Below are 144,179 nucleotides of genomic sequence, written 5' to 3'. Positions count from 1 at the left end.
GCAGCTGTAATTAATTTAAAAATGTAACTCACTGAAGGTCTTTGAAAGACCTTCAAAAAATATTTTCAAACAAGTCATCCGTGACTCTCCAGTGGGATTTGGCAGAATGTGGTCAGCTGTGAATCATTCTTGCCGGGGAGAAAAAAAAACAGATTTTCCTTATTCCTGTTTTCATTGTGCAATCCTAAACATTACTTTCATACAAAGTGTACTTTGACTTGATTGTTAAATCTGGCAGAATAAGATTGTTTTACGTTTTCTTAACGTACTTTGAGTTTGACTTTGTCTTTTTTGAGCAGCCTGTGTGCTTTATTACATAGTGTCCTTCTCAGGACTCAAGAATAAAGAAGAAGAAGAATTAAAAAGGAATTTTGCAACGAGTTGGGACTTTGTAAATAGGCAGAAGTGAATTGTGCTGCATAAAAAAAAATGTTTTTATAAGTATTCAGAGCTTGTGTTTATGAAAGACAAGTCATTTCAAGTCATTGAAAAAAACGTCTTTCTCAGAAACTGATATTAAATTAACTTTGAAGAAACGCCGTTCATAGTCAAGGTGACTTGTCTCTGCTTCACATTTTTATTCTCGGAATTAAAGTTTGTTTTGACGTGTTATGTTGCTGTTTGAAGATGAAGCAAGTTTTGCACTTCCTCATTTCAGTCTGTGACGATTTTAGTCATCGTTAATGTTTTCCACAGTGTTAATTAGCTTTAGATAATTATATACAATTGACAGATCTGCTCTAATTATATCAATCACCCTTACTATTTGCTGGCATGAGTTAGTTGTTTGGTTAGGGAGCAAAAGCGAGTTTAGTAACAATCCAGAGAAAAAAGTTAAGAGAATTTGCACGCTGCTGGTCAAGCAGGAAACTGGGGTGGTTTTTTCAGCGGAACAACAGAGGGGAAGCTGCTTTTTTTTTTTTTTTGTACTGCGTAGTCTCTCAGACTAAACAAGATCCAGCAACTGAAAGAAAACAAGAGTTAAGGAAGTCAGGATTAAAGGAAACAAATCTCAGTGTAGCTTAAGGCTCCTGAGAAAACTTGATTGGAGAAGAAAACATCCACCTTTCTCCACCCGTGTCTGTCAGCAGAGAAAACGCTTCGGAGTGACTCGTGGGACCGGTCATGCTGCCAGTGTGAGCTTTCTGGGGTGTCGATGTTCCCCAAGATGGCAGTTTTAGCCGATGTAAAGCCAGGAACCAGACAGGATCTGCGTGAAGGAAGGCTTTCTTGGCCAATTTTCCTGCTCACACTTGCTGCTGTCGCCTCCTCCTGTCTGTCGGCTCTCTCCTTGTACCAGTTAGTGGATCTGAGAGCTGAAGTAGAGGGGCTCAAATCAGACATCAGCCGCAGGACAGAAGAGGGGCAAAAGGTCAGCCACAGAGGTCAGGTGAGTAACGGTCATTAGCGGTTTCAGCTAGCAGCCGATTGCAGTATTGTTGTATTTCACAGCATTTCTAAGGACAGTATCGTGTGTGTGCAGACTGAAAACATCCATGGAAGGGAAAATATCCAAGGGTCTCAACGTGATTTCAATCAAATAAGAAAAAGAAGAACAATACAGGAAGCAGAAATGGAAGGTAAGGCCGAGATAGCGTTTGAAGTTCTGTGACATGTGCAAACCATTGCAGAAACTTTATTATTTATTGTTTTATTTGAATGATTTCTAATCCGGCTTCCTCCCACAGTCCAAAAACATGACTGTTAGGTTAAATGGTCTCTCTAAATTCTCCTTAGGTGTGAGTGTGTGTGAGAATGGTTGTTTGTCCTGTCTGTCTCTGTGTTGCCCTGCGATAGACTGGCGACCTGTCCAGGTTGTACTCCGCCTCTCGCCCATTGACAGCTGGAGATAGGCACCAGCACCCCTCGCTACCCTCACAAGGGATTGACGTGTTAAGAAAATAGATGGATGAGATGGATGATTTTCTTAAGGTTAATTTCCAGTGTTGTCAAGGTCCGTTTGTATTTTTTCAAAATTATTTTAAAGGCGTTAACAGTCTGCTTTTAGATCTGTAAGACAAGAAGCAGTTGTTCCAAATATCTATTACACACATGAACAACAGGTATATCAACACAGAATGACCAATCAATCTGTTAGATATACTTGCAGTTAATGTTGATGTTGTGAATTTGATTTTAATAGTAGTCAACAAAATATACTTATTTTTATCACTACACTAAAAAGCTGTTTGTTTGCTTTATCTTATTGCCTCCCAAACTTGCATACAAAAGAAAAATGGATGTCATTTTCGTAATTTCAATAAAAACGTCTGGATTTATCCATTTAGACATGAGGGTAGAATGAGCCTAGATCCCCTATCAGGTTTTGGAGTGTGCACGTTTGTTTTAGCATATGTCAAAACAAAAGTAGAGGAAAGTCAAACCATGTCAGAGAATTATCAGTGTATGACCATAGACTGTATTTAACTAATAATATTTCTACATTAATTTGACATGAGAGGTGGACTGGACAAACACTCCACAGCCTTTGAAAAGATTGTGCTATTTCAGTATTTTAGAAATTATGGGAAATTTAATCAGACAGTATTAAAACAGTACCCTTGGTAATTTTGCGGGAAAAAGGGAAATAAACTTTTGGTTTCAGTATTAAGAAATATTTTCGACAGACAGGACTTCTACTGGGCACGGCATTTCTCAGAAAGTTCTTATTCTTAAAATGTGTTCACTGTTTTCAATAACGTGAAGGCTTTCTGGACTTTCGTGCAGAGCGGTCAGTGGCTCTTTTAAGTTAAGTTAGTCTACAATATGTCGCCAAAAGTATTTTCCTCATCCATTCAGTTGAATTTAGAAGTTCCAATCACTTTAATAGCTACGGGTATAAAAAAATAATATCAAGCCCTTTTCCTTGCAGACAGCTTTGACAAACATTTATGAAAGAAACGGGTTGCTCTAAGGAGTTCATTGAATTCCAATATGATACCATGATCAATGTGTAGACTATGCAATAGGTCCAGATGTCAAATATCCTTACTACTACATGGTAGTAGTATAGGAAAGTGACTGGGAATGACAGAAACGCACCCAAAGTAGTAAACCTCATCCAATCATAGAAAGGGTTAGCAGATCATGATGCCCACATTGCACATAGGTCACCAATGTTCTACTGAGTCAATAGCTGAAGACCCCCAAACGTCTAACATCCTAAAAACGTGCATTAAAACAGGAATGACAAAAAAAGGTAAACCAGACCCAGGATCAGGTGGGTTGAGTTAGTATCTACATCAGTTACAGTTTTACACCTTAAAATATATATCAGGATTAATACATAACAAATATTTGGCGTGTGTTGATTGAAAAAAATATCTCAAATATTATAAAGATGAAAAATGGCTTGTTTTCGAGGCAGTAGTTAGTTTTTCCCATATTTTCCCATAATCCGAGTTTCTGAAAAAAGAAAAATAATAATGGGCAACAAGAAATGAATGAGCTGCATACTGATGGGTTGGTTTTACGGTAGCACTGTAATTCTGTTTCCATAAGTATAATGTTGATTTCATGTTTATTTGGAAGACATGCAGTAAAGGACTAAGGCCTCCGTACATTGACCATGCTCACTACCCCTGTGCTATCGGAGCATGCCTGATTTCACATTCATTTATCTACTTTAGTATATGTTCCCAAATCAAGGATAATAGATAGACACGTTTTAAATTCATTTGTAAAGGGATATTAAAACTGACACAGTTCTTCTGTATTTTATACCAGGTTCTCAGTCCTGCCTGCATCTTTTGGCAAACAATAGCAGAAAACCCTTCGGGAAAGGTACACTTTGTCTTACTTTACTTTTATTTGCACTGTCCTCCTTTGTTAATCGTACTTTCCACCCAGAACTAGACATGCTAGAAATGCTCCAGATCAAACTTTATAGAAATATGCTTGTATGTTAGCTGTTGGTGCTTTTTGCCTGTTTTCTAATAAGAGGCTCCATCTTGGACCAGAACTTTCTTCAGGCGTGTACACAGGTGTCCCCTGGCAAGCTGGGCTGAAGAGAGGCTCAGCCCTGGAGGCAGAGGGTGACCGCATCGCAGTCAGGGAAGCTGGTTTCTACTTTGTCTACAGTCAGGTGGGCTTGGCTGTTGTAATTCCAACATTTGTCCACTGGGGGCTGCTGCCACTCTTTTTACAAATAATGCAGCTTCCTTTTCCTCCACTCAAGATGTTTGGAAAAAAAAAAGGAGGTGCTCTGTGTGAGCATAATCTGTATTTAGTGACTAACCTTGGGGAGAGGTCAGACAGAGAGAATGGGATGTAAATTTCGTTTTTTTTATACATGACAAATTAAACCGTAAAACTTTCCTACCTACCTCAAAACCTTTTTTTGTAATGGACTGTGACCCAGTCATTCTGGTTTGCACAGGTCTACTACATGGACAGCACCTTTACAATGGGCCATGTAGTGATACGGCGGAAGACGCAGGTTGTGGGAAACGAGGATCAAGATGTGCATTTGTTCCGCTGCATCCAAAGCATGAACCCTGATTATGCTTTCAACACCTGCTACACGGGAGGTGAGCTTATATCTTCTTGCAGTGCACCATAGGTGTGGTATTTTATATACATTCTGTCTGAAGTTGACATCTGAATCCTGCAGGTGTTGTAAAACTGGAGAAGGGAGACACCTTGGAGCTTCTGATCCCACGGTCCCTGGCCAACATTTCACTGGAAGGAGATTCTACCTTTCTGGGTGCTTTAAAGCTTGCCTAATGTGTATCATCCTGTACCGCAAATGAACAATGACGGTGGAACAAGCCGCCATGTAGTTGGAGAAGAAGGAGAAGTGTAGCACAGCAGTTATGGTAACTTCCATTCGAGCAAAAAAACAGAAAACAGCCACTTCTTTATTGGCCGAAGATTATTTAGCATGTTTCCTATGTCGTACAGTCTGCTCTAATATGAAACAGGCAATGTGCTGAGGCTTCAAAATGTATTTACATCACTGTTCAAGTCAAACATACAGAATTAATGTTGTTTTCCTCATATAATCCCGCACATAGCAAGCAAAACTTGTAAGACTTATTTTTCAGCTCACTTTTTAGGCATTGAAACATTCATAGCATTATCTGACACTTTAAGCAATCTTACCGTGCGCCAAATCATCTTCTGTCTTATTTTTAAAAATGCAGATTTATCATTGTGATGGTCTCATTTAAACAAATCGTTACATATTTAGCTGATGTAAAAGGTTTGACGTAATAAAATGCAAACATGTGCAAATGATAATGTGGGATGAGATTGTTATTCCATTTTTGGCCACAGGAAGTAAAGACGTTTGTGTGTCAGAACAAGGGAGAGACATCAAGATAAGGTGAAGTGGAAACAGTGGAAATCAAGCTTACGAGCATATTTTTAGCTTCAAGAGAAACTGCAGGCGGATGGTGTCAGCAGTTTCAAAGAAGCTGATCAATGACTTTGTCAAGCTGAAGGATTCTGGAAGAAAGTATCCTCTCTCTTTACTGCTTGAAAAACTCAAGTCTATAATAAAGATTCAAAATTAAAAAAAAATCACAATCTCCGCATAAACATTCAGTATATGCCATTAAAAGTGCATTTGGTGTCAAAGGGCTCTTACCAACAGGATCAGTGAGTAGATAGGGTGGAGGTTTAATGATGCCTCCAGCTAACCAGACAAGACAACAATTAGCCTTAAAATAAGCTAACGATGACAACTCTGGGGCTTTTATTTTTTCTTGAAGGACAAAGTTCGTAAAAGTGTCTAAAAAACAGCTCACTATCCCACAATAAAAATTGGCTCAGATACCAATATCAAATCTGATCATTCACAACTTTATTACTGAGACTGTATTGTCATGGAAATATTACAGCTTACATCAAGGCAATGAATAAAAATGTATAACACATAAAATAAATCACAGATTTTTGATCATTTGACCAGTATCCGTTTAATGGGTTATTCCTGGTGACCCGGCTCAGTTTTAAGGTCTTAGGACATTCCACCTAGGAGGTCAGGGTAAACTGCAAGGTTTCTTGTTCGTTGTTGTAAGCAGCTCTGCCTCTGAAACAATTCAACAGCAGGGCTTGTTTAGTTGCATTTAAATCCAATCTAATTTATTTATAAAGCACCGTTAAATAGTGGACCAAAGCGATGTACTTTAAAAGAATAAGCAAAGATAATGATTAAAGTAGAAACAGGCATGACAAAATGTTAAGTACACAACAATGCACACAAAATAACAAAGTCCTGGAAAAAAAGACAACCTGCCTGACACGTAGAGACAATTACTATATTCAAAAACAAATAAAAGAATTTCAAAATCAATTCTGTACCACACAGGGAGCCAGTGAAGAGCAGCCAGCACAGGAGTGGTGTGTTTTCACCTGTGTGATCGAGTTAGAAGACAGACAGCTGCATTGTAGACAAGCTGAAGGCGAAGGAGTGCAGCTTGTCTGAACCCAAAATGTGTGTTACAATATTCAAGGCGTGAATGATGTTTTCAAAATCCTGCTTGGTCAAGATGGTCTAGATTTTGGCAACATGTCGCAGCTGGAAAAAGCTTGATTTTGCTACAGAACTGCCTTTGTGTGTTAAAACCAAGGTCACGAACTAATTACCCTCTCAAAATGGTGACAATTAATTTAAAATATGAAAAGTCAAGAGTCACATGGACCACTAGGCCAGAATAAAATGACCTCAGTCTTTTTATCATTAAAGATCAAAAAAGTAAGGGCCATCCAAGCTAAGGTTAAATGTAGACATTTGAACAAATGAATGAATAGAGTGAGCATCATTTTAGATACATACAGCAAAACAAAGATTTATAAGCATTTTACATTCATACACCAACATGGAGTTGACAGTGTCCTCAAAAATAGTCAGCAAAAGCATGGTCACCAACAAAATTGGCAGAAGCAGACAGCAAGCCACACACAATAGTGCAATACTGCAGATCTGTCACAATACTCAACTCATCACAGGATTCTTCTCCGTGTCTGAATTTGGATTGTTATCAAAACCTTTTTTTAATGCATCAGAAATTCAGGAAAACTTTGTTTTGTTGCGTGAAGACAATATTCATCACGAATCAGTATTTGACAACAACAGTACGTTGCCTTGCAACATTATTTTTGGAAAATAGTGATGCATTCTACAAGTTACCATATTCTTCCTCTTTCCACTGTCCATTAGACCAAGCAGTTTGACAAAGCCCTGCGGGTGGTCACTTCTTCACTTCATCTTTTGCCTTTGTTGTCATGGCTAAACTGGACTAGACCAGAAATCAAAACATAACAACGGAAGAAGAGTCTGTGTGGAGGGTTCATAAGAACTTAATGGATAACGGTAACTTTTAATGGAAGAGTAGTTGAACATAATGAAGCTTAAATATATAGTGGAGAGCAGGTCCTACTCTGAGAAATCAGGGAGCTCCTTTGATGGTCCGGCCGAGCTGTTTACCACAGCAGGCGGCTGAACAAACAGCAATTGAGAAAAAGTGAGAGGAGGAGGGTACGAGAGAAGAAGGGTGCGGAACTCAGATCTACCCCATAAATGTGTCAGGCATGATGCTTCCTTCTCCCCCATTAGGCCAGAAATGTCTTTGTGCGATGCCATGGTTACGCCTTGTGTGTTTGCGGAAGCTGATGTCATTGTTGGGCTCGGCTCTCAAAAGAGAACCCAGCATCTGACCGGGGAATCAGGAAATGAGACCAACTGTGTGTACACATGCTGGCACTGTGTGTAGTTCACACGCTATACGAGGATCCTTCAAATACAAAGAACAGCTGATGTTCCAAAACACCCGTGAAAGAAGTTCGACATTTTAAAAATGTTTTTCTTATTAGCAAAGAAAGTTAGGGGAGACAAGACAACGACACTGTTGTTCCAGCAGGTTCCAATTTATAACAGGCTAGACTATTAGTGGTTCTTAAACAACATATTTACTTTTTATCTTCTAAGGAGGACAGCCTTGGTAAGATGGTTGATGCTTGAAATCTAATCTAACTTGACAATGACCCGAAAAACACATGCAAAACTGAATACCTCTATGAAATATTTGTATGTGGGCTTTGAAACCACCAGCACTACCATCATCCCTGTCCCCAAGAAACTGACTGACCATCACAGGATTTAATGGCTATAGACCTATTGCCGTGATATCTGTGGTCATAAAATCTCTTTTAGTGCCTGGTGCTGAAGCATCTGAAAGACATCAGATGAACCCTTCTGTACCCTTTGCAATTTGCTTACTGGGCAAACAGATCGGCAGAGGATGCTGTCAACCTGGGCCTACACTTCATCCTGCATCTCCTTGACAATCCAGGGTCACACCAGGATCCTGGTTGAAGACTTCGGCTCGGCCTTTAACACAATCACCCTGACATTCTCCACCAGAAGCTCACCCAGCTCCCAGTGTCACCATCTGTGAGAAGGCCCAGCAGAGGCTGGACTTCCTGCAGCAACTCAATAAATACATCCTTCTTCAGGAGCTACTGCTCATCTTCCACACTGCCATCATTCAATATGTCTTGTGCTCATCCATGTCTGTGTGGTTCAGCTCATCCATGAATCTTGACAGGTCCAAACTGCAATGAACAATTAGAGCTTCAGAGAGGATAATCGTGACTGGCCTTCCATCCATTCATGAACTGCACAGGTCCAGGGCCAGTGAAAGGGGAGCTGGAATAGCCATTGACCCAACTTATCCTGATCACAGGTTATTCAGACTTTTACCTTCAGGTCTGAGCTACAAAGCACTGATGGCTAGAACAAGCTGAGACAGAGCCAGTTTCCATCTCCAGGCTGTGACTCTGATGAATACTTTACATTCAAGGAAGCCAGCTCCTCTACATACTGCCTCTGTTCTTAGTATGTATTTTCCCCTGAAAATGTGTTTTCTATTATAGATCATAGTTGCTGTTCTGCTTGCTGTTACTTGAATCCGAAGTTCAATTCCTTGTTTGTACCCTCAAACCTGCCAAATAAAGTTGATTCTGATTCTGATTGAAAATGGTCTTTAGCTAGCCACATGGCTGGAAGATATTCCCATAGCATTGTCTGACACATGACAATGTTTATGAGTTGAGGATCTACATGCAGTAATTTGACAGGAAGCATATGAAAAGATGCTGATAACTTCTTACCAAAACAAAAGGCACATCAAAAGGCAGGACATAAGGAATTTAAACTGCATCATATCAGGAGCAACATAAGTTATAATGGGACAAAGCAGGGCACGTGTTATTAGAAAATGATGAGCTTTATTTTGTGAAAGTAGAAGGCAAGACTTCGCAAACATATTTAGAGATTATAAATATAGAGTGAGAATAAAGAAAATGATAAAACTAAACAAGATAAACAATTGTTAAAACCTCAGAGGACACAAAAATAACACAACTAGGTCAAACAAAACAAACACAAAGATCTTGTGTGCGCGCACACACACACACACACACACACACACACACACACACACACACACACACACACACACATCTTGTTGATAAAGCAAATTCAACAGCTGAACCTAAAGGCATTCTGCAAAGAGTTTGGATGTAAACTGAATATTCTGCATTACACAAATGCAATCACATTCAACGATAAAACATTTGTTGTAAATAGGTTACAAAAACAAAAATATCTGCTTCACTAGTTCATCTATTATTGGATCATTCCTGTTCCCCTTCTGTTCATCATGCCCTCCATCCTCCCTTTTTTACAGTTTGGTAGCTTCAGGACAGGTCTGACTGATGATGAGGGTTAAAGGTCATCCTGAATCCTGATAACATCCGGTACGCTCTGTTTCTGCAACCAATCAAAGCAGAAGTTTACATCCTTCAACCATATCCACAGAAACTCAATCTACACATATGTTTACACTCACCTTTTCCACCCTCCACATCCAATGTACCACACTTTACCACAATTTAAGGGTGCTTTAATATTGAGCATGGCTATTCCATGCCCATACTTATAAAGGGATTAGTTTGATCTTCTGCAGTCAGCCCAAAGTAATCAGGCTGATCCACAGCCCTGCTGCTGAACTGGCAACATAGCTGCCTGGATTTCCAGTTTAAGTGAGGATTTGGTTTATCTATGAACTGAATTGTGCCACGCGTAACCGTAAAATATAAACATCATGTTCTAGGCCTTGTTTATCATGAATTCAGTTTGAACTAACAAACAAGTTTTTTTTTTATCTGAAAAAAAAAAACACGGCTTGAGTTTGTTTCTTTTTAAGAGTGTTACAATTTATTCTGAATAGCAAAAGACCAGCTTGAATACACGGTAATTATTAATTAATGTGACTGTGCATCTGTGTAGAAAATAAACCAGCAGGGGCACAATCTGCATAAGAAAACAATGAAAGGAACATTATCTTTTTTCATGTTCAATCTTTATCTAACAATTTTCTCAACAACTTGAGCCTTTTCTACTGCAGAACAAAAGGGGAAAACATCAATTGGATGAATGGATGGAGGTTTTTGCTCCAACCCTCTTGACTACAATTCTCAGCTCTGCTTTGTGGCTCCAACGTCATACTTTGGAAGTCACTCACATCGGCAGTCACGTTTGCCTTCACCACACACACAGAGTTTGGGAGTACTCAGCTGAGTACCTACATTGAACTGCTGGGTTCAGCTTTCAAACTCATAACTATGAAATTGTTTGAAAATTAGAAGGATTTACTTTGAACAAAAGGAATTAAATGTTTTTCTAAGGGAATTTTAAACTCAAATCCATACAACTAATAAGAGATGTAGACTTTTAAGAGTTTTTTTTTTTTTGCTTTGCAGAGAATAACAAGCTAATTATTGGTTTTTAAACTCCATCCATCAAATAATTTAAGTAATTAAGTGCTGCCCCTGATACCTTCTGCTGTAGAAAGAGCTGAGCCAAAAAAAAAGCAAATCTCCCAATATTAGGCTCCCTCTATGTTCTGGCACTTAAATATGTTCAGGAGTTATGTTTCCTGACTGAAAGAAAAATATATATCTTCCTCTGTAACAATGACGTGCTTTTGAAAGACTGGTGTTGGCCCTTCTGAAGAACAGCCCATGACCCTCGTTGGGTCCCCTGCAGTTTCCCTACAGGGTTGGCAGGTCAGTAGATGATGCAGTCAACTTGAGACTGCATTACAACCACCAACACCTCAACACTCATGAGAGATATGCAAAGATCCTTTTTGTGGACTTCAGCTCAGCATTTAACACCATCATCTCTGACATCTTTGAATTGCATTGCTTTATTTGTCCCCCATGGGGGAAATTGCATTTTAGTAGACAAACATGGGTACACAGGTGACTGAGGCTGCTGCAACAAGGCGCTGCCTTTTTGCAGAATAGAGAAAATGAATACATTGGGATGGTTGAGGGAGAAACTTGCATTTCTCACACTGCCTCTCAACTGCGACAGTATGAGGATGCAAGAAAACCCCTCAGCACAAAGAAGCACATACAGACAGCATCATAAAGCTTAACACATGTGGGTGGGTGGTGGGTTCTGGGGTGGGGGTCCGTCCCAGTACAGTCCTACCAAGTGAGCAGCGCATCTACGAGCATTCAACCTAGGGTTCTTGTCACGGGGGGTAAAAACAATTGTGCACAGTAGAGGTGGTCAGTCAGAGGGGGTGTATTTATCAACATGTTTACATGTGTGTACGTGTACATGTGTATGAGTATAAGCCCATGACTGTCCAGTAACCCCCACCTCCAGCCATTAGTCTATGATGATGTGTTTATCAGCCAGTTTAGCAGAGCACTGTTCCAGGTCACAGGTGTGATGGAAGGGCGGGTGGCGGGGGTTGAGATTACCAGCCTACAGGGCCGGCATCATGTGAGCCAATTCAGATAGCAACAAATTATTTTAGCGCAGGCTGACTGTGGAAATTTTCTATCTGCCTCTCGTACATCTCAATGGCAAATCCAAACAGCCAAATCTGTGGTCTTTTCGCCAAAGCCAAGTTTCCAACTTCTCCAAGATCTATTCCATGCTGCCAGTGAGTTCAGACCACAGCTGGCCTGTGATACTGTACAAGGATTGCATCCAGCTTGCGTTTTTGCTCACAAAGCATTTGAGTGTGGGCATTCACAGCCTGGCTTAACCCACGAAACTCACCCCAGCTACTGTGCTAGCCTCCACCTGTCAGTAGCTCACAAACGTCCTGCCTAGCACGAATCAGCAGGTTAAGGTGAGGAGCTTCACACCCAGCACCAGGACTATTAGCAGCGGTGCCCCAAAGGGGTGTGTGCTCTCCCCACTGCTCTTCTCCCTCTACACCAATGACTGCACCTCAAGAGTCCCATCTCTCAAACTACTGAAGTTTGCTAACGACACAACGGCCATCGGCCTCATCTAGGAAAACAACGTGTCGCCCTACAGACAGGAGGGTGATCAGCTGGCTCGCTGGTGCAGCCAGAACAATCTGGAGCTTAACACACTCAAAACATCAGAGAGTATGGTGGACTTTAGGAGGAGCCTGAAGATCCAGGAGGACTTAAAGAGGAGAGGAGAGAGGTGAGATGTGGAAAGAAGGAAAGTGAGAAGGCGTGTTCTGCTGCTTGGCACATTGCCTGTGCGTTGCCTTTTTGTTCTCCCTGTTCAATGTATTGTCTCAGAGTTTAGTTCTCCTCTACTAGTCAACTACAACACACACAAACACATAATACAGATGTAATAGAGTGTAAAGAGTCATGTGTCACTCATTCCCACCATCTGCTTATAGGCTTTTGATAAGCACTCATAATTAGAGATTTCTCTCTCTCTCTCTCTCTCTCTCTCTCTCTCTCTCTCTCTCTCTCTCTCTCTCTCTCTCTCTCTCTCACACACACACACACACACACACACAAACTCCTAAATCTCCCTCCCTCGTACTCACACTGACTCTCTCCCTTTCTACTACTCCCCCTTTTTCCCCCAAATTGCCCCCCACCCCACCACCCTCTCCCTCTCCTTCTCCTTCTCTCTCTCTTAAACTCCCTTCGTCTCTCTGGTGGGATGTCAGTAGAGGATTTCGAGCCTGTTGGTGTGGATGTAGGGTAAAGTGGGAGTTGGTATCTCTCCCGTTTGTTCTGTATCTCAGATCTCTTGAGCTGAGACCAATCTATTTCTGGATTTTATTTCCCAGCTGGAAACAAAATAACATTTGAAACTACAGGGAAATGCTCTGAGGTATGACATCAATTCTCTTTGCTTATTGTCTGTTTCTCTGTCGGTTAGTCATATGAGGCCCAAAACTGCAGTATCGGGTCATTGCTCGAATAAAGTGTTTAAAGTGAATATTATTTTTGATCATTTATCATTTGGATGGGCCTGTTATAATAGTAAGATTGGATGTCTTGTCTCCTACAAAACTTACTATTATATATTTTTTCTATTGAGGAGCTTTTTCGGTCTGACTAATTCACGCGTATCGAATCCAAGCAGAAAAAAAAAACCCATGAAATCTGATTTTCCTGCTTGATGTCCGAACACAAAACAAACATCTCTCTGAGCAACCTTGGAGATGTATGTTGGGAATCCTTGCAGGAAGATAAAAATTTGGACATTTTGCTTCTTAATAATTTTTCTCACAATTTTTCTATGTGCTGTGAACTTCTATGATTATTACAAATTTTTGGTGTGTGTGTACTATCCTTAAGCTTAACCAAACGGTGCATTGGTATGGTTGGGTTCAAATGTCAGATCAGATTTGCTCTACTAAACAGAGAAAAGTGTTACATCCACTTTTTGCATAACTGATTTTATTAATTTAATAGAAATGCAGACCAAGTGAAAAGCTGGTAATACTGGTAATTTTGTCTCTTTATCATTTTGTATCTTGGTGGATTTGATTGTATCATATCTGACTTATCTGGAAATGAAAAAGAGCCACCTGAAGTCAGAATTTGTTATATGTAATAAGAAATAAATTACCCAAACTGGCAACCCAAACCACAACCAATAGAAATAATATGCAATTGTATTACAATATATAAACGTTTTGCCATCTCTTGACTATTTACCACCAACATTATAATTTTATTGACTATTTACCACCAACATAATAATTTTAAAAAACACTGTCATGATCTTTCTTTATGTTTCTGTCTCTCACCTGTTGTTTATGTCGTCCAGTTGTTGCCATTTTAGTTCATTAATTTGTCAATAAAGTTCTTAGTTCGCTGTGTTGTTCTATGTACATGTTGAATTACATTATTCTCCACGTTTCTCTCTGCCTCTGTCTGCTTTAGTATCGGTTGTTCCTCATCTCCACCTTATTGCTCTCCCTTCTTTCTGACATATGTACCTTTCTCCACACTTCTCTCCTGACAGATGACAAATACTTATATTTACAATGTTTCTCTTTTGTCTTCTGTTTTTACTTGGGGCCTTGCAGCTAGATTTCGCTCAAATGTACATTGCGAATGTGTGGTTGAATGATAATAAAGCCTGTCTAATTCTCTATGTCTCAAATGTTCTCCCTGGTTTTCATTGCTCATTGCCAGTTTCTTCCTGTGTTCTCCTTCATGATTAGTGTCCCTGTCCTGTTCTCTGTGTGAGCTCCTTGTGCCTGTTGTAAGTTTTTTGATTCCTTTATTAGAGACATTTGGTTTACCAGTCTGTCTGCACTTGGGTCCTCAGAACAGAGAAACCATAACAAACATACAGTTGATAAGCAGTTGTTGAAGTATCTCGGTACAAAATTAGTACAAACATGACAAGCATAAAGGGAGAGAATGGCAACATGTAGGTAAGAAATGCGGGTACAAAATTGTGAAGGGGTGAACTGACTCAGATTCCAATAATGAGTTTCAAAGCAAAAGAAAAATGTCAAAGAAAGGAAAGAAAAAGTGAGTTTTGAAAAGGGTAAAAAGCCTAACCTCAGTGTTGGGAGTAAACGAGACAGAAAAGCAGGAGTGAAAATCAGGATAACAATACAGAGAAATTATGAGCATGGGCAAAAAAAAGGCAGTGAAGAAACAGGAGGGGAAAAGGTTTAATGGTCCATAAAGTTTTCTTTTTTCTTGTTGCGCAAGAAAATAGCTGAGCATCAGCTCAGCTGAATATTTTTTCTGTCACCATCCAAAAACAGATAAAGGCCTCAGCTTTTGTTTCACATGAGCTCACAGATGGCCTCATTTAGACTCCACTTCTATGCACCCCAGTAACTGTGAGCAAAAGAAAGAGACAAAAAGAAACGAGTGCATGTGAGTTAAACTTGTTGATGTTCAGTTTCAGGGACGTTATGAATCAGACTGGAAAAAAAATAAAAAATAAAATCTATCACGGTAATCAGGGAGCATCGGCCATCTCAGTGAGTCTTCCCTTTGTGATGTGCATGTGTTTTGTCTCTCTATGTACTTGCTACACCCATCTGTCCCCATGCTCTTCCAGAATTTGAGTGGGGGGTTTGTTTTCTTTTCAAGTTGAAAAGATTTTAGCTACTGAACTGCTTCCACAAAACACCATGCGACCCATGGGGCAGTGAGGGCAGCGGGGACATGGGGGGGGGGGGGGGGGGGGGGGGGGCTCAACTTGCAACTGCATGGCCCCGTTAGCGTGACGCTTTACCCCCTCTGCTCTCGGATACCGGACTTAGGCTCACCCCGCCCTCTGACCCCAACCTTTTACATTTTTTCTTTTCTGTTTTTTGTTTTACTTCACAGTACATGTTGCTGATGGCTTTCAGAGCGCATCATGTCGCTAACATGTGTTTGTGGTTCTTTGTGTTGTGTACAGCTGTTGAGTCACATGGTCTCAGACAGGGCCGGCCCAAGTCACAGGCGTACTAAGTTGCTGCTTTGAGCCCTCCAGGTCAGCAGGGGGAAGACTTGTCTCAAAGAATGTAGACCTTAAAACTTCAGATTTGCAGTTATTTGTATCAACTGTTAGCCTTCTCTTAAATATACATGTAATGTTTCTGAATAGCAGATTTTAAATTCTTAAAAAAACATATTGAGCAGAGTTTTTAATCATAAACAAACTAACCACAGATGACAGTCTTTGTAGTTTGATAGTTATGTTACTTTTTCCGCATTTGTGTTGGAGTCACATTTCACCGTAACAACAGACACATTAATGAATAAATCATACTTTTCCACGTTTCCTTGTAAGCACTTTGACAGCACATTTTAATTTGGTTTAAAGTATAACTCACCCTTATGTAAAGGCACAATCCCGCCCCTAGAGATATTTTGAAAAATGCCACCAAAGTGGTCGGTTCTGAGAGATAAGTAGGGGATGAGCGGTGGGGGTTAAACGGGACTTGTGACTGTGGACAGGATGAGTAAAGGTGACCCGTTAAGTGACAAGGGCAACATCTAGTGGTTTTGCTATTGATCTTTCTTTTGAGGTGGAGAATTTTTCACCCCCCTTGTCATCAGAGGTTGAGGTTTGTGGAGCCCAGCGGGACTGAGCTGTATCAGCTGGACCTGCTGGCTCAAGGTGCTGACTCTGAAATGCCCAAATCTGGCGCTGCCAAGACAGTGGAGGCCAGAGTGGGTGCAGTATCTGAGTGGTAAAGTGATGTTAGCAGCTTCATTGCTAACATGGGCTAATGTTCAAAGCAGTAACATATGCTAAATCCTATCGATCGATGCTCTTTATGCTTGTGATTCTAACTCATGAGTCTGACTCGCTGCACGGAGGGGTTGTGTCTGACTGAGATGGTTTTAAATCTGAACGTGTGACTATGGTGATGAAAGCTTGAACAAATGGAAAAATTCAACTGCAAAGGATAGCACTAAATTACTTGTAAGACAAATATTGCTTCAGTTCACATAAGTTCACATAAAAATGTAGAAACATTGCACAGTAACATTAAAGGAGCATCCTTAAGCCAAGTTTATACAGTTTGTCTGCAAAAAAAGTTGATTTGGTGGTGAATTACACTTCAAATGAAGCTGCAGTCTTTAAAAACTAGGTTAGATTTGAGTCAAATCACAATTTTGCCATCTGCGGTCATTTTAGTTTTAGCTGAAAAAGTCTTACTAGTATTTTAGTCGAAACAATATATTCTAAATTTAGGCAAATGAAATATTAGTTCATAAAGGAATATGTTTTTTAGAGCATCTTATATGTTTACGGAAAATATTTTCTTCATACAGTTTTTAAATATTTATCCTAATATTGATCAGAATGTACTTTTGTCTGAAAATCCCAATTAGAATATACACCGTATACAAAATGCATGACATTTTTACTTAAACTACAAATTGTGGAAGCAGTGGCAGTAATGCAACAAACCTGACACTTCAGTTTAGCAGTTATTTAAAAAAAAGTCTAATGCAAAAACCATGTACAGTTTATATTTAAATTTTGAAAAAAAAAAGTAAATCCAAGTTGCAACTTTGAAGCAAGGCCAGTCTGACCTAACCAAGGAATATTTTCAAGTATTTTCAGCATTTTATGTTTTATTTAGTTCCTACCACTGAAGCCCCCACCCCTTCATCCCAACACACACATAAGATTATAATTTTATAAGAATGTAAGTTTTATCATATTTACAGTCATCCATGACGAGATTTATTTCATTATATTCTACTTCTCAAAGTAGGACAAACAATTAACTTTGTGTCCACATTTTTGGATAATGTAACAGATGTTGTTGGTGCTTCGGTGGCTGTTGGTTGATGATTTAATGGTTGGCACCATGCAATCCTGGTCTGACTCTGGAAGTTTCCATCCCCCTCCCTGATTGAGCTGATTTATTGGTTACTGTGGACAATAACACAAACTGGAATAACTGGCCCTTTTTGTGATTTTTCTTTGTAAGAAGGCTTTGATGAACTAGCAACCCGCGGCTGTGTTGCACTGCTGATCCCATGTTTAGGAAGATTTAAATAGCCTTTTTCTTGCATGACTAAAGAGGAGCCATGCTTATTTCTAAAGGTCAGTAACAGTGTTACTTCTTAATGTCGAGCCTGTAGGACAATATTATAATTAACAGCTTAAAGAGGAGAAAAATGTGATGTTTTCAAAGACTAAAAATCGGAATACTGCTCCCTGTTATACATTTCAAGCTCCATCCAACTGCTGATCTATTCATAGAGCTTACTGGATTTCCTTTGCAGCTCTTTTTACAGGGGAACCCCCCCCCCCCCCCACACACACACACACACACAGTGAGCCGGTCAGGACTTAAAGACAAATGCACAAACAAAGACGGGCATGAATGGAGAGTTTAGAGTGGCTGATCTCAGAAGGTGGACAGCGGACTGAATAGACTAAATAGGGAGTTAAAATGGGATTAGAGAGCTAATGGTTCATCTAGAAAGAAGAGTCTTGGGCTGATCTATTTTTTTTTTTATATTTTTGCCAACTAAATATATTCTACAATGTGTATTTCATTGCTAATTTCATAAAGGTGTTGGGGATTTCTTCACAGAAATATCTGTTGCCAATGCAAGTTGAACCCACCTGAAATTAGTCACAATAAAATACAATTGAAATTCCAAAAAAAATAATCTGGCATAAAGCATAAACAATATAGCATAAACAATAGATAAAATGTAGGTATTTATTGTTAAAATTAACCAAATGAGGCATAATTGGACGTGACCCCAACAACTAGAGTCAAAATCCATTTAATATGATATCTGATAAGTGTTCAATAGCACTAGTGATGTCCATTTACCACCATGGCTGTGCAGTGCTTTGTGGCCTTTGGTGCTAGTCTGCAACTGGTTATATGCTACACAAGATGCTACAAACAATGATTTTATATATCTAAAATAGCTTGAAGGAAAGGTTTCTTATGCATCAAAAGGCTCATACTGACAGATGTGTTTTCATAATGTAGGATCCAGCAATATAGCTCCACATGCATAAGCCTTAGGGACAGTTGTAGGGGTAACTAGTAGCACACAAGTGCGTGCTTCTTACTGCTTCAATGTAGAAAATAAATAAATAAATACATAAAAGAAATGTGTTCTTGTCAGCTAACATTGTTTAATAGCCAGCTCCATCACTAAGAACAATAATTAGGAAACCCTACAGGATTTCTGACTAGCACATGCTGTTACATGGGTGTGTTGCCATTACAGCTTCAGAGACCAACACAGCATAATTATCAACCTAAACAATTGCAGTAAAATAAAATTCATAATCCAGATATTTCAAAGCAATATCTCAAAGGAATTTTACGATGCTAATTTTCTAGCTCCCTGTACTGTAAAGATCTGTTTTTTGGTTTTTCGAATTATATTTCCTTCAATTAAATTACTGTACAACAACAGATTTTGTGGCAGATTGATGTTATATATAAAATACAATGTTTTATTTTTCTTTACAAGCTACCTCCTTATTTTTTTGCGAAGATACAGCCTGATCAAATCTTTACCTTTCTTGTGAAAATGTACCCATGCAATCCATAATACAACTGGATTTGGTTGTGCTCTTACTAGTTAATAGTTATTGATAATGTTGTGGAGTCTTCTTTGTTATACAAATCTTGCATTTCTGTATAAATTCACAACGCAGGCTGATGATGAGACCCTGAGTATTCCTTTAAGAGGGTCCCATGGGAGTGGACAGTTGGTTGACTCAAACAGCAGCAAAGCTAATGACAGGTGGTGGGAAGCACTGCTGGCAGCAGCCACAACATGTGATTTGGAGCTGTTCCAGGAGGCTAAGATTAAATCTAAACCTTCGGTCTGAGATTCCCCCCTCCTCCCTCCCATCTCATGAAGCATTGTCGTGAAAGCAGTCTGAAGGGATTCAGCTTCAAACAGGTGGCGCAGCTCATATGAAGACTAACCAAAGCCTGAGTTGATGGGCGCCTTTGTTAGAGGAAGTCCTGGCCATCTGACCTTATTCTTTTCCACTGAAGACTTCCTCAATGTTAATGGAGGCGTGCCACTGCTGGAATCCGACTGGTGGCCTGAGTGACTTTCTGCCACGGCTATCATTAGATGCTGTGTCAGTCGAATGATAATGAGTGTCAGGGTCAGCCTCTGGGCTTGTTAGGACTTGTTGCAACTACATTTGTGTGTTTGTGGAAATGCACATTAACCCCCTGTTTGAAACTGGAAAGAAAAACGTGTATTTTAACGTAACAATCTTAGGAAATAATTCTGTGTGAAGAAATAGCGATGCAACCCGTTACACATGCAGGCTTAAATGCTATTAGGATAAATCTGTGTGTAGGTGTAGTTACTGAAATCTGGATTTTGCAACATGACTAATGGAGCAATGTGGGGCGGTGAAGGTATTTTTTCAGAAAGCAGAACAACTTCAGATGGAAAGAGAGAGCCAAAAAAAGACGAGTACAGCCACTAACGCATCTGGTTCTCTTTTGGCTCGGCAGGTGCATCAAAAGTAGCTTTGATGCTCCCATCAACATTAAGTGGCTAACACACACATACACATACGCTCATCCACTGACCCTCCCCCTCCATGCACACAAGTACTTATCCACCTACCAGCTTCTTTTGCTTGTAGCTAGAACGCGTGTACTAGCGAGTGCTGAGTGCAAGCCTGGCTGCAGAGCTATGCTAATGATTTGAACAAGATCGGTTAAGCATTCCCTTTAAAAAAAAAAAACACTGCTTTGATGTTGCCAAGAAGCTGTGGGGGAAGTTTCTGCAGAGATGAAAGATAGTCTCAAGCAGTGATGTTTCTGTGCCTGATGTCAAACAAGTCATCTTTCACGTTTAACCTAACCGAGTGAAGGTAATTGGGAACGATACCCCACTCCGTCAGTGGCATGATACGTGCCTTCCCGCTAACTTGGTTATGTCTAGCCAAACTGTTGTCCTTTGAGTGAGAAACAGCTATTGAAAAACCACATAGACCATCTTGATCAGTGGTATAAGATGGTTATTTGAAGGCAAGAGGATCTGAGGTGAGGATAATGTACTCAAGAAGGAAAAAAACGTATGAGGTGAGTGGTGATAAAGGACAGTCTGCCAGTGTTGTTACATTCTCTGTCATTTCTGTGAGTGCAGATAAGAGCCCTGAAGCAGGGGATAATTTCAAGGTAAAGTAGAAAGTCAGACCCTACTCTAGAGGAAATTTCCTCAGATTCAGATTGTAGGTTCCCTCCGGTGCGTGTGTATCCTGGATAATTTCATGCCTTTAAAGGGCTTCAGACCCAATATTTAAATGTCCGCCTTCTCTCCGCAATCTAATAATGTTTCCGTCTTCTACCTTTAAAACAGTGCCAAGTTTGAAGGTTAACCTTAGGCCAGGGCACATGGGTTGGTGGGATTTTTAAAGTCAGGTTCTGTTTAAGTGTTATGAGCTATAAATATATTTGCTGCAGCAGATTATTCTCTTGACATCTTTACTTAGCATTAATCCAGGCTAGTTGTTTGTCCGTTTTGTCTTTACTAAATGGGACATTGCCCTAAAAATGTGATTATAGACTCAAACACACCAAAAGTTGTATGAAAGTCAGCCATTTGATTCTGGTACGTTAAAACAGGGTTGTGTCTAAAGGTTGGTCCCTGAAGCCTGGAGTTTTAGACCCACACCTGAAGCCTGTCTATGAGCCACATAGGTCAAATAACTGCATCTGAGGTGGGGCTATATCATTATGATTTTCAAGTAGCTGTGTTTATTGTTAACCTACAAAAAATTATAAGGGTACTGTTTCAGGACTTTTTTTTTACTCTCAAACTCCTTTTAAAAAATATATGGTTTCTAAAATATGGCTACTAAGATGGCCTTTCCATGCAGATTAAGGGTTGAAATGATAAAAAAGGAATCTTTCTACCGCTCTTGTGTGCACAGCGCCTTATTTTAGTAATTTACAGAAATACTTTATTTGACAAAAATGAAAATGTTAACCAGATCTTTAAAAACTTGTAGTCATCCGTGTGTGTCTCCATAAGAACACCATCTAGAGCGGTGATCTCAAACTCACATCCTCTTGTGCTGATGTCCTGCAACTTTTCGTGTCTCTTGCCCTTCACACCTTAATTAAATATCTAAACTGCCTCACCGGCCTGCAGTCAAGCTCTAAAATGCTCTGCTGAAGCCAGTATATAATATTTGAGCCAAGTGTGTCAAAGCAGAGACACATCCAAACCTTTTAGGACACTTGAAGACTGGAGTTGTAGACCACTGATCTAAGGCAATAGTAAACAGGAAATATAAACATGCAGAGTTTTACTCCAGCCATTAGTAACCGATCGAATTAGTAATTTTAGGTTTAATTCCAACACTAGTTTGTTTAGGATACCAAACGTTGCTCATAACATAGTGCCATGTTACAGGAATTATTACCATGCCGTGCAGGCACAAGTACCTTTGTGTTACCGATACCTCTCCTAATATGGTGGAAACAATGCTACCCAGAAATCCACTTTAAGACTGTCAAAGATTTTATTATGTTTTAGAACATTAACCATTCTAAAGAGAGAGCTCATTTGTAAATTAAAGACAGCATTAGTTCTACCTTAAAATCTAAGTAAGTTGTTGTTTGTCATTCGATTTTGAAACTGCATATTTGTATATAACAAACATATAATGAGCATAGGTGTAAATGTTTGTAAGGTAACTCTAGCAGAATTAATTTCTTATAAGGGTAACTCTGGAATGGGCCAAGAAAAGACACTTCAGGATCAAAGGTCTGACTCTTAGCCCAGTTTGGAACACGCTTCCTTCAATAAATAACTCGCCATTGCAACTTCTGTGTTACTGCTTTTGTAAAACTGAATGAAGGATAACTGGAAAATCTTGGCTTGATTCCATGTCAAAGATTTGAGGCTTCTCCTGCTCAGTCCATAGAAGAGAGCTTTCAGCCCAGATTTTTGTTACGTAATGACTGTGCGCCAACAAAATTCGCATCAGCACGTGACGCTAAACACGGACCAAAGCAAAGAGGCCAAGATGACACAAAATCTGACCACAAGCAGAAAATAATTGTTTTTTTAGGACAAAACCTTTGCAGTTCTTGTTTGGATGTTTTAATAATCGAGATGCCATACGTGCCATACGAGGTACTATACCATGTGAGGACTTTATGGCATGAACCCAAATTCAGTATTCTGTGCTCTTCTGAAGCAGTCGAAAACGAGGTTTCACTTAAACTGATGGGAATAAATATCGCAGATGCACGTTGGCAGGATCAACTCTGCCACGCGCAAGATGTACTAGTAATACAAACTGGAGCTCATGATCCAGGTAACATCTTAATAATTAACAGAACAGTTGAAAAGAAAAGCGACAACACACAGGAAGAAATTGAAAGCGCTCATATGTAACCTACAAGGGAAGTTTTGAGATTATTATTAAATGTATTAATAATTAAATCAAGAAACCCAGCATAACGGTAAATTAATAGAAGCCACTGTCTTTTGTATTATACTTGTATTTAAAATAATTGATTAAGGAACATATCATAAAGGCCAGGCTGGTCCATCATTTGGTTTATGAAAAAAAAAAATGCATTCTATTGCATTTTCTTCTAAAGCCAAAGTCGAAGTCTGAAAACGAGCTCCTAAAATGATCTGTCTGCCAACATAAGCATAGTGTTTGAATGTTAATTACTACAATCAGGTATGATACCAAGATTGTCAGCAGACTCTAATGTCGAAACAAATTATTGCATTGAAGGAAGATTTAAATAATGTGAAGATCATGTTTTGAGGTTTGAAATGACCAAACATACAGTTATTTACATTAAATAAATAAATTAATTATGAAATATGTGACCCTAAATCATAAAAATTTCTAATGTTTTTGTATATTGCCTTAAAAGTTTCACCAAATGATTTTCAAATAATGCGCTACCATTTTAGTGATAAGAGTAAGTCAGTAAGTAGACTTGTATTAAACACTTTATACACTTCAGAGGTCATGTTTGTTATGGTAGATTCTGTTCCAAAAATTATGTTTTGCCTGCCTTCCTTTTGAGAAATAAAATATAGTATTTTCTTAATGAAGCTGTAACTTGTTTCTATTTGGTGGCATCTAGTCTTCCCACAAGCTAATTAAGCATGTGCTCACATATCAAACCAGTTGATTTTTGGGATGTAGAATCTTGAAAAGATTAACTAATTCAAAAATATATATTTTTGCTCTCAGGTAAACACGTTTTTTGACCAACTAAGGTTTCATCAATAAACAAATGCTGTGTTATATTCTTGATATGTTCTGTACTGGCCATTTGAAGGACTGCAACACATGATAGCAAATTAGGCTAAAATGAAATTAGCCCAAAATAGCCAGTGGTGTTATCACTAATCAAGCCACAAATTCACTCATGGTAATATACTTACTACATATAATTAATACCTGTTTGGTATGTAATAGTGTTTGACTATGGTGTAAATAAAGAAACATCCAAGGTTTGGTAGCAGATGTAAACAGCACTTTAACCAATGATGTACCAACTAAATTGGCCGATGTGGATTTCTGGTTTCTAGGCCAAACCCAACCATTCCAACATACACAAATTAATGTGTGTACACTTTGTTTTAATTGAGCACATAAATGTATTAAAGTAAAACATGAATATATAATGTTGTATATTCATGTTTTAGATGTGCACTGATCAAGCAGACTACATTGTATTTGGTTTTTAGGCAGCCTTAATTTATCACCAATTGAACCTATCACCTTCCACAACAATGTGTGATTTTCCAAATCGATTTAGTTGATTCAAGAATCTGTAGAATGGGAATGGAAGTCAACAAAACCGATACGGTGTGTTACACATTAAACACTCCATCGAACCATTGTTTTCCCCCCCAGAACAATATGGGTGGATGTCCCATTTGTTAAGCTGACCTAGTCTTCTGTCGTTACATTTCTTGAGCCCCGGGGACGTAACAACAATAGGTTGCACTTGATCATTTCACAAATCACACATATGCTGCAAGAAGACCTCTCAGGCCCAATTTTAAGTGTTTGACATAAGGGGTTTTAAATCGGTGAAGTGAAGCAAACCCACATGTGGCGATGGTGAAACAGGCGTGATCAAAGCGCATGCAAATAGATGGAGAGCGTAGTTTGTATCGGAGTAAAGATTATGATCTCGGTCAGATTTTCCCAACCATCTGACCAAGGTCAGTATCAGCATTAATAGCAACGAGGCATCATGGTAATGATGGTGCTATGCTGTCCTCAATTATTTATCACCTGACATAATGCAGGATTTGGGGTTACATGAAAGCAACAAACTAATATGACTGGGTGTCAGCATCATCTTTTTGCTCATTTGGCTGTGGGTTGCTATGATGAAAAAAAACAAAAAAAACAAATACGGCTTATGCACAGATTTGTCAGGACACAAAGGCTACCTAAGGTGAATCCAGGCCCCTCCTACTTCTCTGTTGCTCGTACATTTTTTTCACTCCTTTGTGATGTGATTGTGGGAAGGAGGAGCGGGAGGGTGCTTATGAGGCTGGGGGTGTTAACTGCACCCTTCAGATGGAGTAAGTGGGCTGGGCTCTCCGGGGTCTGGAGAGAGAAGGGGGGGAGGGAGGTACGTAGAAAGAAAGACAGACAGATGCACAAGAATGTACAGTTACAAGCGGTGGAGTTTCCATGACCACGGGCATGGGGAATGAATGAATGACATCAGAGTGGCAGGGACGAGAGAGAGTGTGAAATTGATTTACTGGTGTGGCACAGGGAGAAGGTCCTTGCTGGGTTTTCACCACGCAGACACATTTCCCTCCTCTCTGTGGCGGGTGCCTCCAGTGGAAGGGGCTCTCTCTGGTAAGGCTCTGCTTTTTTTATCTCTTCACTCGTAATTCTCACAGCCGTGGTTCATTATCAGAGGAGTAATGTAGGTGTAAATGGGATTTGTCTTAACCTTGTGGGACGCAAACGTGGGTTTATGTGGTTGTTTCATAGATATGCTGCTGCTGGTGTGTGTCATTGGGAATCAAGGGAGAGACAGATGTGCCATGCAGTTGTCAGAGTGTCTAAATTTACCACAGGATGCTTATTGGAGAAGACTGCGTGCGTTTCTGGTCGGGAAGGAACAGCTGATTGTAGCCAACAGATTCCTGTGCACAAATCCATGCGAATAGTGAACTGACAAGAGTAAAGACGGATTTCAGAGCTTTTATTTGCCATGATATTGCAAGTGTGCAGTTGACTGAGGGAACACGAGATTGACAACTTTGTTTGTTAAAGTTGTTTTAGTTATTGCTGTTTTTCTTATGGTAATTGTGTTGTTACATTTCCCAGGTCAATAAACCTCTTCCTAACTTTTGATTCAACATCATGTTAGTTTTTTTTTTTAGTTTCAATCTTTTAATGATTCATCTCTTTCTTTGCTGTTCTGCTTTGAGTTACACAAAATAACATGTTTATTGCAAGGTTAGTCCGAATGTCTTTATAATAAGACATGACCACATACAGTTAGTTTTTTATGGCATAATTTTAGGGCATGTGTACAATGTATATTTACACTGTTGCCTTTTAAGGTGTGGTAAGATTTGAAGCTCACAATTTATATTTTTTCACAAGATGTTTAGAAATTTCACAAAAATCTGACCAAAAAACAAGGAAAAAAGTAGTCGAGCCAGGAACGAAAAATTGCCAAAGTGTGAAGATATCGCTTTCAGATCCCAGTGTCTGCCATCACTACCAGAAAACTATGACCAGATTAAAAAGAAAATATCTAAATTTGTTGTCTTAAACTAAAAATAGAATTATATTCAGATTATATTTTGATTCAAACAACTTTTAAATCATGGTTGCTTTAGGAGAGCAACTATGTTAAAAAATTATAGATTTTGCTACGTGAAACAACACCTGACAGAACCTCGTCTTGTACATAACAGATAATAACTGCATTGTTATTCTGGCCATACTTATACTTACATGTGTGATTAAAAAAGAAACATGGAACTTTAAAGACAAAAGTGTGTCTGTAAGCCTCTTTATAGTATTAAAGAGAAAAAGAGGCACAAAAACTGATAATAGTCTGACAGCACACAAAACCAACCTCTATAAATTTAAACATATTATGTTAGCAGTCTTTTTTGATCAAGAAAACAGTTTGTTCCTATGCATAACAGTCTATCAGACACTGTGGCTCAAGATGACTTATTATTCATACATGAAGTTTCCAGCTTTGAATAAATGCATGGCTGCACAGGTCTTTTTATTTAATAAAAATGTATTTGATGATTTGATGATTTGAAAAACAATGGTAAAGCCAAATAGGACTTGTTTGTGTTTCATGTGTTTTAATACTAATAGATTTCACGGCTCTAAAATGTTATATTTGCCCTTAAATTAATTGGAAATGTGTTTATTTAAAACTAATGTTAAGGTTAAATATACTATGTTGATTACCATATGCTGTTGCCATGATTATGGCATAATATGAACGCCGATGTGGCTTTAGGTGTATAGTTCATTTGACATTGAGATGAATGTAGAAATTCACCTACAAAGACCCTTGCATGCCAGAGGCTGGAAATCACAGCAAAGTCGAACAAAATCCATCCAGAATGGATACAGAGGAAAGGGATGTAAAAGATTAGATGAGCAGTCAAAGGATTATCTTTTAGGTGATTTGGAAAGCATTATCTTATAATAGGACTAGCAACTGGATTTGGGTCCAGAGACTGCTTCTATGTGTTATTTATTTATTATTCACATTTATAACAATATCTGCACAAGGCAACACTTTTTTTTAATTTTTTTTTTTATGAAACATCACTGTTTCATTCTGCAAGAATATAGAGTGGTAAGTAATAACCGAGTTCAGGATCATAAAGCAGAATGGTTTAAACTCAGCAGGGGAAATATTATTTTCAGAGTAATCGCCATGTCCAGCATCGGCTCCATTGGATGGCTCAGAGCATCAATTATGAATGGGGCGAGATGAATATACATGAGGCTGCTTCCCACAATTTAATTTGAAACTGAGAAAAAAGAAATGACACCTAGCTTTAAGGTGCATTTCTGCATATTGTCTTGCTATAGAAAAGACCTCTACTCCATGGTATGTATCATAAAGAGAAAGTAGGGATGTTAGGAGGTTTGAGGGCAGACAACTTGAAGACAAGATGGTATTTCACGATTTAAGAGCTCAGTTGAGTGCAAGGATGCCAGCTTTTGAGGTAGAATCACTCGGGGCAACAGTGGGTCAGTATTGTTGAGCAATGGATGATATTTGGTCTCTTTTCTTTTCTCTGAGCACCAAACTGCCCTATGGCACAACCCATCCCAAGTTTTTTCTGCTAACATTGTAAGTAAATAATTTTATACTAGATCTAGGTCACTGCTCTTTTTGAGCACACAGTTTGGTCGCACACCATGTTGCTCTACACCTTCATCCCTTACCTTATTTTGGTCTCTTTATCTTTTTTATGAGTCAATATTAAAACTTAGGAAAACTTAAAAATTAAATACAAAATATACTCAGCATAGATTTTATGCCCCCTGCAAGGGTAAGTGAGTGGACAATGAATGGATAGAATATACTTGCAGCTTTATGTATATGCCTATCCTGTCGGTAAATTTAACATTCAATTATACCTCTCCTTAAATGTGCTGTCTTTTTTGGTTTATTAATTCATTTATTTATTTGGTGTGGTGTTCTCTGGATAGCAAACAATAACCTTTGCACAATAGATCATTTTCTTCCCCACATTTGTTTGAATAAAAAGGAGAATTTACCCAAACAAACTCCTGATTCGTTTTGGAAAACTCTATGTCCCAGTTCTGTGACATAAATAACAGGTTTTCCACAGACCAAGTATCTATCAAGTAGAAGATCTCTGAAGAAAAATTTGTAGTTGCAATGGCTGTTGTCCCACCAGCACACTCATAAGGTTTTCATAAGTAGTATCTCTCAGGGATAAATTACTAGTCTGGAACGGCTCTAATAGAGGGCTTTTTCTGGGGCAGGGTTAACAGGTCTAAAGTAAACCAATCAGAGAAACTGAGGACATGACATAAAAAGGCACAATCAGACTTTTCACAATTTTTCAACATTTCACAATATAATTCAACATGGCAAGCCGCGGTCGGGCGGAGACTTTGGTGAATGATTCTTTTTAAAACAGAAGAAAGTGGACTAGCAAGCGAACGCTCGTAGTAGCGGCCATCTTGTTTGTTTTGGCTGAGGGATTTTCTGCCGCTGCACGTCACTCAACATGGAACGTCCGTCCACGCCTGTAATGGATGGGTATCAGGAAAGAGGACTCTATGGGAGCAGCTCCAGTCTCAGTTCACCGTATAGCAAGGTGAAAATGAAACTGAGTCTGGATGGCCAGGCTAGTAAATTACAGCCTAGCAAGAAAACACACTACACTTGACATTCAGACTTTTGTTCTTATTAACATACAGGATACTTTAAGCAGTTTTAATTAGCTTTGCGCAGTTTAAAGTTCAAAGCACTTTATACCAACATAAGGGTTGTACATTATGAATGGAGACATACTTAAAGAACAATTACCAAATACAGTTTTAATAGTGGTTTAATTTTTAACTTAGTATACTAATACTGTACAAGTACTATGGAAATCATCAAATCCGGTGACCATTTAATCATGGCTAGAAACATGAATAGAAGCAAAAGCAAAGAACTGCATTGCTTCAATTGTCCCTTATATAAATAATCTTAGGATCTCTGGGTTTTGGCAGCTCATCAACATTTTCAAATTCTTCACAATGTAAGACCTTCACATCATCTACCCCCAATTAACACTAAACATTAAGAAATCTTTTATTCCCAGTAACTCATCATTCCCTTATAAATAACTATGAGCATAATGCCTTCATGTCTGTATGGTTTGAATATTTTCCTTTCTAGAGCTGGTATGTCGGATCTGTCCAATAGACAATTTCTGGACAGACATCACACACATCAGAAACAACATCACTATAAGTGGAATGCACAACAGTTGGTTTGGGGAAGGGTTGTCTCCATGCTAGACCTATGTTTAGCGTTCTGCATACATCTAGACATTTTCCTCCTGTTGTCCTTAATAGCAACAACATTATGAGCATGATGCGAATTGTAGGAAATGTTTTTTCTCTTTGACTCACTCCAACTCATATTATCGCACATCATTTTTCTAGTTTTGTTTTGCCGTTCCTTTCATGCTTCCATGAATTTGCTTCTGCAAATTACTTCAGCTTAGCCAGAACCAATCATTGAGTGCAATAATGACAAATGTCTGGGAGAGACTGAACAGCACAGAATGATCGAAAAGCACAGAATGTTAGCTTCTGCACATTTGCTCAGAAGAACAACGGAACAGGCGTCTGATGAATGGTGCTTGACTTTAAACAGCTCAGTGTAGATCATGATAGCATAAGCTGAGTGGTAATGTGGGCTAGTGTTTGGAGCCAACTGTGCACAAGTCTGTCGGCTCACTGTGACTCACTGGAACGGTGTTTGTGCCTATGCCAGTGGTCATTGGTTTCATCCTCAGTCTTTAGGGAGCACAATCATTGAGTAGGAGGATGCCGTCTCTTTACTAGGAGCTGCTCAACTCAAAGCTGTTACGGTGGCTTGTGCTATTCTTTTATTTGTCATGAGTATTGATTGTCTCTTGCTGAGGCTTACATTTGTCTTTTATGCTCCAGTGTCGTCTTTTGTGCCAACAGCTTGATGCCGGGAGCTAGGGGAGAGGGAAGGAAAGGAAAGAGAAATGCCAAATGAGAGCTGAACTCTCTTTCAGCATGAAGTGGTTGAGAGAAAGGGAAGGAAAGCAATTTAGAAGGAATGCATCCATAGTGGAAGAAAGTCAGATACGCTGTGGATGAAAGAAGAGACAGAAGAGAGGGAAATGAACTCATAAGTTATTGTTATAGCTCTTCTCTGTCTCTGCTGGGTTTTTCTTTCCTTGTTCAAATTTCTCCTGACGGATGTCTTTACTCTTCTCTTTTGTGGGGCCAGTGTGATTTCTTATTTCTCCTGACCAGCAAAGATAAATGGTCTCAATTACTATCCCGATCTTAAAGCAATTACCAGCATAGATGTTACAGCTTAGTCATTCCCTCATGTCTTTTGTTGACAGCTGATTTTTTTTTTTTACTTTAAAAACGATCGGAGATCAGATTTCTGTGCTATTTATACAATCTTCCTTACAACTCATATCACTTCTTGCACTTCTTAGTGGTAAAAGCATGAATATGGGGTTCATTTTTGTCCTTTTGTCACTTTTTGGCTGTTTAGTTCAAGTTCAAATTCCAAGTGAAGACAAATAAATTTGTATTAATTTAATTGTTTTAATGCATTTAACATTGCTTAATTTAGCCTCACCTTGACCTTGAGCAAGTAATGTTTTTGTATTGTTTACAATAGACTTTAGCAAGAAAATGAACAGATTATTTCAATTACTTACATTTCAGTTTTTTCCCAGCTATTTAAAAATGCAGTCTAGTTGAGTTTATTCAAACTGGTAAAATGTTTTTGATCTAACTTTTTCGATCTCCCTCGTACTGAACATGAATATAGTGACAGTAAGGAGGAGAACACCCCATTTAACAGGACGAATCCTCCAGCATAACAAAGCTCAGTTTAACCGGCCATCTGTTGTAACCGACTGGGGGTTTGAGATGACAGAGCATACAAACGAAATACACTGAAGCACTTATCTAGGAGTGCCTTCTATCAAAAAATAAAGAGTTAATGGCAGCAGTAGCCCTTTGTCTAGGAGAGAAACAAAGCTAAGCATTTCAGCTCTTAGCTAGTTTTAAAATCTAAAGGATAGAAACAGTACAAGCAACTTGTCATCAGCTCCTTTAATTGCTTTGTTTAGGAGAGAGACAGAGGAGAAGAAAGACTTTTTCTCATCGTTAAGACAAAAATAAAAAAAATAGTTCATACTATAAATAACAGCAAATGAAGAGGAGCTGAAGAAGGAAGCAGAATGACAGAAAGTGGTCAGTATGTCCTACAGCACCCTAAGCCTATAGCAGCGTAACTATAGAGATAGGATAGGACAACCTAAGCCACCCACTCTACCAGCTTTATCAAAAGGAAAGGTGTAAGCGTTGTTTCAAAAGTAGACAGGGTGTCTCCTCAGAGACAAAAAATGGGAGCCAGTTCCACAGAACTTTAATACAGTATGTAATGATATGTTCTTGCCAATGGTAATACCAAGGTTGAAACTAGAAAATAGTGAACCACAATGAAATGTGGCTCAATGGGCTGCCAGGAAAATAGAAGAGCAGCCGTCAAAAACTAATCGCTTCAAAAGTTATGTGGGTGTTTGTGATTTCATTATTGATTTTTACATCATGATAATTAATGTGAGGGTCAGTAGTTTTCAACATTAGTGCTACAGAGGACATTGATTTATTATTGATGATTAATGGCCATCATGATTAATATCCATAGCAGTGCAGAATGTGCATGTGTAAGAAAACTGTGGCTATAATATCTACTCTCATGGTTACTGACAAGTCTTTGAAAGACTTGCCAGGTCCCCCCCTACACACTTATTCTAACTAAAAGAAGTACAACTTAAATAATTAGAAGTGCTGTGCATTCCACCCACACCTTGCATGTGCAAAACCTACATTTCATACAAACAGATCTATTGTTCTACTTACTCATTGGTTTGAAAATTCCCAGCACAACTTTATCCAGTTGTGTGAACGTCTAAAGTTATCGATATCCCGATCAAAATTATTTATGGCATGAGTAGTTTAAGAGTGAGCATTTGTCAATAGCGAGTCCCATTTCATTACTTGGTTAAAATAAATAACATATAAATGCAGTTATCCAAAAGTATTTTATTTAATCAGAATTACAATGTTTCAGTCTCTCCTATCCGTCTTTATGACAGACAAATATATTTTTTTATAACTGGAGTTTCTGCAGGACAGCCTTAACATGCTGCTCCATCATGAGGTTAACTCTGTTGGAAAAGTTATGATAATGTACTGACAAGACCACCTAAAAAGGCAGAGAGCTGTATCCTTTGTTTCCAAAGAGGAATTTCACTATCGCTGTTTTGCTTTTGCAACTTAAAAAAAAATACTAGGCTAACATTAGCTTTTCCTCTATTGTCTTACCCCATTGATAATTCAGCTTGTAACACATTTAAACACTAGGTAATTGTAGGACGACAAAACTGAACAGAAACAATGTGTTCTCCAAATATTTTCTTTCGAATTTTGCATTTTGATTTTGACACCAAAAGACTAAATGATAAATTTCTAGCTCACATTTATTCATCACTTAGTTAACCACAGCTGTGGTTAATTAAGCACAAGGCAGTAGCCATGTATGCTAGCGTATCAATGAACTCATGTTATGCAAGTCTTTATATGAATAAACGACGGAGATTTTGTGGAACATAATGCCCTGTACCATTCTTTGAAGCATGTGTTCCTTTTTTAATGCTCTTCCATTATGAATAATGTGTGTCCATCAGGGCTGGGAATCTTTAGTCCCTTCATGATTCAATTTCTATTCAGCAGGCTACCATTGATTGTTAATGCCAAAATACATTCTACAGATAAACAACCATACTCTGAAATTAAATTTCTCAGACCAAATAATTTAAATAGAGAATACACTAAATACAAACTATTCTGTTTGACAAGCTCTGAAGATCAAGGTTGTGGACCTCTTACCTCCGAAGTAAAAAGCAGCTGACTTTATTCACAATGAGTCCAACATCTCTTACTTCGTCTATAACTAAAACCAAGTCCTTAGCAAACTGCTGTTTCTCTGCTACATTCTTATACAGCAGATTTATATTTAAATCCATGTGACTCTTTCACTGCTCTCATTCTGAGCACACAACCTAGTAGTCCCCAAGCCACCACGCCCACTTGAAATATTTAACTCTTAGATCAGATGCCGTCAGTTCAGACATCCTGCAAGACAAGGTGAGCCAACCATTTCAATAGTGTTGCATCAGATTAAGTAATGTTATTATTAGGCCATTTCTGTGATATTTGAATTGGTAGCAGTGGTGCATGTGAGCAAATTGTGCTATAGTGTCAACTTCATGAAAAGGTGATACTAGAAAGTTATGTACCTTACATTTATTACAATGGTTATTGACAGGAACACGTTTTTTTTAAATGATGTGAAATTTTGGCAGCACCAATCCTCCTTAAACCTCTTTTTTTTTAGTCTACGTGCGGTTTCGTTGCAGGCAGCTTTCCAGAAACATAGCTACAGCACAAGAAATATATTTTTTATTTTCATATTCAATAATTAGAATATTAGCGAAAAGTAAGTCAATTCACTGAGTGAAACAGATTATAGAGTTTAATCACACAGACTGAAATCCTCTATGGTCGGTATCATTCAAACTTTAAATGTGTTTCTTTCCATGCAGACCTGAATCAAATGGATAGACTGCCTCACTTGCATGCAGTAAAGCTCTGCAGAGGTCTGCTGATACTTGAGTCAGGTGTGTTGAAACACAGATGCATCTAAAATGTGCAGGACACCAGCCCTTGAGAATTGGAGTGTGAGACCATTGTTTTAGAGCTTTTATGTCTGTTAATAATGACGCTTTCCCATTTAAGATTAGATTAGAATATTATATCAAACCAAAAAAAATGTTTTTATACCACAATGTGGGCTGAATGAAAATTGTGTTTAACACCTGCTTAAAGGTTGTTATTTTTGAAAGGTACTTTTATGACAAACAGGCCTCATTTGGGTGCATATTCTAATTTAATGAATATAACTGTACCATTTATTGTTATTTTGATTTTGATATTTATGTATACAAATACAGAACAACCACCAGGGTAATTTAGTACTAGCGTTCAAAGGTTTGTGATTGTCGTGGGCAAAAAGAATAAATAAAGGCTATGATTCATCCAGAATCAAAAATATAAATAAAGATAGCAAAGGTAGGCTTTGAAATGACTGCATTGACCTCACATCTAGAGAAAACCCTCGATCGGTTGAAAAACGAAATGTGTTCTTCATTCCTGTAGTCTGTTGGTGGTTTTATGCATAAATATGCAGACACATTTTGCACATTAATTGACATCTAATAGCTGTAAAGTTTGTTCCTTATGTTGTAAATTTTAGCTTACAGCACAAGCGCCTACTCTTATTTTTGTTTTTGTATATTTTTTTACCCTTATTTGTATCTGTGTTCTTCCATTTATGTTTCACTTGCTGCTTGGACGTTGTGAAGTTCCCCACTGAGGGACAGTAAAGGCTTTTTCTATTCTATTCTTAAACAGTTTTACAAGATGGAAAAGAGATTGCAAACAGTGGCGTGAACGTTATTTTTATGGTAACTAATTTTTTGCAGTTTTGAAACCTAAAAAAAGGTAGGCATTATACTAGTAACTGACCCATGACTAGGGGCAAAATAGTTGCAGCTTTGATTGGCCCTATGATAAAAGTAGCAAAAGAACAGTTCAATCTGAAAAACTCAGAGAAAGAAAATGGCAATTAGAAGGATTTTATTGACACAATAATTTAAGTCTTTGGCGCTCAGACCTCGGCAGGAACATTAATGCTGAATTATACTTTAATATGCATAAGTGGATGTATGAGAACAGGGATGTTCCCCCCAGGTCTGAAACTGGTGGTGGAGTGGAGATAGATGAAGTTTGTTCAGTCCATATGATGATCGATAAATGTCCAACTTGATAAACACAGGTTTGCATGAACTGTCCATGATGAGCAAGCTTGAAGCGACTGTGGAGAGGAAAAACTCAATTTTGGGAAGAAACCTCTGGCAGAACCGGGCCCAACATGGTGGTCTTCTGCCGGACCAATACGAGGTGATAGGGAGTGCTGAAGACTGGGAGAAAACACTCTGATGATTGAGGATGAAGAACGTCTTGGAAGCTAGATGAACTCAGCTACGATGGTGGAGAAGGGGTTGGGGGTGGGTTGAATCGGACATCTGATTCGAAATCAGACATGATGCAATGCTGTTGCGCTTGCTGGTTAGCAGGCTGAGACGTGGATTTGAAGTTGCTTTTAAGATGAGCGCGGGATGCTGATTGGGCTTCATGGAGGTGCGGTCCGAAGCTGATTGGCTCACATCAGAGGCGGATCGGACTCTGATTGGACGGCAGCAGGCGATGAGTTTGTTCAATTGAACTTCTGCTTAAGCTCCATTTGTCTGAAATTATTATTATTATTATTATTATTATTATTATTATTATTATTATTATTATTATTATTATTATTATTATTATTATTATTATTATTTCATAAAGCTTGAAGAAAATAATAAAGTTTTTAAAAGTAGACATTCAATATCTTGTGTGTAGACATGCATAGCAGTGCTAAATATATAACAAAAGAATACATCACAATGTTATGAGCACTGCAAAAATCTTCCAAAATCAAAGATTTTTGTTACACATTTAGATTTTTTTTTAAAAGTGCTCATCGATTTCTACCTTTTTTCCCCCTTCATTTGAAAAAGCAGCCGTGCAAGATGGAGTGCCTCTGCATTTTGGCTTAATTTCCTTCACTCCATGTATGCCCTCTATCTACTTCACTGCTCAGGTGCTTGACCTAGTTTCAACTGCAGAGAGGTGGGAGCTGTTAGAACGTGACATCAACCCATTATCTTGTTGCTGTTACATTTACAGAGCACCTGCCGAGCAGCAGGATGTCTCACACTAACACCTTGTCTTACCTTTTATGTCTGTGTTCCAGCTTGTCACCAACTCTTGTCACAGTATCTAAATAGCATATTTTTTGCCGAGGGTAAACCTAAACAAGACTTCTCAAGCAACTGTTGCGTTTAGATTGAGAAGGGAAAGGATGACATTTCACTGTCAGAGCTTGCTCTGCGAGGTCAGGATGCCATAAGGGAAGTGTTGATGTCGCAGACATTGCAGTTCCCTTACCTAAAAATATTAGCAAGGGCATGAGAGGTGTGAATGAGTGTGCTGTTTGCATGACTCTGGCAGGGGGACTAATTAAGTCATCGCTGTAGTAAAAATTGATCAGACATAACCATTTTAGATTTAAATCTGGCAGCTGTTTTTTACAAGTATATGCCGGCGTTGTAGAGCCAATGCAACGGATGGTTCTTCTGACCTGATTTCGTGTGACAGGAAATTATTCGAGCATCCACACTTAAATTTTACACATGCACACCAGCTCGGTTTATCTCTATCATTCCCTTTAAATATCGCTCTGCTGCTCATCTACTATCCCTGTCATCACAAAGTGAACCTCAACAGCTCCTCTTGCTCTGTTATTTCATCTCCTCATGCTCATGTTTAAAAGCACTAGTGAAACAGTGGCTTTAGAACATTTCACAGAAGACTAGACGTGTTATATTGCCTTTAGACATGCAAGCACCATAATGCATCTTCAGCCACATGACTTTACACCCAGTTAAAATTATTTTACACTCATCCATCTCCCCTTCTCAATCAAATCATCAGTCTTTATTTATGAAGCTATTTTCTTAATCAACAATGGCAACGCAATGTGATTTGCTTTAAAGCAACATGGAACAAATCCACAAAACAAAAAGACAGCAAATAATGAATAAAATTGTCAGGCATCGGGTGATAAACCTAATGCACCAAAATGGTTATCAAACTGTGGTGACAGTTTTAAAAGACGGAGAAAATGCAATTGTTGCAATGAGGATAAGGAGACAAAAATGGTAATCCCAATGAGGGTTTAAACTAAGATCACAAACGCTAAAAATCAAAATAAAATCCACTTTTAACTCAAACAGCATAAAAATGATCAATCAAACCATAAAACTAAATAAATATAGTGAAACCAGATTTTAAGTACACTGTGTAAAAATACAATTTTCAGACACGAATGTTCGAGGAGTCAGAGTCTTGTAGAAGTGGAGCAAACCTATCTGTAGTTTCTGCCTGAGAGATAAGAACTCAAGGGTAAAAGAATTCAAGCAAATAGAGAGCAAGTGAAGAAAGCATCCAAGCAAGCGACAAGCACAGAAGCAGAAACAAAACAAACAAAAAAAAACTTTCACCACACATACATCTAGATTTCAAGAAAGTGATAAACAATCTAAGACTATGATTTTCCTGGCATTTAGCAAACAGAAAAGGTTTTGGTAATCCTAACTGATCTAAATAAAAGAAAAGATTACCGTATTTTTCAGACTATAAGTCACAATTTTTTTCATAGTTTGGCCATTCCTGAGACTTCTAGTTAAGTGTGACGTATATAATGTTTTTAAATGGTAATTCATGTTGACCAACATGAACCAAGGAGCAAACATTACCGTCTAATAGCCGCAAGAGGGCGCTCTATGCTTGGGAAAACTATATGCTGCTATTGTACCACTTAAAAATTAATTGAAACATTAACTTATAGACAACAAAGACTGAACACATGCTTGACTGTTGTTTCGCTGTTTCAGTAAGCATTCACGCAGCGGAGCGTTGCGTGGAGCAGCTCGAAGGAAACAGACCGTGACAGAACTTTCAGGGATGGAGTTGCTGGTTTGTTGTGATAATTTACCCCATTCAAAATCCCAGGTATGTCTAATAGAATCAGTGACCTTACCAGATTAAATGCCAGTTTTTTGTCTGGAATTACACAAAATAAATTTCTAAATAAGTGTGACTTATAGTCCGAAAACTAAGGTAGTCTGATTTGATGATGAAAGAATAAAGAAAAAAAATACTTTAAAACTACAGATGAAATTAGCCTATTGCAAAGGTAAATATAGAATAAATAAATGTCATTATTAAACAGTTGAAATCTAAATACAAAAGTACTCCCTTTTATGTAGGAAGGCTTTTCCAATGTCAATGGCTGCAATAAGAAAGTGATGCCTTAACAGGGGTTTTGGTATCATTAATACCTTTTTTCTGAATACCTGAGGAATCTGGTCAGCTTCTATAATAATAAACAAATATAAATATGTGGGTCCCATTCCCTCAGTAATTTTAGAAGTCATTGAAAGTACCTCAAAATCTATTCTAAAACTTACAGGGAGCCCTTGTAGATGTATGGAAACCTCATTCTGGTCTTTTTTGGCCATCATTCAGTTGAATTTTGGTATCACAACATAAAAAACTGAGAGGTGCAACTCAAGATAAATAAGATAGTATGTCATGAAACCAAAAGTAAAAACCACGGGGCTTTGCAGTCAGTAAATCAGAAATGCTCATGTATCGATTCATTAACACATAGTCGAAGCAAATGCTGTTCGTACCTACCATACAAAGTGGGGAAAGAAGAGCTCCTCAAGGAACAAAGGAAAGGTGGGGTCTGTTGTTGGCTGGAGACAACATGCCTATGTGTTCCAGTCAATCAAGATATGCTGCAGTATAGCTCTGAAAATAAACAAAGAAAAACTAGAGGTACTTTTAGACCTACCATAGGTGTGGAAAAACACCCTTAAAATCCAAAGTGCTCTTACTCAGATGAAGTGACTCTCGCTTTTTACTGTGCTAGAGGCCAATCTGGGTGCTGGCTAGGTTGCCCTTTCATAGTTTTATCTTTGCAGGTTTTGGTCGTTTCAACTTCTTCCAGGTACATAATGGTAAGTTCCCCCTGGTGATGTTCGACCACATGTCAATTCATAGCTGCCATCTTTACTTGAGCTACTTAAGTTTTAAAAACAGGACCGCACAGTGGATGTGGGTTCAGCTTTTGAAAGGGGCTGAAGTGCTCATCATATGGCAGACATTACAAAAAAGAGCATATAGTTGCAAAGGGAAACATGCCTCAATCCATCTATATATCCAATTTCTATAACCGCTTTTCCATGCAGGGCAGCGGGGGGCCTGGTGGCTGCTTTCACCGCACAATGGGTGAGAAGCTAGGTGCACCTATATAGACTACCTTCACACTGCAGGCCTTGATGCTCAATTCAGATTTTTTTGCGAAATCAGATTTTTTGCGTGTCGATACGTATCGGATTCAGGACCACATATCCAAGTGGCCTGGGTCGCATTTGAAAAAAATCCGATCTGTGTTTTTCAGGCTACGTTCACAGTGCATGTAATGCTCAATTCCGATTTTTTTGTGAAATCGGATTTTTTGCATGGTCGTTCACATTTCCAAATATATGCGACTTGTATGTGATCTGCTGTGTGAACTTAATGCGTTCAACCGAAGTGTCCCGCATGCGCACTCAAGGACGCGATGACGCCACACATAGCAAGCGTCCTCAGTGTTTGCGGAAGTAAACATGGATTATAATGCTGGCGCGCATTTCGCGGTCATTAATTTATTTTCTAACCGGAGCTTTCTCTCCATTGACTGCTCTCCTCATTGTAGTCCGCTATGGGTGTCGTCTTTCTTCTCGCTTCTGCATAGCAGGACGCAGAATAGTGACGTTTGTCGAGTATCAGTGACGTACAGGTCGGATAAATGCAACCCAGCAGTACAGACACAGGTCACATTTGAAAAGATCAGATACGTATCGGATTCAGTACCACATATCCAAGTGACCTGGGTCGCAGTTGAAAAAATCCGATCTGTGTTGTTCAGACTGTCATAAAAAGGTCAGATACAGGTCGCATATGGGCAAAAAAATTGGAATTGGGTCACTTCAGGCTGCTGTGTGAACTTAGCCTTGGAGTCATATGCCAAAGTGAAAAAAATTTTTTTTAAACTTTGTCATTCATTACGAACAATTTTTGAACAATTAATTCAAGTAATTGCAAAGTCCTATTGTGAATCAGAAATTGTTCTGTAATTATGAAGCATTGAGTTTCCCTTCAGATGGGTTTTAAAAACGGCAGTCCTTAGATTAAGGCAATAACTTATTTTTAACAATGTTTTTCACTAACCAACTCATACTACTATTAAAAGAAAAGGTGGTACTGAAGTATGGATTTTCAAAGTGAGATTTTACAAAATGCTATTTAAAAAAAAATACACTGAAGGGGAAAAAACTCGTGAATTCTGCTTAGTGTGTAGACCTATTTGGGTTGAGGACATTACAAGAAGCATCACAAGTAAAACATTCACAAGAATAGAGCTGATTAGGTGGTATGTATCAAACGTTTTGCAGCAGAATACAAATAAACACCTTTGATGGAGGAATTTGATGAAAAATAAGAGCAAAAGGCAACAAGGAAACCTAAAATGTACAGACTCAAAGAACTATGATCATTTGCTTTATGCCTTATGTGATGTCACCCGAGACACGCATACATGGAAGCTTGTTTTTCGAAGGGTAAATTTTATCTTTTAAATTATGGATTACAGGCAACTAAAATAAATAGAACAAACTGACTAAGATACATTATTACATCTGTGTCCAACTATATCTACATGAAGTTTGATTCCACAAACACGCAAAAAATGTCTGGAAGCTTCACAAATGATGCAGACATTTAATTTAAAAGATAAAACGTCAGGCTGGTATGAATTTGATAAGTACTTTGGCATCGAGACAAAATTCTAATGTCTACTTACCATGTAGGATTCCTACCCTGTAAAAATGTTCTGGTCCTGAGCTAGATTTAACCTGCTATTACCTATTTAAGATTATTTCATATATTCCCCCTTTCTCGTGATATCTGATTTGTACATTGATTCTCTTTCGTCTTTTGCAAGTGGTATATTTAATGCAAGAATAACATATAAAAAAGCTAATTCAACCAGTCATAGAAATGACATTACTAACTCATATGCAGCAAAAGCATACAGTTCACATTTTGGGCTTTTATACCAGAGATGCACGATATATTGCAAATATATTGTCTTTGCCATATCATTGTCTCTGGAATGCAGTGTTTTGCTGGTTGTTATATTTCAGTAGTTAGACATTCCCATCCACATGTCAATAATATATATATATTTACCTTGCAGTAGATGCCTGTCACAGAGGATGGCATAGGTCAAATAGATAAATGGAAGAATTGCAATTACAGAAGAGAAAGTTAGTATGTGAGGTAAATGTGAATTTATTGCAACGGACACTATAATCACAACATTTTACTATAATGTCTTAATCTCATGGTTTTCTGGTGTTACGCAACCCCACACGACCACGTTTGTCTGCATATGTTGGGATGTGTAGGTGTCAAGCCGGACCAGGATCAGAAACTATACTTTAACTATACTATGTATATTTAATTTGGCAGCTGTTTTCAAATCCTTCTTGAGCACTTAACCTGTCACCGTGCCAAAATCCGCACTGCAGCAGCCTCTGCTCTTACGGTTTGTAGCTCTCCGTGTGTCAGAATTAACGCTCCACCTCTCCAGGAATCCTTCATTCGCTTGATCATTTTTCTTTCTCTTGCTCCCCCTACTGTATCTGTCCTTCTTCCATTTTCCATTCGGGTGTTCCGGCTTTTTCTCTTGTCCCCCCGTGCTACCCATCTCTCTTTTTAGAAAGCACTTTGAATTTGCCACATTTTCTGATTAAAATGTAGTGTGCAGTAATATACCTTTGCATATTCGTGTGTATTAATGGGAAAAGAGACTATGGGAGAGCAGCAGTGTAAGGAGGCGAGAAACATTGCGTCATGGGGGTGTGTTGAGCGGGAGGAGGGATGAACCGGCTGTCAGTCAGTGACGCCAGTGGAACACGTGCGTTGGCTGTGGCAGGGAAGACGTCGTGCAGCCCGTTATCTGGCTGTGGGCGAGAGGAGGCAGAGGCAGCCACAGCTCCCCTGATGCTGACGGGTTGATCGAGGGGTTGTACTGTATGTCTGTGTGGGAATGAATGTATATTTGTGTGCGTGCGTGCCAGTCTTGGACTGTGTGCATGTAGGGGCTGCATGAGCTGCAACCGGAGCTGCTGCTGCCGCACTTGGTGAATAATGCAGACAGGAGAACCGGAGTTTGAATGGCATGCAAGGAACCAGATTAATAATGCATAGTGCCGGTTACAAGCTCTGCATCAGATAGTTTTTTCTGAGACCTGTGGCTGCCTACAATCTGCCTGACTCACTGACTTTCGACCTACCTTTCTGCCTGCCTGACCAACGCAGCAATGTCTCACTACCATTTCATCAAATGTTGTAAGTAGCCATTCAGAGAATCTTCTTGTGCACTTGATGCCAATTCGGTTGAATTTGTCATTTTATACAGTCTCTGTCTTTTACTGATTGTCTTATTGTACTGATTCATATGCTTAAAATTATGATCACTATGCAGCTCTGGTCATCTGCTGCTCAGTGAAGCACAGTCCTAACTTCCAATGAGCATTTTTGTTCCCTTGGCTAGTGTGTGTGCTGTAAGTGGGTGTGTGAGCATGCTGCAGAGGAGCCGCTGCAGATGTGAAAAGTTGACCAGTGAATGCGGCAGGTAGCAGCATAAGAAAACGGGATGAAACAGAATTGCAGAGGTGCAGAACCCACGAGCGTTTGGCATGTTCACGAAGCATAGACAGACCAATGCAGAGAGTTAATCATTTTAGTCAGAGGGAAGGACAGATGGAGGAAGACTGGGGGTCGCACTGGAGCGAGAGAGACGGAATAGCAATGACTTCAAAAAGGAGATAAAAATGGGATGAGTGACATTGAGGAATGTGTCAAAAATATTGCAGAGGAGTGACAAGCCGGCTCAGAGAGGAATATGAGATGGATGGTCTTGAGTTTGAGTTGTAATGGCGAGAAAAAATTAGAGAATAAGGGATAAATTAGTTTTTCAACCAAGGTGATGCAGAGCTTAACATTCTCCCCATTACTTTAAGAGCCCTACCCTATACTTGTCCCGCACCTTAATCCGTCCCTGTTACTCCCCTGTGTTTAAATGGTTTGTTTTTCAGTGTGTTTGTATGTACATGTCTGCAGTTTTCTACATCAGTGTCCCGAGCCTTTGTCAGTGTTATTAGATGGAGCCTGCATGTTCAACGTGTAATCAATAACTAATAGCCTGGAGATGGGATGGCAGGGGAAGAAAGCTCATGCTTTCTCTCTCTCTCTCTGGCTCAACATTTCACTCTCATTCTTTCAGTTCTACTTCCGACCAGTCTTTCTGGCCGCCTCTCATTTTATCGTTTTATATTTATTAGTCTCCAGCAACTCATTACACAACAGGAATTGTGAGTGTGTGATCATTTTGTGTAGACAAAATATTTTTTGCACAAAGCTTAGATAAACCACATTTTAAATATTGTAAATCCGTTAATGATGAGGACAAATAATTCCTTAGTAATGCAGAGGTTGTGCGAGTTTTTAGAGCCTAAGAGATCAGCAAACTCTACTAAAACTTATAGTTCTGAGATATAATGTCTTGTTAAGGTATTTACACAACTCGAATGGTAAAAACTTTAAATGGACTGAACTCATAGCAGTTTTCCGGTCATACTGACCACTCAAAGCACTTTCCACTATAGTCACATTCACCCAATCGCACTCGCTAACGTGCACACATTCATAGACCAATGCGCAAATCAGCAGGCAACTTGGGGTAAAGTGCTTTGCCCAGGGGCACATTGACATGTGACAGGGGGAAGATGGAATCAAACCTACAACCTTTCCGATTGGAAAATGACTACTCTACCCATTGAGCCATGGTTGAAATGTTTCATAATTTGTCAACATACGGTAGCAAATAGTTATGAAGTGGAAGAAAAATTATACATGGTTTTCAAAGTTTTTGACAAATAATCTGAAATGCATTGTATGCATATTTGCCTTGGATTCTCACATGCTACTTACAAGATAAACAGACACCCAGACCATTGTGAACATTGTATGTATAAGCTGAATGTTTATTTTGTTTGCATAAGCTGCAAAGCAGGCAGTGGTTGTTGGAGATAGATGACTTAACTTTGTCCTTTTTTCTGGATATGGTAAAGACAAAAACGTCTCTTAAAAGCTTCCCATGCAAAAAAGAACTCTTCTCTTTTATTTGGAGGCTTATTGTCTAAACTAAACTCTGCTTCTAGCTAAATTTTTCCAGTTGCATTTCCAAATAGGAGTTTATATGAGCACAATTAAGGAATCATGTTTTAATGGTAATTTTGTTTTATCCACCATCCATCCATTGCCTATACTCCCTTGTCCTCGCAGGATCATTATGGCTCTTTCCAGTGGCCATTGAGAGGCAGGTGGGGTACCGCCTTGAACGGTCGCTAGTCCAACGGAGGATAACATAGGACAAACAACCATGAACGCCTACACTCATACCTAATGGCTATTTAGAGAACCAGTTACCCCACAGTCATGTTTTCAGTCTGTGGGAGGAACCCTGAGAGAACCCTCAAATGCAAGGGGATAGCATGCAATCTCCATGCAGATAGTGGCAGTAAGACCTCTTCTAAGGTGGTCCTAATGCCAAAATGTATTGAAAGTGTTACATGTTTGTGCCTATTTTATGCAGGATAGAATTATCTAGTTCAGGTTTGATATTTTAGAGAATAGTATTTTACATTTTGAGCAATAGATTATCAAATGCTGTCCAGGCTCCAAAAAACATGGAAAATTATGTACACAGGTGATTACTAACTTTAGTAACCATGTCACCAATTTATTTTCTACCAAGTACCCACAAAGTACTATTTACCGCAATTGCCCACTAAGCGGCAGCAAGTCCAAGTAGCTTATTTATTTTGTGCTGCTTTAGTATGTTGCTTTTTGGACAATTTTCAATTAACTTGGCAACTTGCAGAGAAAAACTTACTTAAAGACTCACTTGTTCTTTGAAAGTATAAATATGGTATCCACCATGAGATACTTTCAGAGTTGAGAGCACAGTTCCGGGGCTGCAGAGCTGACACCAGGTTAAGAGCTGATTGTCAGAGATACGAACTACGATTACTGCCAATTTTCATAGAAAACAGTAATTCCCTGTCCAACTAGGGCAACAAATTGGAAGCACTTGTAAAGATCAATTGCAAGTATCCCGGATGCAACCTGGTATGCCTTATTGAGTTCTGTCTGGATAGTAACCTGGAGCAATAGAGTGTGGATATTACTGGCTTAGATTGTGTTATCCAGGTAAGATAATCGTTAAGGACAAAAGCTCTTTACAGCATCAAACTAATGTTGGTCAGGCTTAAGAGTCAAGATGCCCAGTTGTGTGGTTATTTATGTTAGCTTCCTGGGAATCCTGCAGTCTGTCTATGTTGCACTTTAATACTGTTCATCCTCAGATTTGCATTTTTGTCATCGGTTTAGTTTTCTGTTCAGCATTTTTGTTAATTATATATTCTGGTATTTGTTAGATTCAGTTCCTGTCCGGTTAGCTATGCTATTTAGTATTTTAGTAGTTTAGTTAGAGCTTTAGTTTATGCTTGCCTTTCTTTAGTTAGTTCATGCTCAGTATTTATATTTATGATTCTTGTGATTATTAGATTTGGTTCCAGTTAGCTCCGGATATTTATTGAGTAGTTCTGTTGGTTCTGTTTTTCCTTAGTTTAGTTTGATATTTACTCCATGTCTGGTCATTATCTTGTTCCCTATTAGATTCAGTTTTCCCTCTGCTCCAGTCAGGCAAGGGATTCTTAAGAGCAGGACCAAAATGCAGACAGGAAGGCAGGAGTAACTTGGTGAGTAAAATAAGTTAAGAAAAACTAAAAAGCAAAAACTCACTGATGACAGCAGAGAAGCATAAACCAGCATGAATACAAATAAGCTAGGCTAGGCTTGGTTTGGAGAAAACAGGCTTGTCAAAGCAAACATTATAATCCAGCAGGGAGCAAATTAAAAATGGGAGTTTAAATAGCAGGGGAAAAAGGTGGGAACCATGACTGTGATGACAAGGCAGCAGGTGAACTGAATACATTTAATTTGTTGTGGCTATGGCAGGTGACAAACTGTAACAAACATGAATGGAGCTGGATGGATATACAAGGACATAATATGACTGAAAACACGAACACAGGACTCCAAGTATAAATTAATGCAAGAAAAAACTAGAACACATAAAGTAAGACAATACAGTAACTAGGAAAAAACATCTAAGAAGTCTAAAACGTGAAACTTATTGCAAAACATAAACAGCAAAACTAATAACTGAGTATAGTAATACTATAGAACATAATAAATGACAAAAAAATATTAATCTAAATCAAAACCATATCCATATTCCTCCAAATAATAACAGCTTCTGACAGTTCTTTGCGCTCTTTTCCTCTGTTAATTAGATCTCATTCTCCTCACCTATTAGCGCCACTTGCTACTGCTCCCCTTTCCCCTCCTATATATTGTCAGTCCAGCCACTTAGTAGTTTTCAGGTCCTAATCTTCATTCATCAAACTACCCTGTTCTGGCCATCTTCGCTGTATTCCTGTTTCCCTGTCATTCCTGTAAGCCTTGTTTCCTATTAAAATCATCTTCAACTCATGCACCACCCAAGCTCTTGTCTGTGCTTTGGTCTGGCTCCTAACACCCTGACAGTAGGCTGTATTATATACAAAGGAAGTTCAGCCACATGGTCGCCATTGTTGTGTACATCCCACCACGAGCTACTGTGTTAATCAAATGTTACGTCATTCACAAAACTGTAACCAGAGTGCAGGTGCAACACCATGAAAAATAATTGTCATGTTTGATGATTTTAAACATGTCATGCAGGTTTGCACAATATATTGACTGTCCTACAAGAGAAAACAATATAGTGGATCTCTTGCATGTAAATATTAAAGATGTCACTGCAGCCATACCACTGCTAGGTAGACCAAAGCACAACCTGTTCAAAATCTAGCCCTCCCATATCCCCTATGCACGAAGGCAATATTCAGAAAGTCGACATCTGAGGTGATAGAAACATTGAAGGATTGGTTTGGGTGCATAGACTAGAATGTGCTGATAGAGGCTCATGGTTATGATTGAGAAGATGTAGCTTGTGCAATTAAGAACATGGTGGACTGTACTGTCCACCATGTTCTTACTGTCTGTAATACATTACAGACTACATGAACTTTTACAGGAATAATGCCATCTTAGGATAGTTTGCTGCTTCCCGGATAAAAAAAAAAAAAAACAACAACCTTGGATTAACAGGGACATCAAGAATCTTTTGAATAGAAAGAAACAGGCCTTCAGAAAAGCCTACAGGGAAAAGATCAGATTCACTCACCAAGAACTGACACCTCAAGGTCAACTAACTGGTCATGTACAGAGTACATGTACAAAGTGGTTGGACCTGATGGTGTGTGCCCCAGGCTGCTGAAGGACTGTTCAGCTCAACTGGCTGGTTTCCCTGCAGTGCATCTTCAACAAAAGCATCCAGCTAAGTGAGGGTACTGTTTCTATGGAAGACATCTTGTCTCATGCCAGTCCCTGAGGTTAGGCAGTAGGCTGGGATGAATGACTACATACTGGCTCTCACTTCCATCTGAGGAAAACCCTGGAGAGGCTTATTCTTTTTCACCTGAGGCCTCAGGTGAAGCATGCTCAGGACCCCTTCGGTTTATCTTTGAGGAGGACATTGGGGTTGAAGACGCAGTAGTCTAAATGGTCCAGAGGTCTCATTCTCACCTGGAGGGTTCTAGTGGTCATGTTAGAGCAATGGTCTTAGAATTGTTTATGAGACTAATGTCCATTCTTCTCTACTGCATTTAACACTATTAGACCTGATATTCTGGGAAATAAAATGGAGGGAATGGAGGTGGACTATCTGAAGCAATGTCTGCAGTTTGTTTGGTTGCAGAGCCGGGTATCTGAGACAGTCATGAGCAGTATGGTGACCCCACAATGTACAGCACCAGCACTGTTCCTCATCACCCTGTACAGGTCTGAATTCCAGTGCCACTCTGGTACTTGCCATGTCCAGAAGTACACTGAAGACATCGCCATCATGGCCTATAACCGAAATTGTGGGGAAGGGCAAGTACATTTTGTCAGCATCTCTTGCAATTGGAGTTCCAGAAACCACTTCTAAGTGAACTACCAAAATCATTTTCCATAGGTCTAAGGCAAGGCATGGCAAGTTATTTATAACTTCCTCAAGTAAGCACTTTTTTAGTAACAAGATGATTCAAAGTGCTGTACATGAACAGAAAAAAACATTACAGAGGTAAATATTACATAGGAAAAGACAGACATTACATTAACAAAGGAATAAGCTAAGTAAATCCTTGACTAGACTTTTTTCATACACTAACAAACAAACAGAAAGACTCAGTTAAGATCTAAGACTACCATCTCCCTGCCAGTCAAAATTCATGTGGTTCACATAGAAGTGGCTGGAACTTACAGGTACCTGAGTGTTTATATACACTGCTCAAAAAAATAACGGGAACACTTAAAAAAAACACAATGTAACTCCATGTCAATCACACTTCTGTGAAATCAAGCTGTTCACTTAAGAAGCAACACTGATTGACAATCAATTTCACCTGCTGGTGTGCAAAGGGAATAGACAACAGGTGGAAACTAGAGGCAATAAGCAAGACCCCCCCATAAAGGAGTGGTTCTGCAGGTGGTGACCACAGACCACTTCTCAGTTCCTCTGCTTTCTGCCTGATGTTTTGGTCACTTTTGAACGCTGGCGGGGCTTTCAGTCTAGAGGTAGCATGAGACGGAGTCTACAACCCACACAAGTGGCTCAGGTAGTGCAGCTCATCCAGGATGGCACATCAATGCCAGCTGTGGCAAGAAGGTTTGCTGTTTCTCTCAGCGTAGTGTCCAATTCATGGAGGTGCTACCAGGAGACAGGCCAGTACATCAGAAGATGTGGAGGAGAGCGTAGGAGGGCAACAACCCTGCAACAGGACCGCTGCATCCACCTTTGTGCAAAGAGGAACCAGAGCACTGCCAGAGCCCTGCAAAATGACCTCAAGTAGGCCACAAATGTGCATTTGTCTGCTGAAATGACCAGAAACATCCACAGGTGGGGGTTATGCTTACAGCCCAACACTGTGCAGGACGTTTGGCATTTGCCAGAGAACACCAAGATTGGCAAATTCACCACTGGCTCCCTGAGCTCTTCACAGATGAAAGCAGGTTCACACTGAGCATATGTGACAGACGTGACAGAGTCTGGAGATGCCGTGGAGAACGTTCTGCTGCCTGCACCATCCTCCAGCATGGCCGGTTTGGCAGTGAGTCAGTAATGGTGTGAGGTGGCATTTCTTTGGGGGGGATGCACAGCTCTCCATGTGCTCACAAGAGGTTGTCTGACTACCATTAGGTACAGAGATGAGATCCTCAGACCAACTGTGAGACCATATGCTGGTGCAATTGGCCCTGGGTTCCTCCTAGTAGCTGGAGTGTCAGCAGTTCCTGCAAGACAAAGGCATTGATGCTATGGACTGACCCGCCCGTTCCACAGTCCTGAATCCAATTGAGCATATCTGGGACATTATGTCTCTATCCATCCACCAATGCCACGTTGCACCACAGACTGTCCAGTAGTTGGTGGATGTGTTAGTCCAGATCTGGGAGGAGATCCCCCAGGAGACCATCCAACATCTCATCAGGAGCATGCCCATGCGTTGTAGGGAGGTCATACAGGCATGTAGAGGCCTCACCCACTACTGAGCCTCATTTTGACACGTTTTAAGGACATTACATCAACGTTGGATTCGCCCATAGTGTTTTTCTTCTTTAATTTTGAGTGTGTCCAAATCCATACCTCCATAGGTTAATAAATTGGATTTCTATTGATCATTTTTGTGTGTTTTTTGTTGTCAGCACATTCAACTATGTAAAGAACAAAGTATTTAACAAGAATACTTCATTCATTCAGATATAGGGAGTGTTTTTGTAGTGTGTTTAATTTGCCATAACTTGGACAAAATAATTTCCCTGTGGAGATCCAAAAATGTATTTTGAATCATGAAAAAGTGCTGCCACAAAAAACAATTCTAAGTTGGGGGAGGCTTTTTCAATGTTTTTGTAATGCTTTTGTAATGGAGTTGTCTGCCAGTTCGGCAAATAAGTATTTTCTTCTTCTGGCAACCAAATAGTGTAACTCAAAAACGACTTATTTTCTTACTTCAAAGTAAGAGTCTCAACAATAGATAAAGCGTTTCTAGCATAGAGTATTCACCTTCATATCTGGGATTCATAATAACAAGTTACACTTGCTTTACCAAGTCACATGCTAAAAAAAAACCTCTGTAGGGCTTTGTCAAAAGGCTTCACTCTGATGAGTAACAACATCACCCCAAGATTGTATGAGGCCCTAAGCAGAATTTAAATTGGGGGCCCACCTCCAGTTAAGTAGCTCATCCACCACATGAGTCATTTGATTGCCATTTTTAGTTCTGCTTTAGTGGGGGGTTGGCTAATGGGCTGGGCCAGCTGATTAACTTCCTGTTTGGAATGTACTCTTCATCAAATTTCCTACTCTTTTGTCTTTTTCGCCAGTTTCTCCTTTTTACATACCATTTACCATACAGTGGCATGAAATGCAGACACTAATAATTTATTCCCCAGTTTTAAGATTTTTTTTTATTTTGTTAAATCTCATAGCACTCGTTTTTCTGAAGAGAGTTCAAACAGGATGTTAACCAAACTGGTCATGCATTATAAAGTTATCACAGATTATAAAGGAAATATTCAGCCTACTGCATGCAGCAGGTCATGGCACATCTGAAAGCTCAGCTAACATGTTCTGCAAGTAAACTTTCTGGAAGGAACTATTCAAACCATTTACTTAAAGGAGCCGTAAGAAATAACCTTCTCTCATGTGGAGAGTGCCGTGTAGGTTGCCAAGTTAAGAGAGGCGTTGCACTGATAAATTCAAAATGATATCTAAAGACGATACAGCCAAAGTAAGTTGCTGTGCAAATACATTTGTCAAATGTTGCGTTCTGTTTTGGCAACCCTGGGAACTCTCATATGATTGGCTCAAAAACCAGGAAGTAAACACGGGTTAAATATGGTAACAAAGTAGTTCCATACTTTATCTCTAAGTTTGAAAGGTGAAAAACTTGACTAACAAATTGTTGATGGAGAGGACCGATTTTCTATAGAGAATGTTACTTCCATCTCAGGTAAAAAATTTAAATTATTTAGTTTGATTTTACTTTATATTTTGTACTTATTGCTCCTTTTATCATTCACATTTTTTATTAAAAAAATGTTAATTTAATTACATTTTCATCTTCTTTGGGTGCTATTTTTATTCAACGAAATCCAAACTGAAACTAAATTCAAATCTAAACTGCACCAAGTTCCTCTTATGTGTGGCTTGTTATGTGCAGGAAAACAAGGGTAGCCTTGAACACTTCTTTGCTTTTCAGCAATATAACTACATTCAGATTTCCTGGAAGCGTTATATTTGCATCAATCTTAGTGTCATATGAGCCAAATATTATAATAGTAAATTGTGGAAAAGGAAAAAAATGGAATTGTTTATTGATTCTGGAATATTTACTACACATTTTAATTTACACCATCCCTGAAGGGCCAGTTATGGTAATTAAACAATACTAGAGCAGTATGCTGGTAAAGATTCTCAGTCATCCATGTCCAGTTGCTTTGTTTTTTACTCTTTTTGGAATACTAGAGCAGGTATCACTGTGCCTACTACCCTGTCATTGTTGGTGTTAGCCTTATTAAAGGTTATGTTCAGCAGAGATTTTGTTTTGTGATTTTGAGATTTGATTTTGGCTCCAAATTACAATACATTACATATTTATTGTATTAGCAAGACCTTTTATTGCAAAACAAAACATATTACAAAATGATGTCATTCGGTTTAAGCGACAAAATGTAAAAATGTGCCCTTTGAGTTTGAATAATTACAAAATGTCTGATCTGCTGAAATTAAAACTGTAGCAAAACTACAATCAGCATAATTAGGGAAACAATTTTCACATTAGACTTATCACTTCATGTCTTGCCTTCTTCAAGCTCCAAGCTAACATTTTCCTCCTCCCCCCCACCCCCCTCTTTTGTTCTTCATGCTGGGAGAGAGCAGCTCCAGCAGCATTTCTCCCACTGTGGAGTACATGTGTGAACAGCAACTGCTGAGCAGCTGAGCACATCTTTTTGAAAAAACTATAATGCTTGAGAAATATGCCTGTAATTCTGTGAAATCCTACTCATCATGACTTTCAGTACACTTTCAACTTTTTTTGCAACTCATTTTGAAGACCCTTATGATAAGGTTTGGTATATCAGTAATTAAAATAGTTTATTCCCAAACAGATTTGAAAAATCTATTGTTTTAGTTAGGAGGAAATATGGTGCAATGGTATAGCAAATACACATGCACACAACAACTAATACTTAATTGAAGCACCTTCCTTATTCTGTCGTTTTAGTAGGGGTCAAAGACCTTGAAATATTTGATCATATCATCTTGCATAAAATCTGCAATTCTACCATATTATGAGAACCAGGGATTCACGGATATGAAGATTTAGGCCGATATCGATATTAATATTGCTGTTATATCCGATAATTGATGTATGTGTGTGTGTACATATATATATATATATATATATATATATATATATATATATATATATATATATATATATATACACACACACACACATTTCTGGGACGATCAACCTTTGCACAATTTTGTAATGACTGAAAGCTATGCTGACGCGGTTTAGCAATTAAAGACCAATTATTATACCAATTATATGGGGCGATGTGGCACAGAGGTTAGGGAGTTCCTCTTGCAACCGGCGGGTTGCTGGTTTGATCCCCTGCACTGACTGTCTCTGTTGTTGTGTCCTTGGGCAAGACACTTCACCCGCACTGCCTACTGGCAGTGGTCAGATGGCCAGATGTGCCGTTTCATGGCAGCCTTGTCTCTGTCAGTCTGCCCCAGGGCAGCTGTAGCTACTAACATAGCTCACCACCGTCAGGGTGTGAATGTGTGCGTGAATGACTGAACTGTAGTGTGAAGCACTTTGGAGGTCATCAAGACTAGTTAAAGCGCTATACAAGTACAAGCCATTTACCATTAAAGAGTTGCTGTGTATATTTGACACACATTATTTTTTGCAATTAGCACATATTGGACAAATTCCAGTGAAGTGTGCTGAGGCCAAACAGATTACTGGACCCTTTGGTGGTTCCTAACAGCAGTGGCAAAGCATTAAAAATAAAAAGATATGACATGCCACAAATGTGTTTAATCTTAAAGGAAAATGTTTATCCATATTGTGTGAAATATTGTATATCAATAACAAGCTCAATTCCACTTTCTGCTTCCTTTGGTTTCACGTTGCTGGCTTGTTTTGTGATTTATGAATGAACAGAGGCAGCTCAAAGACTGGCTAGTATTTAGGGGTTTATAATGGAGATGTTTTGTGAAAGACGCTGCTGTAACATGTAGAACACAACCAGGACTTGTCAATAGGTCCTGCAGTTCCTTCAGTGTTGATGTTGTCCTCTTGCCAGCCTGTTTTGTATGTTCATCAGTTTTGGAGAAGCTGATGAAAAAGAAGAGTAAAATGTTTCTGGATATATCTGATTTGCATAAGCTATTTATTATTTAATTTGCCCTTTCCCCTAGCCTTTACTAAAAGCCAGCAAGTGAGCAAATGTCAACAAAATCCTACCAAGATTAATAAACTTTATTTCTGGTTAATCAAACACACTCTATTTCATTTTAGGTGTGTAACAAAGCACACTAAATTGTGTAACTGGATAAAAAGATACTGCAACAAAGTATAGACAAAGCAGAGTGCAAGCCATTGCCACTGGTTTATTGCTCAGTTTTAATTTTTCATTTCTCCCTAAGATATGTGTTTTAGTTTAATTGTACAGGGTATGTATAACATCAAAGTTGGAAAAGTTTTTGAGAAAATGTATCATCTATTTTTTTTACACCACAAAGACATTGTACTTTAACAGGATTGTGTACACTATCCCTGGTCATTTCTATTATGCATTTGGCTTTATCTTTGATCTCTGTGAAACTACCACAACCTTGCAAACCAAAAAGAAATCTAATTTACAAATTGTGAATATTTTACTTTTTTCAAAAAGTTTTACGCAGTTCACATGCTGTATTTATAAGGTACTGGATGACTTTTCTGCTTTTGATGCTTTAGATAAATATTCGAGAATGGGGTCCTACTGCTGTTTTTAGGGATCTATATCAAAGGCTTCTGAATTTAACCAATAACTCTTTCTTGGTTGGATTGTGAGTGAGAGGGAATTAAACAAATATGATTTTGTTAAAATGAACAGCAAAGTAATTTCAATTGGAAATGCTGTAGGTTCAGTCTGTATCTTTTTTTTAACATTTTACATTATGTGTGCATATGATCTGTGTCACAAGCCAAGGTACAGTTAAAAATGATACAGTTGAAGCATCTGGCATCAGCAGTGTAATAATGAGCTTTACCCTCTCACACACCCCTCTGCTTGGAGCCTGAATACAAAACAGCTTTTTTCATAGCCTAACCAGACCAGATGGCACTGATGTATTGTCCAGGCGATGTGTGTGTGTGTGTGTGTGTGTGTGTGTTGGGGTTGAGAGGGCAGGTGTTTGAATCAATATGTAGATGCTTATCAAACAAGAAAAAAACACATACAAACCCAGTCCTTTTGTCTGTGAAGATAGTCTGATAAAGTTCTCCACCAAACACTTGTCAGTCTTTATGGATGTAAAACAGCTGCGTAATGTACGCAGTGTGCGTATATGGGCATCAGTTTTGGTGATATGTTTTAATTTGCTGTATTTTCTTTTCTTAAGAGTTACATTTCACATAAGAATCCTTGCTGCACTTAAGTTTTTTTTTTTTTTTTTACAACAGACTAAAAACTTTTAAAAAAATTAAATAAAATCTGCAAGGTGTTGCTAAAAAGTGTCAAATTTTAATTATCTCAGTCTTTGGACCTAAACAATAGGTTTATATTTTTCACACTAGATATTATGTTACACTTACTTAAAATAAAAATGTAATGGACCATTTTCTTTGAGAAATGCACTGTGCTTCAGATTACGGTTGCACAATATTAGAAAAACAAGCAAAATGTGACAATATTGCAAAATTTCACATGATGATATGAGCTGCTATAAATCAACAGTTAAGTAAAGTGTAAATGTATGGTTCAGGAGTGGCGTCACTAGTCACATCATATTTTTATAACTAATGTCTTCAACCGTTAAATCCTTTTATGCTGGGTTTATTGTGTATAAGAAACCATGTTGAACTGACCCGACTTGCCCTGACATGAATAGATTAGGCAATAATGGACAAGGTGAGAGATGGAGCTATAACGGCATCATTTAAGACAATACATGGCTCACATGCGCACACGGAAACATGAAACTGGTGGTTTGAAATGTTTTCCACCCTGGGACCTTGTTTTACAAATGATTGTTTATGGTCTCCCCAAAATGCCCACGGTGATGACAGCCTAAACAAAAAAATAGCTTTATGGAGACATCTAATCTCATCTTTGTGTGGATGGTGTCTCAGTTTAAAAAACAAAAACAAAAAAAACAAAAACAAAGGCTAGCCATGTAAGTTAATGACTCAACAAGTGGGCAATTACTTTTCTCATTTGTTGATGGTTTTTCCTTAGTAACTGAAATCACAGTTTATTATATTTTCTCTGGCTTTCTTTGTATGATATTCAATTTTGATGATCTTAGACATTTAAATGTGACAAAAAGTAAAAACAGAAGAAATCTGAAAGTATTTTCAATCATTTAACATGACCTTGCAGAAACCCTGCAAGTCCATCCATCCACCCTCTGGTTTTTTTTGTTGTTTTTCTTTCCTGATGTATATTGACATTAACTTGAGAGAACATTAGTTTGACTTTTTCGATCATAGTGGGGTTTTTAAATGTCTGTTTTACTTTAAGGTCTACAGAAAATTTCAGTATATAGTAGCTACTATTCTCTATGCTACAGTGCATAATAGTTTGTCAGTACAAATAACTGCATGAAATTGTTTAAAACAAATTTCCAAAATGTCTAAGTTATCTGGCCTGTGGGGTTTTCTGAATATAATGTTGAAATTCATGAAGCACACAGATAGTTTTTGTTATTATTCACATTTTATTCATGTTAAACATTACAACACAATGCCAGGACTGTTGCACAACAGGGACATTTTAAGAGATGATGGAGTAGTAGGAAAGAGATGAATGTAGTTGGACAACATGCTGTTCTTCAAACATGTCCCAGAGACCAAACCTTTGACCAGAGGAGATGAATGAAAGGGAAATATAATAGAAAATAGCCACGCCATACTCAGACCCAGACAGGGAAGAGACTAAAATGCTCCAAGGAGTGAAGCATAATAAAAGACAGGACCATGGAAGCAGAAGAGAGAGCTTTATGTGAAAAAGAATAAGATACAGCAACAGCAGGGTGAAGTCAGGCAACGTGGTGAGTCACAAAGAAAAACATGACATGCAGTGTCTCTTCAAAGACATCTTCATTCACGTATTTTGCTCGTCCTCTGGGCTGGCTATGACCTGAATTTGTCAAACCAGTTGGGCTCCAGCTTGAGCCCAGTGTATTCACTGATCAAACATATAGCAGTATGGCCACCTGTCTAGTATTAAGCTCCCACATCGGTGCTGTGGTTTCTGTTACCAATCTGTCAAGCAGCAAATCTTTTAAGTCCTGTAAGTTTGCTGTTGGGGACCCAGTGGATCAGACTTACTTTTTTGGACAAGTAGGGTCTGGACTGAACGCTAGATACAGCCTGTTTTAATTAGGATAGCTCCTTGGTTAGCACCAGCGTTGGGCTAATCCTAACCCCTGTAAATATACTGCACACTGCCAGACAGCTGGCTGAAAGAAGGAGGCTCCACTTTAACCTTTTACATCCTTGAAAAGCAAGAAAAAACAAATAATCTCTCTTTTGAAATATTTTCAGTCCCCGAAACATGGAGAGTCATGGGATGGGAATTGACAGAGCACCACCCTCTCGCTAATCAAGCTATAGCTGTTTTAAAACTACTGTGAGCAGGCTACAAGCTTCCAGGCAAATTGATTTAAATAAAACTGATCAGATCACCTCATACATTGCTGTTTTAAATCTTTTAACAGTTTAAATAATTTGTTAATAAAAGCACTGCATATTTACTCATGGTTATATGTCTGTATGAATTCCATACGAGGCCATGTCTTTTCCAAACCATGAGCATGTGCTAGACAAAAAAGACTATTTTGCCTTAGTCACCATTATTTAAAATGTTTTACTTTACATTATCATGACGTTAGTCCTTGGTTAATGATATACTGCAAAATCTGGAAGGTTTCTTTATAATAAGGAAATATACTTACATTTCTTGCTCCACCTTTATAGTGTGATGGCTGCTTAGTCTTCATAAACACTTTTTATTTGCTAATTTGTTTAATATGACCTTTAAGCAATGTTTATATATATATATATATATATATATATATATATATATATATATATATATATATATATATATATATATGTTTGTGTCTCTCCAGCGTTTCCATAAAGTTTTAGTGATCCCACTCTTGGCCCACCTGCTGTACCAGCTAATGATTCAGGCAGCATGACAGTTTCACCAGCTGCTCATAATGTGATCTGTTTCACTGAGCAACAGGGAGATTATGCGCAGTCAGTAGAATTAAAGCACTGTTGGGATTGGAGAAAACAAGCAATGAAATGCTGCAATGCCTCACTCAGCCCACCTCGAGCCAAACAGACAGCAAATATGGTTCACGGTAAATATGCTAAATGGTGGCCCACACAGAGCAGGGCACCTGCTGACACTCATATTTGAGCACCTAAACAATAACACAGATGTACAGTGCTGCCTAGAGGTGATCCTCGCGGTGTTTCGTCTGATACCAGCCTCGTCTCATTAGCTCGCTCTCCTACTGTTGAGTTAACACTTCAGATTGAGGTGTTTTTTCTTTGAGTGACCTTCCTTCCTATTTTTGTTTGTGCAGCTTGCCAAGAGATTTGGTTTGAAATGTGTCTTATAATGAATTGAGGTTTTTTTCTGCATCTAGCGTGTTCAATGTCTAAACATAATTCTATCTCATTTTCTCTTTATGCTCATTAGGTTGTTTCCAGCTATGTAACGTTTTCCGTCAGAACATGGAGATAGACCAGTGCCTGCTGGAGTCCCTGCCGGTTGGCCAGCGCCAGCGACTGGTCAGAAGGATGCGCTGCGACCAAATAAGGGCATATTACGAGCGGGAAAAGAACCTTCAGCGGCAACAGGGTGGAGTCAAAGTTCGAGCCCCATCCACCCACAGCAGGAAGCACCGCATCCGCTTCAGGCACGCCGATGTCATTCAAGATGCCATCATACGCCGTGACGACAAAGAAGGTGTGTCTGAGATGTGCAGTGCCTTCGTATTCTTACCATTTTAACATTTTCACATTTTGTCACATTAAAACCATAAACTGAAATGTATTTCATCAGAATAGTGCAATAGACCAACACCAATTTGCTCTTAAACGTGGTCCGAATGGAAAACGCTAAAAAACGTAACTTTGAATGTGAAAGATGTGGCATGTATCTGTAAATGACTTTGGGATATCAACTAATAAGTATTCGGAGATCGATGATCATGTCATTCAATCTCAGTATAAATCCAGCTGTTCTGTGAAGGCTTGAGAGGTTTGTTAGTGAACATTAGTGAACAAAAATCATCATGAAGACCAAGGAACACATCAGACAGGTCAGGGATAAAGTTGTGGAAAAGTTTAAATAGGTGTTAGGTTATAAAATAATACCTAGAGCTTTGGACATAATCAGAGTAGCAGCCAAGAGGCTACTGGTTACACTAGAGGATCTACAGAGATCCTGAGCTCAGGTGTGAAAATCTGTTGATAGCAAAACTAATAGTCATAAACTCCACCCATATGGCCGTTGGTAGGGCCGCAAGACGAAAGCTATTATTGAAAGGAGGTGATGGAAGTATCTATGCAGTTTGTAACAAGCACTGAAGTGAAGATAACAAAATGTAGAATAATGTCCTTTGGTTAAATGAGATCAAAATGAAACTTTTTTTATCTATTACACATAACCCTGAACAAGACATCCCCTTTGTAAAATAAGGTGGGGGCACCATCAAAGTTCAGTGGTGTTGCTCTTTTTGAGGCTTGTGCTTAGAGTGTCACTTTCTAACAGGACAACAACCCTAGACGTACAGCCAGGGCTACAATGAAATGGTCTGGCTAAAGTCTACAACCAAATCCCGTTGAGAATCCGACACAAGACTTCAAAGTTACCTTTTATCCAAGGTTCACCACCAACAAGACTGAAGATGAGCTAATTGACAATGCCATTGTTCAAAAGACTTGCTGCTGAATTTTCCTGCAATTTTGACCCTGCAAAGTATTGACTCAGCAAGGCTAAACACAAATCCACACCACATTTTAGATATCCTTATCTGAAAAAATATTCAAAACAATGTATCAATTTCCATATATTTTACAATTAGGCCTAAGTTTATCACAATAAAATATATTAAAGTTTGTCCTTGTACTGTAACAAATGTGAGAAGACTTAAGGGATCTAAATACCCTTGCAAGGCACTGAACACATTTAGGGGTGTGCATGCTTGTTAGCATGTAGAAAACAGGAGTGGACATGTTGACAAATGGGTGACAAACAGCATCTGACTCGGGCAACACTTGTGCTGGAGAAGCTAGCCAAAACAGAGCCGCTCGCTGCAGCTCAACCAATTTGTTCAGCTGGAAGCTGCCCACTCAACTGAGGAGAATAGAGAGAAGCTTTTATCCTTGTTCAAACTATTCTCAAGGACAGCAGTGTCTGAGCAGGGATGATTTCCGACGTTGATAGGAGAAAGTGATTTTAATGAAAAGGAGAGCTGATTTTCCAGGGCTCTGTAGAAAAAGCTGTCCCATTTTCTTTATTTTCTGGTATCCAAACTGTTCTGCAACGCTGAAAATTTTCAAACATAAATCTAAAAAAATATAATTTAATATGTAAAAGTCCTGCTTAGTTGTTCACTTTTGTTGGCACGGACATGAGTCATACAGCTGTAGTTAGTAACGTACATTTTTATGGTTAAAAACATATTTTAAGATATTAGCCCAGAAGCCAGGACAATAGGCTCCAATTTAACCACACATTTTTTTTTTTTTTTACTTAGCTGTCAATCTTCCAATAGTATTCCGTCAGTTCCAGATGACTTAAAAAAAAAGATAAATTATTAAAAATACTTCTGAGACACTTTTGAAACTGGTGAAAACCTTTCCTACAACCTCAGAGAGGTTGTGTTTGCTTAAACGCTGTTAGTAAAAACATTATTTCTGTTAGGGAGTCCAGATTTAGAGAATGCAAAACTAAGAAAATGTGTTTTTATCAAACAATGTTCAATTGTTTTGGGACTGTTCAATAAGTATGTTTGTTGTTATTCAAAAATACACCTCACAACATTTTTCTGGGTTTTCTTCATGGTAGTGATGAACCAGTGGAATAGTACAGTATGGAAATGTGTTGAATCCCCCATGATTGGTTCTGACTGATGATCCCCAGGTGAAATGTTTTTTCCATTTGTAAATCCAATTTCATGCAAAACACAATTAAGGTCAATTTTATGTTGAAAACAATGGACATGATCTTGTTATCCCTTCATTATATTTTGGATTTAAATATACTACATCTATCTGGAAACCTGTAGTGCATTGTTTTCTTTCATGATCAGTGTTTGTTATATTTAATTGAGGAATTGAGGACTAAATTTACACAAACAAATGTAAACTCAATAGGAATAAATAAAAATAGATAAATAAATAGGAATTGACAGATCTTAAACAAAACCACACATCTAAGCCTGACTTGCACTGCAAAAAGGGAACTAAAATTAGTAAAGTTTTCTTGAAATTTGTGTATTTTTCCTTTATTTGAGCAGGTAAATAACAGTATTTGCCAGTGGAATAAGATTTTTGCACTTTAAATAGGAACAATTCATCTCCCTCATCTTATTTCAAGAGCAGAATTCCTAATTATCTTATTTTAGGGGTAAAAATACTCATTCCATTGGCAAATAGTCTTATTTAGCTGCTCAAATCAAGGAAAAATACACCAATATTAATTATTAAGAAAATTGTATTTGCTTTTATTTCCCTTTTTGCAGTGTGGTGCGTCTGCTTTGTGGCACAGCTATTGCAGTCAGTTGTTTACAACTGAAGAAAAGAACAGTTTGGTGCCCAGTTGTAGTGAGGAGTGTTCATTTGTTCATTTATCTATTGTTACAGCCACAAGACTTTACAAGCTTTTCTCTGACAGACTATGAATTCATTCTCCCTCTCAATCTTGTGTGTAAGGATTACACTGCAGCTCCCTGTTAAAAACACCCCCAACACTGTTTTTATGAGATTATTTTGTCAATAAACTTGTGAGATTCAAAAGGACTGTACACTCTACTCTGCGGAGCATTGATTTCTGTCCAAGTTCAGTGTCTTTCTTTTGTTTATGACGCCGGTTGCCAGTCATTTACCCAGCTGTCGGGACATATCTGTTTCCCACCAGGACTGTTTGCAGGTCAGAGTGTTAATCTGTTCTCCCTGGCCGACTGTCTGTGGGATTCAGCTGGGCGCTCTGTGAGCAGCTGGTGTGCCATTGCGTTGACCAGACTGGAAACTGATTTCTTGGCTCAGCATGAATCGGTTACCCCCCTGCCTGGTTGCCCAGGCATCACTTTGGTACTGGGTTGGTACCATTTGGCTTGCAATGATGTGGTCATCTGAACCATTCTTTCAGTTCAAGATGAACAGCGAACCTATATTTAACATTATTGACATACTCTTGGATAGGTTTGTTGTTTCTAGGACTTGATTTAATATCTAAATAAAAATGTAAGTAAATGTGAAGGTAGGGATGCAGCAGCTTTTACTTTATCTTTACAGTGACTCTTAAGTATCCATCAGTTGTTTTCCATGCTAAAGTCAGCAGTACAGTGGTAGAACTTTCTCATTGGCATTACTTGACTAAATTATCTTATTATCTTGTAGAAACTGTAGTGATATATCCACTCAGTGCCCTCTTCAGACTAATTTAGATAGATCTATTATCCTCTGACCTTGTTGCAAGTACAGAATAATTCTGCTTATGTTCAAATAAAGGACAGCTTTTGGTTCTTTGCCTCAAGAGTGTACCGCACTCTTTGTTTCTGCAGCCAGCTCTGGGTTTGTGGTTACAGTTAGCATTGCTGTGATGGTTAGAAGTGCTAACCATATTTTATAGATTGCAAATATTACCTTGTGAGAAAGTTTTCAGAGCCGAAAAAATATATCAAAATCCTACAAAATACTACTTTTCTGCAATCCTTCCTGTTGTCTATTAAAGCTGTCTTTTTGCTCATTTGTACAGCTCTAGAGTTTTCCTAATAAATACTGTAACAATTCAATAAAACTCTCTCTGCTCCTAAGGCTCACTTTGCAACCAACAGACTATCCAATGACAGTGAGTGTCTTTTAAAAGCTCAGTTTGTAAGTTAAAAAATAAATAATTTACCCATTCTAAATTATACATTTACTTATTAAAAATGAAACATTTGCTTTTATACCATTCAATATATTAGTCAGCATATTTTTTAATAACAAACAAAATTAACACAAATCTAAAGTTTTCAAGAGTTTCTAATCCGACTCCACTTGTCAGCCAGCTCCCTCTAAAATGCTCCAGTTCAGATTCAGATTCAGATTCAGACAAACTTTAATGATCCCAGGGGGAAATTACTTTTGTAATTTTTGTAGTTGTAAGGAATCCTAACACGGTGACAACGTTTAGCTTCATATACTTGAACACTGGCAACACACGGCTCCTCCGAGTGTCCCTCTGATCGACTCTGTCTCATCATTTCTTGAGGTATATGAGGATATTGTATGGGGGTAAATGTGAATTAGTTTCATTATACAGGTTTGAATCATAAAAAGCTCTAACTCATAGAAAATGTTGGGTTCAAAGCTCCTTTAGTTGGAAACAACTGGAAGGAGTCACTTCATGAGTTAAATTGCAGCAAAACAAACTAACAAATATAACCCCCACTGCTCAAAGGACTGTCTTAATTTTTCTACAGTTGTTTTGGACTTTTAGTAGTGATCAGCATTACATCCCTAAATCTGTCCACAGTTATGAAAAGGAAAAGAGAGATTAACAAATAAAGCTTTGCTATAGAAATTTTGCTGAAACTCTGGAATAATTCAAAATGGGGCATGTCTGTGTTTTCCCGGTTGCCTATTTTTAGTGAACTGAGTTTCTTCTGGAGAAACAGCCCGCTGATAAGACAGCAGGGTTAATCACAGACACTTTTCTCATAGTCACAGACATATACACATAGTCACATTAGGGTTGGTTCGCATCATTTATTTATTTTTGTACAGGAAGTACAGGGCAATGAGATAAAGAACAGCAAGGCAAAGAGAAGAACATAGTGGGAAGGTGAAATCTAAAAAGTACTGTAGAGACTGCAGGCAGCACAACATTACAGGGTTAGAAAGAAAAAAATAGCATGCAGCCGGTTTCCTGGATTGGAACATAGCACACCTCATCACCCTTCTCCATGCCTATCTATCACATGCCAGCATTGGCTCAGCTGCATTTTGACATTTGGTGAAATTGCTTTTCCCAAATCAGTTGTTTAACTGCATCAAAGTCAGATGCAGACAAAAAATAAGGGTGTAACCTACACTCAGTAATTAAGTCTGACTTTACATATATTATTTATATATTTCTAATAATAATAATACCATATTGTGTTTGTCTAAAAGTGAATCATTGTTCAGGATTAATAATGGGTTTGTCTTAGTTAAAGTGCTTTTCCAACTTTCTTTTGTCTAGGCAAGTTTTCATCCTGTAACATCACGAATGAATTAATTTTTATATGTTATATAAAAGTAATAATCGAATAACATCCCCTAAACCCATGCCACACTATCCTGTATGCACTGATGTATATTGACCTGGTATGTTGGAGGCTTGAAACTGAAAGTTAAAACTGACAACTTGTCCCACAAGTCTAATCTATCTAATTTGACCACTGATTCTCTGACCGCTTGGGAACAGTCAAAGAGGATTCAATTTCCATTCAATTCAGTTGATCCTTAAACAAGAAAACATCAACAGAAAGCAACAGAAGTAATTTAACCCATCCTGGCACAGGAGAACATTGTGAATTCCACACCAGTGATCCCAGTACACATATACTATTCAGAACAGGAGCAGGTCAAAGCCATTACAGCGATGATTTGTCCTACAAAACCTGCTTCAGCCCATGATGTTTACACATATAAACAGTTTTCAATATATCAGCATACATGGCAAGATAGGGATCAGTGTGACAACAGCTTAACAATCAAAGAATGATAATAATACAATCAAAGAATGGTAATAATAATAATAATAACAACAATAATAATAATAATAATAATAATAATAATAATAATAATAATAATAATAATAATAATAATAATAATAATAATAATGCTGAAAGAATCAAATCTAATATCTCTGACTTCTTTCCATTTGACATTTGTCTCAGCCTCATGCTCAGCTATTTCCCCACTGGTGAAATATATCATCCTTGCTTCTTAGCTATAAGCGTTTTTATTCTTTTGTGAAGAGCAAAGCAAACTGGAGGTATTGTTGGTGGGACTGTGCTCAAGTCCCTGCGTTAATTACCCAGTGCTCTTCCTGTCTGGACAATGTGTGGTTTCTTTCAGTGCAACTAATCTGCACTGGTCGTGATTCTGTTTGATTCTCTGGGTTTGTGCGACAGATAAGAAAAGTGTCATTGCAATTTTGATAATTGTTGATAAATGCATCATACTAGTACAGCACTTGTAAGTAGTCTAGAACCCATTTTTTGCATTGATGAAGCAAGGCAACAAAACCTTCTAGTATTTTGCGGTGATTTGTGCCAGTAAGTTAATAAGATTGTAATGCATTATGCCTGAGCAAGGAGAAAAGTGTACATTAAATTAAGGCTAGCTCTACAATGTTATTTGAGTTTATCTGCATTAGTGCAGAAAAGCTTTTTAAACAACCCTTCAATAGTATGGAACCTCTCATGTGTGGCTTATTGACACAGACTAATGTGTTTTCAAACTGTGCAATGTGTCAAATTAAAAATCAGTCCTAGTTTAGTGGAAACTGATCTTTATGTCTCCATCATTGCATTCCTTATTTTGTTATGGTGTATAGAAAAAGTATACTGTGGTCATCTTTGTCATTCAGCTGTATCTCTGATGGCAGATGTGCACACCAAATAAATTAATCCCCTTGGTTTGTTTATGCATGCTGGAATCGCAGGTTATTTCTTTACAGGTAAAAACAAATAGATTCAAAAAATGGAAATAGTATCTTGAAAATTTGTCTGTCTAATCTAATGTAGTTTGTGGATTCAAGTCAGCTGAACTGCTTTGGGGAGAATTTACTCTTTCCTTGTATGTTGTTAAATGTTGTGTATATTTATAAAGAAATATTCTGCAGGCTTCTACTGTCTTTGTCATGATTGTGCTCTACAGGACAGCCATGGAGGGGGAAAATCGGTAAAGCTGTGATGTTGTGGACGAAAGTGTGAACCTCCAGATATTTAACAGTCTTTTATTTATCAGATATCCTTTCTACTTTATCTGATCTCTGCAGATGGAAAACCGCTAAGAGAGAGGAGTGGAGGAAGGAAAATAAATAGATATGCAGGCTGTGGGAAAACAGTGATAATTTTCTTGCATACATCATGCTGGCATTAGAGATGTCTGTCATGTGTTTTGAAGAATACTGACACAATAATATATATATATAATTTAAATATATGTTATATAATGATAAAACTAATAGAAGCGTATTAAAACCAGTTAACATTCAATTCATGAATGAATCAAACAAAGTGTTTTTTTAATCTTTGCAGTGACTTGATGAAGACCTGTTTACTTCATAATGTCGGCTTCCTCATTATAGGAGAACTTTTGTTATAATACTGGGAAACCATTTTCTAAGTTGATATTTAAAGCATTTGGTTATAATTCTAAATAGTAAGGAATATCAAGTTTATGTATTTATTACAACAGAAGGAACAAGTTAACATGTAGTAAGTAGTAAGTGGTCATTATTATATATAACGCTAAAGTTAATAACAAGAACAGACAGTTATCAGTCATTAATAGTAAATAGTGCTCAAACATCTCTGGCTAATAAACAACTGCTTCCTTTCTCAGGGAAAAAACATGCCCAGCAGCTCAAATCTGTCGCTCGCATACCATTTTCCTTCCACTCACCATTATAGGAGTCAATAAGACTTGAGTCTCAGACCAGGAGTCAAAATCCATTATGAAGGCTTTAGGGCATAAGTCTTAGTCGAGTCTGAAGTCTTGGACTCTCACAACTCGGGTCAGAATATCTGGTGAAAATCAAAACTGTTTACAATATTTATTTGTTTGACTTTGAAATATTATTACGTTATTATAAAAATACACATTGATCATAACACAACAAACATTTCTGATTGAGCTTCATACTGACTACTGATACTGATACTTTGCATCCACTCTTGCTGTTACTGGAAGTTGTTTATTTGATTCTTGAATCTAGTTCAGTCCTTTTGTCTGTCCATGTGTAATTTAAGGTTTTATCTCATTAACCCTCAAATTGCCTTTTCTCTCTCTAACCACAAATCCCAGCTCCCATCTAGTTACCATGGAAACACCATATATGTTTCCAAACAGCTGTTTTTTTTCTTCTGATTTCCTCAAAATAACAGCTAGCTTTATTTATTTTTTGATGCTCTACATGTCCATGGGTTCATATACGCACACATCTATAAAAATTGAAAATCCTCCTCAGGACTAAAGCCTTACATCACCTTACATTCAAAAAAGACATGAATGGATTCAACCTGACTAATCCTATCTGTTGCCATTTTGAGCCTTTTTATTGTATATTGTTAGCTGCATATACAGTTTAATCTAAACAAGATTAGGTCTGAATTTTATCCAGATGATATCAGCAGCAGATTTAGGAGACTTGATATAGTGTTGACATTAGACATGTCTTTGCGCTTTAAATCTTTGTATCTCTGATACTTGTTGGGTAACTAAGATTGCCAGAACTGATAGAGCTGTTCAAGCTGTCGTCTTTTTTCCTGTTGAGTGATCTTTGTGATGCTTTAATGCTGTCTTTTATGTGGCAGATTTTCAGTCTCCACTGCTGTAAAGCTTTTGCCTGCTAATATATGTTTTACCTAATTCAGATTTAACTTAAAAATCAGAATTACCAGTATGCAATGTTTTTTTCCTTGCCTTCTTACCACTAATGATCATTTATCATGTAATTAAAGTGTAACTCACCACGATGTAAAGGCATTACCCTGCCCTCAGACACATTTTGAATAATGCCGGCAAAGTAGGCGGTTCCCAGACCCGCCGGCTAAGTGCGGGAATGAGCAGTTTAAGCGGGGCTCAGGTCTCGGGATTGTAGTCAGGATGAAGGAAAGTGATTTGTGGAAACTTGGGTGATGAGGGCGATATCTGGTGGTTTTGCCACGGATCGCTTTTTTGAGGTGAAGGATTTTTCACCTCCGTCGTCACTGGAGGTTGATGGAGCCCAGTGGGGCTGAGCCTTTATCGGTTCGAGGCGAGACATTTTAAAGAAAAATATTGCAGAACTAAACAAGTTCACATAAAAATATAAAACAAAAAATAAATAAAGCAAGGTAACATTAAAATCACACCCTTAGGGTCATTTTATACAGCTTATCTGCAAAATAATTTGATTTTGGGTTAAGTAACACTTTAAGGAACAGGGACGATGTCTGACAGAGAGCAGTCACTGTGAAGCTGGGTTTCATTTCTTTTTTAGAGTTGACAATTCAAGGTGCTTTTAATATTTCATTAAAGCGAAGTACAGTTAAAATGTGTGACCTTAAACATTAGTCTGTCTGTATTTCAAAAAGAATGTAGATCCTTAAATCACACCTTAAAATGCTCCAAATATTTCCTTTTCCAACATGACAGACAAATTCTTGAATGGATAAAATAGGCCAGCCGTACCGTTACCTGCTGAAGTCTAGCTCCATGTTTGAGGAGTAACCTGAATCATGAACACTATGTCTTTTGTCAAAAATCTTCTTCCATCTTTTGTGTTGTAATTAGCACATAATTGTTACTAAAATAATGTGGCTTCTTCCTTCAGTGTTGACACCCCACCAATGAGTGTTGCTCTTAGCACAACATGTTATCAAGGTATGAATGGTCAGAGTTTTGGTTTTCTGAACAATTTCAATTTGAGTAATTTCAGTCAAGCTGAAAATCTGATTGCGGTTTGCAGTGGCTGTTTTTGAAACAGCACAAGAGCACTAAATAAGTAAAAAAAGATAACTTACCTGTCACTTAACTACCTGGACCCCATTGATATTTTGTATTTTTGCAGTTCTGATCACACACCATACTGATAATAATGAACAGAGAGGAACTAATCATGGCTCTAAAACTTCAGTGTTTTTAAAAGTTATTGTAAGTCTTTAGGGTACCTGGGTGTTTTGTGTCCCCCACATTGGAGTAATGCAAAGAAGCAATGCCATATTGTTATGATGCACAGTCTTGAGGAGACCGTGCAAGATTTAGGTGGAAGGTATCTGAGAAGCTACCTTTAAAGGCTATTTAATTCTGCTATCCTTCTCCTCAAACTACACCCACCTTAAAGTAAGAAAAAGTCCCTGGATGGACTCTGTGTCTTAGGTGTCCGTAGGCGAATGTTCAAATTAAACTAAGCCAGATACACACCAGTAAAGCCCTCTAAAGAGTGTTTCCTTATGGTTAAACGTGTTGTGACAGAGTTAATGTTAAAGACTAGCACAAAGAAGAAATTATATCAGAAACGGAAGATTACTACTTTGTCAGAAAAAAAAAATAGAAAACAAGTTCTTTAAAGAATATGACATTCCCTTACTCACGTTTGTCATCATGTTGTTATTACAATTACTATTATCTTGAGACAAACACTAAAAACCACTCAACTATTTTAAACTAAAGTTTAGTTAAAAACATTGTTGGTACCTTTTGAACTAAAAAAAATCAAATCAAGAAAGTTATTGGCCTTGAAGAACCTTATAAAATATTAAATGGTTCCAATGATTGCAAATGGGGGGAAAAACTTTTTCCTTGAACAACCTTTCTTTGCTCATGTTCAATAGTGTAAAACTCAAGCAAGTTATTTTTAAAAGATGAGAAAGTTACACCCTAGAGACAGAGAGACTGCTGAGCAAATGCCTTTTGGTATAACTCCACTGTGTTGAAGCCGTGTTGCTTCTCCGGGTCCGTTCATTCGTTGTGCAGGACTTACTCAAAAGTGCAACAATAACTCAGCCCGGACGCAGAATTTAGGTCCGCCTTTGCAAAGGGAGAAATGCACCTGCCACCTCTGCGGGTAGCAACTCTGGCTCTCTCTGCTGTCCAGGCTAGTTTTATTTAAATTTAAAGGATGATTTCACAGAGTTACACAAGCAAATGACGTGCACAGTATCGGTTTCTACTCCCTAACAGCTACCTTTACCTTTTATGGATTTGTATTTTCCTTCCGTTGAAACCTTCTGTTCTGCTAATTGCTGACCTGGCCTTGAGACTTTTTCTTCTGCAACCTGTGCTCACAAACAGCGCTTTTTACCCTAATCTACTCACATTCTACTTTGAAGCATATAAAAGCATATAAATACATGTTCAACCTTCATAAAAGTGTATAAAAACGAATCAAAGTTAATACATTCCACAACTGACATACTGTCTTTTTTTGTACCCTATCATTATGAGTCATCAGTATCTTCCTTCCAGTAGGTATCAGTCTTTCTGTCTCAGTTTGGAAGATAAAGGACACATGTTTTTATATATTAATTAAGCTAACCTCTACACATAGCAGGGCCCCTACAAGAGGAAATCGAGAATCAAGAGTCTTTGTTGTCATTATATAGTCATAATAATATTTTTGGCGAGGCTCCAGCTCAGGATTCACATGTAAAACAAAGACACAAATCATCACAAGACATCCGTGGCAGAACAAGCAATAGAGAAGACCCTCAAAAATGCAAAATCACAATACGAAAAAAGCTCAATTTATAGCTAAGCTGTAAAGCAGAAGAGAAAGACTTATCTGAATGGGGAAATATTGTGCAAATATTAATAGATAATAAGTCGTATTCAGATAAAAATAAAACATCCAAGTTGAATACACCAAACAACAGTTCATGGGAAGCTAAAAATTGTGCAAATAGCCCAGTTCAATGATCACCAAATTGGAACATCAAAAAAAAAATTAACTGACCAAAAGTAAAGGGAAGGAACTGAAAATAATAACATTCAGACTCCACGACAAGTATCCACTAGAAATCGATGAACAACACTAAATCCCGTTCCCCATCCTGAAACAACACTAACACAATAATAAACATGCCAATCTTATTGTGGACAACCTTTACATTGACGATCAAGTGCTCCGCAATTCAAGCATTACACTATAAACTCTGTTAAATACTTTTTGTACATCAATCTTAATGCCTCTTATCCTCTGGACCATTGACTTAATTTTAGATCTGTCACTTAATAACTCCAGATCAATTTAAAAAACAGTTGTCCCAGTATCAAAAATAATTTTGTGTCCTTTCTCCATTTTTCTCTCCTTTTTTTAATTGTTATTCTTTGTTAATTTTAACAAATTAATGCACATGCATATCGGTAAGCCTTCGCTTTATCCATTCGAACACAAACATACAAGCTAAGCCAAACTACTTCAATGCAGCAGCACTGTTTTTTTCCTTAAATTAACTACTGAAAAAAAAAAAAAAAAAAAATATATATATATATATATATATATATATATATATATATATATATATATATATAAACTTAAACTTGTTATGCAAAGTGTGTAGCTTTAAGATCCAGGCAAAAAAAAAAAATACACTTAGTCAAGACGTAGTTAAAATTACAATACCGCCAATCATATTAGGTGACCATGCTCCTATTTCTCTCATTCTATCCATCAAACCATATAATAAACCATCTAAAAGGTGGCGTATTAATACATCTGTTCTCAAAGACCATGACTTTGACACCTTCATCCAAAAAGAGTGGGCATTCTTTCTGGAGATAAACTATTCTCCAAACAATCCACTGTCTTTACCATGGGAAAGAGGAAAAGCAGTATTAAGAGGTAACATCACAGCATAAGCAGCAACCAATAGATTCAGATCCCGAAAAGAGAATAAGTCATTTAACTAATCCATGCATTGCAGATTCAGATGAACAAACTACAGAGGAACATAATTATTAAAATACGAACTGGAAAAGATTGTTCACAAAAAAATAAAAAGTGTATCATCCAACAACTAACATTCAGCCTCTTATGCCAATGCAGAAATGATTGAACATGGCCTTGCCTAGCAGAGTTTTGTGCTCTTTGGGAAAGGAGCTGTTGGTTGTTAATCAAGGTTAATTTACAAGTGGTTTACTCATAAACAGAAAACCACTTCTTTTGATGATTAGAGTGTGTTAGAAAAGGGTGGATTTAATTGTGTACAAGATAAGTCAGAACCAGTTTTGTAATTTATGGGTTATTGTGTTTATGTAATATCTTCCATAATATTAGTAAAGGGCTTTATATGTTTAAAGTACAGTTTATGCAGTCATATTATTTTCCATTGCATACATATTTTACTGGTATGGCTTGGTGTTTTTTCTTTTTCTTTTCAGATAACACCAGATGTAATAAATGTATCTGACATCTGAGTGCATTTAATGTCTTTTTGTGTGTGGGTGGGATAAGGTCATTTTTATGCATGTTCGTATAAGTTAAATTCCCTCAAGGGAGTTACCATCAGGGTTCGATGTATTGAGTTTATGTAGCTGCTGTTTACATGCTGATCCACTTTTGTTTGTATATTTTTGACAGGACTATGTGACAGTGGTGACAGTGAGTAACCATGCTGTCAGTATTACTGAAATCACATAAATGTCCAGAATGCAGCACTTTCCTTCCCTCTCCTACCTTCTGCTTCAGACCCATCACTTCCCCGTTTATCTGTCACACACTCTGGTGCACCTTCCCTCTTGCTCTCTCACTGTTTGCTTTGTTCTCTCTTGTTCCATGAAAAATTTATCAGCTCTGTAGCAAAGTCTCGGTGGCCTTATTTAGACTTTCTAGTCTCTGTGCATTTGCCTAAGGCTGAATGAGCAAACTTGTCTGGAAAATGTTGCCTTTTCTTCCAAAAGATTCATGTCAGTGTGTTAGTGGGGTGCGCGTCCAATTTGATCTTCTAGTAAGTGATGTAAGCGCGTGTAACAGTGCCTTTTTGACCTGCCGGAGGAGGAAGGAGGTATCTAACTTGCGTGCACTGTTTTAACACTGTTCCACGCTGACACGTCAAGGACGATTACAGGATGCCTAAATCCCATTGATTCTGACGGAGAGAGGAAGGGATCAGTGTGGGTTCATGGCTGTGTAAAGTGCATTGGTGAAGTATTCACACTCAATCTTTTCACATGTTGTCACGATACAACCACAAAGGTCAACGCAGTGTGACATTTTTTGTAATACATCAGCGCCAAGTAGAGGATAGTGATGCAGTGTAAGGAAAGTTACACGTTTTTTTTTTTTTTTTACTTTTTAAAATAACAATATTAACTGTATAATATGGGTTTACATTAACCCACTTTACTCTGATACCTCTGACTAATGTTTGGTGTGGCTATTGCCTTCAGACATAGCTGTTTTGTGAAAGCATCAGAGGTTTGTTGAAAAAAAAGACAAAAGAAGACAACAGGAATGACCTCAGAAAAAGAAAACCATTGCTAAAAGTACATCATGAGAAGTCCCAGTTGTTAACAGTTGTTAACAACATCCTATGAGGGACATAGCATACTTTTAGAAGAAGGCACTCTGGTCAGATGAAACCAAAACTGGACTGTTTGGATGACATGGAAAGCACTGTGTGTGTGTGTGTGTGTGTGTGTGTGTGTGTGTGTGTGTGTGTGTGTGTGTGTGTGTGTGTGTGTGTGTGTGTGTGTGTGTGTGTGTGTGCTACTAACAGTGTGGTTCATCCATGGAATGAGCCATGGTGATACCGATGTACAGATGATTTCCTTCAGCAGGGACAGGACATCTGGTCAAAGTTGATGAAAAGATCAATGAAGTTAAAAACAGGGAAATCCTGGTTGAAAATTTGTTGAATCCTTGGAAAAAAAAAGCTTAGGACTGGGACAGAGGTTACCTTTCCAGACAGAGAACAACCCTAATCATAAGGACAATGCTGAATTAGAACTGTTTAGATCAGAGGTCGCCAACACCAGTCCCTGAACGCAGGTGATTTAAGCTGCAGGGCGCCGGCCCTCAAGCACTACTGTTTGGGAACTCTGGTTTGGATAAAAGTATCTTTATCTATTAGAATGGCAGTCAAAGTCGGTTCTTGCCCCACAATTCAGAACGTGGGGCAAGAACTGTGGGATGCTCGATACAAAAACATACAGTGCTTGTGCTTTTTCATAATAAAATACATTGAATGTGTTTGTTGTGGTGTCCTACGGGAGCTGTTAACAACTTGGAGGTTTATTGTGTTGCAGTGTTGCGTCTCCTAAAGGAGGGAGCAGACCCCAACACTCCAACTTCCTCAGGGGGATCTTTGCTGCACCTGGTAAGATATTACCATTGTTGTTATAGTTATAATCACAAATAAATTAAAGCCAAACATCTGTAAATATTATTTTTCTTAGATTTGTATTTGTTGCTTTTGTTGGTCACCTCAAGGCTTTATTCATTTTCTTTTCAGAAGAATGTAATTATCAACAGTGTTGCACAATAGATTTCACAAAGATTAATTACCATACCGTATGGTTTTCACATGCATTAATTACCATGCAATGATTCTGTTGCACGGTTAATAGTAAGGCATGCCTCTGGATATATTTTTCTTCCAACTGGTACTAATGGGATTCTTGGTTTTTTTCTGCAGTGTGCTCGCCATGATAACGTGTTTGCAGCTGAGCTCCTGATTGAGCGAGGCCTAAATGTCAACCAGCAGGACGAAGACCTGTGGACGGCCATGCACGTAGCATGTGTGTGTGACCACGCTGATATGGTGCTGCTGCTACTGCTGGTGAGAGCAATCTACAAACACATGCAATTAGCTGAAAGGATTAATTCACTGACACTAAAGCAGATATGCAACACTGTACTTTATGGTACAATTTCTTTTACTGACTTCTGCAGTTCAGTTTGACTAAGTCACAAATTATATTAGTGGTCTGTACTTAGTTAAGTACTTAGGTGGCCTTCAAGTTTCTTTATGAGTTTGGTGATTAGCATCTATTAGCATCTTTCCTCCAGGATAATATCTCTTGGACTGAAGCATGTTTCATTGATGATGGCTTGTGCAATGCAGAGGTTCTCCAAGACGACTATTCAGTTCTGTACAAGCCCAGTTAAATCTTTTAAAAGCTGAATATTTCCAAATTTTGAATTACCACGATATCAAAGAGAGTCTTTTCTGCAGAGAGTGCCTTGAGAAGAGCCATGGTTGTACTGATTAGGTCCATGATGAGAAATGTGACAGCTGCAGGGGAGGGTATGCACATCCACACCAGTCACTCAATGGGTTGGGACTGCTCTGCTGGTGCTGATTAGACCCACAGAGGGATGACTGGTGTGAAGGGCCCAAACAGAATCTTGTACAGTCTGGTTCCACTGATTAGCTCCTGAGTGATTGCTGTTAACCTCCTGTTAGACGGGAAATAAGATGTTCCTGGGAGACAAAGAAAGAACTCCCTTGAAATATGTGCTAATTAAATGTACGCTGCTACTCTATGGCTTATGCTTTCATATATGTGGTGATGCTTTTGTTTATTTGTATGTGTTTAATTTCCTTCCAAAAAGAGTCATTTACAGCTTCACGGGAGACTGTAACTGATTGTTGCTATAGAGAAAGCTATTGCCCTGTGAAACGGCCACACTAAACCTGGAGTAAACTCTGTAGAGGCACATGGTAATACAAAAGGTGGGTAATTTTAAATGTGTGTGCGTGGTAGCAAGACTGAAGGTGCAAGTGGTTTAAAAACGTAAAAATTATGATTAAGGTCACTCACTCTGGTGAGACTGCCTGGTGGATCTAAAAGGTTATTCGAACGTCACTGGATTAGGGGAAATTTGAAAAACCTAATTTAAATGTGGAGGCAAGTATTAGTGGCTAGTCGTGTTCCTTCTAAGTATCTCATTGTTAGCTTTAATGTTAACTGTATTTTTATATCCTCCTTTGTAAATCACTTTGAATCAAAGCGTTTGCCAAATACATAAGCATAAACGTAAATATACTGTATTTCTATACTGCGCTTAACACAGGTCTTACAAGGATTGAATATTGGCCACAAGGCAAAAAAAATGTTGTGTGAGTATCATACCTACACAAGATGTTTCTTCTGCATCTGCTTAATTTGCCAATACACATCTTTCATTATTCTGGAGTGCATTATTCATGCACTCCAGAAGATATTTCCGAGACCTTGCATAGGTAATCCAGTTTATTGCTTTTTTAATATTATTTTCATTCATTTGTTAATGTATTGGTACTTCCTCAATTCACTAGGAAGGGGATTCACCTTCAGAAGAAGGTTCCTTGTCAGTATGAGACATGAGTAAGATGTTTTTGCACACTGTGTTCATTGCAGTATGCTTAGGAATGAAGGGTTTCCCAAATATAGTACTACAAAAGGTAATTTGTTTTTTATTTCACAAATATTTTCATATTATTTGCGTTTATGGAGAAAACAAAGGGAAATCTGATTTCATAGAGGATTTATTTTCTAAGTTAGAAGATTAGAACATTTCTATTTATTTTAATTTAGCCCTCTGTTGACTGGCATTATACACTGTTCTCTCTTTCTTGACATAATCCACTTAACTAATAATTGCTGTTAGTTGGGGGTAGTGAGTTCTGGTTTGTCTTTGATGCTTGTCCGGTCTGCAGCTTGTTACCTGTAAGGGATGTTATGGTTGGAAATGTATTTTGCAATCTGCTTTTTAGCATCTTGTAGCACCTTGGTTCCAACTTATAAACAGTTAACTATTCCTTTTGTCCTAGCTCCTCTTTCCCTTAGTCAATATTATCAAATGTGAACCAAGAAGGTTGTAGAAGAAATTAAAAAAACATGCTCAGATCAGGTGCATCTAGCCTAAAAATGCCTAAAGGTTTTCCTACCTTTTGATGAACATAGTGTTCCGACAGAATGCTTCATGAACTACCAGACACATACCCAAGACACCTAGCAGCTTAAGCATGAGTAATGTGGTTTTGCTGATAACAATAACATATTTATGTGAGTTCCTTTGTTTTCCCAGGCTGAAAGGTAGTGCAGTTGGAAGCACTGTTGTCTTGCAGAAAGAAGGTCCTGAGTTAACCCCTAACTCTAGCCTGCTGTCTTTCCACATTGGGTTTGCATGTTCTCCCTGTACATGTGTGGGGTCTCTCTGGGTACTCCTGCCTCCTTCCATTTGGACCTTCCAGCCCAGAGTCTCTCCAAAATGTCCTAAGTTATGAGTGTGTGTGTGTGCGTGTGTGTGTGTTTGTTCTGTATGCCTCTGTGTACCGCCATGATGGACTGGTGACCTGTCCAGGGTGTAATGGGCCTCTCGCCTGATGACTGCTGCAGATAGGCACCAGTGCCCCTGTGACCCTACAAGGATAAGCGGGTGTAGATGATGGGTGGATGGTTTTGCCAATGCTTCTTACTGCTGCATAGGGAATGACATTTTCTGTTTTTCAATAAATACAGGAAGCTTTTTTTTTTGAGTCGCGTAAATTATCTTTAGGCCCTTATTCTAAAAGGTTTACATTTTAACCGGAAACTGAAGAATAGTCTTATTAAAATGAACCTGATTGAGATATCCTTATCTTTTATTGGCACAGGAAGAAATACAGCAGCTAATATATTCTAATCTGTTCTGTCCTACTCTGCCATCTCGTTCCCTATTTCTCTTCTATTGCCCTGTGCATCTCTCCTTGATTTCCTGTCTCCAGTTTCCGTGGAGAGAGACTGAGTGGTTTTTGCTGACAGAGAGGTTTGCCAATCGTCTCTCATGGGCACAGTGAGGGGTGGGGGTTGATGAGAAGATGGAGTACTTCACTGCCAGTGATATTAATTCTCTTATCTTCTGCTTCCAAACAGCAGGGAAGCAAGCCATTAATAAACTCTGTTGTTCCTAGCCCTTTGCCAAACTGTCCAGTTTTGGACATTGACTGTTTAAAATCCCCGCTGGGATTCGGCGAGATTGGCATTTCGCACATGAAAACTTGAACACAGACGTCATATTTATAAAGGCCAAGACACACACACACACATACTGTATATATACACACACATATTTTTATATATATACACACATACGTATATACACACACACATATACATATATATATATATATATATATATATTTATATATATATATACACACATATATATACACATATATATATATATAATATATATATATATATATATATATATATATATATATATATATATACGTATTATCTATAATTATCTTATATTATCTATATCTTCTATATTAACCCCACTCTACATCTATATATATATATATATCTACCTTTCATCTCTCATATTTACTATATTTATACCCACATATAATCATATCTATATCATATTATAATTCTATCTTTCTACTATCTCTCTCTCTCTTCATCTATCTCCGTCACTCTTCTTTCTCTACATCTTACATACATACATACATATATATATATATATACATACATACATACATACATACATACATACATACATAATATATATATATATATATATATATATACTGTTATGATTTGTTCCCTTATTTTATTCTAAAACTTTTACAAATGCAGACTTGACCCACTTTTTGAGCTAGAATGTTTTTAATTTAAAGCTCCTCAACTCAGACTTTTAAAGAGAAATTCTCAACCACAACCCTCAAGCCAGTTGGCCCTTAAGCATACACCAAATGAAAAACGATTCGATTTTGACATTTAAGTAGAGTTGTAGCTTATGTAGTCAGAGTAAGATCAAAATCACCCGATTTGCACCAACAGTCAATTTCTCTATGCATCTGTGGCTTTTTTGCCTCTGGATTTACCACTGCGTACAGAGACAATGCCCTATACAATTATATCTCTAAAAATAAAACCTGTCCTTATTCAAAAAGTCTACATCATTAATCTAATCATTAACTAGTCCAACCACACTTGAACTTATTACACAATTTTTGGTTTAAATTATATTAAATTATATTTTGAAATTTAAATGCATAATTTATTAAAGATCCTATGGATATATCAGCAGGGGAAAGCTTAAACACCAAAAGTAGCGGTCTGAACTAAAACTGTTAGTTTTTGGTACTTGCAAGGTGTTTCATTTAGAGTTTATCACCATTATCACAGGATCATTCTTATTTCAATATGTTTTTCTGGTAAGTTAAATTAAATAATATTGCCCATCCTCAGTATTAACTGCCAAGTTGTCCTTTTTACTATAGCTTGTGTCTGCTGGTTATAGGAGTTTGTCTGTGATAACAGAACTGTTTTAGTAGATATGTAGCAACACATTTTTGGTATTTTCTGTTTAAGCCAGCAAGTATTTTTCTATTTTCTTATTAGTGTCCTTTTCTTTAATCTGGATTGTTTTATTGTTATTGGTCTTGGCTGGCTGTTGTACAGCCAATTTTCATAGATAGTCAACCGTGACTGAGCAAGATAAGATCTGTTAGCCTTTAACCTTCCTCCTAGAGTACTATTGACCATATCTAGATTTTTAAGTTAATTGTGCAGGCAAAAATACTTTTTCATTATCATTAATGCAGTGCACAGCTTTACCAATGGTCAAAACCACATCCTATATCCAACAATAAGACCTTAAAAAGAGTTCAAACAATCACAAATATTCAGATTATCCAATAGAATTTGATGTTTAAATATGTAATCAGAAGGATGCGGCTGGGAAGCAGTGTGCTTGTGTCTGTGGCATGTAAAATGTTTCCCACAGGACACCGTCTTCAGTAAAGTCCCCATAAATGAACTTCAGCCACTCTTCTGTGATTCTCTCATTCAATCTGACCGTTGTGGAGCAAAGAGACAAAGCTGACTGCCCCTGAACAGGTGCTTTGCTATTCACATTTGACATTAACTTGGCCTGATTAGTGCACCACAGATCATATTATACTCCCAAAACCTCAGAAAAATGAAACTTGTTGTCATGGCCCCTTTAAAGGTAATGTTGGTTTTGTAATGCACTGCTTTTCTGCATGCCGCAATCAGGTCTGCTGCTTTTCAAGAGGTGATTTAACTTTTGGAGTTTTTTTTTTTTTCATACATAGTGATTAAGCAGCCACTGGTTGTTTTCTGCTCTTTAAATGCTTTTCCTCTGCTAAGGCATTTTTGTTTTTACTTTCTCCTCACCATCCTTTACATTTTTGCAAAAGCCCTAAGTGACAGATCTCTTTGCAGCAATGGTAAATTTAATTATCTTTGCTTTAAATATTAAACAATAATCCTCACTCACTAACACCTTTCAGATATCGTACAAGTACAATTTGTGTTGTTTTTTTCCCCCAGTTTCTCAACCAATACAATAACTACTCATGGGTATTTCATAGGGGCCTAGTCATGTATTTGACCTTAAAACGAAAACACAAAAAAAACATAATGTATGTAATGTAAATAAAACGATTTATGGTAATATAGTATTTGAGCCTCAAAAGAACTGTGCACTAGGCACAATCAACATGGTTGTGCGCCATCTGGTGGCAGTACCACAGAACTATCAGAAAGCAAGATGGCGACGATTAACGCAGCTGCTGTAAGAGCCAACAGACCATTCCGTAAGGACCCGCAATAACGTGACAGCTCAGTGTGGTCAAAGGCCAACCCGATCTTCACAGTCAGGGTTACTTTACCTCTTTCTGTTCACACCTCTACTGGACATTGATGACTCACTCTGCTCCATTGCTTCTTCCTATTTACTCAGTGCTCACATGTGCAATATTCTACTTTCGGTCATGTGGTCTTGTTACTATTGTGCACACCATTGTATTGCAGAAAGCAATGCGTAAAGCTGAACCATAAGCTCGATTATGCATGCAAGTGACGTCACCAGAGATAATATTACACAGGTGAGCGTTACAAAACTTGAACGTTTTTTTTTCTCTAGATTTATGTGATTCTGGATGTGGGTGGTTTGAGCCAGAGATATGTGTTGTGTAGTGTTTTTTTCTAGACATCCGCCATTGTTAAAGGGCCTTTAAATCTCATCAGGTTTGTTTAAATAGCTGTAAAGCCATAACCTATTTGAGAATAAAAAATTGAGAGATTGTTTTGGAAACAGTAAAGCCCCCTGTTACAAGCCAATTAGAACAAAAGCTGTGTTTCACATTATTTAGATGTGGAGTTTAAACACCTGTCTCAACTGAGCTTACATTTGGGCCTGTCGGGCTTAGTAAATTAAATGAAAGTATGATTATATATAAAAGCATATGGCAGACACAAGCTTGACCAGAAGGCTCCACAGTTTTGCTTCCCACAGATGTCTGGACTCGCTTGCTTTCCACCAAGCTTTTCTTTTTCTACTAAACTTTATTTGTCTTTAAGAATTGCTTTGTATGCTCTTATTGAGTAAGCATACATTAATCTTGTGACTTACCGGGACAAACCCAGGCTACTGTAACCAATCCCTTACTCCTAACTCTCATGTGGTTATATAATGAGTTCTTTAACATCTTCTGTTCAGGTGTGCAACTGAAACTCCTCAATAATTAATTTCAGTTTATCACAGTCTGATGGATGCTTGTGCCTTCTTTTCTTTTTTTTCAAACAGGCTGGAGTTAACATTTTGCTTCAGGACATCAACGGAAACATTCCTCTGGACTACACTTTTGAGGGGACAGAGACCAACTATATTCTCCGTAAACACCTGGATGAAAATGGTACATCTTTCTGATGATCTGTAGTTCTTTATGTTGATTTTGTGAATTTCCTCATTAGATACTTAGATGGCTTTATATCATACCTTGTCTTTCTTGCCATTCACAAACATTTCAATAAGACAATGTGTTTATTTTAATGTTTAATTTACCCCCATTCTGGCACCATGTGGAATGGTAAAATGAGTTGCTCTGTGTTTGTACGTCTGCCTTTTTGAAGGTCAAATGCAGCTACAGGCCCACTGATAGCAACATTTGATTGAGACAATTGTCTCCTGTAGACAAAAAAAGAAGGTCATTAGTTTAGCTGAAAATGGAAGAGATAAAAGAGCAGGAAGAGGAAATGTATCCAGGATGGCTAACTGAATGAAAAGAAGAAAAAAAATATGCATTATGTGAAAGGGGAAAGCATACTGAAAAACAAAGAAACAGTTACAGAAAATAACATTTCCCCCATTTGTATGTACCATTAGCTCGCGCACGCACGCACGCACGCACACACACACACACACACACACACACACACACACACACACACACACCTTTATTTAAAATACAACTAACCTTGATCCTGACCCTGACCCTACCCTTTAATTAAATTTACCATTATTCTTTCAAATCTATTTGCAGGAGCTTGGATACCCAGGCTCTGGCGGCTAGTCTTATTTTCAGCCAGGGACAGTCACTGGGTACTAAAACAGCAGGTCCTACTCATTTTGGATCCACAGTTTCTTTGAAGTTGTAGTCATTTACTTGTCCACCGCGATCAAGATGTTGATGTGCATGTCCCATCCCACCAAGGCAGCCTTTAGATTGATGTGGGCAAAGAGAAAGGATCCTGCTCTGCTCATGGCTTCATACCGTTATGACATCACGGGGATTCCAGCTGTGGGGAACTCCTCCTTCCTGGAAGCTGTTATGAAAATGGGTCACCAGTGTCTTTTGTTTTTGGCTGAAAAACAACCATAACAATTTTTTGCCAAAATTGTTATGGTATTCATGCCAACAATTTATGTAAACTTCTGACGAGAATTGTAGGTATTGTTATTGTTGAGATGAGGCGTCTTAAAGAAAATCTCCACCAAAGGGGATCATTTTTCACACTGTGTGGGAGTCAGCTTTAAATTAGTCATGTGGTGTTATAATTGTTGATGTTTTTTTTAGCTGCAAGCTTACACATTCATACATATAAGTTAGCAGCTCCCAGAGCAGTATCAATACTTTCCTGCCTTTGCTGACCAGTTCGGCAGGTAAAGTCTCCATGAAGAAAGTTCAGGAAGAAGAAATCACTCCTGATTTTTGGTAATCAGCAGATAACCTCATTCTGCAGGCTGTCTTACTCTGCTCAGCTTTCTGTAATTAAGGCTATGCCAGTACTGTCATAGATTAAATCTGACTCCTTCTTTCGTTTGGTTTTTGTTTATTTCTTTAAGAATAGTTGTGACGTGCTGTTTAGGAATGTGAAGCTTTCACAGGCTGAATATGAAGCGAAGAATTGATCTCCACAGCTTTGAACAGTCAGCCTTTTTGACTTGCTTTGCTTGTCTGCTCAGGCCACAGGTTCCAGTGGACTTTCACTGTTTAGGTTCAGGGGTTTGGAGTCAGTTTTATAAGCCCCCATCAATTGGGGCAACTTTATTTGATCTGCTCATCTTTTTGGAAAAGAAGACCTTTCACGGAGTTCCCTGTCATGTAGGTTATTTAATGTTTGCATGCATAAGTGAGGAAATGGCAACGCCTTGAAAAGGTTGATTCCATTTAATGTTTTCCATCAATTGTCAAATTAGAACCACTGACTTCAGTGTACTATATTAGGATTTTACTTGATGAAAGAAAAAAGTAGTGCATAGCAGTAAGATGGAAAATCCCAATAAAGTTAATGGTTTGATCATGGCAAAATAATAAAAAAAGAAATCCAAGGAGGTATAAATGTTTTATAGGACACTGTATCCATTTGCTTTCAGTGTCTAAATTCACATGCCTTCCATCCCTGTTCTCCAATTAAATTTTTTATTTAATATACAAAAAACTAATTATGCCAGTAATAAAAAGACTGATGTAATATTATTGTTGCTATTTTGTAGGTGTGGATGTGGCCTCTATGCACACCATGAAGACACAGAGACCAACCACCATGATGAATGATGTCAAACATCTTGTAACCACAGGAGGAACCCTTAACCAGCCTAATGATGAAGGCGTCACTCTGGTAATTAAAGAAATACCACTAACAAAAATATTTCACTATGTTCCCATTTTACAGATATTTCCCCAACTTTCTCTTTATCGCTGTGTGTGTGTGTGTGTGTTTATTAAATTTCTAACATTTGCTCTTTTTGCCTCTCCTTTTTCTAAAGCTCCACATTGCATGTGCCAGTGGTTACAGAGATGTGGTGTCAGTGTTATTGGAGAGTGGAGCAGACCCCCATCCAGCTGACAACAACTTTTGGACCCCACTCCATTTGGCTGCAAAATATGGGCAGGTAACTTGCCGTTCAGTGTTTTGGCATTATTCAAGTAGATACCTAATTTAAACTGAACTAGCTGCATTGATCCAATGAGATTGCTTCCATTAATTAAAAAAGGAGAAATGTATTGATGGATTCTTCCTTCACTGAACCCGCATGCCAGTATTTAAGAGACAGTAGCCATTAGAATGATAAACATGGGTAAAAATATCATAGGGTTATGCTATGATAGCATTTATTTAAATAAAATAATAAAAATATATTACATGATTTTATTGGTTTTATTTTAAAAAAGAGAAGCAGCAACAATCCCCACTGCTTTTCCACAAAACATTATTAATAATTATTATAGTGTTATTTGTAAAATTTGTTCATTATTATATAATGTTTACACATAATTTCTATCAGTTTCAGTATTTTTTTTATTACTACTTCACTTATTGTGCAGGCCATAATATAATTCTGTCATTCTGCTCCTTTTGGCATAAAACAAGGAGTCTAGCGAGCTAGTAATAGCAGCTGAATTAGTTGAGCTATCGGCTCAGGTAGAGTGTGCAACTGGTTGCCTAATGGACACACTGCTAATTGCTTACCAACTGTAGTTTAAAAAGAGCACCTAAATGAGAGTGGTGTGTAGCACTGGTTTACTTTCCACACATTGACCTTTTTTTAAGTCTGGAACAAGTAACAATTAAATTTCTTCTTGCAGCTAACTGTTTGTTAGTGTGTAGCAACAGGTTAGGGAGGGGCAACGCTTTGTTACTCTTTACTCCATTCAGTCGGAGAGACCGCTGATCATTCTGGAGCTTTAGCTGACATCTTATTAAAATGACTAGAAATGTAAGAAAGGTAGGACTGAAAACTTTAGTAGCTTTGAAAGATTTTTCTTTTAAATCTTCGTGTACCTTGACCCCAGTAACTGGCCAATGCCTGAGCTAGAGAATGTATCCATTGATGACAATGTTTCAGATTAATGGATTTACTAAAGAGAAGATTGGGTTTTTAGGAAAGCATTTGGGATAAAATGGAATAAAGATTTGGTTTGGATGGGTTCCAGCTATGAAGAGAGGGAAGTGATCATATTTGGATCTTGCTGACATTACTAAATATGTAATAACCCTCTGGGCTATGTGCTCGGTCGCTGACAAGAGGAATTTCTTCTTCTGGCATTTGGAGTCATTTTCTCCGTCTTTGGTCTTTTTTTCTCTAACCGCTGTGTGTATCCTTCCCATCCTCTGACATTGCTCACAACCTTTCTCTGATTTACTCGTAGAAATCGCTTGTCATTCTTTTCTGTTTCTCGTATCTTATTCAGATCTTCCACAATTAGTTCCTCCTGTTAAGTGCTTAGATGATAGTAAATCAGTCGATCTGCACGCAACATTCCACACTGCAGTCCTGTTAACCGTGATTTTAACCATCTTGTTTATCTTTGTTCTTGCACTTTCTGAAGGCTGCATTGTAATGCATGTGAGTGTGGGACTGTAATGTGCAAATGTTTCAGACTTAGCAGAGGCAGAGTGGAGGGTTGTAGGTTGATTAGGTTTTCCTTGCAGTGCTAAATCACCTCAGTTCTCTTCTCTTTACGCTCCTGCATGCAAACACTCTCTGGGGCTTCTTAACATTTGCCTTTTGTCACCTTCTGCTTATAGCTAGTCTTTCAATGCCACATAACACGACTACACACCGCCTGGTACATTAAACTCTGAGACCTCTTCTGCGGCGTGCCATGTGCAATAGAATGACCCTTTAAGAAGATGTACGACCCTATTATCCAGCTAATTAAGCTTTCCTCCCTAGGATTTGTGATAAGTTAGATATTGCCTCCCTGCTCCCTGTAGTTTGAAGCGAGGCTTTAAAAGTTTTGGTCTTAAGAGGGACAAATTGTTCCTTTTATGTTGGATTTTCGGACAAAAGTAAAAGGGAATTAAATTACCAACCTGCTTGGATTGGAATAATTTCTTCAGCTTTATAATTGAGGCTATGGCAATTAAGTAAGAGCCAGATTTCAACAGTTTCACTATCTAAAGTACTTTAAAATGTAACTTTGGGTTCCTAAATTAAACATGAGAACATCAGAGGAGTCCATGGGTATTAATAAAAGACGGCAGTCTCGCTGGATTTGCTTTATAGATAAGGCTGATTTGTCCCTACTGATGCCCATGTACTTTTAACCTTTTCCTGTTCCTCTTTTAAACCTGACTTGCTGAAGCATTCACATCTTTTAGGGCTACTGGCGTGTGGCCATTATTTATAGAGTCTGAGCATTGCTGATAAGCTTCACAGCCAGAGGCTGTGCTTTAGCCTCATAACTTTACAGCTGTTGGCACGGGTCAGAGCTAGTCTGGAGAATATGCTGACTCACTCTCCTCTGCTCTTCCCTTACATCTTATTCCTGTGCTGCTGCAATTCAAATACTCACCTTCCCAGGGTTATAAAGGTGTTATGTGTTCCAGTACAGAGGGAAATTCTCTTTAAGTGGGAAATCGTTGCATTTTTTTTTTCAATATGGCATCAATAAAATGGTATTTTTCCCCCCACTATACAACATAATTTGGGTTGGTTTGTTTTTAGCCATGTTGAGGCTTTTTTTAGATAACAGTTTTATTAATTTCTATTTCAAAGATTGAGAATATGTAAAATAAAAACTGAAAGAAACAACTACAAGACAGTCAATAATCCAGCAAAAGCAACAAAAGAGTAATGACATTACATCTGCAGCAACAGCAAACGTTAGCACAATGGCTGCCCGGTAGCCATTAGTACCCAGCTGCCCAAGTTGTAATGTTTTCGTTATTTTGATTCATAAGGTGAAGTTTATATGCCCTTTTGTCGAGTAAGGAGAAAGAAGTTTACTCTGAGATTAGCTTGGAGATCGAACAGCTTTACCAGTAACCGGGGATTTAAAAGTGATCCTTGTTGACACCAGTCTGCTTGTGATTCCCCACAGGTGTTAATGGGTGCTTGTGCCAGGAATCTCAATTGAAGAAGATTTCAGTTCTGGTAGCATCCACGCAGACATTGCAATATCTGCTACAGTTGTTACTGTGATGCGCAAATACTTTATATTAGCACGCCATGCCCTCGAGGGAAATTCTCTACACGTCTTAGACACATTGCTCAGGTGAAGGCTGGGTGTTTTAATCTATGGCCCCTTTAGTTCGACAATACCAGCCGTCCGTGAGTTGATGTGGAAGGTAGGGGGGCTAGGAGGAGCTTATTATAAGTCTTTACATTTATTTATCTCACTATTTGGCTCACAAAGACATGTATAGTGGCAAGGAGCTGTTCATTAAAACAATGGGTATTTTAGGGATTTCATCCTGATACCTAATGGCCCTGTACAGTAAATGTGCTGTTACTCTGAAAACTGACATGGTGCCATTTTATCTGCTTCACTGTGACCTAATGAATGTCCTTTATATATTTGGATGTTAAGCTTTTTTTTAAACTAAATAAGCTCCAACTTGGAGTGAATAGCATTGCGTCAAATGTCATGGAGTGGGAGTGGAAAGTGGAGATGTCACAACTCCGAGTGTTAGAGCTTGTGGTCGTCTAAAAAGATGAATCCAAACTGTGTAACAGGACAGAGATGAGAGCTTTTACATTTCACTGTGTCTTGAAATAAAGGCCGACAACTGTGTGGTTGTGATTAAACATGAGCTTATTACTAAAGGGCTCCATCAGTCTCTGTGTGAGATATGACATGCTTTTCGGGGGTTTTTTCTTGGATTTTGTGAAAATGAAGATCTGTTTTTCCACCATGTCTTACAGACAAGCATCGTAAGCAAGCTCCTAAGGCACGGAGCAGACCCGACTTTGTTCAACTGCAACCAAGACAAGCCATCTGGTAATACATTCACTGTACAACATTCACACAAATGAGCATGTGAGCACAGGCATGAAAAACACTGCAGCTGGACAGGGCAACATGGTCAAGCGAGTGGGAGGTAATAAAGCAAAAAAAGGAGAGAAATTAATTTTTATTAGACATAAATTTAGATCAAAGGCGTGCTACAAATGAGTTTACAGGAACAAAGGTTCTGTCATTACCCAAATATGTATATTGTTTTGATTTTGTAACAACAGACAACAGGGAAAGTAATAATTAGGGCAGTTTTGTGCTAAATGCATGTTCTTAAATGTTTGTAGCAGACATCTGTTCCTGTTTTGACTGGTTGCCGCCAGTCCTTAGGAAACACATGAATAAATGATTAGTTATAGGCTGAGCCATCTACCGTCAGAAAATTATGCCCACCTTTGAAGTGTAATTATGGATCCCTCTTAAAAGGCAGCCCTTCCTTATTTATGGGAGTTAATGGTACAACAGCTGAAACACAGTTTTGCTCAAAACGCAAAAGTTAACGTAAAGCCTATAGCAATGGCTAAATAATTATCATGTATGGGTAGAGATAACATATTTCTGTGTTTACTTTGGAGCTTAATGTCTAAGCATGTCATTTTAACAAGTTTTTCGGTACTGTCACACTAAGATACACTACTCTAGTTTACTAATAAACCTAGAGTAAATCAATTATTATGACAAGAACGTTTCAAAGCAGGAGGATGACTCCCAGCTATGGCGGGCTTCAGTGCAGTTTGATGAGATTGATAATTAGGTTTGAAGAAGGAAAATAAAACACAAGGAATTTATGATCTCCTGATGTTGCATGCCTATTATGCTTGGGGATGATGATATCATTTCTGACAGTTTGCAATGATAGTACATCAATATGCCCATCCGAAGATTGTTAAAACACTTTGATCTAATTAAAGTAAGCATGTAAACAACTCCTTTTTTTTCATTTTGAGGAGAGAGAAAGTTGTTCTAGTTAAACAAAACAAATGCATGCCTGGAAACTAAAGATAAGATTTTTTTTAAAGGTATTCCAATAATTTATTTAGATCACAAAGGAATCTAATCCAAAAATTCTTTTTTTTTTTTATTTAGACAGCTACAACTAATGAAAATTCACACCTGTATTAACTCCGCTTCATCCCGTGTCCTGAGCTCAATCAATCGAGCAATGAACTAATCACTCAACTACCATTACCATTATTTTTATACATTTGGCAGACTCTTTAACCCAAAGCATCTTACAAATGAGTATATAGTTGATGTCAAAGCAAACTGTAAGCTACTTAGAAGAAAGACCATATGGTTCTGTCAGAGGTGACGGGGTGACAGTTTGGAGATAAAGTGTAGGCATAGAGGGAAGTGAAGAAACAGATGCAGTAAAGGCAGTAGGGTAGGACAGAGTAGGCACTAGGGTAGGAGAAGCTCTCTGAAGACCTGGGCCTATAAGAGCATCTTGAAGATAGACAGAGACGTCCCTTTTCTGGTGGTGCTCTGTAGGTCATTCCATATGAAGAGTCTGGATGGGCGTGTGTGGAGTGAACAGTCCTTTGACAATCATAGTGACCAAGATAATATATTCCTTTGCAGAAACATCCAAGAAGATGGGATCAGTTCCATTAAGCGCTTTGTAGGCTAACATTAATAACCTGGATTTAATATGGGTGGTTAATGGGTAGCCATAAAATATAATTTCCCTTCCACTTTACAGTTATGAACAATCTTATTGGTCTTAAAATCACATTGAAGTCAACGGTTATAGCGACACAAAATTTTTAAATATTCAAGGGGTGTGAATGCTTTTACATGGCACCGTACAAACAAACACACACACCTTGACTTAGACTGTAGAGCTCACTATGTTGTGCGATAGTAATTAAGAGTGTAATTTGCTGGGCCTTTTGATCCTATCTTTTAACCTCCTTTTTTGTGGAATAAAATGTCTTGGCTGCCACTCACCGTTTACTCTCTAGGTTTAATCAAGGCTGTGACCGCCTTAGTGTGGTTCTAATCAATACCCCATACTTGCATGTAGACACTGAGAATATTATGAGACAAGCCCCCAGGGCCTGGGACAATCCCCATCTTTTACACTTGAAGTTGCATGGTTTTCGTTTGGCAGCCAAATTCTGAAAAAAAAAGGACACAGCAAGAGATGGGTGTCAGGGGCGCTGTCCGTCATGCAGAAATAAAAAGCCAAAAGCCATTCTCTCTCCCTCGGGCCCTCTTAGGCCTCATTACAGATGGGGAGATCCTAAAGCTCTCTTCCTCTGCTGCATTGGATTGATTCTCAGTTAGATTCACATTCTGTTTAAGGGGAGTGTCATCAAATGGATTTAGAAGAAAAGGGTTTTATTGACAGTAGCTAGGTTAGTCCTAGCTAGTTTAGGCTGTCAGACTCTTTGTATTACAATACTAAAGTGTCCTTGTTTTAAAGCTGTTTTCTTTAGAAATGAATATCGGAGGGGTTTAGAAGGATAATTACCATAATTCTAGACTCAGATGTTCACATTTGGATGTTTTCAACTGCATGGAATTGATTTAGATTTTTGCAATTTCATATTTGCAAAGTGACGCTCTGGTCTTTCCATCATTAGATCTCGCAGTCTCAGAACCGATAGCAGAAATGCTGCTGAACGCAGAGGAGAGCTGGTTGCAGAGACTGAAGGACCCCTCTGCTCCCCTACCTTCTACCGACCAACGCTATGATGGAGGCTCTTTTGACTTCAGCACTCCTCTCAAGACTTTGTGGGTTGACTCTTTTATGTGCCCACATTTATTCAATACATTGTAAATTAGGATTTAACTGTTTTAACCTCATACCTTCTAGTCAAGTCAGCAGCCTTTTTCCCGATTTACGGTCTTTATTCTCCTCTTCCCTACTTTTTTGTTAAACAGGAACCCGCTTGGTCTCTCAATCTCTAAGCGGGACAGTCTGCTGGAGAAGTGTGCCATGTTCAGAGAAGCAGGTGGGGCACTAAGCCGACAGCCCTCTCAGGATAATGGCCTAGATAGTCCTTTTAGCTCTGGACCCAGCAAACTGGAGCAGGTAAGTTTGCTTCAAAGCCCAGTTAAGGATGAGCCTTCTCAGAGTGCCTTTGGTCGATATAGAAAAAGGGTTACACTTTAGTAAAACTGACTACTAAAGCTTAAGAAACTATAACATACTTATCTAGGTGTGTGTAGTGGAGGGAAATTTGTTTTCCAAGTCTTTTACAATTAAAAAATATGTCAAGGGCAGCTTGTGTATATATGGAACCCCTTATATTCAGATACTCCTAAATAATATTGAGCAAACCTAATTGCACTCAAAAGTTATTAAACTGAAGAAGAGAGTCCAGCTGTGTCTCACAGCAACATTCATTTCATGAAACTAAGTCCCAATTCTGTCATGGAGCAAGGTTTACTCAATCATCCGAAATTGTATACTTAAAGAAAAATAAAATCAGTATTTGAAGCCTTAAGAGCATCAGATAGAATCCTTTTGTATTTTGAGTTTTGTGAAAATTATTAACCGCAGAGTGTAGCCAAACAGCGCTCCCTGGCTTGTCTCCGGGTTCAGATTTAATTCTCTATGTTTCTTTAGGTCAAGCTGATGCCTCCAGCTCCCAACGATGACCTTGCATCCCTCAGCGAGCTGACTGATAGCAGCCTGCTCTACGAGATGCAGAAGCGCTTTGGCAACGACCAAATATATGTAAGCCTATTATGTCCTTGTGCCTTTCACACACAAAACATTAAATATCTGATACCCAAAGGGCATACAGACCAAAAAAGAGATCTGAAACCTAGTTCTTTGACATTACAGGTTTCCTTTCATATTGGAATGTTTTTTTATATTCAAGAAATGTCAGGCAATCTTTATACCCAGGAGGTTTACAATAATGGACTAGTTTGTTTTTTTTGTGTTTTTTTTCACAACAGTGTGTGCATACAGCCAGTGCGCTGAAGTAAAAATACTACACACAATGCATCACAGTTACTCAGATACTCTTCGGTAATGCAAATTAAGTTCATCACATCTCAGATTATTAGATTATATTGAGCAGATATACATAATGCTCATACTTTTCTGTTTCTATAGTGTACAGGTTACTGTCCTGGAACTTACAGATTACTTTCTCTGAATTTAAAGGTTATGTTTCAAGAGATTACAGGTAACTGCCCTTTAAAGGTGCATAGCCATGTCATTTGACTTTTTTAAATGTATACGTCAGTAGCTCACTGTGTTTGCATACAAAGTTTTTTATGAAATATCACATCCTGCTGGTGTATTAGTTATTTTGGGGTTTTATGCTTTGCTTTTGCAATTTTCTTTTTAGTAAATGAAGCCCTTCATGTATATTTATAATAACAATGAAATACGACACTGCACATGTGCAGCAGGTGATAAACATGGAAGTGGCTAATGGCTATTAGCATCTCCCAGTAAAGTAATGGAAAAGTGAAGAATGTTCCTAGATCCAGTGTAAAATAGCAGAGAAAAAATATGATTCCAAGAGGGAAAAGACAGGAATAGAACTGGGAATACAGTATGAACGTTGTCGTTCACTGAAGCGGAAGCTAAAGCTGCCGATTGCTCAGACATGACTGCAGAGTTGATTGAGATGAGTAAACGTCCTTATTAATACTGTGATAATAGTAATAGCAACACTTTTTTTTTAGCCTCTACAGTCTTAAGTACAAACAACATTATAAACAGATAGATTGACTGATTGGTTCTTAACTTGATGCATTGTCCCTGTTTCTGTTTATCAACGGGAATTTTCTCTCTCTGATGTTCTGATATGAGGCTCTTAGAGCTGCTGTAGATCGGTTTATTTAATTAACAACAAATGGTCTTCAATCACGCCATAATGCCTCTTTACCACACGGCATTACAGGGGGGTCAGACCCGGTCCAGCATTATTTAGTAGTGATTAATTAGTCGCCATCTGGCTTTCTGATAGTTCACATCTGTTTATATCTGCTCATCTCACCCAGTGCTCAATTCTATTTAGCCTCAAAATGGAAGTAAAAAATTATCTGGATGGATGCTTGGTGTATGTAACCTTATTCTATCATGATCAAACAGTTTTGGCCTTGTTTTTATAAGCATATAATGTGGCTATGTACCTTTAAAAATAACTTTCTTGATCATTTCGGGGAACAAGTTGTATTGTGAGGTTGATTGGTTCTTACCTTGATGCTGTGTCCCTGTTTTTGTGCTTGTGCCAAATCCTTCCTCTCCTGCACTGTGCAGCTTATTTACCACACAGTTATGCTGAGAAACAAATGCTTTCTATGGTAGCTCTGTAAAAGTATTTTTTAACAGCTTAGTGGAAAGCCCTGCCTGTTTCAGTTTTCTGAGGGAAACTGTGGGACCTGAATCTCTTCTCTTTTTGAAATCCAGTGACCGAACAGATGCTCCTTCCTCCTTTGTTTGGGAAGACTCTGAAAATATGACAAAATCAATTAAGTTCTGATAAAAAAAAAAATCCATAACATATCCTGAAGTGAAATACATTCATTTCCAGTAGGTAACCCATTTTCTGTCTATATTTCCTCCATTCATCTAACAGTCCTCCTCAGTAGGGGTAGAGTTTCATAAAGACTGGAACCAGATCAATGTAAGACTGCACAATCAGTGTGCCATGTGGGGAGGCAGTAATAGTCTGCTATTACAGGAACCCAGATGGGCAATAGACAGAAGGCTTATACACGGTGGTGGGGGGTGAGAAAGTGAAAGTGACAGATAAGGAAAGCTGGAACTCTGCAGATGAATTATTCCAAGGAATGAGATCTGTTTGGAGAAACTGAAAAAAATCATGTCTAGTCATTTTATGCAGAATGCTCAAGAATATTGTTGGTTTTAGTGTAACTCTTCTACTCTTATATGAAGCCATATATCCAAGTGGTGGCATAACCAAATATTTTGGTGCACAGCATGAATCAAGTCCTAAAATAGTGACTTTTTGTCTCCCATTTCCTTTTTGTACTACAACGAATTGTCTTCAGTTATGTGGCAGAGTGCATTCGGACACAGGGGAACAGAGCAGAGAAATGACGGACAGAAAAGGGAGAGAACAAAGACAGGATATTCCATATGCTCCCAGCAGGGTGATCAGAAAAGGGGGGGTTTCATGAGTGGTCACTGGCGTCTGCCAGCACAAAAAGACCTGTCCTTCACTCACCCCCTGGAAAGACACAACACTTCAAGAAGGGATGTGTAATCAACGAACCTGCCAATGGTTAAATTTGTAATAAAAATTTCTATATGTTTCATTAATTTTACTTTTTAAGAAAAAAAACCACAAAGAAACATTGCCTCATGTCTACAAACAATGGGATATTTGTTCAAGCCATTAACCTTGAGCCCTGTCTCGAGGACAGATCAGCATGTTATTGAATATTAGCATAAGTAGCACTTTAGCAGGCAGCAGCTGGGCTAAAAAGCTCCTCTTGGGGTTTCATGAGAGACAGGGGGTTAGTTGTTTAGAGGAAAGGTTCAGAATAAGGTAGCTGTTTCTTCTGTTCATAATGACTCAGGTTTACCTGGAGGGTAGTTGATCCGGATTCTTTATCAGGTCACTTATGATTAACATTTGTTTTCCGTTTTCTTTGTACACAATTGAAACATCATATTTGCAAAAGTGACTTTCTTAAGACCAACAGAGTGCTTAAATTTCCATACTGTTTTTTGATAAATGAAGCATTTATAAAAATGTAAATAAGATGAAGATGAGGATGACGATAATGGAATCCTCTGACTGCCTTCTTTTTTAGTTTTATTATTTTGTTTAAATGTTAAATGTTATTTTTCCTGGGTATTCTGATTATTACTGAAAAGGAAATGAAGAGGAAAATATAACTGACCTGGGGTCTCATTTATTTAAAATGTGTGCGAACTAAATGAGGCCTGAAACGTGTGTACGTCACTTTCCAAGGAAAAGTTGGGATCTATTAAAAAAACCTGACAGGAAAATGTGCGGTCCTCACGGCAACTCTGACCCAGGCAGATGCTCATTTTGGCGACTTGGGGAAATTGGCGATGGTGAAATGGTGAATTGCAGCCAAACTGCACAATTATTCCTCTCAGATGTTCAATTTCACTCCATATCAGACTAGATCAACTTCATCATAAGCATTTAAAGCCCTTGTGTTGCTCATGCTTGCGGTGATGACATAACTATGCATAACAACGAGCTCTCTCCCGTCTGCAGTTAGTCCAAAATGAAGCGGCTCGTCTTTTAACGAGGACCAGAAAACATCAACATATTACACCAATTCTTGTGTCTCTACACTGGCTCCCTGTTTGTTTTAGAATTGATTTTAAGATGAGGCTTAAAACAAGATGGGACTGAGCCTTTTCTGTAGTTGGCCCCAGACTTTGGAATACTTTGTCCCTCCATATACGAACAGCCTCCACAGTGGAGTGTTTAAAGTCTCGTCTTAAGACCCACTTTTATTCTTTGGCCTTTAACACCGCGTAGTTGTGCGGTCCCCTGTGTCCTTTTTAGTTTATTTTCTTTGTTATGTACAGCACATTGGAAACTTTTTCTGTTGTTAAATGTGCTATATAAATAAAGTGGAGAGGATTAATCACAGTTTTTGTTTTTTTTCTCCGTAGTTGTTATCTCACCATGAAAAAAAAAAACAATAAGCTGAACTATTTTTAATCCACATTAACATTCATGAGGTGCTTTGCATTGACCATTTATGGTTGAATGTGGGCGTTTAGAAGGCAGAACATGAGGCAGATCCTGGTGGATCTGATATCTGATATTTAAAGGCAAATAGTGTGCTGGTGCGTGTGCACAATGTTTTATAAATCAGATTTTCTTTGGCATACGCCATTTCCTTTTTCTTGGCATATGTTCAATTTTAGTATGGATTCCACCTAAAGTTGTATAAATGAGATCCCTGGTCTTTACAAGATTTACAATATTTGAAATGCAATTACAAAAATAGCTACTTGATCCAAACAACTCACCTAAAATGATTGAAGTTTCCTAGGACACTTCTCTTTAACCATCAATGTTTATTGAGTTTCTTTGCAATGAGGAATAAAGTACATCTTGTTTGTTTGCTAACTACTCAAATGTCTTTTCCTGCTCACATTTAGACTTACATCGGACACATTCTTCTACTCATCAATCCAAACAAAGAGCTCCCCATCTATTCCACTTTGGTAAGTGAACATTTAAATTACCTGGATACATTTACAGTACAAGGTTGTTGTTATCTATTGGGATGTTTGGATTCAGAGGGGGATGAATAAAGACATGCTTTCTCAAACAGACACATTTGCATTAGATGAGCTTTGTATTATAGCCATGAAATCACCCTATAAAGAAAATGAGTTTCCTGCATAAAACGCAGGGAGGCCGGGGGATGAAATGGACCTTGTAGTTGATAAATAATGCAGTCTTCCTGTTAGCGATCCACATCGTAAGGCTGACTCTGCATTAGCCAGAGAAAACACACACAAACAGCCATTCCTAGACTCAAACAGACTCGGTTACAGTTTCTCTTCACAAGGCAATAAACGCTTATACAGCAGAAAGAGAAATCAAACAACAACACAACCCAGTGCGAAAGTTATTTAAAATGCTCATTCATTACCTTTTCCACAACAACAGTAAAAACGACTGCATTTGTGTGTGTGTGTGTGTGTGTGTGTGTCTTTGAAAAGAAGATATCTCATTTTGAAAAAGCTAAAATGATGACAGGTAAATGTTCGGGCTGAGAAATGGCCGAAGGGAGGAGGAAGAGTAATTATCTTCATCCCTCTCTGGCTGCCCCATTCCAGCCTCTGTCCGGTCTTAGTCCAACCAGACGTGTGGCTGTGTGGAGGAGTGGAGAGGAGCAGAGAGGAGCCAATGTGAGAAGGACATATGTCCCTACATGTGTGCTATGCTGGCCATCTGTCAACCTCTCTGGTGTCATGGTGCAAAACCCCCTCCATCCCTTGTTCTGCAGTCAGCATTACAACAGTCCCACACCACTGCAGACTCGGGGCAGGGATTTTACATCTGCTCTCCATTTAGTACGACCAAGGCAGCCTGATGCTAAATCCAAAATCTAAATCTGGAATAAATGTTTGAATTTGGACTTTCAGGTTTGGCTAAACTGTAGTTCCTTGGTTACTTAGAGTGGTAAACCACACCTTCTCTTTGAACGAGACCCAGTATGGTTTCTCTGTCTCATTGAAAACTGATCTCTTGCTTGGTTGTGTGTCCATCTTATGTAAGGCCTCCGTCTGTTTCTCAGGTGAGTCAGTTGTACGTGAGCTCCACCGGTCGTCTTTGCTCTTCTCTGCCGCCTCACATCTTCTCCTCAGCTGAGAGAGCGTACCACATGATGCAGCAGGAGAGACGGCCACAATGTTTCGTCCTGAGGTACACGTGCCAATCCATTCTATGCAACGACCCCGCCTTCTCGCAGTTTCAAAGTTTGCCTGCAGTGTAAGGTTTGTCAAAGAACACTAGTGAAGACAAAGGAGCATGGGAGACGGGTCAGATGTAAAGTTGTGGAAATGTTAAAGCTGGGTTAGGTTATAAAACATCAGCCCAAGCTTTGAAAATCAAGGGAGATTTATTTATTCAATCACTTAACAATGGAATGAGTATGCCACAGCAGCAAACCCACCACTCTGGAAGAGCTGTGCAGGTGGGATAATTAGATATGACCCATGCACTCTGCAAATCTGGCCTTTTTAGAAGGTTTTCAAGAAAGCCATTGTTGAAAAAAATAGCCATAAAAATTCCAGTTTAAAGGATGTCACAGTCACAAGGCATGGACGGTAAATATATGAATAGCAAATATGTGGAAGAAGGTGTCAAGGTCAAATGAAACCAAAATGCAATTCTACACCCCAAACGCTGTTTTTTTTTTTCTCAGAAAAAAACAGAATCAAGACTCTTTATTGTCATTGTCACCAAAGTGAAATTTTGTGAGACACCGACTCAGAATGCACATACAGTATATTACACATGACATGAAGACACAACAAGACACATTTTCACACTTTTTTTTCTCTTTGATTGCACCAACAGCACTTCCTGAAAAGCTTAAAGTGTGACTCCCAGGTTTATCTCCCTCTTTAAAAAAAATATCTAAGGGCTTCTCATTAGATACATTTTTCAAATGTATCTAATGATATAAAGTCCTGGATGGCTTCCAATTTTTGACATTTGAAAGAGCAAAAAACAGAGGTGATGGATTTTGGTGGCACATCTGACATCTCCAACATAGATCTCAGTTCTCTGGCACAATGTGTTAGGCCAGCTACCACAAATCTGGGATTTAAGATAGATGCTGAGCTTAAATTTGAAAGCCAGATTAGGGCGTTGTTAAATAGAGCTTTTTTTAATTTGAGGCAGCTAGCTAAGTAAAGCCATTCATACCATGGAAGCTTTTTGAAACAGTGAGTCATGCATTTGTTAAATCTAAACTGGATTACTGTAACTCACTATATCTTAGGGGTAGTGAGACATCCATCAGGCGCCTGCAAAATTTGCTAAATATTGCAGCGCGACTTTTAACTGGAACAAGAAGGTCTGAGCAGATTATCCCCATTCTGAATTCTCTTCATTTGTTACCGGTACATTTTAGGATCCATTTTAAAGTTCTCCCATAAGCCTGCCTGCTCCCCTAGCTTCTTATTGTCCCTAAATCCAAGCAGAAACTAGGAGGAGATCGTTCCTTCACTGTAGCGGCTCCACAGGCAGGCCTCCGCTCTTTCAGAGTTTAAGACTTTTCTTGAAACACACCTGTTTGCAGAAGCAACTTACAAATCCTGAGAGGTTGATTCTATTTTTTTAATTATTTGTAATTAGTTTTAATTAATTTTAACTATATGAACAGTTTGTAACCATCTTATTTTTTTCTATTTTAACTTGTCTGTGTTTTACTTTTATTTCCAGTTGTATGCATAGCACTTTGTTGACCTTTGTTTTTTATAAAGTGCTTTATAAATAAAGGTTGGGTGGTATGGTATGCAAATAGTCTTCAGCATCTGATGAGATTCATGTTTGTGACAAAAAGACAGATAGCAGTCCCTTTACAGTTGATGTAGATTACCACTCAGTTGCATTAGTGTATCTGAGGATCACTGAGAAGTCAAAAAGTGTGAAAATAGTCATTTCATCAAAAAACTGGAATCTTTAAGTCGAAATGTTCAAGTTAGTTGATGCTTGAGACAAAAAGAGTGGTAGCAGTCAGTTTACACATAACACACCATTCCTAGCATGAAACATGGTGACATCAGCAATCACGCCTTGCAAGTCAAGGGATTTGGTTTCATTGGAATTCAGTTTGGATTATTCAAAAAGATTACACATGCGTGCCACACTTTTCAGATTTTTATTTGCGAAGAAATTTGGAGAGCAAGTATTCTTTCACTACAGAGTTATGTGTGCCGATTACGAACGTAAAATCCTAACAAAATACATTTAGGTTTGGTCGTTGTAATCTGAGAAGATGTGAAAAGGTTCAGGAGGTGTAAGTACTTTCACAAGGCATTCTACGGGAGACTGGAACTGGTGGGACATTTTTACAGCTAAACAACGGTGGAAATAATTGCCAAGTTGCCCACGTGGTTTGCCCACTCCCCTCAGCCGCACACCTGTTAAACACTTCCAGAAAGATTAATAGCTCTGAGCCCAAACCAAGCTGTAGACCTGTTCAGTGTTCGCCCAGAGATGGATGCTTGCTCCAAGGGTTGCAGAGTTGTGCTCTTTGTCCTCGACTGGACCGACGTGGCACCCTGATTGCAATTAAATCCTGTTCCGGCTCTCCAGTGACATTCCCACTGAGTCGTAACCAGTCTGGCAGAGAGTTAATGTGCCCTGGCCACAGGCTATCCATCTCACTTACACACACAAACACATCCACAGTGACATTGTGCTGTGCTCGCACATGTGCACACATTTCCTCAATCCCTTCCTTGCACTTCTTGCACTCCTTCTCCGGTTTCACCTTTGGATGGGCTTTCTGTTGGGCCGTGGGTGGATCTGCTTGTTGCCTGACACACGTATATGCCAAAGTACACACATGTACACACCTCTGCTTTTACAGGCAATCGATGGCCCAGAACCCTCCAGAGGCAAGTGCTCTAACAAACTGCCCCTAAAATCTAATAAAAACTGTTAAATGAAAAGATAGCAGAAAGACCTTTGGACTTTGAAAAGTAGCGTAGCACATACACACTTCCATACAGCACACAGAAAGCACGCTGTGGTCTTTAGTGAGGGCTTCTGACCTTCTCAAGCCATCTGCTGGGTGTTACTATGCTTGTCTCATCTCGCTGCGTGTCAGTGAGTATCAGAGCATGTAGTGTAGGGGAGCCTTATGTCAGCCTTGATGTCCAGTCAACAAAAAATTAACAGGCATCCTTGGTGCAAAAAGTCACCACTCAGAGGTTGAGAACAGTAATGGGTGGGGGTCCCTGAGGGGAGGAGAGGTCAGGCGGGTGGATACATTTTCACACAGGGGAGAGAAGACGTCACCCAGAAGATTAACGTCTCACACCTAGTCTTCAGAGATGCACACGGGGAGAATTTGGGCCTTTTCTCGTGTTTGAAAATGCCTCTTGTGGTGGACCAGGTTTAGAAAAATGGGAAAAAAGCATGTTTAAACAATTCGTCAGATTCTCACTTGGGTTTAAGTCTGGACTCTGAGTGGGTCATTCTAACACTGGAATGCGCTTTAATCTAAATAAGTTGATTGTAACATTGGCTGCTAACCTCTAACTGGGTGTCTTTCAGACTTTCTATTTACTTAGCCTTATCCATCTTCCCATCAATTCTTTTTTTTTTTTTTTTTTCTTCCCATCAATTCTGACGAGCTGAGGTCCCGGCTAAAGATAAACATCCCCACAGCATGATGCAGCCACCACCATGTTTTATGCAGCTGTTTGTTGTTTTCAGGGTGATGCGCAGGGTTTACTTTTCAGAAATAGGTATAGCATGTCAGCAAAAAAAGAAAAAAAATACTCTACCTGTTCATCCCACCAGTGAAGGTGGAGGCCATGTTTTGGTAGGTTTGCAGTTTGCAGATGTATGTATAATTTTTCCATTTTAGGGGAATGTACTGAACAGTGCTCTTTAAGATGTTCAAAGCTTGGGTTTCTGTCTGATAACTTGACCCTGCTTTAAAATCTCCACAACTCTCCACCGGTCTGCTGTGTGCTTTGGTCTTCATGGTGCTATTTGTTAATAGTGTAACAAATATCTGAGGCATTCATACAACAGCTCGGTTTACACTGACTTTAAATTAGGCACAGGTGGAGTCTGAAGGCGGTTTGCTGCATTGGATTTTATTTTGGGGTTTTCCCAACATTTTGGGTTTTCTTCCTTTTTCGCAATCAAGCTCCACTTTGTCTTCTATCACGTAAGATCTCAAAACAATCATTGAGGTTTGTAACTTTAATGACACACGGTGTGGACGAATTCAAGGCCTATGAATACTTTTGTTCAGCACTGCATGAAAGACTTGAACTGAACATTGTCTGTTTGTGTCATTTCAGCGGTGAGAGTGGTTCTGGGAAAACTGAGGCATGTAAGCACATTGTGAGACACTTGACAGCTCGCTCCAACCCCAAAGGCTTTGGGTTAGAGCCCAGAATGAAACACGTAAGTCTGAATGTGTCTGTCTGCAAGACGTATGTATAGTTAGTCAAACGAGGGGTTCTCTGTAGATTTGCATGATTCAGGAACATGCAATGATGATAGTCGTGTCCTTGATACGACTTTTGTATGTCATATTTCTTTTCAGTGGTTTTCCCTGACAAACACATGAATCCCTCTGTGCCCCCTGCCTGCCCGCTGTGTTTGCATGCTGTTAGTCAGTGTTTTATTTATATATATATATATATATATATATATATATATATATATATATATATATATATATATATATATATATATATATATATACACATACTTTGCATGCAACATGTTTTTGCATGCCGTTTTTATTCTCAGCATGATAGACGCTTGTTATGTGCATAGCTGAAGCTTTTGTACTCATTGATGTCAGTATAAATTCTTAAGGGACACGTGAATCATTTCCTAAAATAGACTGAGCAGAAAACAAAACATACTATGTCATTAGTATAACTATTCAACAGTAAATTAATCCTTAAGCTTGACACCAAGCATGGTTAGTTGTTGAGGTTCATATTCTCGGTACATAACTCAACATTCTCCTTTTGCTCAGGGAATGATTAAAAGGAAATCACAGTGTAATCAGAGTGTGAGCTTTTCTGATGAAGTCATTGTTATGTAGATTGTAGACAATATCTGGGTCAACCTTTTCATTCTGGGACACGAAATGATAAGACTCAACATAGATTGGCACTGACATCTAGTGGTTCAAAAGAGGAATTGAGGCAATGGTTCTTTTTCCCCCCTCTAAAAAAAAGACATTTTCTTTTTTTGTAAAGTGTGTTCTGCTTTCTTTTAGACTGCAAGGTACTATAAAGCTTAACATGAGCCATTTGGTTATATATACACACAGGTAAACTGTATTCTGGAAGCCTTTGGTCATGCAAAGACCCCAAGGAACAGCAACTCAAGCCGTTTTATCAAGCTGCTGACTGTCCAGTTCTGTGAAAAAGAAAGGACGATACTTAGAGGTAACGCAACATGCACATCTGCCTGTTAAGCACTGAATCTGAAATAAATAATTCAATGTCTTTTTTAACAAATTCTGTTTATTTATAAGACAATTTGTATCAATCCAGATTACATTTCATTCTTAAGCATTTTGACATTTTACCTTAGTTCTTCTAAACATTTACATAAGTCTTTCTTTGCTAACTCCCTACATTTCAAAACAATTTTTAAGCACACTATTATTGTTGCTGTTTGCAGTTTGTTTTTTTGCAAGTTGTTTTATTACATTTTTCCATGAAATACCATCACAAAGTATTGCATAGTTGTGAATTGGAAGGAAAATGATGCATGGCTTTTTTGCAAGTTAAAATCCGAAAAGTGTAGCATGCATCTGTATTTTTACTTTAAAACTAAATAACAGCCAGTGATAGTCAGGATTTGCCTAATCAGTCAATAGAATCCATTTTGCCATATTATTAATTGCACAATGTTTTATTTTATGCCTTCCTGATACATTCATTCTCTTTTGCTTTAGAACTTGACTTTAAATTAGCTTCTTATTCATATTGCCAGTGTGCAACTCTGTCTATCTATTTTGGCCACTGTCACCCCCGAATTTCCCCCATTGTGGCACGATAAAGGCGTTTCTCATACATCTGTTCTGCGAAGGTCTGACAGGTTTGCTAGAGAACAAACAACATCAAAAGACCAAGGGAAACAAGTCAGTGATAACATTGTTTTCATAAATCTGAAGCAGGGTTATTTTACAAAACAATAGCCTTGAAATCCCTGAGCACTTTTCAACCCATCAGATGAAAATGTAAACATTATGGCACAACTACAGACGTATGAAGACACAGCGGTCCACCTAAACAGAATGGGCAAGAAGAACATGCAGAGAAGCAACTGTGGTGACAAATTTGGCCTTCATGGAAGAATGATGAGTTGAAAGCAACTTTTCATCTTATAGCTTTTGAAGGAAAGCTATAATAGGTCTTCTTTGCCGTTTCCCACAACCCATGCACTGTTAGAGGCTGCAAGAGATTTGAGCGTGGAGCAGAGGTTCATTCCTAGTCACTGACCAGGCCTAAACCAATGGAATATGTATTACAAGACTAGAAATGTATCTTTACAGACACTCTCCACCTAATATGATGGATTTTGAGCTATTTTTAAACACATGGGCAAAATGTACGGATGAGAAAAGCTGAGAGATGCATGTTCAAAAGCCTGCTTTATATTTGTGTGTTATTTTCTTTCCACTTTACAATAATGGACTTCTTTGTGTTGCTGTGTCACATTTCATTCAAATTAATTGGACTTGACATTTCAGCACTGAATGTAGGGAAATGCAAATGATAGATCTCTTTTCAAGACACTTCATACATTTCCTTTTGAAATAATATTGCCATTAGCTGTGAATCACCACCAGGAGGCAGCAGTAGCTAAATAATCCTTCTAAAATGTTGCTGCTTTTATGCCCGATTTTTTTTTCTTTGTACCTCATTAGATGTAACCACTTAATACCTGCCATTATTAAAAACTACAATTGTAATTATTATAAGTGCTTTTATCATTAATGGTCAGAGTTATTTGAACTGACTTGAGTGTCTTATGTTTAAGCTCACGTGTACGCCTACATGCTGGAGAAGACCCGTCTGGTTCACCTGCCGCCTCAGCAGCATAACTTCCAAATCTTCTACCTGATGGCTGAAGGCCTTTCCCCCGAGGACAAGAGTGCCATTTATCTTAATAATGTTCTGGCTCATAGGTATGCTGTTGTACAATATTAATAATACATTAAAACAGCAATAACGAGAGATAAATCAATATTGCGATCTTGGGAACACAACTGGAGGGATGTAAAACCTGGATGAAATTTTGAAACCTTTAAAATACTGTCCAATTTTAATCCCCAACATGCATTATGCAGCTCTACAGGTTTAAAACATTGATGAAAACACCCTCTGGCAATAGTTTATACTTTTGTCATAAATATTTAGTTTCTACTAACTATGTCAAAATTTTCATTCAGCCTTTTTTGTGATTGTCAAAGCATTGATTAATGTTACCCCCTTCCATCTTTCCATCACCAGGTATCTTACTGGAGCAACCCCAGGAGAGAGCCCTCCTGTAGCCTCAGCGTCTGCCCAGAGCAGGGAGCATCTGGCTGCAGTGAAACAAGCCCTGCGAGCCCTGGGCTTCAATAAACAGGTTATAGATCTGCAAGTTCTGTTTGGTCAAATGTTGCAACCTACTGGTGAATCATACAGTGAAAGTGCAAATTTCACATAAGTCCATAACAAGTGCATCTCCATAAATATAAATGAGAAGTTTATTTCAGTGCTTCACGTGAACAAGTGAAACTCATACAGTATGTTATATGAGAGGTATACATTTCAAGCCCCAGTTTCTGTTTATTTTGTCTTATAGGTTAAAAAAATATATCTATTTTATATTACCCAATAAAGGACTTTTCATACAGAAATTTTGGGACACCAAAAAGCAGTGGCCATCCCTGTTGTATGTGCACTTTTTTCTAAACCACTTTTGCCTTCCGCTCAATTTTTCATTTATATGCCACACAGCATTCAATATTCAATATTTAGTGCAAGGTTTTTCAGCTCTGAACATTTGTTGAGTATCCTCCTTCCTGTAGGGTTTCTGCTGGGCAGCTGTTAAGTCTCTGGTGCATGGCTGTGTTAGACATAACAGAAATATTTCACATTTAACAGACTACTTAGTGCATATGTTGTGTGCAACGAATCTGAATGCTGCATGATTTGGAGCAGAGATATTACTGCATGTTTCGTAGGTGTGACAGAAATTTTGTTTGTGTTTCATAGTCCAGGAGGAGTAAAGGCTCTCAGGTTGAAAACTGACTTTTGGTCAATCTGTCCTATCAACTAATTTAACCTTTAAGACTGAAAAAATTACCAAACAACAATCATTTGTGGTATACTAAATAGACTAATGAGGCCAATGTTTAAACAATGATTACCCACACAAAACTGAATAGTTGGTAGATCGGATGACACTGAAAACCTCTGTTTCCAGGCACCTCATGCAAAACGTACTTCAGCATCTATGCAATAATCTGAAATGTGTTTCTAAATGCAAAGAAAACTTAATGTAGTGTGCCTTTAGCGTGCATAGTTTCAGTTTGTCCTGTGCGCCACTAGCTGTGTTCCCAGACCTTTATCAGCTTCTATTCTTAGATACCCATTTAGCATTTATCAGCAGTGGGTGACCATCATCTCACCCTTTAATCCAGCAGCAGCCAATACACGCTGGCATGACATAAGGGATGGAGGAATACAGCAACGGACGGTGGTGTTATCACTGGACACTACCATCCAACAGGATAAGACTGCAAGGTAGAGAAGAGGGGGGTGGGGAAGTGTTGGTAGAAGTGATGGACCACCCATTGGTCTCTGTCTAAGCTCTCATCAAGAGACGACTCCCAGTCCAGACGCAAGGGTCAATCGTCATTAACGCTCCTTATAGCGCCTCTGTGCTCTGCCTCTCTCTTCTTCTTCTCCTCCGTGCACATGAGGGAAAGGGGGGGAGGTGGGAGTCGCTCTGTGTATAGAGTGTCAGACAGAGACTAATGCTCGTGTTTATCTCCGAGATATCAGCTCCAATATCCTGCCCTGAGAGAGCGCGCACAGAGAAATATATTCACACACACTCATGAGCGCACACGCTCCAACTCAGACATGCACCCACACCCCACCCCCAGAGAGTCAGAGGCAACCGTAAAAATGGGGTTTTCCATGAGGCGTCCTCTGTTGAAGGGCACATAGTGAGGGCCAGAGTGACAGGGGAGAAAGGCAAGGAGAGAGGAAGCAGACACTCTTGTTTTTGCAAATTGCTTCATGTTGTGATCCAGCAGTTGTGATTCTCCTCTTGTTCCTGTTTCAAGAAATTCAACAGTATTGCGTGTTCTTCACCTTTTTTTTTAATTAAATCATCTGACAAATTCTAATAGAAAAAAAAACTATATCAAATACAGTTTTCAAATAATGATTTAGGTGAAAAAAAGCTTTCTAAATGAAATTGTCTGCATGTAACAAAATCCTCCCCTATTGTTACATTATGGATCAGTGATTAACCAAAATCGTTGGTTCAGTTTCTCCATCCATGCCCAAGCATGATTAAAGCCTTGCCTGAATATTAACGAAATACGAAATTTTTAAAAACCAATGTAATGTAATATTTGTAAAGTCGGCTCACGTGTCTCTAGTTGCAACGCAATGTAAACAAATTCGCAAAAAGAAACAAAGTCTTCTGTCAGTGTGAAAATGTTTATAAAGCTGCAGTGAAATCCAGTGACCCATCGTAGCACACATTATCCATAGATGCTGAAAACATAACAGAGGCAAACCTTTTCAGGAGTCACCTGTGTACCAAAATTACTCCAATAGTGTGACTACAACTCACCCAGGATGTATCAAAGGAACCCAGAACAACTGAACCACTGCAGGCCTTACGTCCCTCAGTTTAGGTCAGTGTTCGTAAGATGAGATAAGATAAGAAATCCGTTAGCAGAGTGCGTCACAATGGCTGGCATGTGGGACAACCAATAGATAAGATGATCCCCGGAGCTTGAAGCTGAAAAAAGATTGTTCAATATAGCTTTAACATTCTTTAGACTCACAAGACAAAAGTGGGCATTTTTATAAGGCATGTAGTTACATCTTGTGTAAAACTAACAGCTTCCAAGGAAGAAAAACATCACACTGACAGTCAAACATCGTGGGTCATGTAAAAGAGTCATAGCCAGTTATCACAAGTTAACGCTTCATAGCAGTTGTTGCTGTCAAAGATGGCCCTACCAGCTATTGTATTGGGCCTTGTTTGGATAACTTTTTTCACTTATATCACTTAAATCAGTCTCCCAAAACTGTATTTTTTGGCGACCTGGGTTCAAGTCCTCGCCCATCAGGCGAAATGGCCACTATTGCAGACTTGTGTAAAAAACTCTTTGTTCTCAATCCCACTCTTACTTGTTATTGCATGATTCTTGTAAGGTCTAAAAAATGCTAACTAAACAATATTAATTTTAGGCATTAAAAAATCCTAAACTAAACACAGCTTTTCTGTATTTTGCCTTAAAATTAACTAAGTTGTCTAGGAATCTGTGTCCTCGTGTATTTCTTGCTGTACATCCAATAATGTTTTTCAAAAGCATTGAAGGTGTGCATTTTCTCCAGGGTTTGTAACTCTGGCCATGCTCAAATCGAATGAAACTGGGCTTCTTCAATTGTTTCTTGAAGATGTTTTCCCCTCTCACCCCAAAGGCGTCTTCAGTTGTAAATTGTAATCAGCATAATCCCATTAATATAGCCATTTAGGTCACACAAGTCACTTCCTCCATTTGCTTCAAAGTTGTGTCCGTTGTCATCTGACAATCCAAGCATGTCCCTAAAGATGGCAACAAGTAAGGTGTTTTGATTTTATTGTGTAGATGGCAGCGAAACCTCCTTGCAAGACGAGTCAATGCTGCACATTAGGCGTAAGGAGGAAAAAAGCTGAAACCAGTTCTGTGTGTTTTTCGTGGTCAACGTAACCGACTTATTCTCAGGACTTTCTCATATTGCACATTTTTCCTGTCCAAAATGTGCAGATTGCCATCTACCCTTGTTTTTTTTTGTTTGTTTTTTTTTTTTTTATCTGACCCAACCTTTGGTGTAGAAACAGTGACCCAACATTGAGCTGACAGAGGGTGGAGGTAGTGACTCTCATGTCCTAATTGACCATTAGTAAACTTCAGTAGCACCATTAGTGTGATTCATTTTCAGAACTGAAGAAGCCTTTCGAATGAGGCATCAGACGGGTAACTGATTAAAAAGTAAAATAAACAAACACCAAACAGGACTTTACGGAAACCCTAAAGTAAAAAGATGACAATGTCAGTGCAGACCATTAGCAAAAACATTTAAAACCATGTTCTTTTTTGTATGTTTTGCAGGAACAAGTAGTGAAATGTAGCAATAAATTGTAGTTTTGAAATAGATTTTTTTTAGCTAAAATTGTTTTGCCAAATCAATTTGTTTTATCACACTTTGTAAAACTAATATGGTGTTTTAAACTTATATAAAATCTTGAATTATTCTTAAATGTAGACTGGCGACCTGTCCAGGGTGTACCCCGCCTCTCGCCCAGTGAACGCTGGAGATAGGCACCAGCAACCCCCGTGACCCCATGAGGGATAAAGCGGTTCGGAAAATGGATGGATGGATATATGTTCTGTATTTACACACTTTTTTCCTTCCTTTCATTTTCTCATCTAGGAGGTGGACTCTGTGTTCACGCTGCTTTCTGCTGTTCTCCATATTGGGGACCTACGTTTCACTGCCCTCACAGACGCCGATTCAGCCTTCCCTTCTGACCTGCAGCTGCTGGACAGAGGTCAGTTCCTCCGTCACAGCTGGAACCTCAGCTCCAGATTTTTACTCCAACTTCACTGAGGCGGGTGGAGCTAAATCCTGATTCCACATCTTTTTTATCTTGCCCTCATTGCTCAGCTCTCACTTTTCCCAAAGAATGTCTGATTTAGAAATAGCTAAGGACTAGACAAGTTTCACAAACTGTCTGAAAGAGTGAGTCTGAGGCACACTCCACTCTGTTGGGGTGTGCCTCAGACTCAGTTGCCTCAGTTGCTGCTGCTTCACTTTATCATTATGTGCTCATTCCATGTGCTCCTGTGAACCCCAACCTTTGCAAAGTGGTAAACAACATCGTCATCGCCCAGACGGGAAAGACTAAGCTGTTGTCAGGGCGATGTGAAGTCATGGGTGGTGATGTCAGCAGAGGGTTTCTGGGTTTGCCGTCACCCTTTTGTGCCACTTGTTTATGGATTGTGCTCACAGGTCCGCTGATGACTAATCGCTGCCAGCTCTTCCCATCAGTTGAGCAGTAATCAGCTGTAGGAGAGTTCAGCTTGTTGTGCTGTCAGCATGACGTCATCATTCGAGCACACTTGGTCCTGGGAGGATATCAGCATTACCTTCCAGATACTCCATTATTGTTTAATGCCATTGCTTTTCAGGTTCTCATCATGTTGTTTTCTCTGCCTGATGTTTTTCCTCTCTCTCTTCCTCTCCCCAGTTGCTGGATTGTTGCAGGTGTCTGCTAATGACTTAAGCACTGCGCTCACCTCTGACGTTCAATACATCAAAGGTATTGACCTCACAACCTTTCCCAATGCTTTAGTCAGGCTTTTATTTTGATGCAAAGAGATACCCTGCCCACTGAACAAACCTAGAGTACATCTTTAAAATAGTTTGTTTGTTGACCGTAGTGTGAGCTCTTCCTGTTTTCTTCTGATAAACCAGGTACCCTCGCTTAAGTACAAGTGAGCTGAAAAATATTCAAGCAAAACCAAACAAGCCAGTCAACCACCCCATGACACCCCATGAGTCAGAGCCATTCTTGTAGTATGCTGAGTAGACAGTGTGATTAATTGTGTGGGTTAATTAAAACACCCAACAACTGAAAATGTTAACTTGTCCACTTGTAGTGTCTGCAATTCTTCAACATCAACTACAAAATCACAGGCAATTTTTTTTTAAATGTTGGATTTACAAAAGTGGTAAGACATGGGTCCTTGACCTCATTTACAGTGTTGGGCAAGTTACTTGACTTTGCCTGTTATTGGAACTTTAAATTACATTATCAAATATAAAATAGATCATTAAATTGACTAAATACCTGAAAACAGTGTACACTAATCTTTACCATGTTAGAGTGCTGTGGGACAAGTCAGTAAAGAGTAGGGCTTGGTACCCATTAAAATTTCAATAATTGATTCAATTCCAATTCTCAAGATTTGGAATCAATGCTTTTCATTTCTTTACGATTCAATTTGATTAGATCCAATCTGGTCTTAAATTGGAGTGCTGGTATTAAAAACATTGTTTAGCTGTTACCTGGATTTCATGACTGTGTAGTTTTGCAACATATTGATACTAGTTTAATATTAACATGTAACAGCAAATTAATAAGGTACTGATAGTTAATGACGGGTGTAAGGACGAAACCTTCTTCCTGAATGTTGAGACAATTGCTTTCACAAACATGCTGTGGGGCAGAATACCCAAACAGATCCAGGGTAGGAAACAGAGGACACCAGCAATATCTACAGCTGCTTTTTCTATTCAAGTCAATTCAAAAATACTTTATTAAACTAAAAGCGACACTAAATCTGGACACTAACCTGGTGCGTTATTAAAAATATGACATCGAAAATTCATCTCTCAGAATAGAGTGTGAAGGCTCCTGTGATGCCTGTTGTGTCCATGCTTCCAACCAGTAGGTGGAGATTGGTACTGTTTTGTTTCGGTCCTGCTGAGATCTCAGAGCAGAAGAAGAACTTAAACAGACTAACACGATTGTTAAAGCTAAAGTCGGCTCTCGGTGTGCTTTACTGATAAAGACACAATATTACCGCTCCCACATACTTGGGCGTGTTGTGTGCAGACTGAGCCGCATAGTATGCTGACCACAGACCTTTTACCTTCATAGTCGACCGTACCTGTTTCCTACATTTCTTGTGACAAATTCCTACAATTTACACACTTTTATCCCAGTTGGACGAATTAAGGGAAGAGATGGTAAAATGTTTAATTAGCTAAGCTAGTTGAGAACGTAGAGACGTTTATTTTCCAGCTGGCATCCATCATACATCTGTCAGTACACAGAGAGAGAGTGACTGTGATGCCGCGTGTCCTTACGACCGCCTGCTTGGAACAGCTCAGTGCATCAACCTCAGTGTCACATATAAAACAGTTCAATGAGAAGACTTCTTGCCGCCGAGCAATTTATAGTGTGACACCATGTACGCATATGCGGTAGTAAAAATTGAGTTCTGCACGTGCATGTCAGCACGGACTACGCAGACTCGTTTAAAAGTAATGCTGGCTCGCACATTTAAGTTCTTAGGGATTTTTTTTTAATCCATCTTTGGTCATATTAATACATTTTTAGGAATTAATATGAGAATCAATTCATAATTGAAAAATAAATTTTTAACACATCCCTAGTCAACAGTCAAGACACCTATCAATTATAAAAAAAGAACAATAAAACAAGCTGTTGTGGAATTTTATGATTGTTGCGCATGAACAAGGCTATAGCTGGCTATGAAATGTGTATAGCAATAATATTCTAAACTATTCTTTTCAATAGCAAAATAAAATACACTTTGTAGTTAAATTAAACAGGGATCCCATCATTCCAGACAACAGACAGACAGAATGTACTTCAAGTAATTGTGTGATTATAAATTTAGAAAAAATACCACTATACCACACAGAAAATCTGGTAAAATGTAATATTTAGAGAGGGACCCAAATGTATCTATTTCTGAGTCGAATTTTTTTCTCTTCGGGTAAATTTTACTGACAAATTAGTGCAAAACTAAGGCACTCAATTGCAAACACACAAAAAGGTGTAAGCTCTGATCTACTTTTGACCGTTAAAAATCCAAACAACACTCCAAACAAACTATTATTTCTAATTTAACTATCTATCCTGCTTATTTTTGCCTTTGACTTGAGCAAGCATAACATAGTCTCTTGCTCTACTCTGTGTGTGCGCATTGCTTGGTGAACACACGCCCAACTTAAGCCTCCTCAGCCAATCATGTTTGGCTTTATCTAACGCCCCTTTCCCCATCCTCCACAAGGTCCGCTTTTCTCCTGCACTAGAAGGAAAGCTCTCACAGAGCAAAGAGTTTGCTCATTAAAGCCGCTTTAATTGATGGAGCTGTAGTAATACACTGTTATATTGTAAGTAATGTAACGGCATTCACAAAATGTGAAAAGTAATTAGTCAGATTACTCCATTACCAAATAATTAACGGTGTCTTCTAATGCTGTGACATCCAACACTGTTTGTTTAGCAGTTCAGCAGCAAATAATGTGAAATAATTGCACAAAAAAATTCATAGATAATAGAGAAAATTGAACAGCTTGAAAAATAGGACTCAAACAGAATCTAAAATTATCTCCACAGTATCTGGAGAGACTAATTTCTAATTGTCTGCATTCCTGGAGATTCCAAGAACACAACAAAATGTATTTAAGGGCTAAAAAAAAGTGGATTTTGCATATACGCTCTAACTTTTCTTAGATGCCTTTGTTATCTTGGTTGAATGAAAATCATCTTACATTTTTATCTCCCATTGTCATGAACCTGTTTCATTTGATTTAGAAATACTTTTATTAGAAAATCTTGAAATATTATTTACGGAGTGTCTGAAAGTAATGTCTTTAGCAACTACCGTCTTGCCAAAGAACTGTTAGACTTCGCTGACTCATTCACGGGCCTGTGATACAGTTTTGCAAGCCGTGCATGTAAAAAAAATTAAAAAAAGGGCCACGAGCATTAGAAATTGGCTGTGTAAAACATGCTTGATTTGTTTGCAAAAGGTTTAGGTAGGTGGTGAGTGTTAAAATCCCAGCGGCATGATCCAGGATTAAGAGAATATGCCAGAATCCGATTTATTGGCAACATAAACAAAGTGTGTACAAGAAAGGAATTTGACTTTGATTTTACGCACTCAGAGAGTATAGGTATAAAGATGAGCCCGATTACTTACCTTAACTGTGAGTAGTCATGGTTGGTGTGCATACATGCTTCAATTGACTCAAGTGAAATAACTGTTTAACCTTTTGTCCAACACACATATATTGCTTTCAATTTAAAGATGTCTAAGATAAAAGATTATATTTAATAACTGTAGTTTGTTTTTCCTTAAAATTATGCTAGATACTATAGTTTAGTCCGTTGCACTTAGTACAACGTATTTTATGAAATGGTGTAGAACAGAACCAAAATGTAGCGAAGAGGCAGGTAAAACTAAACAGTCTTAATAAAGAAAATCCTTCAAATACTAAAATCCAGAGGGCTGTTTCACAAAAACAGAATTTAGAAATATAAGAGGCAAAGCTAAGGCTTGACCTTGTGTGATCAATGCGTCCTCCGCTGTTTTCTTCAAAAGATCATGAGGTTGATCACAGATTCACTGATGCTACGATGGATAAGTAGTGTGTGCCACACTTCAAACTAAAGGAGCAACCTCTTTTGATGGAGCTTTGAGAGGAATTGAAGGAGATCATATGCGGAAAAAGAAACACCACTGCTATTATAAAAGGGAGACACATTTGTTTGGAGCTACTTTTATGGCAAACCGGTGTTAGACCATTTTCCGCCACCTATCAGATTATATGACCCATAACTCCTGAAAGAAAAGTGGAAGAGAGCTGAAACCTTTTTTTTTCCAGCAGACAGCCTTAGCAAAACCATGTTCTCCTCATATCAGATTTTAGTACTGGTATTAATAATTAATACAAGCATCGTGTTTAAAAAAATAATCTAAAACAAATTCAAAGAAGGCAATGAAGGATACCTAGTAGAAAACTAGATGACCTTACCATTATAAAAGATGTTAAATAACGTAAACATCCTTATGGTTAATGGAAAATTCATGGAAAATGCTGTAACACTGGACTTTATTGATAACGCATTTGGTTCTTTATCACCATTTCACTAATCCCCTCAACACATACAATAATATAAAAAGGCATTTCTGTTAAACTTAGAGCAACAGAAGACCTATAAAACACAACTGAACACCAACAATGCCCACATGGACGATTATAAAAGTTATAAATAGTATAGACTACCATCATAATGTTATTTGAATGAATTTTAACATGCATCAAGGGTATTTTAATGCAGGTTGATTAAAAAAAATACCAAAACACACACACATAAGAACAGGGAATCACTGACAAAACAAATTGGTTTCTGATCGGTGTGACCATTGACGAAGCAGATGAGGTACCAGGATTTATTAAATCTCACTGTTTGCCTGGTCTGGAGCAGGCTAGCTGCACAGAATAAATTGACATGGTAACTTAAGTGCTACTGCTTTTGTGAAATCGAGCCAAGGCTTAAATCAGCAGGGATATCTGGAAATTCCCAGCTTAATCTGCTATCTTGGTTTTGTGAAACTGCTCTCAGGGAAACCAAAAAGAAAATACATCACAAAAGGAAGACAAGGAAACATGCTGCTGTGAGTAAAAGGAGGATCTGACTAAGAGCATGAGAGACATTTAAGCTGGAGGGTTGATTACTGAACAAGAAGCAGGTGGATGATGATTAGAAACAGGGTGCAGCTGGAAGGCAAGGCAAGGAACTGAAGTTGAACTGAGGAAATGGCTGATATAATACACAAGGAACACATGTGCAGAACCAATGCTAAAATAAAACAAAATCCAAAACCAAAGTCCCAAAGATCACTACGTAATTATCTGATATAAATGTAATTCTGATGTAAACACACACAAAAAAATCACAGCACAATTATACGTATGTGTCTTTATTCAAAACTTAACTTTAAACTTAATCTATACAGCCGCTCTTCACAATTTAATATACGCAGTACTGTATTTTATTTTATTTTATTTTATTTTATTTTATTTTACAGTCAGTACCTCAATTAAAAAACACATCAGTTGTTCAATAAAGATGCTAAAACCATTCAAGAATGAGGTTATTTAAACACATATTTACAGAATGCTGGTAATTTCATAGTGTGGCTCATTTATGATATAAGGTTGATGATAAATGGCTTAGTCTAACAATTCAATTTGCAGTTGATAATGTTGTGAATAATAGAGGTTCATCTTAATAAATTTGAACATTATTAAAAAAGGTATTTTGGTTCAGTAATGTAATTGAAAAAGTGAACCTTATGATAGATTCATTATACAGTGTGATTGATTTCAGATATATATTTCTGTTAATCTTGATGCTCATGGCTTTCTGATAATAATATATATATATATATATATATATATATATATATATATATATATATATATATATATATATATATATAATTCTTTAAAAATTTCTATATTTCTGAAGATAAAAAAAAATTTAATAAAGAAGTATTGGTATACTTAAAGTTTTACACTAAACAGTGTGTATTCAGAACCTTCGGAGCTCCTTTTGCATGAAATACTGCATCAGTGCAGATGGAGGCAATCAGCCTATAACTCTGCTAAGATTTCCAGCAAGCCCAGGTTGCTTTCAGTGTCTTTCATGTTTGTCTGCATTTTTGGGTTAGGTATTTCTCCTTTTCATATTGTCAATACCCCATAGTTTCTCTATTGGGTTTAGGCCAGTTGAGTTTGCTGGCTAATTAATCACTGGGCTACCATGGTGATTAAACCAAGCATTTGTACTTGGCAGTATGGGCAGGTACCAGCTCTTGGTGGAAAATTAAATCAGTATCTCCATAAAGCTGGTCAGCAGAAGGAAGAATGTAGTGGTCTAAAATATCCTGGTAGATAGCTGCACTAACTTTGCACTTAACAAAGTGAGCCAGCACCAGCAGATGATATCACTCCGTAAGTCATCACTGACAGTAAATACTTCAAACTGGACTTCAAGCAGCTTGGATTTTGAGCCTCTCCACTCTTCCTCCGGATTCCGGGACATTGATTTCCAAATCAAATCCAAAATTTACCTTGATATACAAAGAGAATTTTGGACCATTGAGCAACAGTCCAGTCCCTTTTCCCTACAGCCAAGATAAGATGCTTTAACAGGAGTGGCTTTCCACAAGCAATGTGACAGTTGCAGCCTTCCTGGATATGTACGTGTGTGGTGACTCTTGAAGCTCTGACTCCAACACTCACAGGGACTTCACTTCCCAATCCTCTCAAGGCTGTGGTTATCTCTGTTTTACGTGCTTTTTTTCCGAGGATCATGGGCGCCACATGTGATCCTCCACATATCTGCCCAACTTTCCAATAAATGCTTTAATACAGCACTCTGAATATACAGCTTCATCTGCAAAAAGCATTTGTTACATACCTTACGTGTGGCAAGAGTCTATGACTGTTTGCTGAGCAACTGTCAAGTCAGGAGTCATCTATATAATTTTGCTGGCTCCGACACCATAGGATAACATTTCTCTTTTAATGTTTTTTTATTGGTCTTCAGTAATTTTGAAAATTATTTCTGGTTTTCTTTAACTGTAAGCCATAATCTTCAAAGTTTACACAAAAACAAAGTTTAAATTTCTCTGTGTAATTATTCTAAACTTTTACTTTTACTGCATTTTCAACATATGTACACCCTTATTTAAATATAATTTGAAGAAAACACTTCACAAGCTAGAAATAGTGTCAGCAATGGTGTTTTACGGTCCTGTTTGTTTCAGGTGATATGATTACTAGACGGCACACTGTAGAGATGGCAGAGCAGTATAGGGACCAGCTTGCTAAATCCATCTATGGGCGCCTGTTCTACTATCTGGTCAACAGCATCAATGACTACCTTCAAGGACAAGATGACAACGTTGGGTATGTGTTATGTGTGTTTTTACTCATCCCAAAAAGACCCCAAGCTGCCGCCTCCTGTTTATGCAAATCCTTATCACTGACACATATATCTCATTACACACAAATAGTCACGTTTACAAAAAAAACCTGAAATATTGTAAGCTTCATTGGGTAGTGAACATTTGTAATGCTTATCATGATCCTGGTGTGGGCATGGCTTCCAGCTGCAGACTACACAACGACCTAGCCAGGTCTTGATAGATGGTTCAATATGGAAGTTAATGCTTGTGATACTGGTGTAGGAGCTGTTCTTTTACAAATAGCTGGAGCTGATAATCTGTGCAGCTTTTTGTCTCGTCATGTAACCTCCTCTGAGAAAAATTGTGATGTAGGTGACTGAGAACTACTTGCAGTAAACTTTCCTTTGCAGAGTGGCATCATTGGCTAGAGGGAGCTGAACACCCCATTATATCCGGAACCAACTAGAGAACCATCTCTGCAGGAAGCCAAATGTTTCAACCCGTGCCAATCTCGATAGTCTCTTTTGTTCTCTCGTTTCAACCTAAGTTCTGCCCTTCAAACCAGTTTCTAAAAATACTAAGTCAGATGCTTTGTCCAGACAGTCCTCTTCCAACAAAGAAGATGATTTTTCCTTCCTTATGTGTTGTTTTGTCCCTTACCTGGGAGATCCGTGACCACGTTCTTCAAGCTCAACTTTCAGAGCCTGACCCAGCTACTGTCCCTCCCAACTGCATTTTTGTGCCTACCTCTGTCCAGCTTCACCTCATCCATTGGTCGCACACTGTCAAGTTTCCCTGCCACTCTGGCATCAGCTGCACCATTACCCTGGTCAGGCCTGCCTTCTGTTGTCCAACCCTTAATAAATATGTGAAAGAATACATACTTTCTTGCCATATCTGTGCTAGAAATAAGACCCATAACCAACATCCTAGTTACCTTTTTCAATCCTTGGCTACTCTCAAATGTCCCTGGTCCCATTTTGCTTAGCACTTTGTCACTAGCTTATCTATCTCCAAATGCTTCATGACCATCCTAATTATCATCAACCATTTCTTCAAGCCTTGCCACTTGATTCCCTTGAGAAAGCTTCTCACATTCCTTGAAGAAAACTGACCTGCTGGTGAAGCATGTTTTCCATCTCTATGGTCTTCCCCAGGAGATCTTGTCTCAGTTCATGTCACAAGTACGAAAGGAGTTTGGTGCTACCCTTTGAGCCACAGTTGCACTCAGTTCTTGTTTTCGCCCCCGGACTAACAGGCAGTGAGTGGAATAATGAAGAACCCGAGGTATGGTTTTACTGTCCAATAAACAAGATATTTAACCCCATTTAAGCCACTGTAAATGCAATTGTACCACAAATAGTACCATTGCCACCTTCACTTGCACTGCCAAACATAACTGTTCTGCTCCTTTTGCTTTATACCAGAGACATTCAGTTCAAATCCACATCTAAGAAATCCAGATACACTGGATCATTTGAAATTGAATCTGTTCTCATTCTCATCTCTCTCCACCTCAAATTTCAACATCCATTCTGTTTGATGTCTCTTTGGTCAGCCCCAAAGCCCCCCCACGCCACCCTCCTCCGACAACCCCACCCACCTTGGACATTGATGGGGACTCTTTGTACTCCGTTTAAAAGATCTTGCAGGACCTCCTTGACTTGACTCCACGTTAATTGCACAATTTGTCACTCATTTGTTGTATATAAATATTTTAGTCCTGGTCCTGGTTTGATTTTTCATGTGGGTCAGGAAAATCTCCAGAAAGATAGCAATACTTTGCATGCATGACTTGGGTGTTTAAGAATGTACTATTAAATGTTTGTAAAAAAAAAATAAAAATAACAGGCCAACACACCCAAAGTCCATAAGGCTTGGAGGTTTTACAAAAACACAATCAAAAACAGCACAGACACTCCAAGGTGCAGGTCATGGGATCCTTGGTGTTGATGTTGTGGACACTTATAACACCCTGACAGAAAACCCAGAATGCATCTTCTGGAATGTGTTTGTGCTTTGCCTTGTTTACACACATACCACCAAATATAATAAATATGTGAACAACACATTCATGGCACTCCCTTTTTTTCAAATGTTGCTGTGTATACACCCTCACAGGCTTTACTGCTGGCTTAGCATCACACAAGACTGAAACTGATCCTTGACATTTAATTCTGTGCCATAATGAACATGTTTTGCATGTTTTTTCTTTCCTTGTTTTATTCCTTTGTAGGGATCCTGCCATGGAAATTGGGATCTTGGATATGTTTGGATTTGAAGAATTTCAAAGAAATGAATTTGAACAGGTGAGATGGTGTATTCCTATTTAGAATTTTGCAATTCAAATTCCAAAATAAATATTGTATAACGATAGGATCCCTCTAGCTTTGCAGAGCTGAAGAATGATCTTGTAATTTTAGTCAAATTGTTGAAATATTTCGAGCTCTTATCTGTTTAAGCCTGAACATTTTTGTTTAATTGTAATGAATGAGCCGAGGTCTGTGGCTGACTGTGGCATGATTTTCAGCTGTCCTCAGATGAACTGACGACTGACACGATGACTGTCTGTGTGCTAGATGTAGGCAGTCTCAATCCGTTCTCTCTCCGTCCCTCTCTCTGTGTCTCTCTCTCTGTTTTTGTAGAGCTTTGACATGGTGATATCATTTTCATCTGACTTTGTGCACAAGAACTATAAATAAAAAGATGTAAAGGTGGAGGAAAAACATATTTACTCCCCTATTGGTTTTCTGAGTTTGCTCCCTTACAAAAAGAGCACTCTTTAAGTTTAATGGTAATTTATTTCCAGTATGGAAATACAGAACAAACTTGACATCTTTCACACATTCCAGCGTACCACAAAAAAAGCAACAACATGCTGTGGCATGGAACTAATTTTACATCTTCCATGTCTGCTTACATGCTTGTATTTCTGCTCCTTTTTAGTGTGTATCTTTATACTTCTTAAGTGAACTAATGGAAGCACATAAATGCTGGAGGTTTTTTCAAAAAGATATTCCTTTCTTGATCCGCTCATCAATCCTGTAGCAATTACTACACATATTAATAGATTTTTCCTCAGCTCGGTAAAAATAGACCATTGGCCCTCCACTAGTCATAGACCTGGTGGTTGTGGATCCCAGATCATGTTTTCGTAAGCTTTTTCTGAATCATTCAGTTGTTTACCAGGTTGTAAAGGTCTTTTTTATAGCATGGAGATACAGGATTTCTGTCCATTTGTTCAAATACCTGCATTTCATTATAACAGCCTCTTCCCAAGTAGCTGTTTCCTGATGATCAGTCTCAACTTCTGAGTCAAGATATTGCATGGAGCTCAAGGCCGGTCATTTTATATTTCTTTCATTTCCCAACAATCAGTCAAAGAGATGTAATCCCGGCTTTGTGTAGATCTAATGCCGTGTCTCTGTTTTCTTTTGAAAGATCGAATTTATCTCCAGGATGGTGGAAAGTTTGGAATTGAAGAAATTGGACTAGTGTGTTGATTACGAAATAGTTAAGGTTAGGAGTATCTATAAATGTCAAAATGGATTCATTTGGTTACAAAATGGGCACATAAATAATCTATGGGAGCCATAATTCTGGTTGTTTTTTAAGGACATAAAATATAGTTTTGTGGGTTGTTTTGTTTTTTGTTTACAATATATTTACCTTTTGTGTTTGTGTGTGACTGTAGTTCATGCAGCTCAAGTGACTTAAGTGCTTAGTGGTTCTATTCAATACGTCCATATCCCCCCTGTTGAGCAGCCTGTTTCTTCCAGCTTTTACTAAAGGGAGACAGTGTTTGTCTTTACTTATGAAGCCTCGTGTGATAGTGGTGTTTTTGTCTGCGTGGGAGTAGGATAAGTGGCTTTACTCATCTGGATGCTCTCCAATCCAAGCGGAAGTGAGGGGTTTGTACAACCTTTTCTTTCCAGGTCATGGAAAGTGCCATATTACCTAAGGTACATTGGAGAAGGATGAAGGCAATAAAATTAGTGAAATTATCTATTTAATTTCTTGATTCAGAGCTGCCTTTTGATGCCAACACACATTATAAAGCAGATGCTGAAGAGAAAAGGTGAGGAGCAACGTTTAGGTCCACAGCCATGAGGCTCTCTTATTGTAGTTATGGCAAATAAGTGATATACAAGCTGTGACATGTTTATACACTCATACACACGCAAATAGAAACTCACAAACACACTTCCCATGCGCGGCATGATCAGAGTTATTAAAGCTTGTTAATTAGACCTGTTTGTCAGGATATGTTGTACCTGCTCAGCAGTTTGCTAATGAGCTAACTCAATCAACCACCTGCTGAGACTGAGCTTTTAATGGGCTAGACTTGCTGGAAGATAAACAATGGACAAGCACGAAGAAAACAAAAACACAACTATGATCCTCTCTTCCAAGATAAATTATACTTGTTTTTCAGAGTGTGGGGGTGGGACCCACAAATTTGGGTCATGGCAACATGGTTGCACTGTTACATGACTCTGAGAGAGGTATGAAAAAGAGGAGCTCAGCAAAATTGTCCCTTAGTCCCACGGGCGGTACTGTGGTAACCTAATAAACAGGCAAAGAGAGGAGTTGTTGAATCTAATTGATCATTTCCTTAAGTAAACTACAAAAAAGTGTGATGTGAGAATTGTTGCCCAAGAACAATCGCTTAACTCTGAGATCATGCTTAATGTATGAATAAATGTATATAAATGTATTTAATAATGTATTTATTACTGCCTGCCATGAACTGCTCAGAGTACACTGCATGTTTTCCTCCCTGGGTTTCACTAGCTCTAAAACACCATATTGATTATGAACTCAGTGAGTTCATAATGGTTTTATGCATTAGGAGTGGCTGCTGGTGAAGATGCAGACCTAGGATGACCTTTATTAAACTGATGAATTAAATATTTACTCAAAAATAATTGAATTAGTAATTTGTGATTAGCACAAAGTAAAAAGAAAAGCCAGCACAAAACTAGTATTTTGATGCCTAAAAAAATAAACATTTGTTATGATTTATCTAGGTCTGATCACTATTAAAGTTATATAGTTTTCAGATTGTTTAGGTTCAGACCTGGTATCATCAAATGTCCTGGCTTATTCAGATGTAGAGAAGCCATTCAAACCTGGTATTAAACTCTCTGTCCATAGTGATCAAATTAAGTTTACTCTCTTTCAATGCAAGTAAACGTTTAATCCATTTTCATAGTGAGCTGCCAGCTGAGTGTAAACCTCTCAACAAGTTCACTGATGTTTCTGTAACATCGATACTTTTTTTGAACAGTGTTATTATTGAGACATCTCTGGGATTACAGGTCCCCTTTTTGTGGTCATTTGTAGGCTGCAAAAACTTTTTTTGTATATCTTCCCAGATATAACATATGTGCAGTGAGGTTGAACAAAAAATGTGGGACTTTACAAAATAGACAGAAAGACAGACCCTAAAGACTTTAATCCAACTTTTTCACTGAGCTTGATTCCTGCAAGTTTCTCTAAATTTTAAGCAGAAAAGAACTTATCTTTACAGTACGCCTCCATTTAGTTGTTTGGATTAGCTGAAGCGGTGCTAGTTTGAACAACACTGGTTACAGACATTTCTTTTCACCCGAGAGCCATGCTGCTGCTTGAGTGGAGTCATGTCAGGTAAGTGGATGTCAATACATCAGTTTATCAGGACAGAGTGCATTTAGGCTCCTGATCCTGTGCAGATACAAGAGTCCTGGATCACTGCCACATGCAGACTGGAGAAAATGGTCCACAATTAATTTTGGTTACATTCTCACCTGTATAGTGCTGCCCAGACACAATTGGATTGCTCAGGTTGTATATTAATGCCAGGTGTGAGCAGAGACTACATTCAGAATGTCGGTGTGTTTGAAAGAAGTCAAGTTTCAACAATGTTGCAGGAAAATATGAGAAGAAAGAAAACATTTAGGCCTTCTGGTAAACCGCTTAAGCTGCCAAACTGATACTTGAGTGCTAAAATCCACACTTCGCATTGACAAGTAACCCTTAAAACATTGGCTCGTAAAAGATATCAGACGCTACAGCTTCAAACCCACTGTAGTGAAGTGACACCTGAGTCTTTCCCTTCAAAAGACAGATTATACCTGCTCACTTTGTCTTTAAAATTGTGTAGTACCTGACAGGAAGGTTCCTTATTGTGTACACAATCCATACTCTGACCTCTTTAATGGCTAATTTGACATTCACTGTTTTACACGAGTAGTCTCTTTACTTCTGGCCCATTGATTGCCACAGCGCGTTATGTTTGGGGTTGTATTTGTTCCTTTGTTTGCTTTCAAAACATTGAGCAGCCTGTCTCTGAGGAACTACACAGCGTGTGCTGGGAAACATGTTTACCGTGTTCTCTGTGTCCATTCCAGCTGTGCGTGAACATGACCAACCAACGGCTGAGGCAGTATGTCACTGAGGTGCTCTTCCAGCAGGAGCAGGCTGAGTGTCTGCAGGAAGGTATCACCACAGAGATCCCCCTCTCCAGTGACAGCCACATCGCTGTACTGGACTTCTTTCTTCAGGTTGGACTTTCATTTGCTTTTAACTAGTCTCCTACAGTTCTGTTTAGGATTGTCACAATATAAACATTTCATACTCGATATCGATACCAAGAAATTTACTCTATCAGTTTTGATATAACCACAATATTATTTGAAGGCACAGGGGTTGTTTTGTAGTTGATGATTACAATATAACAAAATAATTACTTTCTTAATAAGGCCAAAACCACTGACAGACAATTTAGCCCCCATCTAGAGAAATATATAATTTAGGTGTCACGTTATATTAATGGAAAACAGTGGACAAGATATGAGTGTGTTGAAAATCCTTAATGGAACTAGGTCTCTTTGATTCACTTGTACGGTAATTTTATTTTGTTATAATTGCCAATCTATAAGATGTCACTGTGTGCTTCCATTTGCCTGTCAGTTTATTGTGGATACAAATATATTTTACCACTGACGGACAAATAAAGGATCATTCTAAACTAAAATAAATTGTGTTTCAAAACAAACATGATTTGGTGAATACAAAACATTTTCTTTACAGTGCAAACGAGGATCTGGTCCATGCAAACGTATTCAGTATCAGCCATGTACAAATTCTGTCTGTTTGGTAATTTTGCATATTTTCTTTAGTAATCAACTACTGCAGGGCAACAGAGTTGTCAAGTCTCACACACTGAGTATGAGACAGGCATATTTTTATGACTTCAATTACACTCACACCACACGTGACATTTCTCATGCAGAAAAATAACAAATCCCATATGGGTTTTGAGTGATCCGTTCACCTCACTGTTTGTTCAGAACTCAGTCTAACCAGCTCTGCCTTCTTCGGAGATGCTTTGCCTTTTTTTTTTTTTTTTTACACTGCTCCTGTTGCTTTTCAGCATTGACATAGCGCACACGGGTCAGCACCCCCTGCTGACAGCATTACATGACCAGCCGCTCATGGATTACACAGTTAAAGTGTCCTTTTTTTTTTTCTTTCAGGTGTGGTTTGTAAATAGTAAAATTATATTTCGGTTCGACCCACTATGTGCTTAATATAAATCTCGATGCTCTTCAGTTTTTCTGGACTCCCTCGTAGAAAAAAAACATCTTGTTTCTCCTCGCCCTTAGCCGATCACTGAAAAGTGGTGTCTTCACATCAAAACTCTGCTTGATTCCTCTCGGCTTGGCTTTGCTCCTGAGCAGGGTTAGAGAAACCTGGGCTGGCCCTGAAAGATACTGTTTCTGAAATGTTCGCAAGTGGGCATAGAACACACAAAACTGAGGCATGGAAAAGGGGCTTTTGTCTGCTGTGATTCTTTGCTCCAGTCAGGAGCAGAGCATTGTGTGGTGCAGAACTGTGTCTCTCAGTGAGAGACTACTTCCTGTTGGAAACTTTACTGACCTTTTTAATTTGCTCTCAAACATTAGTATTGTAGCATTAGCATGTAGCGAGTAGCATTAGCACGCAACATGCAGCATTAGTGTAGCTAGTCTGTACCATTGTTTGGCATTCCATTTTTCCCTTTCCAGCCATCTCACAGGAGAAAAGTTAGTCTGAACAACACTTTTGTTTTTGTCTTGTTGCCTAAAGAGGGTTGCATATGTTTCTTTTCTGGTTGTAAAATGGTAAATGGACTGAACTTATAAAGCGCTTTTCCAGTCATGCTGACCACCTAAAGCGCTGTACACTGTAGTCATATTCACCCAATCGCTCTCACTAACGCACACACAGTCATACACTGAGACACAGCTCGGTAGGCAACTTGGGGTTAAGTGCCTTGCCCAGGGGCACATCGACAGGTGGCAAGGGGAAGCTGGAATCGAATCCACAACCTTGCGATTGTCAGACGACTACTCAACCCATCAAGCCACAGCCGCCGCACAGTCGCCCCTGCTAACAGGTACTCAACATGTTAGCAGGGTTTAAACTTCCAGCGGCAGCTCATTGCTTTTGTCAGGTGAGCGGCTGTCTCTGTTACTGCAGTACTGCTGCCGGAAGAAGAGCACCAATTTGGGGAATTGAGAAGTTAGTACTGATTTTGATACAAATGAGTATCTTTGAATAGTTCTTTTTTTTTCTCTATTGTATCTCAAATATCGATTATTTTTGCAACCCTACTTTGGTTCCCCTTGATATGACTCAAAATTCTAAGTCTCTTTGCTCTGAGAAAAAAAAGCAGATGTTCAAATTCATCCATCCGTTATCTAACATGTCTATCCCTTGTGGGGTCGCGAGGTGTCTCCAGCTGTCAATGGGCGAGAGGCGGGGACCTGGCGGGAGAGGCGGACCTGTCCACCCTGGACAGGTCGCCAGTCTATAGCAGGGGAATACAGAGACAAACAACCATATTTGCACACATTCACACCTAAGGAGAATTTAGAGAGACCAGTTAACCCACTCATGCACAGGGAGAACAGAAAGGCCAAGGTTAGGACTTAAACCCAGGACCTTTTTGTTGCACGGCATCAGCGCTACCCACTGCAGTACTGTGCAGCCCTGTTCAAATTAAATTTTTAGATATTTGATAACCACAGAAAGTTAATTCACCCTTTCTGATTTTAAACATGAAAGACTGTAGTCAGGTACACTTTAGGTTCATTTGTGGCAATTTATATTTATAACCGCTTCGATCCAAAATAACCACTAAAAAAGGGTGACATTCAGCCCAATTTGTATCAAAAGGGGGACTATTTTCAACTGGGATCAATAGAAATGTCAGACGGACTAATGCTTTCCTCAAAACAAATGGGCTTTGTAAATATTGACCAACATAAATAACATGTGAGCAAATGTTTGTTCCTGCTTCAGAGACCTCAGGGAATGCTATGTGTGCTGGATGAAGAGAGTCAGAGCTTACGGCCCTCGGAGCAGACCCTTTACAAGAGGCTTTCCGCCCAACTGGACTCCAGTTCAATTTGTGGACTTTCTCTCACCACCAAGGATGGCAACGGAAACCCCCCGCCCAAAGACCAGGGTCCAGCCTTCACTGTCAACCACTATGCAGGACAGGTCTGTATGTTTGAAGACAAATGCCCACACAGGTCAATCCTATCGTTATGACCACGGACGTTTCTTTAGGCTCTGCTAAGAACGCCCGGCATTACAATGTATCTGCTTACTCAAACTTATAAATACAAACAGGACAATATTTTCAGTCTCTTACCAACATTGTAATAATACATTTTAATAGATCAAAACAGCAAAAATACGGAAAAAATATCCAGCTTTTTGTGATGGTTGCTAGGATACATTGGGCAGATGCATTCTGGCAGATAAACATCCCTAAAGGGAAATTCAGTGCCAGTCTCCTGTACTGTCTGCTTGAACATGCCTGTGTGGTGTAAATTAGGATTGGGTGATATGGCTTATAAAAAATAATGGCTTATTTATAAAAATAAAATCTCAGATTTTTTTAACCGAATCTGATTAATCAATTTTCTTCTGTAATTTTTTTTTTAACTTTACTTTTTACTCAATAATCTCACCTGGGAGTTGACCAGAATTCAAAGTGGAAGTTATTACGAATTTTTGAAACATACTTATAAAACAGGCCCCTGCCTGCCTGTAAATAATGAAAATATAACACACGTTTGCTGATGCTTGTATTACATATCTAAGAACATGCTTTACTTCACGTTTGTAAATTCACACCAACTTAAAAAGTAAATTAATAAATTATAATGCCTTGTCTTGGAGTAGGTTGACAATAGATTTTCCAAACATTATGTTCAACATTGCATGCTATTACCAAAACAAATTCCCCTTTCAGGGCTGATATAGTTCAAAGTTTCATAGAAGCCCAGGAAACTGGACTGACAAAAAATAAAATAAAAAAAATCTTTATTTTCCAAAACTATATGTTCAGGAGTTGCAAATTCGAATTAATCGCTAAAATTGCTTTATCACCCAGCCCTACAGTAAATAAAGAAAAGTATGTGAGGATATGAACAGAAGAATAATTTTAGACTCTGGGTCAGTTCACCGCTTCAACAATTTGTATCCTCATATAGTACCAGTGTGTTGCCTTTTCTTACCTGTTTTCTTCCATCTTGCATTTGTAAACAAACCATTTCATATCCATAAACTTATATGTGTTGGAAGCAGTCTTGCAATTTCAATTCAGATTCTAATGAATTTCAAATTAAATATCTCAGATAGCCTACTCATCCATATGGTTGGATAGTCTTGTACTGTGAAAACCTGAAAAAATAAGTCAGTATGTTACTTCTGTGAATCTTATGCAAGCCTAAAATGGCCTGACTCATACAATATTTTTTCATGTTCATTTATTAAAATGCAATTTTAAATGAAATCCAAAAATTTTAATTAATCTTTTCTTAATAAAGATATTTTTATTAACTAATTAAAATAGCTCAAATTGAGACAAAGCCGGAACTGCTACATATTAGAATTACTAGTCGGTGTCTCTTTGAAAATAAATATATCAGTTCAATTAAGTTTGAGTCAGCTTCTATTGTCATATCAACTGACTCATTCAAGCACACATTGCATATATCTATGAATCAAGGCTCAGCATGTATTCTCAGTTCTCTCTGTGTTAAAAAAAATGTTGCATACCTTTTTTTGTTGCAAATAGATTTTAAAGCTGAATAGTATTAAATCATCTTACTGTGTGGCTTACTGTCTCGTATAGATTTCATATGACCTCACTGGATCTCTGACCAAAAACAAGGACTTCTTCCCTCAGAATCTCCTGCTTACAATGAAAAGTAAGTATCCAATACACAACAGGCATATGAGCTCAATGTGGCGTCAGAGCTTAAATGAACACAAAGATGGTCTCTTGTTTAAAATTGCAGAACACAAACCCACCCCTTGTCTTAGTGCAGCTACATTTCTATGTGCGCGCTTTAGCCCATATGCAGCAGACACGTCTGTGTGTATATTGTCTAAATAAGCTGCCAGATGTCGGGTGTTGTGGTTTGCAGGACAGAGGCAGCCGTTGTGTGACTGCCAGCTTAGTCTTGCGTCCAGCAACCTAATTGCTATAATTTCCATGATGAGGCTAATCTTCTAAAGGCTAGCCCTTCATTCATGCTTGGCTGGTATTCCTCTGTCTGACAAGTCGATGCGACGCTGGTTTTATCCACATACAGCCACAAACTTGTTTTCTTATGCAGACCCATGAGAACAAAGACTGTGGTGTGTATTTTGATTAAGCCATGATGTTGAATGCATAGAATATTTTTTTCTTACTTCTTAGCATTGTTGAATTGACATTACAAGTATACATGATTTGGTTAAACACAATGCGAGGCACCTTTAACAGGATCAAGAGTAGATCATGGGACCTTAGAGAGGCCAATCCTGGATCTAGAGGACAAGTTCTGAGTAAATCTATTCAAGGTTAAAAGAAAGCACCTGTTGTACATAAACAAAATACATTCCTCTTTTAAATGCTTTTTACTTGTTATTAAAATTGATTGGATTTATTTTCTTCACAGGCTAATGCAGTCCATATAGCCCTGTTTTTTACTTTATAAATGCAGCTCCAGCAGTAAAATCATACTGATTATGTCAACCAGGTGGAACTGCAGATCTGACTTGTATCTCACAAAAGAACAGATTAACATTAACATTTTTGTAAATTTCTCCCCCAATATTTCCATTTTATTTTCATATATGACATCAAATACATTTATTTAAGTTCAGTCATAGAAATAACATATATAAAACTGAGAAAAAAATTATAATTTATCATAAACACGTCACAGAAAACCTTAAATATGAACAAATGAATAGTAACAGAGAAATGCATTGCATTTGTGGTCTAATAGTTTATATATTTTTCCCAGCGTATTTTTATTTTATTTTTACAAACAGTAACTTTAATATATTCTACTACAATTAGAGCTCTTGGGTCTGTTAGCATTTTAAATGAGAAGAATCTATTCATCAACAATGATTTGTGAAAGTTGTTGGACTGATGGTGAAAAAAGAGAAAATAATCCTAGAACAAAATGTGTTGCATCCCACAAGGCTCCAAGTTGGAGCCCTCCTTTACCAGTGTAACAGTACAAAAATAAATAGTAAATTGTCTTTGAGGGAGTCTGCTCCACACTTTTGCTTTTACCTTTAGATAAGATCATTATTCAACCTTTTGTGGGTCTCCAGTCATCTCAGTAAATACCTTACAGCTTTTTCAGAACACGTTTGCCAGAGTACTGACTGGTATCCAGCAAAGACAGATCACATTTTCGTTTTCTTCCATACACTGCTGGTCTGTACTATTTAGACTAACATTTTAAAACCATTTTAATCTGAGTATAACATCAAGTCAGTTAAACCCCAGGAATATTGATCAGGTCAGTTCAGGAGTATTGGGGGGGTTGTTCATCTGGATCAGCTGCTCTGGTGTTAATGAAATTACCATTTGCACTACAGGGGCAACAATAAGACGACCCCAGAAACACGATTAGTTTTGCACATGGAAGACACAAAAATGTTTTCTGTCCTCATTCTTTTCACTACCTTTCAGTAGTTTACATTTGACCAGGCTCGGTGTCACAACTTACAGCTATGAGGACATGGACCCTACAAGGGTTGCACAGATTAGTCCAACTCCACCAGGATGTCAAATCAATGCCATCGCCTGAAGGTTCGCTGTGTCTCCCAGCACAGTCACAAGAGCAAGACCGGTATCTGCTCCGTTGTGCAAGGCCAAACAGGATGAGGACTAGTAGAGCCCTACAAAGTGACTTACCGTATATGTCTCTGACCAAACCATTAGAAATAGTCTTTATCAGGGGGGTCCAAGGGCCCAGTGTCCCCTAGTTGGCCCTGTGCTCACTGTCCAGTACTGTGGAGCTCTGCTGGCATTTACCAGTGAACACCAAAATTGGTAGATGTGGCACAGGCACCAGCACCCTGTTCTTCATTAGGTATCAGGATGAAATCCTTAGATCCATTGTTAGACCCTTTGCTAGTGCAAAGGGTCCTGAGCTCCTCCTGGTACATGATGGCTGGCCTCATGTGGCAAGATTATGCAGGCAGTTCCTAGAGGATGAAGGAACTGATACTGTTGGCTGGCCTCCACACTCTCCTGACCCAAATCCAATAGAACATCTCCGGTATGTCACATTTAGGCTTGTATGCATGCTTAATGCTTTTACGCATGCATACTAGCTAGTGGGGTTATACAAAACACTAACATTTTGAGTCGCTGCAATGACATTTTAGCAAATTGGACCAGCCTGCCGCATCAGTTTTCCAGTTTCATTTTCTCAGTGACTTTGAATTAAGCCCTCTGTTGGTTGATCCTTTTTTATTTTCATTAAATGATGTGAAATCCCTAACATATTACCCATTGCACATGAATCTGGATATCTAGCATGTTTTTCTCTCCCAATGGAGATCTGATATGTTTTCAAACGTTGGTTTAATCATTCTTAATATTAAAGCTTGACCTTTAAATATGCTAAATAGATAACAAAACATACCATGTGTCTATTGTACCATATTAAACATATTAATGATATTGCTTTAACTATTTTAACATGATTTGTTAAAATCAAATAAATGCCACACACACACACACACAAACATACACTCTGTCTTTCTGTATACTTGCAATCATTCACTGGTCTGCCTCTTCCTTAATTACATATTTCTCTTTCTGAACGTTTCAAATCAGAGGCCGTCTTCCCACATTGACACATGTATTGCTTTCTGTGCTGTAGAATGACACGCTCCACCCAGTCTTGTTGTCTCACATATTGTTTAAACGCAGCCCAAACTTCACCATTACTCTTCCTTTCATCCATCTTTTCCTTCATTGTTAAATCTGTTCATATGTTTTTCTTTCCTTTTATTCACCCCTCCCCAACCTCTTTTTTTTCTCCTCCACCTCCTTTCTCAACCAATGCTGTTGCTTATTCTGCACTGATTTTCCCCTGTATGTTGCTTTGTGCCCGGCAGCCAGTGACAACGTGTTACTGCAGCAGCTCTTCCAGTCCAAGCTGACTCAGACTGGTTCTCTGGTGCCAGCTGCCCAGGGCCGCATTGGCCTGAGAGGGACTAAAGCGGCCTTGTTGCTCCAGAGGATGCCATCAGCCTTCCCTGTCAATGCCACGTCTATCCCCCAACAGCCCCGGAGGTACCATGATCTTACCAAGGTAACGTTGCTCATAGTGAGAAGCTACAGGCTGCAGTACCTAATTCCAGCTTCAACACAAACTGTGTCCTTTTTAATGCAGTAAATTTTAGTTGACAATAACCGGTACAGGATTTCACACAAAACAGTCCCCAACCAGTCAATGGAAAAACAGGGGCTTTATTTTTAGTAAAATCATATCTAATTTAAGACATTTCCCACCCAGTGTCTAAATATAATCCTCTGGGAAATTATTTTGTGTGTGTGTGTACGGAAGCATTCATGAGATAAAACCCTTTCCCTGGAATGCACACAGAAAATAAAGTTCGGACTTGTCTGTAAACTTTTCAAATCATTAAATAATAGACACATGTGAAATGAATCTGTTTTAACCAATTAAAGATTGTTTTCTGAGCTTTATGCCAGCCTCTGTGTTTTATGAATGTCGGTGTTTTAGGAAACACAAAGCAGTTGTGTGCATTATGTGAGTGAAAAGGCTATCAGGTTGTGTAACTTCCAGGAGATCCTGTCTGCTGTCTCTGTGGCTCATTAGCTATCTAGAGCAAATGGTTATATAAGACCCCTTTCCCCTACCAGACCTATCCTTAAAGCCTTATACAGCAGATAATGTTGCTTCCCTAATGTGTAAGATTGTAAATAAAACAACATGGGGCATTTGGCTCAGGAATTAACAAGTTCTTTGTTACCGTGTGAGAGGCGGGGTATACCCTGGCAATAGTTGCAGATAATACCCTTTTGCAACCATTTACAAGCTTCTGACATAATTCTGGCTGGATATTTGCCCATTTGTCTTGGCAGAATTGATACAGTTAGTACACATTGTGCTATTTCCTTGAACAGAAATAGTTAAAATAGTTTACAAATTTCCAGGATTATTGAGATAAGGACTTTCCATTGTATTTAAAGTTAGCAAGCTTTTTTGTTCAAAAATGAGTAATCAAATGTGTTTGACATTGTTAATCTGTTAAAACATCTGTGCCTAAGAGTAGACCATTAATGAATGAATCAATTAATTTTATTTGGGGTTATACTGTACATTATTAGCCGTAATTTGTTGCAATCTGTATGGGAAGAATATCAACAAAAACCCAAAACATAGTAAAACTCTCATAGTAAAAGTCGTTTTATATGTTCATAATAATTTCAAACAACTTTAATAAAAAAGGAAGAGCCTGAAGCCTCGATGCTTATTCATGCCTCTCCTAAACAAACATGTGATTGCTCTGCAAAGCAGAATATACAATGCCTGATTATTTAGAATTTTAAAGCTTTTCTATAAACCCTCATTGTGCTACACATTTGCATTTCATCATGAAGCTCATTCTATGACTTGGCTTCCAAAAGTGGTCCAAGATGTCCCCCTGAAAACCAGTTCAACCAGTTAGATGTGTTTATTTATTCCATTTAATCAGCAATTTAATATATACAGCTTTTTTGTCATCCTGTCAACAGATATTGAAGAAAAAAGGCTCAAGTTCTTTCCTCCAACGATTGGAGCGTTGTGGGCCAATTACAGGGGCTGTCCAGCTGAGGGTAAGAGCAATTCCTGTTTCTTTATGGTAGCCCCTTGAAATCTGCTTTCTGAAGCTTCCTTAAACATGCATATACATTAAATATGAGTGTTTAGACCTTCTAGTCCTTAACTGAGTGTATTTATAGTTCGCAGCCAGCATCTGGATCGAATTTTATCTCATTACCAGCACGTTGTTTGTTACAAAACTGAGATTTATTTCAGATTAGGTCTTATCTCACGTCAGCGCATTCGTCACAATAGTCCTCACAGCTTTTGCAACAATGCAGCCCTAAGAGTAGAGCGCTCATAACTTTTTACAGCAACAATAATATTCAGTTTGCAGCGAGCAGCTCTGGCTGCACTGGTGACGCAAGGAGGCTGGGACATGGCTCAGAGAAGCAGTGCCTTTGGTCTGAATGAAACCACTGTGTTGCACAATCAGAGTTGTGGACTTGCGGTTGACGAGACTCCTCCGGGAATGGCAGGGAAGTAGAGAGTGGGCTCAAAAATGATGCTGTACCAAGCCAAACATGAAGCCCGCCGCATGAATGAATGAACAATGAACAACAGCCACTGTGTTCTGTGGGCATGAGTTTCTAAATATGTGTGTTTCTCAAGAGAAATGCCGCTTTTAAAGATGAGGGTTGAGGTGCTGGGTATTGTACCTGAAGTTGCTGAGTGACGTCATTTTGAGGTGTGGCCCCAAGAGCGCAACCAGACTGAAGAAGTGTGTGACCTTGTATGCTTCATCTTGGAGTTCAGGACTTTAGAAAAGCTCAGGAGGAGCAGAGAGCTACTGTTGATCTTGGTTCTTTTGCTGCACACCCAAAAATCTGACAGTGTTATCTCTGGCACTATGTAATGTTCCTCAATAGAAACAGTTTAAAAGAAATCAGAGAAGCCTTTGTTCTATGAATTGCAATTTGTTGCTATTAAAGTTTTACAATCATCTCCCCCTTCTTTCCTTTTTCAGAACTCGCTGTCAGAGATTATGAGTAAACTGCACACCCGCACTCCCCACTTTGTGGAGTGTGTGCGCCCCAACTCCAGTGGTCAGCCAGCCAGCTTCGACAGCTTCCACGTCTCTACCCAGCTGCAATACATCGGAGTGCTTGATATGGTGCGCGTGATTCGCTATGGATACCCCATCCGCCTGTCATTCTCAGCGTTCCTCAGCAGGTCAGTGCTGGAGCGCTACAGTGGCTCGCACATGTGTGTTGACCTTTTCCACGTTTTGTCACGTTACAACCACAAATACAATGTGTTTCTTTTAAATGTTGCATCGTTGAAATTAACAATGCCATGTTTTCTGTATCTTGTTGCAAATAAAATCCCTAGATGTGTCATGCATTGGTATTCAGCCCCCTTGGGTGAACATTTTTTAGAGCCAATCTTTGCTGTAAGAAGAGCAGCAGGTCTTCTCAAGGTCTCATTGCAGAGAAATCTACTGGTACTTGTGCTCTGTCTTCATTGCAAATTAGCTCAAGGGTTTTCAGATTTTGTGGAGAACATGTTTAAACTGCAATTTTAAAGTCTTGCCACATATTTTCATTTTGATGTAGGTGTACATTTTTAATTCAGCCATCTTGACACATTTGGTTTGATCTGAACCATTCCAGCTCTGGCTGGATGTTTTGACTTGTTGGATTGTCAGAAGGTAAACCTCCACTGGGCGTTAAATGTAGGGTGACCAAACGTCCGTATTTCCCGGGACATGTCCGTATTTCACGTCCTGTCCCGGGCGTCCCGGATTTTTTTAGAAAGTGAGGAAATGTCCTGCTTTTTAAATTACCTTCATTGGACCATTAAATTGACAGGCACTAGGGCACTGCGCACAGCGCTGCGTGTGACGTAATCCCTGAGCCGCGTCTGTGCGGGCAGCCCTGTTCTTAATCAGAAGATAGATAGCGTGGATAACAATATCTATCGATCGTTAGACGTGGGGCCTGATAGGAAAAAATAGGGTCGATTAAAAAGTTCGATAGACAGTTTTACTTCCTTGCTACAGTCGGCACGCCGTCACAAAGCACCGCCCTCTCAAACCACAACACAGAGCACGTGAATATGTAGCAGCAAGTAGCGGCGGAGGAAACGGTCCCAAAACGAGGTTTTACTAGTTCGCCAGCCTGATAGAAATAAACAACAGTGATTTGTAAAACTTGCAAGGAACCGGTAAAAGCAGAGTCTGGTAACGCAACCCACCAGTATTCATCACATAAGCCGCTCACACCCGCAGCAGCGCGAGCTGCGCCTCGTCGTCGTCGCGTTCTGTAACTTCTTCCAAAACAAAGCAGGTACAGCAGCTAAACTGGGCTCCCTTCTTTGTGATAAAATGACAAAGCGTCCAAGCGGCATAAGGACATCACGCATGCAGTAACGTGCTTCATAGTGATGGATATGCTGCTGTTCTCTGCAGCTGAAAAACCTGCCACTCTTGATCCGCGATATAAAGTTAAGTTATTTTTGTTAAAAAAAAAATCTGTTATGGTTAAAAAAGGTGGTTGAATAAAGATTTAATTGGAATTCTGTGTTTGTGTTCTTTAAATCAAATCATTTAGCAATATCATTAAATGTCCAGGCAGAGCTGCACATAAAATATGGTTTTAAATATTTTCAATAATTATCGATATTGATCAATATGCCTTTTCTTTTTTGATCGATAAGCTTTTTTTCTATATCCCCCAGCCCTGCCACATACATCTCTATGCATGGGAACACAGATTCCTCCTCCCCCCGCCCCCCCCCCCCCGCTCAAAGGTGTCCTGCTTTTCCCAAATGAAAATATGGTCACCCTAGTTAAATGTCTTTTGCGGCCTTTGACATGTTTTCACTCATAATTTCTATGTACTGAGTCCTCACCAACTGTGCCAAACTTCCCAGTCCCTGCCAAAGAAAAACATCTCTATAGTAGGATGCTGCTGCTACCATGATTCTGTACTGCCATTTTTCTTGACCAAAAAGCTTGAGGTCTCGGCAGCCCCTCCAGAGTTACCATGGGCCTCTTGCCTGCTGCACTGACTAATGCCCTCCTTGACTGGTCTATCAGCTTAGGTGGCTGTCCATGTCTTGGTATGTTGTGCCTTTCTGTTTTTGTATTCAGAGGATGTATTGAAAAGTGCTGACTTCTCAAGCTTGGTGCACTTTATGTATAGAGACCTTTGATATCCCAGTTACATTTTATTTTCGCTGACCAGTTCTGCACTACTTTGTGTTGGTCTATGACAGCGGCACCCAAGTCCACTCCCGGAGAGCTACTATCCTGCAGCTTTTTGATGCATCCCTGCTTCAACACACCTGAACCAAAAGACTGAATTCCTTAATCAGAAGTTATTTGATTCAGGTGTGCATCTAAAAGTTGCAGGACAGTAACACTTAAGGACTTAAGGATCCAGGGCCTATTACATAAGACACCCAATAAATTAGATTGAAGGTTGCGGTTGTTACGTCACACAAAGATAAAAAGGGTCAAGAGTTTGAATATTTTGCAAAGTGTGATAAGACATCAACTGCCTATACCTCTCTATTGGTTTTCCTTTCTCTCCTCTGTTTCCATTCATGAATTTATTTATTTGGGAAGATCTTTCAAAATGGATTGCTTTTTCTTATGTTTTCTTTGTTAATGTGTTCTCAGTCTTCCAGAAACCGTAAAACTCTTCTCAGGTCACTACGGCCTCGGTCATGTGTAGCGTGACAGGCCAGCAAAGTCAAAGCAAGATGAAATTGTAACAGCTTTTGCTTCATCCACACTTGAGTCCAGACCACATGCTAACATGTGAAGAGACACAATAAAAAGTCAGAGCAACCCTTTTATTAGAGGTGCAGTTTGACTTTGAATGTCTCTTTCTGACTATTATGGGAGGCCGCTGCTACTGATGAAAGTCACTGAAACATTTTTCCCCAAGTCAGCCTGACACTCGAGCATTAAAGCAGCCAGTTGTATGTAAGGTCACTTTGTCCTGCATTTGAGTTTTTGGTATTATCACTCCCCATCAGCTGCTTTTTTATATACTTTTATCATTTTCTTTTCACCCAAACAAAAAGAGGGATCCCATGCACCACAATTAATGAAATATTCAATCATTCTTTCATTTGCATCTTCTTTATGTGTTTTACTTATGCTGTTTTTTGTGTTTCTCCTAAACATCGTAACAGGATTTTACTTTAATACTATCTTTTTTGTTGCACTTTCACTCCATCTCTTGAGTTTCTCTATTTCCCTGTCCTTCTGTCTCTCATTTTGGAGATAAAGGGATTAACAGGAACATTCCTGCTAGATAATAAAGGATGACAAAGCTGGCCACATGACCCCCCCCCCCCCATGCTCCCCCCGAAATTTTCCATTCCTCCGCTGTAAGAATCATCACATCACCACACATACATGCACACACACTCTCACACACACACACACACACACACACACACACACACACAAAGTTGCTGGCCTCCAAAAATCAATGTCTCAAAGAGGATCCAATGATGTTTGTTTTTATCACTAACATTAGATCTAACCTAACTTAATGGGGGCATTGAACTTTGGCAACATTCAAAATGCACAATTGCTAATTTATGTTCAAGTGTGTCCTAAAGCAAAACTTTGAGGCAATGGCTTGTGAATGAAGAGAGAGAACGACAGAAGTGTTGTTGGATCACAGAAGACAAAAGTGAGCATAACTTTGGAAGCAAGTCCAAATCAAGCAATGTAGGGATAATTAGAGGAAAGAACCCCAGTCCAGGCAAGTTTCCCAAATGTACTGTTGGCAAAATTCCACTTGATCAATGCAAATGCATTAGTCAGTTTAGATGCTTTTCACACCAGACGAAAATATGCACGGTCTTTGCATGTTCTTGAAGAGGTCTTACTGGGTGCCATTAAAACACAATCCAGTACCTATTGTGCATAGGTAAGCAGTGTTTCCCACAGGAAATTGCTTAGGCGAGGTGGTGAGTTTTCGGCCGGAACCAGTTTTGCACGGTGTTATGCCATAAGCTGGTTGAATATGCTTATTATTATTATTAATTATAATTTGGTATTATAATTTAAATAATAAATCATTCAACTCAAAATTTCGCTATAACAAATATAGTTCAAATGGTGGTGATGTTAGCTATAAGCTTATAAGTATTTATACCACTAATGCATTAGTTAACTTGCTGTTATGAACTCATTTATGCTGGAATAAATGATCAGGTCGGACTGTTAACCGACCAGGTTTATCCAGCAGGCTGTGAGAACCCCAATGTAACTGCAATTAGAGTTTAAATCCTTATTCCTTATCACCATCCAATGATATTGTCTCTGTATTAATGTCAGATGTTAACTCCAAAGGAGGTTAGCTCTGATTTCTGAATAACCATGTAACTGTGAATTGGACTGAACACAAAACAATGTCTATTCCGCAGTGGTTGGTTTTATTGAACCAAAAGCAATTCCCTGTTACAGTAATTCTCTGATTCAAACAACTTTGGAATTCTTACTCATTACTAAACTAAAACATGCAAATATATATATGTAGAAATAAAGAACAAACAAAAATAAACAATGGATTAAAATGAGCGGTTAGCAGATCTTAACTTAACTCAAAGTTGTTTAACACCGCCCTCGAAACACCGGCATTTCACGTATCAGCCTTGATAGACAGAACAGCTTCGGGAATCTCACTGGACGCTTTGATGTCTTACACAAAGCTAGTTCAGCTAAGCTACCTACAGTTCAGATATACGTCACCCTCCCAAGATGGCTGCTACGATGACGTATGAGGGGAGGTCCTAATGACGTAACCACGCTTACGCTGATGGGGTAATGCCTCGCTTCGAGAGGGGGCAGCTAACTGGGAGTTTAAAGCAAAGCCCGCGACTTGAGCTCGGACAAAGAAATTAAATTGATAAGAAGACGCGAAAAGAGAGAGGGGGAAGGAAAGCAGGGAAAAAAGATGAAAAGAAATAAGGCGGTAACCCACGGCGGGGTTATTGATGGATCACAAATCAACACAGCAAATCAATTGTACAATGCATGCACATACAAAGAAAATGTTCAGCAAAATAATTCCAACTTCGTCGTGGAATAAAAGCATTAACCAACACCTACAAAGTTCTACCGCCTGCCCAGGCACTTCTAAACACCCTGTTGGTGAAACAGAAATAAAAGGGGAGACCCCGTTACTTTGAGGTGCCTCGGGGCTGGTCCGGAGCGCTCCGAGTGTGGCTTTCTGGACGCGCCTCGACGAGCGCAGTTGTCCACAGGCTGCAGCGGCACGGGGAAAAAGCTCCTTCGTTTCTTCCTCCGGGTTCAACAGTCGCTTTGTTGGCCAGACAAAGCGGGGTCCTCTTCGATCAGTGGGAGATGCGGCGTCTCTCAGTCTTTTGATCAGAGGGAATTTAAAAGTACTTATTTAAGTCGACCTCCTGTTATAAAGCAGGGAATAACCGTTGCGTCGAAAAATCTCGGTCCAGCGAGCAATCGAACACGTGGCGTGGGAATCACCCCAACGGAATCAGCTGTGCGTGTCTTCTCGGGTTGGCTAACAGCCAGGGAAGAAGAAAGATTTTCGTGGGTGATCGGCTTTTATAGCCATCACCATAGCAACCTTATTATGATCGGCGGCCATTTTGCCGTGTTGCGTGATGGGAGTTGGTGGCCATTTTGACCACATTGCATCATGGGTAACGCAGTCCGTTACGTCCCGAATTGATGACCGCTTTCTGTCACGTCTGAACTGGCACAACAACGGATGACTGCCTTTGGTCGGGGTTTTCGGGGGACACAATGACGGAACTCAAAACTGTTTAAGAGCTGTAACACTGTAACACTTTTATTTGCATTTATTTACATTCTGTATGTAAAACTATTTACATTTATTCTATTTACATGATTTACTTGTGGCACATTTAGCATGTGGTGTCATTACACGCAATCCTTCTTGATGTATTTTTGCCTATTTTTTCCCTGCCATTCATTATATGCACGTGAGAAAGCAACAACAAAAAACCGCGTGTTAACGTCAAATAAACATGCAAGCTTATCGAAATTAATACATAAAACTAAATCCTATCTTAATTTGTCAGAGCACACGAGGCAGAATTTGGTCCGACACAGTTCAAATAGTAATTTTCGATTATCACCCCCGCACGTCTCCTCGGATGATCAAAGAAAATTACTCCTCTGCCATGGCGTAGTAATATAGCCAACCAGAGGGTGTCGCAATTCAGTATTATCAGCCATACCGTTATCAATGCTGTTTTATTGTCTGGGCCTGGCAATGAATTAAAACCTCGTTTTTTGGTTTTTTTTTTGGAATGTTGGCGAGGCGGGTAGCGTGAGTTTATGGCCACCTCGCCAAGATAGTGCTGGGGTAAACACTGGGTAAGCATCATAACTATGTTTGACCATGGTAAAAATTCACGGTGAGATTCTTTTTTATATCGGGGTGGCCTGGTAGGAGCCACTGAAAACCCTGATGGCAACAGTAGTAGCTTATCTGTGGCTGACAGGCACCTCTGTGTCTTGGTCATCAAAGAAAAAGAACAAGGGCTATTCACACTGTCCTCACGCCAAAGCTACCACCTCATCACACCCACCCTGGGCTGGCAGCTCTCCAACTAATTTGCTTTAATGCCCCTTCTGCTGCTGCTACGAGTATAGCGTTTCGCCACTGATTTGTTTCGCCACCCTCTGCTTGGAAAATAATCTTTCAAACAGCTGATATGAACAACAAAATAAAACTGTGCTGTGCTCAAACCTCTGCACACAGAAATAAGTGATAAGGCTCCCAACCAGGGTCACACACCTCCAAATTGCATGTAGGTTGGTTGTTTCAAAGAAAATGTCAATTTCTCAGACTGTTTAATAGCCAAATCTAGGATTTGGCTTTTAAATAAATAAATATTTATTCAAAAGCGCTTTAGAAACCAAAAGATGACCAAAGGGCTGTACAGGTGAAAAACAAATATAATAGCAAAATAATAAAAAGAATATGCAATTACATACATTTGACAATATAAGCAATTAAAAAAAAAATACCAGGGTGTCCTCGTGCTCTTGGCAGCAGGACACCCTGGGCCGTAGTTCAATGATCGACTTTGTTGTCACCTGACCTACGGCCGCATGTCTTGGAACACTTGGGTGAATGAAGAGAGGGCGTAGCTCTCCACCGACCACTACCTGGTGGTGAGCTGGCTCCGATGGTGGGGGAGGAAGCCGGTCAGACCTGGCAGGCCCAAACGTATTGTGAGGGTTTGCTGGGAACGTCTGGCAGAGTCCCCCTTGAGACGGAGCTTTAACTCCCACCTACGGGAGAGGCTTTGAACACATTCCGAGGGAGGCGGGGGAAATTAAGTCTGAGTGGACCATGTTCCGCGCCTCTATTGTTGAGGCAGCTAGTCGGAGCTGTGGCCGCAAGGTTGTTGGTGCATGTCGCAGCGGCAACCCTCGAACTCGGGATGCCGTGGGTCGGTGGGCGAATACTTCAAAAGACCTCCTTAATCCCACCAACATGTCTACCATTGAGGAAGCTGAGCCTGTGGACTCTGGGTCGGGTTCTCCGAACTCTGTTGCTGAGGTTGCCGAGGTTGTTAAAACGTTCCTCGGTGGCAAGGCCCCGGTGGGGATGAGATTCGCCCTGTGTGCCTTAAGGCTCGTGATGTTGTGGGGCTGTATTGGTTAATGCGACTCAGCAACATTGCGTGGAAATCGGGGACAGTTCCCCTGGATTGGCGACTGGGGTGGTGGTCCCCCTATTTAAAGAGGGGACTGGAGAGTGTGTTCCAATTACAGAGGAATCACACTCTTAAGCCTCCCTGGTAAGGTCTATTCAGGGGTTCTGGAAAGGGAGGGTCCATCGGGTAGTTGATCTCAGAATCAGGAAGAGCATGTGGTTTTCGTCCTGGTGTGGAACACTGGTTCAGCTCTATACCCTCAGCAGGATTCTTGAGGGGGCATGGGAGTTTGCCCAACCCAGTCTACACGTGCTTTGTGGATCTGGAGAAGGCATTCCAACCATGTCCCTCGGAGGGTCCTGTGGGGGGTACTCCAGGAGTATGGAATACCGGGGCCCTTTAATAAAGGCTGTTAGGTCTCTGTATGACTGGTCTCAGAGTCTGGTCCGCATTGCCGGCAGTAAGTCCAAACTTGTTTCAGTCAGAGTTGGACTCCGCCAAGGTGCCCTTGGTCATCCGATTCTGTTCATAACTTTTATGGACAGAATTTCTAGGCGCAGCCAAGGTGTTGAGGGGATCCGTTTTGGTGGCCCTTAGGATTGCGTCTCTGCTATTCGCAGATGACGGGGGTTCTATTGGCTTCATCAGGGCGTGATCTATAGCTCTCACAAGAGCCGTTCACAGCCGAGTGCGAAGCGGCCGGGATGAAAATCAGTGCCTCCAAATCCGAGACCATGGTCTTGAACCGGAAAAGGGTAGAGTGCCTCTCCGGGTTGGGGAGGATGTGCTGCCCCTAGTGAGGAGTGTAAAGTATCTTGGGGTCTTGTTCACCAGTGAGGCGGAAGAGTGGAGCGGAAGATCGACAGACAGATTGGTGCGGCGTCTGCTGTGAAAGCGGGTGCTTTACCGGTTCATTGTGGTAAAGACAGAGCTGAGCCAAGGGCAAAGCTCTCGATTTACCGGTCGATCTACGTTCCTACCCTCATCTATGGTCATGAGCTTTGGGTCATTGACCGAAAGAACTAGATCCCGGATACAAGCAGCTGAAATGAGTTTTCTCCGTAATGTCTGGGCTCTCCCTTAGAGATAGGGTGAGTGAGCTCAGTCATCCGGGGAGGACTCAGAGTAGAGCCGCTGCTCCTCCACCACGAGAAGAGCCAGTTGAGGTGGCTCGGGCATCTGGTCAGGATGCCTCCTGGACGCCTCCCTGGTGAGGTGTTCCGGGCACATCCCACCAGGAGGAGACCCAGAGGGAGACCCAGGACACGCTGGAGGGACTATGTCTCTCGGCTGGCCTGGGAACGCATTGGGATTCCTCCTGAGGAGCTGGCCCAAGTGGCTGGGGAGAGGGATGTCTGAGATAAGCGGAAGAGGATGGATGGATGGATGGATGGATGGAAAAAATAGATAAATATAAGCAAATATAAGCAATAAAATTGGCAATAACAGCCATTGAAGAATCAAGGATTTGCCTAATGGTCTTGCTCTCTGGGTTTAAAAGCCTGTTTAAGAAAGATGAGTTTAAAACATTTGTTCCAGCAGACCTCACAGAAAGAGGAAGAATGCTATGTCTCCACTTGTCATGAGCTGAGTCCTTGGAACAACATGCAATACATGCAGTACAGTTTGACTCAAAACAATCTTCAGCTTTAAGAACATATGCATGATTATCTGCTTCATGGTGCTGATAAGCTGAGGAAAAAATACTGATGGTGCTTCTTACTCCAAAAAACAAAAAGGCCAAAACTTTGATGGTGAAAGCACAAACTGTGTGTGTTTTTGCACTGTATTTTAGCCTTGTGATAAAAAACAGCAGGTAGTCCTCAATGCCATTACATGATCTTGTACCTAAACAGATCAGATGGTGAAAACAAATCCATTTATACTGTAGAGCGACACTGCAGTGGCTGCCTGAAGAAAATCACATTAGTATCTTGGTAACTAGAGTGATTTAAGAGAAAATCTATTTTACTGTTCCTTTTATTTGTCGTTTATGTTACAGTGCATGTTTGTGTCCGGCTTTATTTTCTGTCTGACCCACCTTTTTTGTATGTTGCCACTTTAAATCTCAGCCCTCTGTGTCCAACAGTCTACTTATTTCTGAATATAAAAACAAGACCCATGAGCATGCAGATAATAAGCCACAGATACTGTACATATCCATGTCTGTTTTTCTAAGGGGTTTCTCATGATGCATTAATGGATAATAAATACCAGCAGGTGAATATACGTAATTCAGTTTGACCACTGAGTCTTATATCCATGACTAAATGACACTTATGGACTCATAAACAACCAGCAAGTCAGAGTTTGTCAAGAGGAGCTCCAGAGTTTGAAGTACAGGTGCCTTGCTATCGCTTTAGGTGTTCAGGTAAAGACACGGCCGAACCACCCTGGCACCGTATGATCCTTATGTTGTATCTTTCATTTTGTTGACTCCATACAACACTCCCCTGGGACTTGTGAAAAAAAAGGGAGCATCGACAGTTTTCATATGCTCATAAGACAG

At 38.9% G+C, this 144,179-nt stretch overlaps 2 protein-coding genes across 4 annotated transcripts; both read left to right on the top strand.

Moving 5' to 3' along the window:
* Positions 1 to 884: 884 nt before the first annotated feature.
* Positions 885 to 5,241, top strand: tnfsf13b (TNF superfamily member 13b). Of its 3 annotated transcripts, none has more exons than XM_021322848.2 (6): positions 885 to 1,390; positions 1,484 to 1,580; positions 3,727 to 3,783; positions 3,972 to 4,084; positions 4,361 to 4,529; positions 4,613 to 5,241. In XM_021322848.2, the coding sequence occupies exons 1-6, from the start codon at positions 1,157 to 1,159 to the stop codon at positions 4,723 to 4,725; spliced, it is 783 nt and encodes a 260-aa protein (XP_021178523.2). In that variant the 5' UTR covers positions 885 to 1,156; the 3' UTR covers positions 4,726 to 5,241. The 3 variants fall into 3 exon arrangements, with proteins under 3 accessions (XP_021178523.2, XP_021178522.2, XP_012730561.2); XM_021322847.2 differs by having other exon boundaries at positions 3,960 to 4,084; XM_012875107.3 differs by having other exon boundaries at positions 887 to 1,390; positions 3,960 to 4,084; positions 4,379 to 4,529.
* A 37,091-nt stretch (positions 5,242 to 42,332) lies between these two features.
* myo16 (myosin XVI) lies at positions 42,333 to 136,704 on the top strand. Its single transcript, XM_036139749.1, has 28 exons — positions 42,333 to 42,766; positions 58,631 to 58,900; positions 74,149 to 74,219; positions 74,538 to 74,681; positions 81,434 to 81,542; positions 83,624 to 83,748; positions 83,897 to 84,022; positions 87,782 to 87,857; positions 90,461 to 90,611; positions 90,762 to 90,912; positions 91,450 to 91,560; positions 95,968 to 96,033; positions 97,116 to 97,243; positions 101,374 to 101,479; positions 102,366 to 102,483; positions 104,087 to 104,234; positions 104,560 to 104,677; positions 108,760 to 108,877; positions 109,577 to 109,648; positions 116,709 to 116,850; positions 119,086 to 119,158; positions 123,242 to 123,394; positions 126,180 to 126,380; positions 128,026 to 128,101; positions 131,310 to 131,506; positions 132,958 to 133,038; positions 133,992 to 134,329; positions 136,650 to 136,704. Exons 1-28 carry the CDS (start codon positions 42,739 to 42,741, stop codon positions 136,702 to 136,704), a joined length of 3,552 nt encoding a protein of 1,183 aa, XP_035995642.1. The 5' UTR covers positions 42,333 to 42,738.
* Positions 136,705 to 144,179: the final 7,475 nt, after the last annotated feature.

The sequence above is a fragment of the Fundulus heteroclitus genome, chromosome 7 (genome assembly GCF_011125445.2).
Source record: "Fundulus heteroclitus isolate FHET01 chromosome 7, MU-UCD_Fhet_4.1, whole genome shotgun sequence".
Taxonomy (NCBI): Eukaryota; Metazoa; Chordata; class Actinopteri; order Cyprinodontiformes; family Fundulidae; genus Fundulus; species Fundulus heteroclitus.
This window is presented reverse-complemented; position numbering and strand designations above follow the sequence as displayed.

Bases quoted from the DNA above. Each gene is read 5' to 3' on its own strand.
- tnfsf13b (XM_021322847.2), top strand. From the start codon at position 1,157: ATGTTCCCCAAGATGGCAGTTTTAGCCGATGTAAAGCCAGGAACCAGA. The intron at 1,581-3,726 runs GTAAGGCCGAGA...ATTTTATACCAG, and splicing joins ACAGGAAGCAGAAATGGAAG to GTTCTCAGTCCTGCCTGCAT. The intron at 4,530-4,612 runs GTGAGCTTATAT...TGAATCCTGCAG, and splicing joins CAACACCTGCTACACGGGAG to GTGTTGTAAAACTGGAGAAG.
- myo16 (XM_036139749.1), top strand. From the start codon at position 42,739: ATGTCTCACTACCATTTCATCAAATGTT. The intron at 83,749-83,896 runs GTAATTAAAGAA...CTTTTTCTAAAG, and splicing joins ATGATGAAGGCGTCACTCTG to CTCCACATTGCATGTGCCAG. The intron at 123,395-126,179 runs GTTGGACTTTCA...TTCCTGCTTCAG, and splicing joins TACTGGACTTCTTTCTTCAG to AGACCTCAGGGAATGCTATG.